Source organism: Globicephala melas, chromosome 1 (assembly GCF_963455315.2).
Source record: "Globicephala melas chromosome 1, mGloMel1.2, whole genome shotgun sequence".
Lineage (NCBI taxonomy): Eukaryota > Metazoa > Chordata > Mammalia > Artiodactyla > Delphinidae > Globicephala > Globicephala melas.
In genome coordinates, this window is record NC_083314.1 from 159,953,455 (window position 1) to 160,066,117 (window position 112,663).

A 112,663-nucleotide genomic window follows, 5' to 3' on the forward strand; every position below is an offset into this window, starting at 1 on the left:
CTCAAACCCGTGTCCCCTGCATTGGCAGGTGGATTCTTAACCACTGCGCCACCAGGGAAGTCCCATACTTCCTGATTTTAAAATTCCAAAGCTATAGTGGTGACCTAAATGGGAAGGAAATCCAAAAAAGAGGGGATATATGTATATGTATAGCTGATTCATTTTGCTGAACAGTAGAAACTAACACAACGTTGTACAGCAACTATACTCCAATAAAAATTAATTAAAAATAAATAAATAAAATTACAAAGCTACAGTAATTAAAATACTGTGGTACTGGCATAAAGACAGACATATAGACCATTGCAGTAGAATAGGGAGCTCAGAAAAAAGCTCTCCTATAAATGGTCAAATGATTTTGACAACAGTGGGCCAAGACCATTGAACAGGAAAAGGATAGTCTTTTCAAGAGATGGTGTTGGGAAAACTTGATATCCACATGCAAAAGAAAGAAGTTTAAACCCCTACCTTACACTGTATTAAAAATTAACTCGAAGTGGATCACAGACCTAAACATAAGAGCTAAAACTATAAAACCCTTAGAAGAAAACATAAGGGAAAAACTTCATGACATTGCACTTGGCAACCATTTTTTGGACATGACACCAAAAGCACAGACAACAAAAGAAAAAAAATTAGATAAGTTGGGCTTCATCAAAGTTCAAAACTTTTTTTTTTTTTTGCAGTATGCGGGCTTCTCACTGTTGCGGCGCACAGGCTCCGGACGTGCAGGCTCAGCGGCCATGGCTCACAGGCCCAGCTGTTCCGCAGCACGTGGGATCTTCCCAGACCGGGGCACGAACCCGTGTCCCCTGCATCGGCAGGCGGACTCTCAACCACCGCGCCACCAGGGAAGTCCCCAAAGTTTGAAACTTTTATGCATCAAAGGATACTATCAACAGAGTGAAAAGGCAACCCACACAATGGGATAAAATATTTGCATATCATTTGATATCCAGAGTACATAAAGAACTCTTGGGCTTCCCTGATGGCACAGTGGTTAAGAATCCGCCTGCCAATGCAGGGGACACGGGTTTGAGCCCTGGCCCGGGAAGATCCCATATGCCGTGGAGAAACTAAGCCCGAGCGCCACAACTACTGAGCCTGCACTCTAGAGCCCGTGAGCCACAACTATTGAAGCCCACGTGCCTAGAGCCCATGCTCTCTTGCCCATGCAGCAAGAGAAGTCACCGCAGTGAGAAGTCCGCGCACCGCAATGAAGAGTATCCCCCACTTGCCGCAACTAGAGAAAGCCTGTGCGCAAAAACAAAGACCCAACGCAGCCAAAAATAAATAAATAAAAAATTTTTTAAAAACCTCCTACAGTTCAACAACACCACAAAACAATTTTAAATAATTAGTAAAGGTGGGAGTTCCCTGGTGGCCTAGTGATTAGGATTCCAGGCTTTCACTGCTGAGGCCCAGGTTCAATCCCTGGTCAGGCAACTGAGATCCAGCAAGCCGTGTGGTGTGGCAAAAAAAAAAAAAAAAAAAAGGTAAAGGATTTGAATTTCTCCAGAGAAGATATACAAATGGCCAATAAGCATAAGGAAAGGTGCTCAACCATATATACACTACTATGTATAAAATAGATAACTAATGAGAACCTACTGTATAGCACAGGGAACTCTACTCAGTGCTCTGTGGTGACCTAAATGGGAAGGAAATCTAAAAACGAGGGGATATATGTATATGTATAACTGATTCACTTTACTGTACTGCAGAAACTAACACAACCTTGTAAAGCAACTATACTCCAATAAAAATTAATTTAAAAAAAGAAAAGGATTGGAAAATGCAAATCAAAACCACAATAAGATACCACTGCATACACATTAGGATGACTATTACAAAAAAAAAAAACCAGAAAATAACACGTGCTGATGAGGATGTAGAGAAATTGGAACCCATGTACATTGCTGGTAGGAATGTAAATGGTGCAGCCACTGTGGAAAAGGGTATTGCAGTTCCTCAAAAAATTAAACATAGAATTATTAAATGATCCAACATATCTACTTCTGGATATATACCCCAAAGAAATGAAAGCAGGGATTTGAACAGATATTTGTATACCCATGTCCATTGCTGCATTATTCATAGTAACCAAAAGGTAGAAGCAACCCAAGTGTCTATCAACAGATGAATGGGTAAACAAAAGGTGGTATATCCATATAATAGAATATTATTCAGCCTTTAAAAGGACAGAAGGGCTTTCCTGGTGGCACAGTGGTTAAGAATCCGCCTGTCAATGCAGGGGACATGGGTTTGAGCCCTGGTCCGGGAAGATCCCACATGCCATGGAGCAACTAAGCCTGTGCACCACAACTACTGAGCCGGTGCTCTAGAGCCCGCAAGCCACAATTACTGAGCCTGCACATCACAACTTCTGAAGCCTGCGCGCCTAGAGCCCATGTTCTGCAACAAGAGAAGCCCCTGCTCACCACAACTAGAGAAAGCCTGCACGTAGCAACAAAGACCCAACACAGCCAAAAATAAATAAATAAAATAAATGAATTTATTTTTTAAAAAATGGACAGAAATTTTGACATACAGTACATGGATGAACCTTGAAGAATTATGATATATGAAAAAAGCCATTCACAAAAGGACAAATACTGTACAATTCCACTTGTATGGAATATCTAGCGTAGCCCAAATCATAGAAACAGAAAGTAGAAAGGGGATTGACAGGGGTTGGGGGAAGAGGAGAATGCAGATTTAGTGTTTAATGGGTACAAAGTTTCAGCTGGGGAAGATGAGAATGTTCTGGAGATGGATGATGGTAATGGTTGCACAGTGATATAAGTGTACTAAATGCTATAAAACTGTACACTTTAAAAAAATGGTTAAAATGGGGATTTCCCTGGTGGTCCAGTGGGTAAGACTCCACGCTCCCAATGCAGGGGGCCTGGGTTCGATCCCTGGTCAGGGAACCAGATCCCACATGCATGCCACAATGAAGATCCTGTGTGTCACGACTAAGACCCGGAGCAGCCAAAATAAATAAATAAATATTTTAAAAACGAAGAAGAAGAATTTGGGACTGGGATATGGTTATTAAAAAAGTGGTTAAAATGGTAAATTTATGTTATATACACTTGACCACAATAAAAAAAATGAAGTAAACAAATTTCCTATTTTATAGATTAAAAAAATAAAGTCTATCAAGATTAAGTGACTTTACACAGCTAGGAATTGGAAATGGTATTCAAATACAAGGCTTTTTAACACCAAAGCTTATGTTCTTACTATTACTACATCAGTGTTTGTTTAAGGTAAAAGTTTGATACAGTGAAATGCATAGATCTAAAGTGTACAATTTAATGAATTTTGATAAATTAATATACCCTTTCTAACCAGCGCCCCAATCAAGATAAAGCACATTTCCATGAACCCAGAGAATGCCCTTATGCCCCCTTCCACTCAACCTCCATTCTCTATGTCTGCATCTTTATTCCTGTCCTGCAGCTAGGTTCATCAGTACCATTTTTTTTTAGATTCCATATATATGTGTTAGTATATGGTATTTGTGTTTCTCTTTCTGAATTATTTCACTCTGTATGACAGACTCTAGGTCCATAGGTCTATCCACCTCAATACAAATAACTCAATTTTGTTTCTTTTTATGGCTGAGTAATATTCCATTGTATATATGTGCCACATCTTCTTTATCCATTCATCTGTTGATGGACACTTAGGTTGCTTCCATGTCCTGGCTATTGGAAATAGTGCTGCAATGAATATTGTGGTACATGTCTCTTTTTGAATTATGGTTTTCTCAGGGTATATGCCCAGTAGTGGGATTGCTGGGTCATATGGTAGGTCTATATTTAGTTTTATAAGGAACCTCAATACTATTCTCCATAGCAGCTGTATCAATTGACTTTCCCACCAACAGAGCAGGAGGGTTCCCTTTTCACTACCCCCTCTCCAGCATTTTTTTTTAATCTTAAAGCGAGACAATCCTTTTATTTCTCCAGGATTTATTGTTTCTAGATTTTTTTGATGATGGCCATTCTGACTGGTGTTTGGTGATAACTCATTGCAGTTTTTTTTTGTTGTTTTTTTGTGTGTGTTACGCGGGCCTTTCACTGTTGTGGCCTCTCCCATTGCGGAGCACAGGCTCCGGAAGCGCAGGCTCAGCGGCCATGGCCCATGGGCCCAGCCGCTCCGCGGCATGTGGGATCTTCCCAGACCGGGGCACAAACCCGTGTCCCCTGCATCGGCAGGCGGACTCCCAACCACAACGGCACCAGGGAAGCCCCTCATTGTAGTTTTGATTTGCATTTCTCTAATAATTAGTGATGTTGAGCATCTTTTCATGTGCCTCTTGGCCATCTGTATGTCTTCTTTGGTGAAATTTCTATTTAGGTCTTCCACCCATTTTTTAATTGGGTTGTTTGTTATTCTTTCTCTTACTGATGGACATTTGGATTGTTTCCTGTTGTTGGCTCTTATGAATAAATCTACTCTAAACATTTTTTCACAACTCGATGTATGGATATATTTTCATTTCTTTTCTCATGTGACTTGCTTTCATTACAGGGGCAATAGCAAACTTGATACAAACAACTGAAAATTTGCTTTTGTAATTTTAATTCTTCTCTAACCTTGTTACTACCATGGGAACAAACACAGGCTAGCCTGCTGAAAGATGAGAGACCATGTGGAGTGAAGCCAAGTCATCCCACCTGAGGCCTCTCTAGACTAGCCAACCCCCAGGCAATTTGACAGGTGTTATGGATTCATGAACAACTCCAACTGAGATTGGCCCAGTCCAGCCCTGATCAGAAGAGCTGCCCGGGTGACACCTAGAGTCATGACAAATAATAGATGGTAGTTCCTTTAAGCTGCTGAGTTTTGGGATGGTTTGTTATATAGAATTATTGTGGCGATAGATAATTTATACACATCTGTACCAGTTTTCTACCACTGCATAACAAATTATCAGAAACTTAGTGGATTAAAATAATACATTCATTATCTCAGTTTCTGTGGGTCAGAAATCTGGGCATGGGTAAGCTAGGTCCTCTGGTCTGTTCTTATCAAGCTGAAATCAATATGTCAGCCAGGACTTTGATGTCATCTGAGGCTAAGGGTCCTCTTCCAAGCTTGCTGCTTGTTGGCTGAATTCAATTTCTTCTAGTCGTAGGATTGAGGCCCTCAGCTCTTAGAGGCCAACCACCATGTCCTGCTACACAGACCTCTCTATAACATAGCAACTTGCCTCTTTAAAGCCAACAGATGAGCATCTCTGGTGCTTCAAATCTTTCTGACTTCTCTTTCTGAGCTCTAGGCCCCTTTTCAAAGAGCCCAGCTGATTAGGTCAGGCCCACCCAGGATAATCTCCCTTTTGATTACCTTAAAGTCAACTGATTAGAAACCTTATTACATCTCCAAAATCCCTTCACTTTTGCTATATAAAATAACCTAATGACAAAATTATATCCCATCATATTTACAGGTCCCACCCATCCTTAAGGGTAGGATTTTATAGAATGTGTACACAAAGGGATGGAAATTTGGGGAGCCAATTTGGAACCCAAGATATGCAAACATTTTTAAAGATAAAGAAATATATCAGTTAAGCAATGAAAATAGGTTTATGTAATATTATATACTGTAGGACTTCCCTGGTGGCACAGTGGTTAAGAATCCACCTGCCAATGCAGGGGACACATGTTCAAGCCCTGGTCTGGGAAGATCCCACATGCCGCAAAGCAACTAAGCCTGTGGGCCACAACCACTAAGCCTGAGTGCCACAACTACTGAAGCCCCCTTGCCTAGAGCCAGTGCTCCACAAGAGAAGCCACTGCAATGAGAAGCCCGTGCACTGCAGTGAAGGGTAGCTCCTGCTCGCCGCAACTAGAGAGAAAGCCCACGTGCAGCAACGAAGACCCAACTCCGCCAATAAATAAATAAATGTTATAATGGTGTATATTATAATATATAATATATAATAATGTATATTAATTATATCACATATAAATTATATTATTTGTATAATCTATTATGCAATAGATTATACAATATACATACAATTATATAATGGTATATATATTATAATTATAATATGATTTATAACATATATAATTATTTTCACTTAAAAATAATAGTTATATGTTATACCATATTATATATATAATGGTACACAATTGTAATATAATATATAATTGTAAATATATACCATTATATGGTATATTACATGATATACATTACATACTATAATATATAACATATAATTACAATATAATATATACCATTGCCTAATATAATATGAAGTGTACCATGTAATATACCATATTAATCTTCAAATAAACAGCTATTTGCAAGTTAGTATCTTTTGTACATAAAATATAATTCAATTAATTTTTAAACTTACCAAAGGAAGAAGAGAAGACTTGACTGTGAGAGGTGGTTGGTGGAGGAGTGGTACAAGGAAGTTACTCTTTAGAAGATGTACTCTTTTCTTGCCCATTTTCACCAATTTTTCAGTCTTTTAGGAGTTCATGGTTTTTTATTTTTTGTTTTATTTGGCTGTGTTGGGTCTTTCTTGCTGCACGCGGGCTTTCTCTAGTTGCAGCCAGCGGGGGCTACTCTTCGTCATGGTGCGTGGGCTTCTCATTGCGGCGGCTTCTCTTGTTGTGCAGCACGGGCTCTAGGCACGCGGGCTTCAGTAGTTGCAGCACATGGGCTCAGTAGTTGTGGCTTGTGGGCTCTAGAGCACAGGCTCAGTAGTTGTGGTGCATGGCATGTGGGATCTTCCCAGACCAGGGCTCAAACCCGTGTCCCCTGCACTGGCAGGCGGATTCTTAACCAGTGTGCCACCAGGGAAGTCCCTAGGATCTCATGGTTTTCTTGCACTTAAACTGCATTTAAAAATAAATTTATAACAAGAAAAACTACCTCTAGAACAAAATAAAGGCTAAATCCAAAAGCGCTTTGAAAAATGGAAATGACATAAACACATCTGACTGATCATAGGAGATGCTTCATTTCTCACTTGGCGTACATATGCAAAACAAAACAAAACATTTGTGTTCATCTAACTCTAGAGCACAATTCAAATGTGTTCATATGATATTCTCTAAATCTGTTGTGCCAAATAAAGTGGTGAGTGTATCTTTACCTAAAGCCATAGTATTGAAATATTATATGATAAAAAGAGAGGATACTGCTTTTTAAGTGAAAAAAATTGTAGCACCGGGGAAAATGAGTCATTGACTGAAAAATGGAATAATTTTTTAAGAGCCATTGTGGCAAAAACTCGTTATCTGAACGATCTTTATGTGAAGTAAATCTATATTCGTCCCTCCTTAACTCCAGATGTAAAGTTCTTACTGTCAATTTACTGAACTGATAGTTCCCATATCTAATCAGTACGACAGTTGAGCTGCCATATACTAATTTAAATCTCATTACTAGATACTGAGGATGAAAGTGAGGTTTAGAAAGCTGAAGTAACTTGTTCAAGGTCATACAGGTTGGAATTAGTAGAGTTGGGTTTTGAATCCAAGTCTGTTCAAGTCCACAGCCTGGTCTCTTAGCCTCTTCTGCCAGTCTAAAGCTTGGCGTTTGGTATATGGGAAGAAAAACTTTTCTGGAATATAAGAACAGCTTACGTTCAAGGCCACCTCTCCCAGTTAATAGATGTTCAGCCTTAGGCAAGTTTCTTAACATTGAAGAGGCTATTTTGTCCCTATCAAACAGGGAGAGTAATTCCTACCTTGTACAGTTATTTTATTTGTTGGTTTGAATTCAAGAGACGATGTTTGTGAAAAACATATTTAGTAAATTATAGGTGCATCCTCCATAAACGATAGAAGCATCTGAGCCTGAAACTCATGATTTCTCATCCCCTCTCTACCACCCCCATAAACCTGCTCCTTATTTTTTGTTTCTTTCAAGGTTATGGCAACCATCAGTCACTCTGCCTGGAAAACTAAATCATCTTTAATGCCTCTTTGTCTTTGCTTTCAGCCTCATCACCACCCATACCTTCAAAATCAAACCAGTTATCAGAACCAATCAATTCCACTTTTACAATGTCTGTCCTGTCTCCACCTCTCCATTTCATTGCATCAATCATAGATGAGACCCTCGCCAACTGTCACTGAAACTATCTTCTCTTTCTTAATTATTTAAGTAAAATTTTGAATAATAATACATATATATCTGATGGGAAATGTTTTAAGATATAAAAGGTTATATAGTGAAAAGTAAATCTCCCTTCCACTATTGTCTCCCAGCCATCTATCTCCACGTCAGAGGCAGCCACTCTTACAAGTTTCTTGTATATCTTTTCAGAAGCTACAAATCTGCCACACACACACATATTTTTCACACGTGATAGCACACTATGCCCATTGCTCTCAACCTTTTTTTTTTTACTAACAATATATTTTGGAGATAGTTCTATATTTGTACCCATAAAACTGATTCATTCTTTTCAATGGCTTCATACTTTGCCATTGTATGGATAGCTTAACTTATTTAACCATTCTCTACAGACGTTTAGAGTCTTTCCATACATAAGTATGCAATGTGTCTGTGTGTAATTTTGAATAAATGTGCATATATTTGTAGTATAAATTCTTTTTTTAAAGAAAAGAGTTGCTGCAAGCATGGGCTACTCTCTAGTTGCTGCGAGCAGGGGCTACTCTTAGTTGTGGTGCGCGGGCTTCTCATTGCGGTGGCTTCTCTTGTGGCAGAGCATGGGCTCTAGGTGCTAGGGCTTCAGTAGTTGTGGCACGCAGGCTCAGTAGTTGTAGCTCACAGGCTTATTTGCTCTGCGGCATGTGGGATCTTCCCGGACCAGGGCTCAAACCCGTGTCCCCTGCATTGGCAGGTGGATTTTTTTTTTTTTTTTTTTTTTTTTTTTTTGCGGTACGCGGGCCTCTCACTGTTGTGGCCTCTCCCGTTGCGGAGCACACGCTCCGGACGCGCAGGCTCAGCGGCCATGGCTCACAGGCCCAGCCGCTCTGCGGCATGTGGGATCTTCCCGGACCGGGGCAGGAACCTGTATCCCCTGTATCGGCAGGAGGACTCTCAACCACTACGCCACCAGGGAGGTCCTGGCAGGCGGATTCTTAACCACTGTGCCACCAGGGAAGCCCCATAAATTCTTATAAATTTCTGGGTCAACATACAGGGATACTTTAAATATTGATAGATATTAATGTTTTGTGAAGATCTGTCCATCCACCGGCTGTGTATAAAAGTGACTGTTTCTCTGTACCTTCACCTACTCAGTCTATCACCAGACTTCTTGAGCACTGCCAATCAGTTAGATGAAAAAATGGCATCTTCCTGTAGTTTTGAGTATTCTTAAAGTTTCTACTGGGTTGAAACCTTTTCCCTGTACTTTTTGTTACTTTGCATTCGGATTGTAGGATGTTCATCACAACTATTTTAATAGCTTCCTCACTGACCTCCCTATCTTCAATTTTTAACCTTTTCAGACTTTCCAGATAGCATCTTGAGAATTACACTCTTAAAAACAGTCCTAATCATGTTGCACTCAGCCCCTAAATCACCAGTTCTGAAGTTCTTTGTTTCAGGACCCCTTTACACTCTTAAAAATTACTGAGCTTTTGTTATGTATATACTGAGCTTTTGTTTATGTTTATGTATATTACTGAGCTTTTGTTTATGTATATGTATACTGAGCTTTTGTTTATGTATATTACTGCGTTTTTGTTTATGTTTTGTTATGTATATATTTGAAATTAAAGCTGAGAAAATTTTAAAATATATTTTAGTTTCCTTAAAATGATAGCAATAAACCAACTGTGTGTTAATATAAGTGACATATTTTATGAAAAATAACTATATTTTCCAAAATAAAAAAACTAGAGAGAAAAGTGAAATGCTTTACATTTTTGCAAACCTCGTTCATGTCTGGCTTAATAGAAACAGTTGGATACTCATATCTTCTGCATTCAATCTATTGCAATATGCTATTTCGGTTGAAGTCTATGAAGAAAGTCTGGCCTCACACAGATATATTATTGGAAAAGGGAAAGTATTTTAAAAGCCTTTGGGGATGTGGATATTCTTCTTTGGTATTACATACACATAGTAGTTTATGAAAGGTTAGTTTCAGTGTGGAATCTGAAGCCATATCAATGAATTCTGTATTCTGTTACACTAAATTCATTGGTCTATCTTATACCTTGAATAGATGCTCCACCCAAGAATAATTTTATAACACCATGCATTGGTCATATGGAAAATATTGATTCATTATGTTATGCTAATCTTCCAAATGCTGACAGATTTCGTTATGAAATATCAAAAATCTCATTCATTAATGTCACCATAAATCTTATCATAAAAGTCTTCAAGTATTGCAAACCTGTCAAGGTCATGATAGTAGATACAACTTTTCCAAAATTATAATTTCACATGAAAACTTGAAACAAATACTGTCAGCTGTTTTCCTTGAGGTAATAGTCTCATTTCGTTCCATTTTGAGGACATGTTTGCCAATTATGCAAGTCTGTATAACCATCATTTATCAATCATTCTTTCAAGTAGAAATGGTGTTACGTGAAAAAAGCCAGATCTGCTCCCAACTCAAACAATCTCACAAGAGCTTTTCCTTGAAATAAACCTCATACTTTGATACGCAGCTCAATTGCTTTATGCCTTCATCACATTTTGCCACAAAGAATATTAAAAAGATATGTCCTCAAGAGTCAAAATTTAATAAAATTAAAATTAATCATTTTTACTGCTTCATCAAGAACACTTGTTTTACTGGGATTATGTGACAGTAAAGAATATAGATTCAGGGACTTCCCTCGTGGTCCAGTGGCTAAGACTTCGTGCTCCCAATGCAGGGGGCCCAGGTTGGATTCCTGGTGAGGGAACTAGATCCCACATGCCGCAACTAAAAGATCCCGCACGACGCAACTAAAAGATCCCACATGCTGCAATGAAGATCCCGCACGCAGCAACTAAGACCTGGCCAGCCAAATAAATAAATAAATAAACAATTTTAAAAAACACAACAAGAATACAGATTCAAAAAAAAAAAAGAATACAGATTCAGTTTGGGGCCACTGTGTTATGCTGACCCACTTTTTTTGTTGATGTTGTTTTTTTGATGAATACATAAAAGAGTTGGTTCTTTTGTGTGTGTGTGTGAGATAAGTGTTTTTTGTTTGTTTGTTTTGCATCTTTATTGGAGTATAATTGCTTTACAATGGTGTGTTAGTTTCTGCTTTATAACAAAGTGAATCAGTTATACATATACATATGTTCCCATATCTCTTCCCTCTTGCGTCTCCCTCCCTCCCACCCTCCCTATCCCACCCCTCTAGGTGGTCACAAAGCACCGAGCTGATCTCCCTGTGCTATGCGGCTGCTTCCCACTAGCTATCTACCTTACGTTTGGTAGTGTATATATGTCCATGCCACTCTCTCACTTTGTCACAGCTTACCCTTCCCCCTCCCCATATCCTCAAGTCCATTCTCTAGTAGGTGTGTGTCTTTATTCCTGTCCTACCCCTAGGTTCTTCATGACATTTTTTTTTCTTAAATTCCATATATATGTGTTAGCATATGGTATTTGTCTTTCTCTTTCTGACTTACTTCACTCTGTATGACAGACTCTAGGACAATCCACCTCATTACAAATAGCTCCATTTCATTTCTTTTTATGGCTGAGTAATATTCCATTGTATATATGTGCCACATCTTCTTTATCCATTCATCCGATGATGGGCTCTTAGGTTGTTTCCATCTCCGGGCTATTGTAAATAGAGCTGCAATGAACATTTTGGTATATGACTTTTTTGAATTATGGTTTTCTCAGGATATATGCCCAGTAGTGGGATTGCTGGGTCATATGGTAGTTCTACATGTAGTTTTTTAAGGAACCTCCATACCGTTCTCCATAGTGGCTGTACCAATTCACATTCCCACCAGCAGTGCAAGAGTGTTCCCTTTTCTCCACACCCTCTCCAGCATTTATTGTTTGTAGATTTTTTGATGATGGCCATTCTGACTGGTGTGAGATGATATCTCATTGTAGTTTTGATTTGCATTTCTCTAATGATTAATTATGTTGAGCATTCTTTCATGTGTTTGTTGGCACTCTGTATATCTTCTTTGGAGAAATGTCTATTTAGGTCTTCTGCCCATTTTTGGATTGGGTTGTTTGGTTTTTTTGCTATTGAGCTGCATGAGCTGCTTGTAAATTTTGGAGATTAATCCTTTGTCAGTTGCTTCATTTGCAAATATTTACTCCCATTCTAAGAGTTGTCTTTTTTTTTTTTTGGCGGTATGCGGGCCTCTCACTGTTGTGGCCTCTCCGGTTGTGGAGCACAGGCTCCGGACGCGCAGGCTCAGCAGCCATGGCTCACGGGCCCAGCCGCTCCGCGGCACGTGGGATCCTCCCGGACCGGGGCACGAACCCGCGTCCCCCGCATGGGCAGGCAGACTCTCCACCACTGCGCCATCAGGGAAGCCCTAGTGTGCTTTTTACCACCATTTTTTTTTTTTGGCTGCGCCATGTGGCATGCAGGATCTTACTTCCCAACTAGGGATCGAACCCGTGTCCCCTGCAGTGGAAGCACAGGGTCTTAACCACTACGACCATTTTTAAAGGCAAAATATTTTTTATTATTAAAATAGTTTTAACCTCATGGACACTCTGAAAAGGTCTCAGGGACTGTCATGGACCACATCTTGAGAACTGTTGCTATAAATCATCTGTGGGCTCCCGATTACCTTCAGAATGAAGTCCACACTCCACAACATGGCGTGCAGGACAATTCGTGATCTGGCCTCATTTCCTTTCTCTGCATCTACTTCTCTGTGCTTCAACCACACAGACAGTAGCTATTCCCCAAACACAAAATGCACTTTCACACTTCTCTGGCTTTGCTCAAGCAACATTCTAGGGACTACCTTCTTTTTTTTTTTTAATTTAATTAATTAATTAATTTTGTGGGGAGGCTGCGTTGGATCTTCGTTGCTGCGCGTGGGTTTTCTCTAGTCACAACGAGTGGGGGCTACTCTTTGCTGCAGTGCGTGGGCTTCTCACTGTAGTGGCTTCTCTTGTTGCGGAGTGCGAGCTCTAGCTTCAGTAGTTGTGGCACGCGGGCTCAGTAGTTGTGGCACACGGGCTTGGTTGCTCCGCGGCATGTGGGATCTTCCCGGACCAGGGCTTGAACCCGTGTCCCCTGCATTGGCAGGCGAATTCTTAACCACTGAGCCACCAGGGAAGCCCCCTACCTTGTTATTTTATTTAAAATCCTACTCATCCTTTAGAGTCCAGCCCGAATACCTGTCCCCACCAAGTCAGGAAAAATTGTCCTTCCTGTGTGCTCTCTGGATATTTTGCTTGTATCTTTACCTTCTCATTTATTCCCTTTGTTTTATATTATAGTCTTTTGTATATCTGTCTTGCCAGTAGATTGTAGAACTTCCAGAGTAAGAGCCTGTTTCCCTCACAGCATATTCAGCAAAGCGCCTTCTTGGGTGAACTTGGGCAAATTAGCTGCCATCCTAACTTCGGTTTCCTCATTTGTAAAGAGGGAATAATGACACCCATCTTGCAAGTTCCTGGGAAAATTCAATAAGGTCATGTCTATGGATACCTAGCCTAGTGCCAGGTACATTGTAGGCCCTCAATAAATGAGAAGGCCTTTGCTTCCCTCAGTATGTGTTGAATGAACAGATGAATCAACAGATTTGATAGGAAGCATTGTAAAATTCACAACAAGGGGATTTAGAGAAATGTTTGTGATCTTGATATTGGTTATTAATAAATAATACTAGGATTATGAAGGCCTAACATTTGCTGTTAGAACACTTGGAGCAAATTCTTTGTTTCAAGGAAAATCTAGTCTTCTCTCCATGGTCCTCTGACTTTCCTCATGCAGATTTGGTCTCATGATTCTTTTTAGGCTTCCCTGGAGAACCCTGGGCACTCAAAATTTGGTGGAATGATGTTTTCAGCTGTTGCTGCAAGTCTTACAAAATCCATGAGATATTCAAAATTAAATGAGATATTTTAAATATTCAAAATGAATAATTGTCTCATTCTAGGAATATGTGAGAATGCAAGATTCTAAGATTCCTTCAAGTTCCAAAGTATTTAAAACTCAAAAATTTAAGTGGAAGACAACATATCCTTGGATCCCCTCAAATTCAGTGGTTTTAAGAATTAGGAAGAAATGACGTACACATATTCAAGAACCAAAGAAATGCAAAATTCAGTCAATTAATTAATATGAGTAGAAGGTGAGAAGAAGGAAAAATTAGGAAATGTGTATATTTAACATGGGCTTGTTATACTCCACTTGAAGTTAATGAGTATTGATTTAACAATTTTAAGGAGGGTTCAGTATTTCTGTGGTCATTCATAACTTCAGTAAATGTCTCCCTTTCTGGTCTGCATTATTCCCCGCAGCATGCGGGATCCTATTACCCTGACCAGGGACTGAAACCACGTCCCCTGAAGTAGAAGCACGGAGTCTTAACCATTGGATCGCCAGGGAAGTCCCCTGCATCTTCTAAGACTGGGAAGTTTTAGAATTTAATACAGAAAAGGGTAAGAGAATCAAACTATGTGTGTGTTAAGAAAGAATATATGCACAATTGATATTTTATATACCTTTATGTTAAGAGAAATTGCCTCTAGATTGAAAGAGCCTACCAAATGAACGAAAAGAGGCTCACTTTAAGGCACACATTCTTGAAATCTCAGGTTACAGGGACTTCCCTGACGGTCCAGTGGTTAAGACTCCATGCTCCCAATGCAGGGGGCAAGGGTTCGATCCCTGGTTGGGGAACTAAGATCCCATATAACACATGGAGCAGCCTTAAAAAAAAGAAAAAAAAAATAGATGTATGAGCATACGATTAAGAGACATGAAAGTAGATACCAGAAAAAAATATAGGTAACACGGTTGAGAGTCTGGGGAGTGGAATTAGTGGGTGGGGACTGGTATGCAAAAGATGACTAGGTTTCATAAGCCAGGTCATACTGATATTTTAATTACATGTACATTAAAACCTTTATATTAATTTTTTAAAATTATAAATGATGCTGCAATATATATATATCTTTATATTCATTTCTGATTATGCCCTTACCATCAATTCTAAGAAATAAAATTTCAAAGTTGGGGGCATGCATATGTTTAAGGTTTTTTGTCTTCTGGGTTTTGTTTTGTTTTTTTTTGGCTGCATTGGGTCTTCCTTGCTGTGCACGGCCTTTCTCTAGTTGCGGCGAGCAGGGGCTATTCTTCGTTGCAGTGTGCGGGCTTCTCACTGCGGTGGCTTCTTTTGTTGCGGAGCACGGGCTCTAGCCACTCGGGCTTCAGTAGTTGTGGCGCTTGGACTTAGTTGCTCCACGGCATGTGGGATCTTCCTGAACCAGGGATCAAACCCACGTCCCCTGCATTAGCAGGCGGATTGTTTTTCTTTGTAATCAATTTTTAAAAATTAGTTAATTGGGGCTTCCCTGGTGGTGCAGTGGTTGAGAGTCCGCCCGCCGATGCAGGGGACACGGGTTCGTGCCCCGGTCCGGGAAGATCCCACATGCCGCAGAGCAGCTGGGCCTGTGAGCCATGGCCACTGGGCCTGCGCGTCTGGAGCCTGTGCTCCGCAGCGGGAGGGGCCGCAACAGTGAGAGGCCCGCATACCGCAAAAAAAAAAATTGTTAATTAATGTCTTTATTTTTGGCTGTGTTGGGTCTTCATTGCTGCACGCAGGCTTTCTCTAGTTGCGGCGAGCGAGGGTTACTCTTCCCTGCAGTGTGTGGACTTCTCATTGCGTTGGCTTCTCTTGTTGCAGAGCAGGGGCTCTAGGCATGCGGGCTTCAGTAGTGGCGCATGGGGGTTTGTTGCTCTGCAGCATGTGGGATCTTCCCAGACCAGGGATAGAACCCGTGTCCTCTGCGTTGACAGGTGGATTCTTAACTACTGGCAGGCAGATTCTTAACCACTGCACCACCCAGGAAGTTCCTGTTCAAGGTTTTTGATACTAGCTGTCAAATAACTCTCTAGCAGGGCTAGGCTGATTTGCCTTCCCATAAACAGAGGGCTAGCCTGGCCCATCACCTCCACACCAGGTTGTCAGCAGCTCCAAATCCAATTTAACAGGTTATTCTTATTTGCCTCCGGGGTCATTCCTGTGCCTTCTATTAGAAGCCAAGATTTTGAGCTGGGAAGTTTATTTGGTGAAAGAGAAGCCTGGACCAGCAATTCTGCTCTGGCTCTGCTACTGCCTGACTACATGGTTTTGAACACATTTCTTCCTTTCTCTGACCTCAGTTTTAGCATCTGTAAAATGAGGTGCTTGGACCAGTACTCCTCAAGAATTTTCCACTAAGGCCCTTACTTTGAACATCATGTTTTTACCTACTGAACAAATTGCATTTACTAAGAAATTATTTATTCTCTTTCCTGGTGTGTATTACTCAGAGAAGGGGTGACAATCAATGAGAATTTCTGAATAGCAGGGTAGAGATACCTCTTGCAGCCTAAGTTAATTAGTAAATTCAAGCCAAAAGAATTTTATTACCCAGCTTGCACAGCCTAGCTGAAGCAAATATATAAACTATGTTGGGGGCTTCCCTGGTGGCACACTGGTTGAGAATCTGCCTGCCAATGCAGGGGACATGGGTTCGAGCCCTGGTCTGGGAAGATCCCACATGCTGCGGAGCAACTAGACCCGTGAGCTGCAACTACTGAGCCTGCGCGTCTGGAGCCTGTGCTCCGCAACAAGAGAAGCCGTGATAGTGAGAGGCCCACGCACTGCGATGAAGAGTGGCCCCTGCTAGCCGCAACTGGAGAAAGCCCTCGCACAGAAATGAAGACCCAACACAGCCAAAAATAAATAAATAAATAAATAATTTAAAAAAAAATTAAAAAAATAAAAATAAACTATGTTGGAATCCTCACAGATCCCCCCATTGCCATTTTCAGATTCCTCAGGGTGAATGGGGTGGGCTAACTCTCTGAGATCCAATCATTCATTTTTCCCTCCCTATACCCCCACCATCATCAGACGTTACTCTGTGAAGATTGCTCCCTCAGCTAAATCAGTTTAACAACTGGCCTTGTGCATATTTGCTGGAGCTAGCCTACAAGCAAAGGCCACTGGAGCAAACATTAGCACTTTGCCCTATAAGGAAAGAAGGAAGGAAATAAGATTTATTGTAAAGTTAATGAAGCGTAAGTTTCAGGACCCCTCACTTGCAGGGGACCCCATGAGAGGTGGGAGTCGCTGGGAGTTGTAGTCTGGGAGTTGAGGAGAGGAAGTAGTTTGCAGTCAAGAAGCATTTCTGGAAAATTGCCTAAAGATCTCAGAAAAGAGTATCTGAAACTGAGTCTTCAATAATATGATCTCTTTTCTTATTCTAAAGAAATATTCACGTTCATACTTAATATTGTACTCATAATTTTGTATTCTTTTTCTTGGAGAGGGCCTTCAAAACTGTAGAAGCTCAGGTCCTACAAAACCTGGATCCACTGCATATATAAAAACACATCCCTCCCAAGCCAGATAATAGCTAGTGATCTGGCTTCTTCACGGGAAGCAGAAGAGAAATGGTTCTCTTGTTTCCTTATCTTTGACCAGCAAATCCAGGCAGGGAGGGTCCAATACCATAACATGGAGCACACGGGTGAACAGAGACTCTATATAGTCCCAGATTATTCCAGCTACCTCACTGGGGACACTGAGAGTCTGTGTGAGTGACTGACCATTCAAATAACTTCTCAATTTCTTCCTGACCTTTGCTTTCAAATCTCCCTCCCCCCTGTTGTTTTTCCTTCCCTTCTAATACATTTCAAAAGCAATGTGTTGGCTTTCCTATGCATGGCACATTTGAAGGCATGCAATAGATGATTGTTAAATGTATAATTTAGAAGAACAAATCCTAGCCTTTCTGGTTCTCAGTCTCTGACAAGAGTGCAAAGAAACTATAAAATTACAAAAATATGAGCAGGCGTAGGAAAGAGGAGTGTTTATTCACTGAACCAGTGATTTGCAAACTGAGTTTGCTTTTGAGAGTCTTATTTGCAATGCAGATTCCAGGGCTGTGTCCCTGGAGGTTGGAATCAGTAGTTTGGGAAGGGATTCAGGAGGCCACATTTTGATTAATGCCCCTGGTGATTCTGATGTAGGCCACTTCTTTTTTTTTAATGTTTAAGACAGTGCCTGCAGTTATATTTATTCATTTATTTATTTATTTGACTGTGTCGGGTCTTAGCTGTGGCGTGTGCATGGGCTCCATAGTTTGCAGCACGGGGGCTTAGTTGCCCCGCTGGCATGTGGGATCTTAGTTCCCCCACCAGGGAAAGAACCTGTGTCCCCTGCATTGGAAGGTGGATTCTTAACCACTGGACCACCAGGGAAGTCCCTGGGCCACTTCTTGAGAAACACCACGAAAGGGACTGTGTCTGGCTGGGTATAGAATTTAGTTATCTCTTGCAACCACTCCCTATGTTGCCAGTTCTGCTCCAAGATCTATCTGGAGGTAGTTCCAGGGAAGATTTTGTCCCTTGGGATTGTGGTAATCCTTAATTTCTTTTCTTCAGGCAAATATTCACAGCTTCTATAGTGATAACAATGCAGATTTGGAAACTCAGACAGATCTGGCTTCCAGTTGTGACATCTCTCTGAGCCTCAATTTATCCATAAAATAGGGATACTATTGCTACTCATAATTAATGTGCGGATTAAATACACTGACTTATGTGAAATTGTACGCAATGCCTAGTAGGGACTAGTTTTTCAGTAAAAGTTTGTTTTTACCTCATTTTTTTTACCTGAATACCATCAAGGATCAAGTTTCTCCTGAGAACTGAGATACCTGAAATTCTCCCATTTAGATATTTACCTCTTAGGCTTCAGCCTTTAGTCCCTGTTGAAATGTAAATGACCCTGAAATTAGTAACTAGATGCCCCACTGTTATTTATGACTTAGTCAAAAGCGGTTCATGAATTGTTTTGAGAAAGCAGAGGCAGGAGAACCGCTTGGGAGTGCCATAAAGGGAAAAGAAGGAGGGGAGAGGATGAGGGACAGGGGACGAGTGTAGGAAAAAACTGAAGGTACCTGAAAACAAACTTTTCCAACATTATAGTCTTACATGGGAGCCTGCAAAGGACAATAGTTTTCAGCTAATACTCCTGGTTGTCATGTGAAGAAATGTTCAAGGAGTGCTAGACACTAGGGAATTTTACCTCATCTGTGGATGAAAAGGATGTTCTTAGTGTAAAGGTGCAAAAATTTTAACAGCTTTGCTAAGGGAAAGTTTTTCTTTGAGAAAATATCTTGATAATCCTCTTAAAGTAGAAGGTGAAACCCTAGGGGAATGACTGTGGCTGGGTAAACCACTTCAAGCAAATTGGGGACTTTGGGTTTGCCCCTGAGAGGGAGAGGAAAGAAGAATGGGATGGGACAGAGAAATGTGGAAAGGGCATGAGGTTGGAGACTCTGTAGAGTGAAAATGGCTGGTATGAATTCCTTAGCAGTGGGGGAGCCAAATAACATTAGAAAAAGGAATGCCTGGTGTTCACACTGCAATTTTTGGTGGTAAAGTAATGAAGGCAATGATGAATAGCTACTAAAATGTTGGATTTTCCCATATCCATCTTTTTTTTTAATATAAATTTATTTATTTATTTTTGGTTGTGTTGGGTCTTCGTTGCTGCGCGCGGGCTCTCTCTAGCTGCAGTGAGTGGCAGCTGCTCTTCGTTGCGGTGCGCGGGCTTCTCGCTGTGGTGGCTTCTCTTGTTGAGGAGCACGGGCTCTAGGCACACAGGCTTCAGTAGTTGTGGCACGTGGGCTCAGTAGTTGTGGCTCGCGGGCTCTAGAGCGCAGGCTCAGTAGTTGTGGTGCACGGGCTTAGTTGCTCCGTGGCATGTGGCATCTCCCCGGACCAGGGCTCGAACCCGTGTCCCCTGCACTGGCAGGCGGATTCTTAACCACTGTGCCACCAGGGAAGCCCGGCAACTAATTTTTTGTTTTATAAATTTACTTATTTATTTTTGGCTGCGTTGGGTCTTCGTTGCTGCGCGTGGGCTTTCTCTAGTTGCAGCAAGCAGGGGCTACTCTTCATTGTGCTGTGTGGGCTTATCATTGCGGTGGTTTCTCTTGTTGCAGAGCCTGAGCTCTAGGTGCCCGGGCTTCAGTAGTTGCAGCACGTGGGCTCAGTAGCTGTGGCTCGTGGGCTCTAGAGCGCAGGCTCAAGAGTTGTGGTCTGTGGACTTAGTTGCTCCGTGGCACGTGGGATCCTCCCGGAGCAGGGCTTGAACCCGTGTCCCCTGTATTGGCAGGTGGATTCTTAACCACTGCACCACCAGGGAAGTCCTCCCATATCACCCTTAGGATGCTTGCACTCCAACTTTGGCAGAGACTGCTGATGGTCTCCCCAAAATCCAGCCTCCCCTTCTTTAATCTTTATAGAAGCTTTAGCTGAGCATAGAGCTGCTATGAGACTACAGTTCCCAGCTTCCATTGCAGCTAGGTATGGCCATGTGACTAGGTTCATGGCCAATGGAATATGAGCAGAATGAATGAAATGTGCAACTTCCAGGTGTGTCTTTAAAAACAAAGAGTATATTGTCCCTTTTCTACTGAATGTGGATGCAATGGCAGGCTCTACAGCACCCACCTTAGCCATGCAACAACCGAAACTCCCACTGTAGCCACAGCAGCTACTTGTTAAACAGAGCTATTAGATACAAGAAACCTGGGTCTTTTATCAACCTTGTGAAGCAAATTGCCTTATCAGCTCTGGCCTGTGCTGTCTATACCTTTTTGATAGAAAGAAATTAATTTCTATCATGTTTTAATATTTTCTTTTTGTTATAGCAACCAAACTTACCTCCTTAACTAATATACAAAAATGCATTATGTTTGTTCTTAGGCAGAACTTTTAAAAGCGCATTTATTTTTTCATTATAAAAATAACATACCGGGCTTCCTTGGTGGCGCAGTGGTTGAGAGTCCGCCTGCCGATGCAGGGAACAGGGGTTCGTGACCCGGTCGGGGAGGATCCCATATCCCGCAGAGCGGCTAGGCCCGTGAGCCATGGCGGCTGAGCCTGCGCGTCCGGAGCCTGTGCTCCGCAACGGGAGAGGCCACAACAGTGAGATGCCCACGTACCGCAAAAAAAAAAAAAAAAAAATTACATACCAACAAGTGAAATAATTACACTTGTTATGATGAGAATGGTACTCTATTTCCGTGGTCTTCTTCCCCTAAACCTATAACTCCAGTCCAATTGGGAGAAAAACATCATACAAATCTTACAAAACAACTGACTATCCCCCGAACTATCAAGGTCATCAAAAACAAGGAAAGGCTGAGAAACTGTCACAACCAAGAGGAGCCTGAGGAGACATAATGACTAAATCTGTTGTCAGCCCTCCACATCCATGGGTTCCACATCCACAGATTCAACCAACTGTGGATCAAATATATTTTTGAAAAATTCCAGAAAGTTCCAGAAAGCAAAACTTGAATTTGCTGTGCACTGGCAACTGTTTACATAACATTTACATTGTATTAGGTATTATGAGTAATCTAGAGATGATTTAAAGTATACAGGAGGATGCGTGTAGGTTACACACAAATAGTATGCTATTTTATATAAAGGACTTCAGCATTTTCGGATTTTGGTATCTGCGGGAGTCCTGGAAACAAGGGACAACTGTATGTGGTATCCTGGATAGGATCCTGGAACAGGAAAACGACATTAGGTAAAAACTAATGTCCTTTTAGTACGGAGTTAAAGTATAAATGATCCTTTAAGTAAAGCATGAATAACACTTCACTTAAAGAATGTATGGACTTTAATTCATAATAATGATCAATATTGGTTCGTTAATTGTGACAAAATATGTTAATAATGGGGCAAATTGAGTGTGGCGTATAAGAGAACTCTCTCTTCTATGTTTGCAACTTCTCTGTAATCTAAGTCTACTCTAAAATAAAAAGTTTATTGAAAAAGTAATTAAAAAATAACATGCATCAAAATGCAGTTTTACGACGGGAGAGGCCACAGCAGTGAGAGGCCCGCGTACCGCAAAAAAAAAAAAAAAAATGCAGTTAAAAAAAAAAATAACATGCAGCGTTTCAGAAAATTTGGAGTAAAAATTGAAAATTTAAAAATCTTCCCAAATCCCTTGGTGGCCCAGTGGTTAGGACTCTGTGCTGTCACTGCGGAGGGCCTGGGTTCAATCCTTGGTCGGGGAACTAAAATCCCACAAGCACGCACGCATGGCGCGGCCAAAAAAAAAGCAAAAACATCATTCCAAACAAAACAAGGTCCTACTGTATAGCACAGGGAACTCTATTCAGTATCCTCTGAGGAACCAAAATGGAAAAGAATATAAAAAATAATGTATATATATGTATAACTGAATCACTTTGCTGTACTGCAGGAATTAACACAAAATTGTAAATCAACTATACTTTAATTAAACAAAAACTTACCCCCCAAATTTTGCTGTATCTGTCTGTGTGTTTTGAATGAAAACTACCATACCATGTACACAATTTTCTGTCTTGATTATTTTACTTAATATGTATCATTGAGCATTTTTTTGAATGGTTTAGCCAACTGTGGTACATTTATTTATTTTTTAAGTTATTTATTTATTCATTTATGGCTGCGTTGGGTCTTCGTTGCTGGGTGTGGGCTTTCTCTAGCTGCAGTGGGTGGGGGCTACTCTTCGTTGTGCTCGGGCTTCTCACTGTGGTGGCTTCTCTTATTGCGGAGCACGGACTCTAGGCACCCGGGCTTCAGTAGTTGTGGCTCGGGGCTCTAGAGCACAGGCTCAGTAGTTGTGATGCATAGGCTTGGTTGCTCCGCGGCATGTGGGATCTTCCTGGACCAGGGCTTGAATCCGTGTCGCCTGCATTGGCAGGAGGATTTTTAACCACTGAGCCCCAGGGAAGGCCCCATTAAGCATTTTTTTTTAAGTATTTATTTGGGCTGCACCAGGTCTTAGTTGCGGTACATGGGATCTTTTAGTTGCGGCATGTGGGATCTAATTCCCTGACCAGGGATCGAACCCAGGTCCCCTGCAGTGAGAGCGCAGTCTTAGCCACTGAACCACCAGGGAAGTCCCATCATTAAGCATTTTTATGCACATTCATTTTCTAGCCCTTCAAGAGGACTAGAAGCAATGACCCTACAATAACATTGAATACCCTTGGAACAAGGAACACTTAGATAAATGACTGATTACAGGGCTGGGACAGAATGAGCCTGCAAATATTTTGTTGTGCCAGAAAGTAAGTAGTGCTCAAAGAATGATGGGACATGTCAAAAGTACACATGAGCCAGCTTGAAGAGGCTACCACTGGTCAAATCTAGAACAATTTGAAAGTCAACACTCATTGATTAGTCAGTCATTAGTGACAGTAATGACAAATAACCCAGTGAATAAAGTAAGAAAGCAGTTTTAACAGTTTACTCTGTTTCCCCATACCCTTGACAATACTGGATATTAGCACTATTTTACGTTTTGCCAATCAAAGGATAAAAAGTAGTAGCTCACTATTATTATAGGTTTTGAAATCACTGCTTACTAATGAGGAATATTTACTGACCATATGTGTTTATTTCTTCAGGGAATTTTTGATTCATATTCTTTGCCAATATTTCAACTGGATTATCTGTGTTTTTCTTTTTGAGTTTTAGAAACTCTTATATGTTATGAATATTAAGCCTTTGTCTGCTACATATGTTGCAAAATTTTTCTCCCAGTCTTTTGCCTAATTTTAAAATTTTGCCGTAGTATTTTTCAAGGGTAACTGTAACATAATGGTTGAGAGCATGGACCCTGGATCTAGGTTGCATGAGTTCTAGTCCGGGGCTCCACAATATTAGCTGGTCTTGGGCAAAGTATTTAATCTTGTTGTGCCTCAGTTTCCTTATAGTAAAAGGGAAATGATAATAGTGCCTGTATCATAAGATTATTAGAATGCTTAAATGAGTTAAGAGATGTAAAGTGCTTAGAACAGAAACTGTCATATAAAGTGACAAATAACTGCTGGTTATTATACTTCAGGTGGAAAGATTTTTGTGTGTGTGTGTGTGTAGTCAGTCATGGCTTCTCGATTTTCCCTCTTGTGTAGGAAGGTTTTATGTACCCCAAGAATTTAAAAATAAATGTCTTCCAATATTTCCTTGTAGTATTTTAATAGCTTGTTTTCTATGTCAAAATCTATAACAGTATGCCAGGCATTGTGTTGGTTGCTAGGGATACAAGGATAAGCAAGACTGAAGGTCTGTTCCTTGCCGTCCTGGATCTTACAATGTAGTGGAGTAATGGACAAAAACCAAGAAACCAATTAATAAAATGATAAATTAGATAAGCATCATGAAACAAAAACATTATTAATTTTTCTACATACTTATAATCTCTTACCTCCTCCCCAGAAAGGTTTCTTCTCCTTGTAATGTAGTTTATACTTAGCATGAATAAAGCAAATAGATAAACAACAAGGACCTACTGTATAACACAGGAAACTCTATTCAGTATCCGGTGATAAACCATAATAGAAAAGACTATGAAAAAAAATATATATATAAAACCGATTCACTTTGCTTTACAGCAGAAATTAACACAACATTGTATACTTCGATAAAATTAAAAAAAAAAAGCAAGTAGAAAGAAAAGGGGGGAGAAGGAAATAAGTCTAAACCAGCAGCTTTTGGTAGAGTTCATCCCTTTTCCTCCATCTTTTCCGTCCTATATGTCATCTCCACTGTTCTACGTTGTAGTGGAGTTTCCTTGTAACCTTTAAAAATATTTTTTTCATCAAGATGTAATTGACATATAATATTATATTAATTTCATGTGTACATAATGATTTGATTTTTGTATATATTGTAAAATGATCACCACAATAAGTCTAGTTAATATGCATCACCACACTTAGTTAGAATTTTTTTCTGGTGACAACTTTTACTTTGTAAACTTTCTTCTTTTTTTCTTTTGGCCACACAGTGCGGCTAGCCACCACGGTGAAAGTGCTGAGTCCTAATCACTGGACTGCCAGGGAACTAACTCCCCCTACCTTGTAACCTTTCAACAGTGCCTTTGCCACTGTCCCCTGAACAAGTTCTTAGGAGCTTGAAGGCTTTGGTGCAGAGCCAAGAAGAAATTACAAATATTGAAGGATAAGGGCTAAAGAAAGGCGTGGACTGGCTCAAAAAGGACATCAGTGACCTTTCAAAGCACAAGAAGCTGAATTTCAAGGCATTGAAATCCATCATTTGTTTCTATGATTATGGATTCTGCTCACCCTTCTAACTCACAGGTCAGTCCTTGGTCTCTGGTTTGAGGGCTGCTCTCCCTCCATTCAACTTTGCAAACAATCTCATTTCCATGAATTGAAATCTCTTCATACCTAGAAATTGAGCCACTACAGTTTCATCAAAGTAGAAATTCTGACCAGATGGGTTCATTCCTCTTCTTTCAAGGATGGGAGGTACTTTATTCTTTTAAGAACAAGCATTCAGGTGGCCAAGTAGGAGAATGGTATAAGGTTTGAATGAATGGGAATGGTGGTTTGTCACAATGTATCAGGGTGGCTGAGCTATTAAAGATCTAGGCTGGGCTTCCCTGGTGGCACAGTGGTTAAGAATCCGCCTGCCAATGCAGGGGACATGGGTTCAAGCCCTGGTCCGGGAAAATCCCACATGCTGCGGGGCAACTAAGCCCGTGCACCACAACTACTGAGCTTGCGCTCTGGAGCCCGCAAGCCACAACTACTGAGCCTGCGTGCCACAACTACTGAAGCCTGTGTGCCTAGAGCCCGTGCTCCGCAACAAGAGAAGCCACTGCAATGAGAAGCCTGCACACTGCAATGAAGAGCAGCCCCGCTCCCCACAATTAGAGAAAGCCCGCGTGCAACAACGAAGGCCCAACGCAGCCAAAAATAAATAAATTAATTAATTAAAAAAAAAAGATCTAGGCTATAAGTTCCAGTTGTCATCTATATAATGGAATTCAAATCTACATTCTAGTAAAATCATAGAATACATCTTTACAGCAGGTCTCATGTGCTGTTCTGTGTGTTTTAAATACTCACTTAATTCTCCTAATTCTAAAAGTAAGTACTATTATTATCATCCCCATATTACAAGTAAGGAAACATCCCTTAAGGCCCAGAGAGGTTAAGAGACTTGACAAAGCCATATAACTAGAAAACTGGCAGACCCAGTATTCAAACAGACAGTCTGGTTCTAGAATTCTATATACTGCTTAAAAGCTATGCTTACCTCCCCGGAGTGAGTTTTTTCTGTCCTGAAACATTTTTGGTTTTGTCGTTGTTTTTCTTTTATTAAAAAGGAACTGTTTTCCTTTAAGTGACATATAAAAAAGACATCTAGGGTCCACCATTCCTTGAGAATTTTGAGAGGATGAGAAACAAGGGATAGATCAATTTTCTTATGGAGTTGGATAAAGCATCCCAAGAAAAGGTGCTAATGTTTCAGAATTAAGAGTTTTGAGCTTTTTCAAAATCATGGTTTCAGACTTGTGAGGCTGAGGTAATTTTCTGAAAAATTTTTTAACCCGGGAAAGGCAGTGGGGTTGAAGAGGCCATTCTCCCCTGAGTGGGCCACAGTGGGAAAGAGAAAGGAGGCAGTGGACAGTGGCGGATGAGTGCCAAAATGATAACTCACAGGGGTTGGGGGTGGGTGATAGATTTAATCCAGTTTTGTGAATATGCTGTTCAGAATTTTAGCCCATTGCCTCCTGGTGTCATCTCTTGCGTGACTGCCTCGTTTCCTCCCAAATAATTGGAGCCAACTGTAGAAAAGAGAAGAAGCAGGCTGTTTGTGCGGTGGATCACCTGGCTGCTTCGGAAGCATCAGATTCTCACCCCCCGGGAGGGCTCTGAAGAGGCAGCCGGCACGGCACGTGGTTCATGGTCTAAATTCAGCAGCAGTGAAAAGGCAGTGGGGGAGGGGTGGCAGGTGGGTAATGCAGGACTTGGGGAGGAGCTACTGAGCAACCCCGGGATCTGGCTTCCATCGGCATTCCTAGGAAAATCTCTCCATTTGCCCCTTTGGTTTACCTCTTTTCCCCTCAGCTTTTACCCGCTGTCCAATCGGATTTGCGTTTATCTAAAGTCAACCCCCGCTGTCAGACTCAGCCCCTGTTGTCAGCCATCCACCAGGCCAGATGAATCCTGAGTCGTATTTCCAGCCTTGGTCTGGTTGGGGTGATTCACAAAGAAGCCCCAGGGGAGGAGGAGGATGCACTTAGCAGGGTCTATTACTGTCTGTGGAGAGGGCTGAGAAGAAAAGCTGCAGCGTGAAGCGCGGGGTGGAGCTTCTGCCCCAGGCTTTCCCTCTTGTGAGTAGCGTTCCTTGAATTAACCCCAAGGAGAACGTCTTTTCATCCATTATGGTAGAATATCAGAGAAGACTTAATTAAGCTCAGTAAATAACACCTTCAGCTAACACAGCCATTGTTTAGCCAAAGACATCATGTACTTAACCTTTATCTCATATCTTCTTACTCCACGAGAATTTTGCAAATGAAGGAGACTCAGAGTCCAGGAGATTTGCATTTTCATTTCTTTCATTTATTGGTGTAAGTTCCTACAGGGGGAAGGAAACTCATTTACTGAGCACCTAAAAGTGGCTAGATCTGGGGGCTATATTCTTTCTTACACTATTCTATTTAATCTATTTAACCCTTACAACAATGTTAGGAGGGAGTTATATAGGTCTCCCATGTTTTTGGGTGAGCAAACGGAAACACTGAGTGAAGTAACTTGCTAGGGACACACAGCTTTAATGCCGAGGTTGGGATTCAAATCCAGATCTATAAAAATTCCACAATGCATACTTTTCTCAACATACTTTGCTTTATTTAACAGTCATGAAACATTCATTAAGCATCTAAGATATGATTTCTCAGGTTGAATTCACAGATGAAAGATGCAGTCCCTGACTTCAAAGAACTCACAGCCTTGTGGAGGAAATCTGCAAGTCAGCAGACAATAGAAGTGCAATGTAGAGTGATTAAGTACAATGACAGACTAAGAACAAAGAGTTTAGGAACAAAAAAGGAGCAAGTGACAGGTCCTGCCTGAGGAAGTCCAGGGAAGATGACCTTTAATTAACCAATGTCCATTGCATTCCAGGTCACGTGGAGCATGGGGGTGCACAGGAATAACAGCCAAAATTTTGTGGTGGGCACTGCACTAAATATGCATCATCTATTTCATTTAATCCTTACAGCCTTGATCCTGAGTTGAACTTTGAAAGATGGCAAAAGGAAATGGAGGCACACAGTCTCTTCCAGCCCTCCTCTGCCCATGGTACTACCTCTAGGCTGTTAGGAGAAGATAATGAGAGCCTTGAATAGTGAGACTTAACCTGGAGCAAAGGCCTCATTCTGGGCCTGAGGGCAGGCAGATGAGACAAAGGCTCTTTTGCTACTCATGCTGCAGTCCTAGCGACTAGCAAGGGAGGGCCAGTGTCCAAAGTGGCTTTCACTATAGTGTCAAAAGTCCAGGAAGCCTATCCCCTTTGTGGTCTGAAGGATATTAAAATTCACTCCAGCTTGCCCCAGATACACCCCTGCCGTGCCTAGCCTGCCTGCCAAAAACCAACCAGCCTTGATGATCTTGCCTGCTTTGCCCTACCCTTCTAGATTGTTCCCTTGTGTTCTCTCGGGAAATGTCACCTCAAGCTGTGCTTCCATTGTGTCCTTTACTCAATGAAGTACTCAAAGCAGAGACGTTATTTTCAAAACTGTCCCCGTCCAACCAGAGTCACCACATAAGAGCCCTAGTTGGGTTCCCAGAACTTGGATGTCACATTGATAATAATAACTAAATTCAATTGAGAACTTACCAGAAGCCAGACTCTATGTTAGGAGTATGACCCACTTCACTTAATCCTTAAGCCAACACCAGGTGGCATTATTACCCTTATCATTTTACAAATGAAGAAATTGAAGCTCAGAGAGGTTCAGAAACTTGCCCAAGGACAAATGACCTGAGATGGAGATGGAATGGGAACCTGGAACCTGTTTCATTCCATAGCTGACCTATGCTGTTTTCAGTGTCTGAGATGAAACTAGGAAATGTCAACACATAATGCATGAGGCATCTACAGCCAACCTTCAACATGGTCTGTAAATCTATAGTCGAGGAGACTTAGGAACACTCAAGCCCATGAAAGATATTTAATTGATTAATACCAACATAGTATAATTCAGACAGGTAAGGTGATACTTCAGTATACCGGGGTCCCTTTTAAGGAGATACTTTAAAATTTGGGGGCTTCCCTGGGGGTGCAGTGGTTAAGAATCCGCCTGCCAATGCAGGGGACACAGGTTCAGGCCCTGGTCTGGGAAGATCCCACATGCTGGGGAGCAACTAAGCCTGTGCGCTGCAACTACTGAGCCTGCACTCTAGAGCCCGTGAGCCACAACTACTGAGCCTGCGTGCTGCAACTACTGAAGCCTGAATGCCTAGAGCCTGTGTTCCAAAATAAACAAGAGAAGGCAGCACAATGAGAAGCCCGCGCACCACAATGAGGAGTAGCCCCCGCTTGCTGCAACTAGGGAAAACCTGCATGCAGCACATAGCCAAAAATAAAATAAAAATTAAATTAATCATATAAGAAAAATATTATTTGTCCACCAACACTTTTTTGTTTTTGGCTGAGAGGCATGCGGGATCTTAGTTCCCTGACTATGGATCAAGCCCATGTCCCCTGCAGTGGAAGCACAGAGTCCTAACCAATGGACTGCCAGGGAAGTCCCCCCACCAACACATTTACAACATTTTAAATGTTATTAATGGTAAATACACACGGTTAAATGTATTTTAACCGTGTGTATTTAAGGTGTGTTGAAATTTAAATGGAAATATAATTGTATGTCAAAAAGGACAACTGTGGGCTTCCCTGGTGGCGCAGTGGTTGAGAGTCCGCCTGCCGATGCAGGGGGGGACATGGGTTTGTGCTCCGGTCCAGGAAGATTCCACATGCCGCGGAGCAGCTAGGCCCGTGAGCCATGGCCTCTGAGCCTGCGCGTCCAGAGACTGTGCTCCGCAACGGGAGAGGCCACAACAGTGAGAGGCCCACGTACCGCAAAAAAAAAAAAAAAAAAAAAAAAAAAAGGACACCTGTAACTTGATGCTTGGGATTCTTATGGTTTACTTGTTTATGAATTTTTGCATCTTATATTTCTAAAAAAATCAACTATTTATATTGTGTTTCTAATTAGTCATCTTAAGAGAAAATATTACGTTTCTAAGAGATAAAGAGTGACATTTTTGGGCTATTATTTGTAAGCACCTTTCAAATAACATTTATGAATATAGGTAGTCTTTTTTTTTTTTTTTTTTTTGCTGTACGCGGGCCTCTCACTGTTGTGGCCTTTCCCGTTGCGAAGCACAGGCTCTGGACGCGCAGGCTCAGCGGCCATGGCTCACGGGCCCAGCCGCTCCGCGGCATGTGGTGTCTTCCCGGACCAGGGCACGAACCTGTGTCCCCTGCATCGGCAGGTGGACTCTCAACCACTGCGCCACCAGGGAAGCCCAATGCAGGTAGTCTTTATTCCCCCATAAATGAATAACAAGCCCAATTGGATATAGTTGTCCCTATGGGCAGGATACCATAGTGTTTAAGGGTATAGAGATAGACTGCCTAGGTATAAATCTTGGTTCCACCACTTAATAAATGTGTGACTCTAAATAAGTAATCTCTCAGTACTTCAATTTCCTCATCTTTAAAAAAGCAGTGAAATAAGAAAAAAAAATTACAGGCATACCTGGGAGATATTGTGGGCTTGGTTCCAGACCACTGCAATAAACCCAATACTGCAGTAAAGCGAGTCACATGACTTTTTGGTTTCCCAGTGCATATAAAAGTTATATTCACACGAGTCTGTAGTCTATTAAGTGTGCAATAGCATTATGTCTAAAAAAATGTACATATCTTAATTTAAAAATTCTAAAAACGCTAACCATCATCTGACAAGGCAGGGTTGCCACAAACCTTCAATTTGTAAAAAGCATAATAAAGAGAAGCACAATAAAACGAGGTATGTCTTATAAGGTTGTGAAAATGAAATGAGTTAATGCATGTAAAGCCCATATGCATATAAAGTCCATTTTAGAAAATCCAGAAATTATAGAAAAATAGAGACAAAACCAGAAATCACCCAATCTCAGTAACTTGATGGGCAGTGGCTAATCCTAGTGGTGCTTCTGTACAAATTAGAAAAGTTGGCCCTTCCTCAAGATACTAGACTGCCATTAGCCAGGCAGTTATCTAAATGGGGGCACTGTTTAATAATTACACTGGGACGTCAGGCATAAACCAAGTGTCCTGAGCAAAACAGGACATTTGGTTACCGTGTCTGTGGATGAAAATGTAGGATGTTTTCAATTTGAGGCTATTACTGGTTGTGTTGAGATGAACAAATTTGTACATAAAGTTTTTTCTGTATTTAGAATTTAGGCTAGATTCCAGCACCTAGCAGGCACACAAAGGGTATTTGTTGAATAAAAATGAATGAATGAAAGGGGGGAAAGGACTGGAGGGATAGGCAGAATGAGATGGAAGGAAAGAAAGGAGAGAATGAATTTGCTAAATAGTATGCTACCTTATTTTCCAAAAGGGTTATATCAGTAGTGGCTGTTTCAATTTGTGTTAACATATTTTTTTTAATTTTTAAATTTTATTTATTTATTTATTTAATTTTGGCCGTACTGCGCAGCTTATGGGATCTTAGTTCCCTGACTAGGATTGAACCCAGGCCCCTGGCAGTGAAAGCACAGAGTCCTAACCACTGGACCACCAGGGAAGTCCCCAATTTGTGTTAACTTAGATGAAAAATGGCATCTCATTATTATTTGCATTTCTGTAATTATCAGTGAAGATGAATATTTTCCATATGCTTATTCATTTATTTTGGCTGTTTTTTATTGTGATTTTATGAAATTATATAAATTCTTTATAAAGATATTAACAACTTATAATTTTTCTTTGCAATTATTTTTTCAGTTTAACTTTTAATTTTTGTCTTTTTTTTCATATGGTGATTTCCAACCTTCATGCAGGGAAATTTATTGATATTTTGTTTTGTAATTTATTTTTATCATATTAAATCTTAGAAATTTCTCTTCCTGACAAAGATCTGATATTCACTTCTATTTTTTTCTCATTATTTCTTTCAGGATTTGATTTTAAAATATATTTACCTCTTTAATGCATCTACCTGGAATTAGTTTGGTAACTTTCTTTTTGTAAGCTAGTTATTTTAATATCATTTGTTGACTATTCGTTTCTCATTGATTTCTGATGTCCCCTTATGGTAAAAATTCATATATATGGGATCTGTCTCTGTGCTATCTTCCTCCACTTGGTAATTCTTTAAATTCTAACTTTTTTTTGATGTTTAAAATCAATCCAGGAAAAGAATATGAAAAAGAATATATGTATATATATAACTGAATCACTTTGCTGTACACCATAAAGTAACACAACATTGTAAATCGACTATACTTCAATTAAAAAAGAAATCAATCCAAGTGGTCAATTTAGCTTCAGTCAGAGTGATAACTGCCTTCAAAACTATAGTACCTGTGTGGAGAAAGCCTGGAAGGACACTTAGTTGACTGTGGGGGTGAGAGGTGATCAAGATCAGGTAGAACATCATAATCACTTGAAGCCAAGACTCCCCACCCTCCCCCCATAAACAGATAGAGAAATAAATAAATAAATGTTCTACAAAACACAGCATGTTTTCCCTTAACAAAGGAAAGCCATAACAGAGTGAGACACTTCAGTTAATCCAATATTTGTTATTGAGAGAGGTGATCTAGATTCTGATTAGATCTGCTGGAAGATTTACCCAGGTATTGAGACCAAGCCTTCCAATAGGTTATTTGCTTGGAGGCTCAATAACAATAGAGTGACGGAGTGTGCGCAGCTAGCTGCTTTCCAAGGAGATGGAGGAAGGGGCATGGCTACTGAGACACCTAGTGGTGAGGATCTTTACTGCATCGTTAGAGTTTGCCAGCTGGGCCCATCTAGGAACCCCTTATTACCAGGGAGGGTGGGTTTGGGGAGCTTAGGTGCCCTCTTTTCTGCTCCAAAATAACTTGAGACCTCTATTGTTTACGTGAAGCTACAGAGATAAGTGCTGATAGATCCGGAAACTGAATAGCCTCTGCAAAGTTGGATCTGTGAAGCTAAATTAACACAAATTAAGCTGACCAATATGGTAACTCAGGTCCTGGGATAGAGTTGAAGACATAAATGTAGCCAATTCAATTAATATTCATTAGGTAGCAGCAATGTGTTTCATCAAGCATATTATCTCCATCCCCTACCTTCTACGCCTCATAAAAAGTCAAACCAGAGGATAATTATACTTTCTATTTATTGAAATGATAATTTGAATTGTAAGTTCAACAATATTCAGAATATTACAGGCTGAAGATTGTTCTACATGCGATTCAGCATAATTTTCCACACATTTGAACTAGGGAGTTATGTTTAATATCTGAAATTAGTCATTTATGACTAGGGGCATTCTTCAGTGGTTCAGAAAAGGGAGATTAATGGATTTGTTAATTCACTCATTTATTCATTCATTCAAAAATATATTGAGTATCCACCACCAGGTTGCAGGGATTTGGTGGTTAAGAGAATCTCAGTCATTGCCCTCATGAGCTTACAGACTAGAGGGTACAATTTAGAAACTCTGTACAATACAGTGGGATGAGTGTTATGAGAGTACAAGTACAGGGTGCCAATCAAATGAAGCAACTTTGTCTTTCTTTGGGGTCACAGATAGCCTTCAGAGAAGGGTAGGTATAAGTCAAGTCCTAAAATATGGATAGGAGCTAACCAAAAAGTGGTAAGAAGGTAGCTAAGGAAAGATTATTTCAGGTGAGAGCAAGTTAAAAGAACTAAAAGGCAGCCAGTGTGACTGCGACAAAGAATGCAAGAGGGAGAGATGACTGGAGAGAAATGTGATGGCCAGGAAATGGAGGTTCACCTTGGGAACTTAAGAGTTTGTATTTTTCTCCTTTGGTCAATACAAAGACAACAAGGAGTTTTAAAGAGAGGAGTAAGAAGCATCAGATTTGCTTTTTTAAAAGATAATTTTGATTGCTGCCTGGAAAATAGAAAGAAAGAGGGCAATTGTGACACTATTTTTTTTTTTTTTTTTTTTTTTTGTGGTACGCGGGCCTCTCACTGCTGTGGCCCCACCTGTTGCGGAGCACAGGCTCCGGACGCGCAGGCTCAGCGGCCATGGCTCACGGGCCCAGCCACTCCGCGGCATGTGGGATCTTCCCGGACCAGGGCACGAACCCGTGTCCCCTGCATCGGCAGGCGGACTCTCAACCACTGCGCCACCAGGGAAGCCCTGTGACACCATTTTTAGGAAGCTTTTGCAAAGGTCTAGGTGTGAAATCATGTTACCATGATAGCTTGGATTACAGTGGTGGTGGTTTTTCAATCTGTAAAATGGGTAAAACAATACTATCAATCTCAGCATTGTAATGAGGATTCAATATAAAGTACTTGCTGCAGTATCTAGCATATAGTAAATGATCAATTAATTTTGGTTATTGTGGGACTTCCCTGGTGGTCCAATGGGTAAGACTCCACGCTTCCAACGCAAGGGGTCCAGGTTCAATCCCTGGTCGGCGAACTAGATCCCGCATGCATGCTGCAACTAAGAGTTCGCATGCCACCACTAAGAAGCCCACATGCCACAACTAAGACCCGGTGCAGCCAAAATAAATAAATAAATATTTTAAAAATGTTTGGCTATTGTTATAATGTTGGCTATTATTTGAGGCAGATATTTCTTATCATACTAAAGAATTTTCCTTCTGGTACACACACTAAACTTTTAATAATAGGGTGTGAGTGAGTGAATGAGGATTGGATTTTACACTAGAAACATATTCATTACTTGAATCCTTTATAGTTAATGTACTATTCATGTAATTTTTTAAAATTAATAACTAAGCATGTAATTGAACCTAAGAGTCAATATCCAGAATGAAAGAGGAAAAGGTATAGCAGAATGGCTAAGAGCCTGAAATTTAGTCAGAGAGATCTAGATTCAAATCCCAGCTCTATCATTAGCTGTGTAACTCTGGAAAAGTTACTTAGCTTCTGTAAACCCCAGTTTCCTCATCTGTAAAATGGGAATAATTATAGTATCTAGATCATAGCATTGTTTTGAAGCTTGAGATAATGGAGTGCCTGGTACAAAGTAAATGGTCACTAAGTGGCAGCTATTCCATTATGTGAAATGGAGGAAATAAGCACATTTCCACTTCCAGAGGTGACTGGTATAATCTGAACAATTCTTCACCCAATAAAATAATAAAGATTTTTTATAAGAATTATCCTCCTGTTCCAAATTTTAAAAAAATTCAAAAGTCAGTGAGTGTTGAATTTTATCAAATGCCTTTTTCTCATTCAAATGCTTTTTCTTATTTGATTTATTGATGGGATGTATTAGCTTAATACTTTTCCTCTAATATCTTAATCACTTTCCTAATATTAAGACATTCCAGGACTTCCCTGGTGGTGCAGTGGTTAAGAATCTGCCTGCCAATGCAGGGGACGCGGGTTCAAGCCCTGGTCCAGGAAGATCCCACATGCCACGGAGAAACTAAGCCCGTGCACCACAGCTACTGAGCCTGCGCTCTAGAGCCTGCGTGCCACAACTACTGAGCCCAAGTGCCTAGAGACCGTGCTCTGCAAGAACAGAAGACACCGCAACAAGAAACCCGTGCAACACAACGAAGAGTAGCTCCTGCTCCCTGCAACTAGAGAAAGCCCATACACAGCAATGAAGACCCAACACAGCCAAAAATAAATAAGCAAAATTTTTAAAAAAGAATAAAATACAGTACAAATCAACGTATCCATGAAACAAAAACAGACTCACAGATATAGAGAACAGACTTGTGGTTGCCAAGGCGGGGTGGGTAGGGGAGGGAAGGAATGGGAGTTTGGGATTAGCAGAGGCAAAGTATTATATATAGGATGGATAAACAACAAGGTCCTGCTGTATAGCACAGGGAACTATATTCAATATTCTGTGACAAACCACAAAAGAATGTGAAAAAGAATATATTATATATATATGTATATAACTGACTTTGTTGTACACCAGAAATTAATACAACATTGTAAATCAACTATACTTCAATAAGCTTTATATAAAAAAAAATAAAAGTCATTACAAACCTTGCCTCTTCGAGAAGAATACACTATCCAGACTTTTTTTTTTCTTGCGGTACACGGGCCTCTCACTGTTGTGGCTTCTCCCGTTGCGGAGCACAGGCTCCGGACACGCAGGCCCAGCAGCCATGGCTCACGGGCCCAGCCGCTCCGTAGCACGTGGGATCTTCCCGGACCGGGGCACAAACCCGTGTCCCCTGCATCGGCAGGCGGACTCTCAACCACTGCGCCACCAGGAAAGCCCTATCCAGACTTTCATTACTGAACTCAATTTGTCTTCTGGGCTATAACATTCAAGAGCCTCTGATTTTTTTCATAACAATAGCTAGTATTTATTGAGCACTTAGCAAGTATACTAAACACTTCACATAATCCTCACAACTTCCCTAAAACACTTCACATAATCCTCACAACTTCCCTAAGGAGTGTGGGAGAAAAGTGAAGGACCTTGGGACAAGGCCCTGGAGATGAAACCAGAGCCTGAAAACGGTTACGTTTTCTTTCATTCATTCGGCATATTTATTAAGCATCACTGTCCTCATGTCTGTTAGGTACCAAAGGTACAGCCTTAAAGAACTCTGACAGAGGGACTTCCCTGGTGTCGCAGTGGTTAAGATTCCGAGCTCCCAATGTAAGGGGCCAGGATTCGATCCCTGGTCAGGGAACTAGATCCCACATGCATGCCGCAATTAAGAGTTTGCATGCCACAACTAAGGAGGCCGCCTGCCGCAACTAAGACCCAGTGCAACCAAATACATAAATTAAAAAAAAAAGTTGACAGAATCCCAGCCTAACAGAGAAGACAGACAATAAACAAGTGAAGAAATAAACAAGATAAATACTACAAATTGTGAAGACAGATCTCATATACATTACATCACATATAGGATGGTGTAACAGAGGCAGGGAGGGCTTTTCTGTGTGACATTCAAGCTGAAATAGAAGAATGAAGAAGCCATAACACTGCAGAAAGTTGGGGGAAGAGCACTTTGGGCTGAGCAAACAGCAAGACCAAATAGCTTGAGGCAAAAAGCATGCAGACAAAGTAACTTGATAAATCCTAAGAAAAGATTAGGGCTCCCTGTGGACGGGGTCTGAGAACTAGAGAGATAAGACTGGGAAAGCAGGGACTACCCTGGTGGCGCAGTGGTTAAGAATCCATCTGCCAATGCAGGGGACACGGGTTCGATCCGTGGTCCAGGAAGATTCCACATGCCACAGAGTAACTAAGCCTGTGTGCCACAACTACTGAGCCCACGCACCGCAACTATTGAAGCCCACACGCTCTAGGGCCCGTGTGTCACAACTACTGAGCCCGCGTGCTGCAACTACGGAAGCCCATGCACCTAGAGCCTGTGGTCTGCAATAAGAGAAGCCACTGCAATGAGAATCCCGTGCACTGCAATGAAGACCCAACACAGCCAAAAAAAAAAAGATATATGTTGGAGGTAGAACTGATTTTTTGATTTTGTGCAGAGGATAAATCGTTGTTGTTAACTATATAATGCTATTTATCATGCTGGGGAACACTGGAAGGAACAGGATAGGTTGATAAAATCATGAGCATGAGCTGATATGCCAGCTAGACCTCCAAATGTAGGTGTCTAATAAGTAGTTGGATAAGTTGGGAGCTCAGAGGAGAGCTCTATCCTACCATGGTAATAAAATGTAAAAATTACTAACATTTAGGGCTTTCCCTGGTGGTCCAGTGGCTAAGACTTCGTGCTCCCAATGCAGGGGTTCGATCCCTGGTCGGGGAACTAGACCCCTTTTTAAAAAAAGATTATTAACATTTAGATGGTGTTTGAAGTCTTGAAGAGACTAGATAAGAGAACCTAGTTGTTAAAGCGGGCCCAGAACTGAGCTCTGAAATATCTCATCATTTAGGGGTCCTAAGATGGAGAAGTCAGCAAAGGAGACAGGACACTTAGGCAAGAAAAAAATCACAAGGGTGTGGTGTCACAGAGGCCAGTAAGGAAAGTGTTTCGTGAAAGACAGAGTACCACCTATGTCGAATGCTGCTAACAGGTAAAAAGAGATAGCATCGAGAACTGTTTATTGGATTTGGCAACTTGTGGCTTATTGGTATCCTTCTCAGGTTTAAGAGAAGGGTGGACAGATTGAGTTGGATTGAAGAGGAAACAGAGGTGAGGATATGGAGACCTCTAGTGTGGGCAATTTGTTTTAGTATTGTTGCAAAGAGGAGTGAAGAAATGAGATGACTGGGTAAAAGGGAGGGTTTGTTTATTTTTAAGACGGAAGTGATTCAGTAGAAGTAACTGATGGTACAGCAAGGAAAAATCCTTGAGAAGGTATGGGGGTGGTGGTGTGGGATCCACAGCACTGGGGGTGGGGTTTGCCCTTTGGTAGGGGCAGAGACACATCTTTCATGGTACCAGGAAGTCAGAAATGGGTGCAGATGCAAGTAGGCTTGTAGCTCCTAGTTGGATGAGAATGATCCTGATTTTTGTTTTCTCAAAGAACTATGAGAAGTCATTATTTATGGTAGAGTGAGAGAAGAGGGTGTAGGAGTTTCAACAGAGAAAGCATGAAATACACTATCTCTGGAAGTGGGAAAGTGAACTTACTAGAGAAATTCAGTACGATTGCCAGGGAAAGTCTAATGCCCTTTTCTGGTCCGTGGTCAAAATTTAAAGTGAAAGCCTCAGCCCTTGTTAAAGAAGGTGAATTCTTTGGTCCAACCAGAATTGGGGTTTTACCAGGTGAGTATATGGGGAAAGAGAAAAACAAGAGTTGTGGCAATCGTAACATCTAAACTGGGTTAACACAAGTTATGAATATAAAAATGTGAGAGAGAGTGAAAAAGTCATACATTTAATGGTTTGGCGTTTTGTTTGTTGTTTTTTGCTTTTGGCCACGCAGCCTGTGGGATCTTAATTCCTCCACCAGGGATCTAACCCATGCCCCCTAAAGTGGGAGCATGGAGTCTTAACCACTGGACCGCTAGGTGAGTCCCGGTTTGGAGGTTTTGACGAAGCCAAAGAATCAAAGTTACTATGTTAGTTGGGATGCTTGAAATAGAGATTTTTTAGGGATGTTATTCCTGGCAATAACAAACAGGAATAACTATATATGATGTGGGTGGGGTGGCTGACATAGGATGGAGGGAAAGATTGTTGGAGGTGAGTAGGTAAAGGATTAACAGAGTATTGGGTGGTCATCCACACAGATGTTAAATGATGTACAGAAGTAGAAAGAAAGACAGTGAGCCATGAGCTAGTATTAACTGAGGGAGGAATGATCCACCGAAAGGTCCATAGATGACACTAACTAGGAGAGGTATTAAGGGAAATGTCTCATGCACTTCAAAGTAGTTGGAGATTTTGAAGTAAGAAGGATGCTGTCCATTTGTTGATTCCATATATATATATATTTATTTAAAATAAATTTATTAATTTTATTTATTTTTGGCTGCGTTGGGTCTTCGGTGCTGTGCGCAGGCTTTCTCTAGTTGTGGTGAGTGGGGTCTACTCTCTGTTGTGGTGTGCGGGCTTCTCACTGCGGTGGCTTCTCTTGTTGTGGAGCACAGGCGCTAGGCGGGCAGGCTTCAGTAGTCGCACGCGGGCTCAGTAGTTGTGGCACAGAGGCTTAGCTGCCCCGCGGCATGTGGGATCTTCCCGGACCAGGGCTCGAACCTGTGTCCCCTGCATTGGCAGGCGGATTCTTAACCACTACGCCACCAGGGAAGCCCCATATATATATATTTTTGAATTTTATTTATTTTTTTATTCAGCAGGTTCTTATTAGTTATCCATTTTATACATATTAGTGTATATATGTCAATCCCAATCTCCCAATTCTAGATATTTTAATATTGTAGTTTTAAAGTATCTTAATCTGTTCATAAAGTGTTTTGAGGTAGCAGAATTAAGAAAAATGTTAAATTCTTTCTGTGATTCGTGTTTGTAAATTACTAGTCTATATACACACACACAAAATCAAGGCCTTTCTCTTTTAACAAAGAGGGCACTGAAGCTTATTGAGCCATTTATACTGCTAGACCAAACCAGTACTCCAATGAGGTTCCAAAATAAAATCAGTAAGATGGTGTGTGTGAAATCGGTTAAGATTTTATTTCTCTAATTTTATTGGCCCAGCACGAGGTGGAAGAGATAGCAGGCACTTCATTTATGCTTTTGAGCCAGAGACTGCTGTTCTTTCTGGGGAAGGATACCAGCAGGCTGCTCCTAAGAGCAATCAAGAAAGGAAGGAGCCTTCTAACATCTCTCCCTAGGAGCTGCTGATAGGGCCCTGGCTATTTGCTTTCACGGGAAAATTGCTCTGGAGAACCCATTCAAATATCTCCCAGCAAATCACTGTGGCCTACAGCCAACTCCTTTTCCGCTCATTGGCCGACTGGAAACTTCAACCACTCCACGCCTCCCGCCTCTCATCGGGAGCCAATAGGAAAGATTAGTTTCTCGTAACTTAGCGTCATCAAGTACAGTACTTGCAACTGGCTTTTGGAGCTACAGATCGAGAAGTAGGCGGGGCCGTGCCAGCCGGCCTATATAAGAAGAGGACAAAGGCGGCGCGCCGCCTGTGTCATCCGCCATCTTGTGCGAAGCAAGGTGGCCTCCACGTTCCCCGAACGTCTTCTTCGCTTCTGCCTCGACCGCCCCTTGATCACAGACATGTCTCGGGACCGGTTCCGAAGTCGGGGCGGTGGCGGTGGCGGTTTCCACCGACGCGGAGGGGGAGGCGGCCGCGGCGGCCTCCACGATTTCCGCTCCCCGCCACCCGGCATGGGCCTCAATCAGAACCGCGGACCTTTGGGGCCCGGCCCGGGCCAGGGCGGCCCCAAGCCTCCGATCCCGCCACCGCCTCCGCACCAGCAACAGCAGCAGCCACCGCCGCAGCAGCCGCCACCACAGCAGCCGCCGCCGCTTCAGCCGCCGCCGCACCAGCCGCCGCATCCGCAGCCGCCGCATCAGCCGCCGCCGCCGCCACAGGACTCATCTAAGCCTGCCGTCCCTCAGGGACCCGGCCCTGCTCCCGGAGTAGGCAGCGCTCCCCCGGCCTCCGGCTCGGCGCCGCCCGCCACACCCCCGACTTCGGGGGCCCCCACGGGGCCAGGCCCCACCCCGACCCCGCCGCCCGCTGTCACCTCGGCGCCCCCCGGGGTGCCCCCGCCCGCGCCGCCGAGCAGCGGGGTCCCCACCACCCCCCCTCAGGCTGGCGGCCCGCCACCTCCACCCGCGGGGGTCCCGGGCCCCGGGCCTAAGCAGGGCCCAGGAGCCGGCGGCCCCAAAGGCGGCAAAATGCCAGGCGGGCCGAAGCCCGTAGGCGGCCCGGGCCTAAGCACTCCTGGCGGCCACCCCAAGCCGCCGCACCGAGGCGGCGGGGAGCCCCGCGGGGGCCGGCAACACCACCCGCCCTACCACCAGCAGCACCACCAAGGGCCGCCACCCGGCGGGCCCGGGGGCCGCAGTGAGGAGAAGATCTCTGACTCCGAGGTGAGTGTCTCCCTGCGCTACGGGTCGGTTTCCCTAAGATGGCGGCGGCCCCCCCCTTCCGCCCTCCATTTTGTTGGAGACCGGAAAGGGCGCCTGCGCCCGGGGGTGGGGGGGCGGGGCCGGCTGCTGCAGTGAGGGGCGGACGGCTCGGGTCTGCCAGCTGTCCCCCCCCACCCCGGGTTAGGCCTCCCGGCTGGCGGAGAACTGACGGAAGGAGGCGCTGAGAAGCTATGGTGGGCCTTGTTAAAGCTAGTGGATCCTGGGAGCCAGAATAGGGTGGAGGATTGGAGAGATCGAGGTAGTCCTGGTCTTACACGCGCAGGCCCAGGGCTTGTCGACAACGGAATTTTGGTCGTTTTCTTTGTTTAATCTCCCACCACCATTTTAACTTTTGCCCACTATGATTTTGATTTTGACATTTAGCATAAACCGCTGACGAGGTTCCTGATATAGAGTCTACTCTATAGAGAGGTTTGTGGCTGTTCTCGAGACTGTTCTGGATGGTTTAGGGTCTTTGATGTTCGGACTAATTACATTGGAAATCCCGTAAATGTAGTAGCATCTTTGACTTTAAATGGAACAGGAGAGCAACTTGACTGTAAGATACCCAGTTTGGGAAAAACGAAAATTATTATTGGGTCTTCCTATTTGCAGAGGTAACTGGTATCTGAAAATTCCTTTCCTTTTTCACTAGGGGTTTAAAGCCAACTTGTCTCTCTTGAGGAGGCCTGGAGAGAAAACTTACACGCAGCGTTGTCGGTTGTTTGTTGGTAATCTACCTGCTGATATCACGGAGGATGAATTCAAAAGATTATTTGCTAAATATGGAGAACCAGGAGAAGTTTTTATCAACAAAGGCAAAGGATTTGGATTTATTAAGCTTGTGAGTTTTTTTGTTTTTGTTTGTGTTTTTTTTTGGTGGAATTAAAAGGGTCTTTTTTTCCTACAACAAACATAGTGTTTTTTAAACCAGCAAGAATAAATTAGTTTTTAAATTTTTCATCACTCACACAAAAGTTGCAGCTGTTGTACAGTGCATAATTGTTGGTATCTAAGAAAGGAAGGGAGTGGGTGGGTAAGGTATTTACCTGCCTCCCCTGAATGGTGTCAGGGTGGGCTGTCTGGAGATAGTTGAGCTGAGAGCTGTCAGAAGAATAGGATCGGAAGTTAGGCTTATGGCAATTTTAGGGTGGGCAGTAGCCAGTTTTGAGGTCATTAACGTGACTGTATGTCTTGATGCTTTCAGGAATCTAGAGCATTAGCTGAAATTGCTAAAGCTGAACTTGATGATACACCCATGAGAGGTAGACAGCTTCGGGTTCGATTTGCCACACATGCTGCTGCCCTTTCTGTTCGAAATCTTTCACCTTATGTTTCCAATGAACTGTTGGAAGAAGCCTTTAGTCAGTTTGGTCCTATTGAAAGGGCTGTTGTAATTGTGGATGATCGTGGAAGATCTACAGGGAAAGGCATTGTTGAATTTGCTTCTAAACCAGCAGCAAGAAAAGCATTTGAAAGATGCAGTGAAGGTGTTTTCTTACTAACAACGTAAGTTTTTATGTTTATTCCAATAACTTTTATTTATTAACTTGTATGAAGAAAATGCAATGAAACTGGAACAAAATTAAGATGGAACCATTTTTGTTGTTAGAACTCCTCGTCCAGTCATTGTGGAACCCCTTGAACAGTTAGATGATGAAGATGGTCTTCCTGAAAAACTTGCACAGAAGAATCCAATGTATCAAAAGTAAGATCTGTTGAACTTTTGGGCAGTTCTTAATTTAAGTGTAAACGAGAACTTGCTAGAGTAATTTTTCAATTTTGCTTAAAATATGCAAAGTTCTTTGCAATGGATGGGCATAATGAAAACCTCAGGCTCAGAAAGCTAGAGGTTTTGAAGCAGTTACTCAAATACCTAGTGTTGTTTCTGAGGTAGGTATATTCCACATGCATTCTTGTTTTGTTCTTAACGGTTGTTAGGATGTGTTGTAAGGATCCTCTTTTTTTTTTTTAATTAATTTATTTTTGTCTGCGTTGGGTCTTCGTTGCTGCACGCAGGTTTTCTCCAGTTGCGGCGAGTGGGGGCTGCTCTTTGTTGCGGTGCGTGGGCTTCTCATTGTGGTGGCTTCTCCTGTTGTGGAGCAGAGGCTCTAGGTGCACAGGCTTCAGTAGTTGTGGCACACGGGCTCAGTAGTTGTGGCTCACGGGTGCTAGAGCGCAGGCTCAGTAGTTGAGGTGCACGGGCTTAGTTGCTCCGCGGCATGTGGGATCTTCCCGGACCAGGGCTTGAACCTATTTCCCCTGCGTTAGCAGGCGGGTTCTTAACCAGTGTGCCACCAGGGAAGCCCGGTATCCTCATTTTTAAGGGTTGAAAAAATATTTCTTGAATCAGAATTTGGCTAGGGAAATAGAAAGTGAGGAAGGTAGGATTTATCTTCAGTGCCCATGTTACTGTTGACTATGTCTTTCTGGAACATGTATTGTTTTTGCTGTAAAAATACCTTATTAAGAATCAAGGTGATCTGTACCTTTCAGTATTTCTTAGCAGTAACAGGCCAGTGAAGTGACCATTGTTTTTAGGGGAAATCAGATATATTTCTTGTGTGCATCTATAAATTGGTTCATATTTAAATATTGTCAGGGAGAGAGAAACCCCTCCTCGTTTTGCCCAGCATGGCACATTTGAGTATGAGTATTCTCAGAGGTGGAAGTCCCTGGATGAAATGGAAAAACAGCAGCGGGAACAAGTTGAAAAAAACATGAAAGATGCAAAGGACAAATTGGAAAGTGAAATGGAAGATGCCTATCATGAGCATCAGGCAAATCTTTTGCGTCAAGGTAAAGGACTCTCTGAAATATTACCGTTAGGGTCGTTTGCCTTTTGAACTTACTAGAATTTCACTAATGTGAATGTATGACAAAATTTTCCAATGTTCAGATCTGATGAGACGCCAGGAAGAATTAAGACGCATGGAAGAACTTCACAATCAAGAAATGCAGAAACGTAAAGAGATGCAGTTGAGGTAAAATCTTGTTAAATTAAGTCTTTGCTTCTGCATTAAGTGTACCTAAATTTTGCAGGTGAGTCAGATGAAATACAGAGGTGTTAAATACTGTGGCAGCTTTGGTTTAATGCTTAAATTGAAATAGAGTGTAAGATTTTTGTTATAAGGCTCACTTACTTTGCTGAAATACTTTTAGGGCTCTTCTTAGTCACTGTCCCAGCCTTTGTGTGTATTTGCTCTAACCTAGACTTTGTAATGCTCTTAAGCAAACTACTAGTTTTTTTCAAATTGAATTTTTAAAATGTGGATAAAACTTTAGTTTTTATGTTTGATGAATGTTTCTAGGCAAGAGGAGGAACGACGTAGGAGGGAAGAAGAGATGATGATTCGTCAACGTGAGATGGAAGAACAAATGAGACGCCAAAGAGAGGAAAGTTATAGCCGGATGGGCTACATGGATCCGGTAAGTAAACTTCTTTTGCAGTGTAATTGGAGTTTTCTACAAAGTTTGTAGACATCTAGGATGAAATTTTATTCAGTTAAATATAACCTTTCATATTATAGCTATTCTGCCATTTTTTCTCTTTTTAACCCAGGTGGTGTATTATGATTGATATGCCTTTTCCTTTGAGTTTTATCTTTTCCTTGGGTGGGCCAAAAGATTTCATTGGTTGGGAAGAAGCTTGCTTTATAGGTCTTTTGATAATGGAGTCTCACCTGGTTTCAGATTACTGATTTTTAAAATTACCTTATTGTTGTTTTCCCTTAAGTTGAAAAACAATTTTTTTTTTAAACTTTGGAAATTCTTTTGTATTCAAGAATGCTTGGTATGGATTTAGTACAGGTGTATGAACGGGTTTTTTTTCTTTCAGAGAGAAAGAGACATGAGAATGGGCGGTGGAGGAGCAATGAACATGGGAGGTAAGAATGAAAATTAAATTAGTAATACCACTGAAGAGCAGTATTCTGGTTGAGTTGTAACCAGCATTTTTGTTTCCTAGATCCCTATGGTTCAGGAGGCCAGAAATTTCCACCTCTAGGTGGTGGTGGTGGCATAGGTTATGAAGCTAATCCTGGAGTTCCACCGGCAACAATGAGTGGTTCCATGATGGGAAGCGACATGGTAATGTATCCTGTGGGACATAGTTCAAAAGGAAATTCTCGTTTTCACAACTTATGTGTGTGTGTTTTTTTGTTTTTGTTTTTGTTTTTAAGTAGGCGACTGGACCTCTTTTAGTTCCCCTATCATGTAAATCGTAGTATTGAGGAATACTTTGGCAACATAGAAGAACTCAATGTGGTAACCTAAACAGATAAGGTTGCCAACAAAAAGTCAATGCTTTTAGTAGTATGTTGGAATTATCTTTGGCAATAAGTAGACTTAGGTGCTTTCCATTATATTGCTTGTGTACTTTTGCACTGTAGCTCATGGCAAATCCAAATTCTAAATGTTAGATAATGTAACATTATTCTACATCCACGTGAGAGTAATCAAATGGCAAGCTGTCATTCGTTAAGCTGGTATTTGCCAAAAGTGTGAATCAGACTTGTTTGTAGCTTTAGGCATGTTTTAGCAATGTGTAGGACTTTGACCTATATTTGGTGTGACTTCTACCCATGAAAAAGGAATTGTTTAGTCTTCGGACTCGTCGTTTCCCACCTGTTGGGCCTGTCTGTAGGTGTACCTTCTAAAATAAACTGACATCTCTGTTTTGCTACAGGGTAGCAAAAGTCAATGATAATTTTAAGCATACTAGTTGTGTGCATTTGATCTGAACCTTCTTGATGCTGTCATATTTTAGCTGTACAGATAGTCTGTCAGGATACTTTAGAACAACCAAGTGAGTTGGTCTGAGTGGCTGTATTAGGACTTTACAATCCTTAGAAGAACTGAGTATTGGCTGTAGAGGTGGGTTTGGAGAAAAGTACATTGTCACAACTGAATTGAATCTGATTAGTTCACCTACAGGCTTTTGGCAAAGGAGGGAAGCTGCAGCATATAGCTCACTAGATTCATTTTAAAAATAAGAACATAAGGATTTAGAATGGGGCCTCATCTATTTAAACTCTACTTAAGGCTTTTGAGAATTAGAATCATAAGTAGCTGGTTGGGTTAAACGTAGTGCTGTTAGCTTTCTTCAAATTGAATTTTAAAAATAATGTGGGTAACATTTTGGTTTATATCCTTCTTAATAGGCAGGTGTAGGTATGTATCAGATTTGTAACTGTAATTTGACATGATGTTCCCACAGTTAAGATTCTGTAGTCCATGTGACATGTAGCTCCTGGGTTCTAAGATACTGTAATAACATAATTGTAAAACCCCCAAATTTCCTCTTTACCTTTTTGAGATAAAACATACAATACAACGCGCTGAAAACCTAAGAATTTTAGGATTTTGAAATAGTTTGAAGGATTAGGATTTAGTATTTTTGTAGTAACCCTGTAGTATTTTGTAGGAAGCATGTTGAAATCATTTATGGGAACAGTTAAACCCTGATGCCGTTTTAGTTTCTGGGGGGTTTTTGTTCTGGTTTTCGGGTTTTGTTTTGTTTTTTTCCTAGCAATACTCAGAATAACTGGTCTGTTTTAAATAGAATTTGAAAGATAGTTCAGGCTGCTGTGCTTTTGCATATCTGTAGGGTTTTTCTGTTTGGGAACATAGGTTTCTAGGACTAGAAGTACCTAAAACTAGGTGGAATAATGAAGTCCTGCTTTATTGCAGTCACTTAAGCTTGGTGTTAATGCTGTTTGGGAGACACCCAAAACACGGAATCATAACTGTCAGTGGACTTTTTACAGACCTAAGGGGAAAGTTGGGCTGTTATGAGGGTGGGCTGTATATACAGTCAATTTGCAATTGTAGAGAACAGTACTGTGAACATAATTGTCTCTGGTTATACAGTGATGGCTCTGAAGGTGGTATACCTGTGAGAATATGGCAACACACTTTTAAATCAAGTTACTGTGCCGGTTAAGTGACTAAATCTATTAGTCTTTTATTCTTTTTCTTTTTGTAGTCTGGTAGCATTTTATTAAAACTTTGAACCTTTTAAGGTTTCTGCAACTTAGCAGATGTGTCTTAAGATCTTGAAAAGCACAAGGTTTCTTATGCAGCACATACCACTAACTGGTGAGTAGGTCTTTGTCACTTCATTGAGTGAATTGAATCTGTCTGGTTGGGCTTGTTAGGCTTACTTGGAAATTAAATTTCCTGTTCAGACCTTGAAAGTGAGAAGTGTGTAAGCTTTTCAGTGGGTTAATCTGATGTGAAATTTCTTAAAACTCATTTTGGAATGGGTTTTCACATCTGCACTAATTCTTAAATTTTTTAGCACTACAGGGAAGATCTATTCTTTGAAACAGGTGTATGAGAATGGCTCAAGTGGGAACATACCACAAGGCATGTATTATCGTAAACTAATTTTCAAATTACCCTTTTTTCCTTTCTATGTTCCCGGTACCTGTGGATCGACTCATTGGTGATTGTATCGACGAACGTTGACTACGGAACCTTCTAAAATATTTACTTAACACACATGGACATCAACTACATATAATGAACTGTTACTTAACTGTTCCAATAGCGTACTGAGCGCTTTGGGCAGGGAGGTGCGGGACCTGTGGGTGGACAGGGTCCTAGAGGAATGGGGCCTGGAACTCCGGCAGGATATGGTAGAGGGAGAGAAGAGTATGAAGGCCCAAACAAGAAACCCCGATTTTAGATGTGATATCTAGGCTTTCATTCCAGTTTGTTTTTGTCTTTTCTTGTTTAGATAGCAATCTTTTAAATTCTTGCATTTTAGTAAGAAAGCTACCTTTTTATGGATGTTAGCAGTTTATTGACCTAATATTTGTAAATGGTCTGTTTGGGCAGGTAAAATTATGTAATGCAGTGTTTGAAACAGGGGAATTTTTTTTTCCTTTTTTTCCTTTTTTTTTTTTTTTTTAACTGTATAATGTCCCTCAATTTATGGCAGTGTACCTTGTGCCACTGATTTCCAAAGTGTACCAATTTTTTTTTTTTACTGTGCTTCAAATAAATAGAAAAAATAGTTAAGATTTTGATCTTCAACTTTGCCATTCATGCTTCTATGCACATTAGGCTAGGTGTTCCACTTGGAAAGCATAAGAGTGTCTAGGCCTTTGAGTGGCATATGCCATTTCTGGGAAATGTATTTGTAGGCTAAGTATTGCTTTCTACATTTAAGTACCCCCTTGTTTTAAAAAGAAGAAATGCATATTGAATAGTTTCATGATTTGATTTGTTTGGCATTATAGGAAGCAAGCCGGTGCTAGTATTTTCAAATGGCTATGTAAGCAAAGCTGAACTGTAAATCTTCATTCAGGAATGTGTATTAAGATTATGGAATGGGTGTAAGACTATTGGTAGGGGGAGAAAGTGGGTATGACTTAAATGGATCTTTTACGGCCCTATGATCTATCCTTTCCTTGAAAGTTTCTGAAGAACAAGTGGAAAGATCATTTTGTTGCATTCCTCCATTCTTGTTTTTTAAAGAACGAGTCCCAAGCCCTACGAACGGCTTGTATTGAACATTCACATCTGAATTAAAGATTGTTAAACATGAAGTCTTTTCATGTATTACTTCAAGTGATTTATAAAGATGGGGTTTAGTCTGAATAATTAAACTCGAAAGTAAGGTATAGTCATCATAAAGTAGGTTTGGCTATGTATACATTTGTACTCTAACTTTTACATCTCCTTGTGGTACTTCTGTTGGGCAAAAATCTGTAGGACTATAAAAAAAACTTATTTTCTTTTCTAAGAGCTGGTAGTGACTTAATAACAAATAGGGTTGCAGAGAACTATACTTACTGTGAAATATTTTTAACGTGTTTTTCCATAGTTTCCTTTTGATGTAGCACTAAATCTGGAGAGTTGCTCATGCTACACAGTACAAATATCCTTTCCTCCCACCATAAAGCTTTGGAGCTTTTCGATGGTGTTGTCAGTTTATTGTCAACTTCATTGAATCTCCTTTCATTAGAGACATTTTGACTTATTAATAAAATAGATCGTTACTGTTGTCTGTTAGTACAATGGGAACCTGCTTTCCCATGTTTATATTGTTAGCAGAGGAATAACTTCCTAAAAGTAGTAGGTAAGGTAACTGAATGGTTTGGCTTTGTTCTTAGTTATGTTTCCATTCAAATTTGTACATTATAGAACTCTTACTATGGAATGTGTCTTCCTCCTTTTCACCTCTGTTGGTGTTAATTGGCAAAAGTAAAATTCTAAACCAAATCTTTGTTTAAATACTGAAGGCTTAGTATTGTGCCTGAGTACAAAGGGAAACCTGTTGTTGAAACAATTGAGCACTCGTGCATAGGAAACCTGTTAATACTAAAAGTAAAACACTAGTGGAGTATAAAGGCATGCCACCGAATTCTGGTTGTGTGACTGACAGGTACCTGGTGTACTAATTAAGGGAGAGAATCTCATTAGAAAATGTTCATTATTTCTGTTCACCAAGACACTTGGAAATGAGTAGTTCTACCAGAATTATATCAATGAGGAAGTTTTGTCCCAAGTCAAGTTATTAATTGGTGATAATGTATGAGATTTTCTGTACCGGAAACAAGGGTCTTGATTTGAAAGGAGTCCATTACAATTTGATTGAATTGTATGGTAGGGACTCCACTAATGATAAGAAAATAAGGGGTGTTCATGGGACACCCACAGAGGGTGAACTTGAATGTGTGGGCGGGGGCTGGTGGGGAAATGGAAAAATCTGCCTATAAAATTAATGTTTCAGTTTATTTTTCAGATTACATGCCTTTCTTTATAAGGGATGCTGGCACAGACCCCTAAAATAAGCTTTTGGTAGTACTGTACCTTTGAAGAGTGGTGAAGGATGCTAATGGATAATCTCCTGAAAGTTGTGGTTTTGATAGCCTTATTGTGTAGAATTGCTAAACGTTGTTTAGCAAGTAATGTTGCTTAGTTTCAACTAAGTTTTGACTTTAATCACTGAAACAGCAGCGTACCAAGGGTCGTAAGCTACTCAAATAGACTTTCAACAAGTCTTGGAATGTATATGATAGTTTTTAGCCTAATGGGAATTTGAATCATCTTTAAAAGTAGATTCCTAAAAGCTGATTTATGAAACTTGGGGGTGGGAAAGGGAAAGTAGTACTTTTGAAGTATTTTAGCCATTTTTCTCATTTAAAGAAACCACCTGCCCCCGTTTCCTCCTCCACTTTCTCTCATAATTTTGTTTTAAGAGGAACACTGATTGTTTTTAAACTTATTACTCCTCTTACAATTCCTAATCTTTAAAAACTGCATTCTCTAAGAGATCCCAGTGTATTTAATAGGTGTTTTAGAAACTTAACCCATTGGCTCAACGTTTAGTGAAACCATAATCCTCTTTGCTTAGGTAAACTTCTAAGAAATACTATAAGCCCCACCACTCTTTATTAGATGTATTATACCACTAATATAAACATAATAATTTGGGAAATTGTAATGTTACGCCTGTGCAATTTTTATAAGTGGCATATTATGGCAGATAAAAATTTAGAGACTTGGCTTTTCTTGGGCAAGCCACTAAGTTGTGGCGGAATATTTTCTGGTGTTCTTGGACTGCAATTATGCACTATTAAAGTAGTCGCCTGCTACATAACTGCATTTAGCCAGCATTTCTGCAGTGCGTAACTGTGAGGAACGTAGTACCGCAAATGGCAATGGACATTAGGACCCGGATGTAGTATTCCTGCTTGCTCCGAGATTCTCATTGCCGACTGCATACAGGTAGGTAACAAGCAATATAATCTAACTTGGTGACTTGCTATGTACTTTTATTCCGTGGGCATTCTGACATCATACTTCTGACAATGAAATTACAGTGCAGCACCTAACACCTGTATGATAAAGCTAGCTTATATCAAAACTGCGTGGGTTTGGGTTTAGAGCTGTAATTTGTCAGGCAGAATTCAGTGCTGTTGCAGTTCTCAGATAAAAAGTGCAAACTTGATTATTTGGTATATCTGATTCAGTTGTGTGGTTTTTAGTTGCATTGTAACTGAAGATAACATGAAACACATCAGTGGTGTGGGGGAGGGGACCATACCATACTTCGGAAGTAAGAGTGCTTTTTAAGCATCTTGACACAGACTGTATAGCATGTGATAATTAGTTTCTGTTGTAGCAAACTGACCTGCTCATAGGTCAGCAATATCAGTTTGAGTGTAATCTTGGTAATTACTCTGCAGGTTGAGTGAATTAAGACTAAAAGTACAGTTTTTTTTGTAATGTGATTTAAAAATTTTTTTAAATGGGCTCCATCGGAACACCTCTGTTACTAACTTGGGGCATAGATGGGAATCTAACATGAATAGTTCAAGTTCTGTGATTTGTCTAAATATGTTTATACTCTAAACCTGGGGGAAAGTGGTGTGGCATGTTGACTTGCCTATTGAATACATGTTGGGAATCATTTCCCAATCATAAGACTTCGTCGTATTCTGTAGGATAACTGCAAATGTTCAGAGTAGCTTTTTGAATTTGGTTCCCTTAGCTTTAGGGATGTGATGTTACAATCCAAACTGTTCGACTACCAAAACAGTAAGTCTTCAAAAGCACCTTCCTTTGTTGCTTAGGATTTAAGCTTTGCATCGACTGTTGTTCCAGACCTCAATTCAACTGAACTTTGGTCTATGAACTGGTTTTTAGCTAGCATGCATGAGAAACAGCTTTCGTGTATAATGTTTTCTGCTCTGTAACTGGAAAGTTTGGTTTATTTTGCATAAATGTTGGTAAAACTCTTCATGACTATGAGAATTTTCTTTCATTGTATCAAGACAAATGGCTTGTTCTTTGGCAAGCGATTCACAAGGTGGGGACAAATTTGTACTTTAATACGTAGTCCATTCAACCAAATGACTTGACTCTCCTGCTAGATGAAAGAGCAAATGGTGACTAGTTTAGCTCTCTATATTAGTAATACAGTGCACATCAAACATAATGCTCAGTATTAGTGACAAGAGTGTCACTAAATTGGCATGCATCCCTGATGGGGTTTTCCTGTGGCATAATCCATTAAGTCGGTGGCCAGCACTTGCTACCGTGGTTCAGTGATTGTTTAGAAATAAAAGCGCAGGTTTGTCTCTTAACAGTCAATAACAATTTTGAGAGAATGTACTTGTTACAATATATGGACATCATTGGGGTGGGGGGGTAATTTTGCTTCATTCTGCTTATCTCGATGCATAGGCTTTTGCACTTTCGATGAGAAACCTGTGACTTTAGTCAATTCTTACTAGTTTTGATTTGTATGTAGCTGTAATTTGTGAATCTTAGTGCAGAGGGTCTTAAAAAAAATCACTCAGTCAAAAAGCTGGGGATAAATGGGTTTCAGTAATAACTCTATATACCGAGGTGCTCGCATTGTATTTCATAGTCTTTTCTTGTTACAAACCAAAATTATTTTTAATGAGAATGGTCGGAAGTTCAGAGGTGTGATGCCAGAATGCATTTTCGTACTGTTAGGCCCTTGGAACAGGTACCGGTGCTTTATGAAAGATGAAAGAAATGCAATGGGTGCTCTTCACATAAGGTTGCAAAACCTGCAAAGAATGCATAATAGTTTCACTTTTCCCCAATAAAGAGATGCGTGTGACTAGTTTTGGACTTTTAACCTTAATGGGGGTTGCATGTTTCCTATTGTTAATCATTGTCAGCTGCAGTGACATGATACACAGTCCTGCATTTACTGCCTTTCCCTTAATGATTTTGGACAGGTTTTAGAGAGCCAGGATGTTTGTTCTGGGCCTTTATTTGGTTTTGGCTTTAGCTGATAATGTTTCAGTGCTCTGTCAGCTAGTGCAGTTCTCAAATGGCTGCCTATTAGGGAAAGAATTCAGAGGATTTGGCTGCTCCCAATCATCTGTCATTGCTGCTAGATAATGATTGGCAATTTTTAAGTCTCAACTGTGGAAAGCTCACAGTTGGTAAACCATCAAACATAAAAATGTTGCTTTTGAACACCAGTGCTGAAAAGATTTATTTGGAGGGTGAAAAAGGGGCTGGATGCAGCATAGGATAATCTGGAGAATGGAGGAAGAATGCAAAACGATATAGTATCCCTTATGGATGGTACATGTGCAACAGGGAACTATTTCATATACCCTTGGCAGTTGCTGATAATCAGGGAGGAAGAAAAACCTGGAATTTGAATTAAGGCTGATCTTTCTGGTTTTTGTGCACTGTGGCCCTGCCAGGCATATATAGTGAAGGTGAATGTCTTCTCCCTCAGAAAAACTCAGGTTCCTTGCTGTCCCGATAAGGCATAGCTTCCCTGCCCTAACTTAAAACTCAGTGAGGACTTAAGAGGGAAAGAATGAGGCAAATATATAGGATTGCAGGATAACAACTGCATTGTTGTGTACTGTGGAAGGGGGAGGGCTCTCTTGGTGGACTCCTGCTGAAGGTGGTCAGTCCACCTGAGAATGGAAGACATGCTTGGTGGGGAGCAGGGTACGTGCTTTTATATGAAAAGAGCCGATGTTAAAACTCATTTGGTAAGGTAAACGTTGTCACATACCTTCACATAAGGGATAGTATATTTTGGATTGCAGTCAAACTTCATTGTGGTCAGACTGGTGAAAATGCAGTTAGGCTTTTGTATTTTAAAGAGGATACAATTCTCATTCGAACTCAGGTGTCTACTGCTACCTTACGTCAGAATGATTTTAGATTTTTTCCCCCCATGAAGTCTCTTCCTATTTTTTATGCTGTAACTTGCCCCCAATCTTTGTCTCTGGAATTTACTCTTTAAATTTTGAAATTAACTAGCATTTTCAAATCTTTATGCCCTTGTCTTTTATATTAACTTTTTCTTATTATTCTTTAGGTAAGAATGATTGATGTTGGCTGATATTGGAGTGTTCATTCCGTTGAAGTAAGTTTCCTTGGAAGGTTTAACCTGTAGAGGATTTTGGGTTTGACTTCTATTTAATGGTTAAATAATTTGATTTAGCTATGTGGGGTGAAAACTGTTTGACTCTTTTTTAAGATGTTCGCCTCTCCTAAGATAATACCTTTATTTTTTTTTTTTAATGTGTGTGCATGCGTGTGGGTGTATGTGAGTTGGAAAGAGAAAAGATTGGGATTATTACAAATCCCAATTATTACAAATTATTACAAAGATGTCAAACAATAGAAGAAAAAGATGAAAGATTTAGATCAGAAAAGAAGGCTTGAATTAGTGGAGACATATATTTTCAGTACTCTTAAAATGAACTTTGGACCAATTCAAAATCCCATCCCTTTTTACATAATAAATTGTGAGGAACAGTTGTCTAGTCATTGGTAGGAGGGAAAACCTGTTTTCAACAGGTTCATTCAACCTGTTGATGTCAGAATAAAATGTACATGTTAGTAAAAATGTAATATATACTGAATATGTTATTTTAACACAGTTAATATTTTAATGATAGGTGGATAAGATATTTGTTCTCAAGACATCACACAGCATGAGCTGATCAAGAAGGAAAGCTACAACTTGTTAGACTGATGAAATATCTAGGTGAGTTGAGTGATTCTTACTCTGTAAACTGCCTTCAGGAGGACTCTCGGGTGGTATAAAAATAACTACTTGTGTGGATATCTCATTTTAATTTATTCTACGTTAAAACTTTCTTACAGGAAATATGTTTTTATAGCACACGCTTAAATATTTAAACATTTTTACAGCCTTCTGAGGTGTGGTAGACCTTGTCTGTTTGGCTAAAGCCTCACAAAAACAGGACTTAAGTTTTAAATAAAAATATATATCTGTATTCATCTCTGGGTCCTTAAGACCATGTAGAAGAAGGTTCAGAAGATTTGAAGTTCCCTGTTTTTCATCAGATAGTTAAATGGTGGGATTACCTATAGTTGAGAATAGATGGAAGAAAAAATAAATACAGATGATCTAGAAGGGTTGGCAACAACTCTGCTGTTCTAGCTGGAAAGCAGTCGTAGACAGATGGACTTGACTGTGTTCCAATAAAACTTTTTTACAAAAAGGTGACTTGTAGATGGTACCTTACTGTCCCTTCATCTTACAGAAATTGCATTCGTTCAAGGTATCACTTAGGTATAAAGGGCTGTCATAATCAGTTTGAAATTAACAAAAATGGAAGAATTGAGGCTATATCTTATACCTAGAAAGAGGGTGCCAATTAATGGAGTGTCTTGAATGTTAGAGATCTGCCTTGTAAGAAAGTTCTTGTAGAAAATGGAAGTAAAATTTAATAAACTCATTGGGTGAGTCTGATATTAAAATCATTTCTGCTTCTTTAATCCTTAGTTATCTAGAGATCATTAAATACTATTACTACCACATTCCTTGATTAATGTTACTTTGCTGTTAGGAAGTTTACTTGGTTGATGCTGATAAATATTTGAGACCTTGATATGTGATTCTTAGGTCTTTTGGAGTAACTGTTTCCTTTAATTGACAGGATCCGGTGAACTCTGTCCCGAAAACCAGTGAGGAAGAGAGCAAAGAGGAATAAAACAACCTGTTGTTTAATAAAGACATTTTAAAATCAGATTGTCCTTCCATTTGTTTTGGTTTTGTTTTTAACTAGAGGACTCTTCCGTTTTCCAGAATTTTCTGTATATGTCAGCAACTTGTTTCTAGGTGACATTAAAAAAGTCATTCCATGTTGTAAGTATAAAACAAACTACATAATTTAGGACTCTACTTCTTGAGGCCTTTTTGGCAGAGCTGCTTTCAGCTCTTAATTACTAATCAACCTGATGGCCCTACACTATCAAACTCACCTGATTTAGCCATCATTATTTTAAAATTGCCTTCAGTCTTAGTAAGTTTTATTCCTGAGATTACCATGTGATTAGCAGTTAAAAAGCATTTTGTATATCACAAAAGGATTATCAGATTATGGTTATGGGTAGTCAAGACATTACTTCACTAACGAGTAGAGACTGAATTGCGTCTTGCCAAATAACCATATTTTGGTTACCCTGAGTAGCAATTTCTTTAAAGTGGAGTTGAATTTTATACGCAGTGTAAAATTCTGGAATTTGCTATAAAATCTGCTTGCCCCCTCCATTCTTGAAGCTCTCATTAAAACTTGACAAATTGTTAAAGGGATCTTTCACACCAAATTAATATGAGGTACGTATTAAAAGTAATTCGGGGTTTGCTTTTTGGTGTTTTTTTTTGGTTTTGTTTTTTTTGGGGAGCCGTGCCACATGGCCTGCAGGATCTTAGTTTCCCTGACCAGGGATCATACCTGTGCCCCCTGCAGTGGAAGCACAGAGTCCTAATCACTGGATCACTGGGGAATTCCCTTGTAACTGCAAAGGGAGAGAGTTGAAAGCAACAGCAGTCACTGGTCCCATGGAATTTGCTTTGAAAAGCTGTGTATAGTCAGTACCAGGGATGAGGCCCAAGATCCTGCTCTAAGTGTTCATAATCATTCTGATTATCTGTGATTGGCATATCTTCAGAGAGGCAAATGAGAGATCCCAAATCAAGAATCATCTGAGTCCATGTCTTGGTTCAACTGTTACTCCTTTTTTTTTTTTTTTTTTTTTTGCGGTACGCGGGCCTCTCACTGTTGTGGCCTCTCCCATTGCGGAGCACAGGCTCCGGACGCGCAGGCTCAGCGGCCATGGCTCACGGGCCCAGCCGCTCCGCGGCATGTGGGATCTTCCCGGACCGGGCAAGAACCCGCGTCCCCTGCATCGGCAAGCGGACTCCCAACCACTGCGCCACCAGGGAAGCCCTGTTACTCCTTTCTGATTGCCAGCTTGCTTAGCATCTTTATGGGTCTCAAGGCAAAAATCTACAGTATAATATATTGGTTAGGAGTTACGGGGTCTTGCTACTGGAGTTCAAGTATTCTGAAATTTGCCCAGTTGCATTATCTGGCAAGTTGCCTGAACTGCAGTTTGGTCATCAATAGGATGAACATACTTTTTCTTCATTGGGGTAAAAGGTGGGTGTACATAAATGAACTTGCACGAAGACAAAAAAGGAGCATGTGGCATTTTCAAATAAATTTAGTAGTCATCAGGGTTCACAGGCAACAGGTCCAGGATTTTTATATTTTATAGAGAATAGGAAATTGTTAATTTTGGTAAGCTTTTAGACTGTGGAGTCCACAAGGGGAAATTAGTAATAGATCCTTAGGACTGAGGATTGGGATTCGTGGGAGAGACCATTTAACTTGGACAAGTTGTATATTGGTTTGGCCAAAAAGTTTTGAGTTTTTCCATAACCTCTTAACATGATGTTATAATAGGATTAAGAATCCCTGCCTAGGGGCTTACCTGGTGGTCCAGTGGCTAAGACTCTGCACCCCAAATGCAGGGGGCCCAGCTTCCATCCCTGTTCGGGGAACTAGATCCCACGTGCCACAACCAAGAGCTTGCATGCAGCAACTAAAGATCCTGCATGTCACAAGACCCAGTGCAGCCAAAAAAAAATAAAAAATTCCCTGCCTAGCAGGGTTCTATGTTGATTAGTTGGTATTTTAAGTGTGTTGGGGAGTCGAGTGGGGAGCTTAAGCTCAAAACAAGTCCTCAAAGATTTTTTTTTTTTTTTTTCGCGGTATGCGGGCCTCTCTGTTGTGGCCTCTCCCGTTGCGGAGCACAGGCTCCGGACGCGCAGGCTCAGCGGCCATAGCTCGTCGGCCTAGCCGCTCCGCGGCACGTGGGATCTTCCCGGACCGGGGCACGAACCCGTGTCCCCTGCATCGGCAGGCGGACTCTCAACCACTGCACCACCAGGGAAGCCCCAGTCCTCAAGATTTTTAACAAATGGTTTATCAGGCATGTAATGTTTTGCATCTAAAGTGGGTTGGGTTCTAAACGTGCTTGAGGTAAGAGGGAATGAGGGGAAAAAGACAAAGATCCAAATAGAAAAACATTCCGTGTTCACTGACGTAGCATTCCCCAAAATAATTTACTCATTTACCATGTTCCAGCTGACTTCTTGAAATTGATAACGCTGATTCTAAGTTTCATATGGACACTTACTTCACACCTATACAAAAGTTAACTAAAAAAGAGTGAAATGCCTAAATGTAAGAATGAAATTATAAAACTTAGATTATTAAATGACACCAAAAACATGAACAACAAAAAAGGCAAATTGGATTTACCAAAATTAATCACTGCTTCAAAGGACATCATCAAGAAAGTGAAAACTCATGGAATGGAAGAAAATATTTGTAAATCATAACTGGTTAGGGACTTGTATCCAGAATATGTGAAAAATAAACCCAATTGAGAAATAGGCAAAGGATTTAAATAGAAATTTCTGCAAGGAAGGTATACAGCAATGCCAATTAAGTACATGAAACGTTGCTTGGCATCATTAGTCAATAAGAAAGTGCAGGGAATTCCCTGGTGGTCCAGTGGTTAGGACTCTGAGCTTCCACTGCAGGGGTCCTGGGTTTGATTCCTGGTCGTGGAACTAAGATCCCAAAAGCTGCTCGGTCTGGCCAAAAACAAACAAAAAAAGCAAATCAAAACCCCGAAATACCACTTCAAACTTTCAGCTATAAGATGAATGTCTGAGGATCTAATGTATAACATGGTGACTCTAGTTACCAACACTGCTTTATAGAATTGCTTCGGTCACTTGATAATCAAAATTGCCTTCACTAGTTCAGCTGTCTTCATCATATACTAGATTTCTTTATATATCTGGCCCAGTGAACTATCCATTCCTACATAGATGTCATATTTTAAATTTCATTGCTTTATATGAGTTTCAGTAGTTCTTTTTTTTCCTAAAGAAAAGATTTTCTTTGGTTTTCTATGGACTCATTTTATTTAGTGGAATAAGTATATACATCTTAGGGTTCTTCAGAGAAACAGAAGCAATAGATTATACGCACACATATATATATTTTGGGGGGCATACTTTTTTGGGGGGGGCATACTTTTGATTAAAAAGCAAAATATACCTTCCACATATTTGGAGGAAAACCAACTAACATTATAACTAGCATTAAGGAAGAACTGAGCAGATACTAATAAAGGTAATAAAACAAGATGGGTGTAAAAGCAAAGGTCTCTGGGGCGTGAAAGTGGGTAGTCCATGGAACTGGTATAGACTTCTACCAAGAGACATACTGGTGGACACTCAGGTGGAGTCAAACAAGGGAAAAAGAAGAGAGGGCTTTTGGTTTTGTATGCATATATAAATTTAAACATGCGTGTTGGAGAACTTTCAGGGTATTGGAGCTGTGCTGCTTCTCCTGAGGGCTCAAGTAATGTCATTGTAATTAATGAAGCACGTAATTGTATACCCACCTTGTTTTGACTGTTTGCTATTTTGTAAGTATCACTGCACGAAGAAAACCTTGAACTAAAGAAAAGGGGCAAGGAGGCTCACAGGGAGGCTCTCTACCACTGTCCCATGTGAGCTGGCCTGGGATTGTAGTAATCTAGAAACATTTTTCAGCGTGCTTATTGCCCTTGCCATCTCCCTAGAAGATTTGGCCTGCCTAAAGAGGGAGCAGAATGAAGAGTTAACACCATTTCCTAGATATAAGAATGGATTGAGATAAGAAGGTTACTTTCAATACTTTGCTACTTTTTAATGTTCCTAGTAGATGGTAAGCACTCGGGAAACTGGTAGATACTTAATACTGATAAGTTTAATTTGGCATTGCATACATTCTAACTCCTCTGCCTGCCTTCTGCTTAATTGAACTCATCTGGCAAAAATCAAAGTCATGATAAAATCCAATTCTCTGTCTAATCCATATACATTGACTGTCTTTAAAGTCTGCTTACTGATCTCTAGGGATCCCTTTTTGCTGCCCAGCAACCACACGACTTTTGTCTTTATTAAATTCTATTTCATGCCATATCCTCTTTCTTCAAAGCTCCAATGCCTCTTCTTTCATCCTCATTTTCAGAAGATGACCTTTTCTGTTTCACTGAGAAAATAGAAACTCAGAACCTTCACAAGCTTCTACAGTCATATCTCCCCACCTACCTACATCTGTACCTACATTTTCCTTTTTTTTAAAAAAAAAATGTACTTATTCATTTTGGCTGTGCCGGGTCCCAGTTGCATCATGTGGGATCTTCGTTGTGGCATGCAGGATCTTTAGTTGTGGCATCTGGGCTCATAGTTGCAGCATGCGGACTCTTAGTTGCAGCATGCATGTGGGATCCAATTCCCTGACCAGGGATCGAACCCCAGCCCCCTGCATGAGGAGTGCAGAGTCTTACCCACTGGACCACCAGGGAAGTCCCTGTACCTACATATTCTTTTTCTTCTGTTATAATGGATGAACTGTCGATATTTCTAGCTGAGGCCAACTTCTTCACCAAAGAGGATGGCAAATAACCACATGGAAATATCCCCAACATCATTACCTTAAGAGAAATGCAAATTAATGGGGGTATATATATCTATATCTATCTATCATCATCTATCGTCTATCATCTAATCTCCAGTGGGATATAACTACACACCTATCAGAATGGCTAAAATAAAAAGTAGTGACAACATCAAATGTTGCAAGGGATGTAGAGAATCTGGATCGCTCATACATTGCTGGTGGAATGTAAAATGGTACAGCCACTTTGGAAAATAGTTTGGCATTTTTTTTGGTTGTTTTTTTTTTATACCAGCAATTTTTTTTTGTTTTTTTTGTTTGTACCAGCAATGGTACTCCTGGGCATTTGGACTAGAAAAATGAAAATTTATGTTTACACAAAAATCATGTATACAAATGTTCATAGCAGCTTTATTTGTAATAGTCTAAAACTGGAAACAATCCAAATGTCCTTCAAAGCGTGAACTGTAAAAAAAAAAAAATAGTGAACTGTTAAACAAGTACATCAATAACATTATTCAGGGACAAACAGGAGTGGACTATTTAGACACGTTAACAACTTGGGTAGATTTTAAGGGTATTATGCTGAGTGAAAAAAGCAGTCCCAAAAGGCTATATGCTCTATGATTCCATTCATTCTTGAAAAGACAAAATTATAGAGATGGAGTATAGATTAGTAGTTGCCAATGGTTAGGGATAGAAGGGAGAGAGGAAGGTTGGTGTACTTATAAAAGTATCACAAGGGAGCACTGTGTTGGTGGAATTGTTTCGTATCTTGACTATAGTGGTGATTACATAAATCCATACATGATAAAACTGCATAAAAGTAAACACAAGTACACGAGTACATGTAAAACTGGTGAATCTGAATAAGATCAGTGGATGGTATCAATGTTTAAATTCCTGTTGTGATACTGTATTATAGTTATGCAAGATGTTACCATAGGGGGAAGCTGGGTGAACGATATATGAGATCCTTCTGTATTATTTCTTGCTACTTTATCTAAAAATATCTTAATTTAAAAGTGTTACATAAGATGGTTGATAGTATCTATGTCTTGTTTCTGATACTTTTGTGGTAGTGCTCCCAGTATTTCACCTTTAAGCATGATGTTATACATACTATTGTCTAGGTCTATACATACACATTAATAAATATATTACCAACATTTTATTGTTAACAGAAAAAACCTTTAATTCTAATTTTACCAAGGTTTTAAAAATCAGGCACAAAAGTTAAAGCTTTATCAATGCTTTTATTGTATATATTGATATCATTTTCTTAATTTGATATATTTTGTTGCATTTCATAAATAAATTTCCTAATATTGAAACACCTTTACATTCTTGAGATGAACTGGAATGGGTAATAGTGCATCACTTAAAAAAATTTTTATAATAGAAAACTTCACATGTAAAAGCTCAGTAACAGGGACTTCCCTGGTGGCGCAGTGGTTAAGAATCCGCCTGCCAATGAAGGGGACACGGGTTCGAGCCTTGGTCCGGGAAGATGCCACGTGCCGCGTAGTAGCTAAGCCTGTGCGCCACAACTACTAAACCTGTGCTCTAGAGCCTGTGAGCCACAACCACTGAGGCCCGTGCACCAAAACCCCATGCTCCGCAACAAAAGAAGCCACTACAGGGAGAAGCCCGCTCACCGCAATGAAGAGTAGCCCCCGCTCACCACAATTAGAGAAAGTCCGTGCGCAGCAATGAAGACCCAATGCAGCCAAAAAAGAAAGCTGAGTAACAATACAATGAATCCCTATGTACCTACCACCTAGATTCAACAACTATGAAATCACGGACAATCTTGTTTCATCTTGACCCTCAAGTACTCCCCCCCCTCCCGTTATTATTCTGAAGCCCTAGATTTCATGTAATTTCATCCACTAATTCCTGAAGTATTTTTGTCTAAAAGTGACTTTTTATTTATTGGCTGCGTTGGGTCTTCGTTGCTGCACCCGGGCTTTCTCTAGTTGTGGCAAGGGGTCTACTCTTCGTTGTGGTGTGTTGGCTTCTCATTGCAGTGGTTTCTCTTTGGTGCAGAGCATGGGCTCTAGGCACGCGGGCTTCAGTAGCTGTGGCACGCAGACTCAGTAGTTGTGGCTTGTGGGCTCTAGAACGCAGGCTCATTAGTTGTGGCGCACGGGCTTAGTTGCTCCGCGGCATGTGGGATCTTCCCGGACCAGGACTCGAACCTGTGTCCCCTGCATCGGCAGGCAGATTCTTAACCACTGCACCACCAGGGAAGTCCCTAAAAGTGACTTAAAAAAAAACACATAACCACAACGTCATTACAAATATCCATTGTTCACAGTTGCTTAAAGATCTAAACATGGTTTACACACTGCAATTCATTGACATGACTCCTACTTCTTTAATCTATAGGATTCTCTGCCATCTTATGTTTTCCTTGTAAGTTTTTGTTAAAGTTTTTTGTTTATCCTGTGCAGTCTCCTAGCATTTGGATTTTGCTGGTTAATCCCATTGATGTTGTTTAATATGTTCCTCTGACCCACTGTATTTCCAGTAAACATGCAGCTAGATCTAGGGTCTTGATAAGATTCAAGATCAAATTATTTGGCAAGATTACTTCATAGGTAGTGCTATATCAGTCAAAGTCCAGCCAGGAGACTGGAACCACATGTTGTTTGAACTATAGAACTAGAAAGGCTAGAGCACTAAGGTATTACAGCAGCAGCAACTGTAGGAAGCTGCTAGGACTGGGAGAAAAAAGAGAAGTTGGAATTATTAATACTTAGAAGCCTGGAAGAAGAGTCCTTAAATTCAGACCTCTGAGAAGGATGCATATCTCAGCTGGTGAATATGTCTATTAGAAGTACACAATGTCTGGCTGTATTAGTGATGTTAGCAGCCAATGATGATCACTGCCTAGATGCATTAATTAAACAAGGTACTATTTTAATTTTATTCGTCATTTAATACTTGCAAAACTTTACCATGCTCTACATCAGTGCCTCTCAGTCAATCTGGTTATCTGAACCCTATTCTAATACATTCCTCAGGTAGGGGTCATGGAAACAATGTTCCATGAATTTGCATATTGATGATAGCCTGTGACTCTTACGCTTTAAAGTCCATTTGGTTGGATATAAAATCCTAAGTTCACATTACTTCATTGTCTTTTGGCATAGAGTGTCATTATGGAAAAGTGTGAAAATAATCGGATTTACCTTCCCTATACCTGCTTTTTTTTTTTTTTTTTTGGCATGGACTCTCAAAGGACTTTTTCTTCAAAAAACCCTTTAAAAATTTTTTCATTCTTTTTTTAGGCCATTACTCAGCACTGACCATCCTGGGTCAGTGTTCCTAGGTGCACAGTGTGTCTTTTCAATACATAAAGTCTTTCTAATTTCAAGCAAGTTCTCTTGAATTCAGTGCATCAGCCAGGGTTCAGTCAGGAAGCAGAAGCCATACTAGTTATCTGAACAGAGAGAATGTAAAAACACGTTAAGTATAAAGTCAACTAAGTTACTGAAAGGATAAAGAGAACATCAAGATGTCATGGAGGTAGCAGCTAATATCCTGAGATGAGAGAACAAAGAAAGGAGATAGGAATTTAAATTTAGAGGGGCCTCATGGAGCTGGAAGTTACAGCTCTGAGGAGGGATGATGCTGGTGCTGGTCTCTGAGCTTGGGCCTAAGACCTAGATCCCTGAAGAGGGGCTGCAGGTGTCTCTGACAGAAGGAAGCATGACGATAAGGCTTCTGCAAGTGTAATAGAAACTGCAACCACATTCAGCTGCTGCTAGGGAAGGAAGTGCTGGATGAAAACAGCATTGCTGGCATAATGCTCACAAGAACCACAAGCAGACATAAAGCTCACAGAAAGTAGACAGGATGGAACAAATCCTTTCCTTCAGACTTGCAGTCTCCCTCTAGTGACTCCTATTGGCAGAGGCTAACATAAATCCTGCTAAAGCAGAAATGATCACCACAAAGCCGAGTATAGAGGGGTGGGTGCATAGAAAATAGCATAATAACTGGCACATAGTTTTTAGTATTTGCTCTTTCCCATTGCTTTGGATTTCTTTGCAGACTCTATTTATATGGATATCAGGTTTTCAATATGTGATATCACTCTTCTCTTGATTTAAAACATTTTCCTTCTTTCCATTTCCACCCTCTATTTCTCTTAGGGATTATCCATTGTTTATTCACTTTTGAGTTCCTTCTAGATTAGTTTTCACTTTTACAGTGACTTTTATTTCTTTTAATTTCTAATGCTTTCCTGAATTCTTGTCATTTATCTTTTTAAACCTTTCTTTTATCCACTCATCTGAGTTTTTCTAATTCTTGTTTATAGTTCTTTTATAGCTTTTATCATTTAATTTCTTTTAGCTTGGTTTGAAACAGGTTTTTGTTTTGTAAGGATTTACTGTTCTTTATTCTTATAATTTTGTATATTTCACAATTCTTTTCTGTTGCTAAGTTTTAAGTGAAACATTTACCTGTACTTTTGAGACAGAATTAACTTTTCCGTCTTCAAGGTTCATGAAATACTGTTATTTTCACAAAGTGACTAAAATAAATGACCTAGTTCTGAGACCTGCTTCCTTTGCCTCTCTCCCTCACTTCACACCATACACTGTCTTTCCTTTGACCCTATTGTCCCTGTCCTGCAGAATTTGGTGTATACAGCCAGCAGTTTCTCCTTGAAAGGGTTCTGTTTTGGAATGAAGCTTACATTTGTTAGTTTCAAGAGCCCATAAGGACCTAGATTACTCCAACAAATTTGGAATTTAGCACAGTCCCCTTAACTCACCTGCAAATTGGCATCTCCAGGTCACTTTTTGGCTGCAGTTTTCAAATTGGCCAGCCATGCTTTCCAGTGGAAACCTGTTGATTTGGGAGATCTATTCTCAAGGCCATCAGACGTCCCACTGATTTTCATCCATGACCTTCCATACAGATAAATGGCACTACTCAGGTTTTACAGTTGCTTTTGAGTTTGTCACTATCTAATTTTATTTTGGGATTGTGGGGATACCTTGTCACCAAGACTTGCTATAGATGCCATGCATGGGTTTTTGCTTTTATGAAGGGATTTGGGAGATTAAAAAAATACACTGCTATTTCTGTCATCTTCTATTCTTCAATGTACTTCTGGTAGTTAATTTTTTATTTAGGAATATCTGTGATAACAGTTTATATAAAAGGTAGTAGAGCACAGTGATTAGAAGCATGAGCTATGGAGTCACACTGCCTGGGTACAAATCCTAGATTCACTGTTTACTAATTATGTGATCTTTAACCTCTGTGTCTTAGTTTCTCCCATAAAATAATAGGTTGTGAGAAGTGAAATAACATAAAGCACTGAGAAAAGTACTAGGTTACATAGTAGGTATTCAACAAAGAAAGCTGGTGTTTTTTTTTTTTTGGCCACACTTGCAGGATCTTAGTTCCCCGACCAGGGATTGAACCCAGGCCCCCAGCAGTGGAAGCACTGAATGCTAACCACTGGACCACCAGGGAATTCCCAGGAAAGCTGTTTTAATTACTGTAGTTATCCTTTTTTTCTTTTTCAGGTCTAGCTCTTATTTTACTGGCTTTATAGTAGACTATTAAAAAAGTAAAAAAAAAAAAAAGGGAAAAAACCCACCCTACCTCTTGAAATTAACTCTTGCTTCCACAGTAAGATAGAAATCACAAATGCGAATAGCTAGAAAATAATGAAAATGAGAAGAACACATGGTAGGCAAATGTCACTTCAGAGGAAAGTTCATAGTGTTAAGCACTTTCATTACCAAACAGAAAAGAATGAAAATGTAAGCAATAAGCATTGAATACTAAAGATTAACTGCCTTCTATTAAAGTAGAAATCAATGAATTTTTTAAAAAGAGTAAAATGACCATATTAAATGTTGGCAAGGATGTGGAACAACAGACACAGATACTGTGGGTGGGAGTAGAAAAATGGTATAACTGAGAAGTCTAATTAAAGTGGAAGATGCACATAGCCTTGGCCCATCAAGTCCACCTCTAAGTAAGTACCTTAGAACAGACCTTCCCAACTTGTGGGCCAGTAGGGTAAAGCCTCAGGTGGCCACAGCTCGCAAAGCCTCATCTTTTATGCTATGAAGCATACAAATATTCTTTTCTGTATTATCATCTATCTATCTACATGAAGAGTTGGTAAGCAACCTCTTCTAATATCTTTCTTGGATTTCCACATTAGAAAGCCAAGTTTCATTGGAGTCAAGGCCTTATTTTATTCTCTGCTGGATATCCAGCAGCTAGAATAGCATCTAGTATATTGTACTTGCTCAATAAATATTTGTTCAATGTGCATACTATATAAAAAAAAGGATCACTGGAATATTATAAAAATGCAAAATCAGACATGTAAAATATCCATTTAAATAAAGGATGTCCACCCTAGAGGAGTGGTATAGAGAGGGTGGGAGGGAGACACAAGAGGGAGGAGATACAGGGATATCTGTATATGTATAGCTGATTTACTTTGTTATACAAAAGAAACACACCACTGTAAAGCAATTATACTCCAATAAAGATGTTAAAAAAAAAAATTTCAGCGCGCACACAAAATAAATAAATAAATAAAGGATGAACTTGTATACTCATATAATGGAATGGTATTCAGCAATTAGAATAAACAAACTAGAAATCCACATATAAATCTCAAACAACACTGAGTGAAAGAAAGCAAATTGCAGAAAGATAAGCACAATGCAACTTAAAGTTTTATATAAAGTTTACAATCATGTGCAACAAGGCTATGTATTAAGTATAAAATTATATAAGCATGGAATGATGCACACCAAATAATCATTGCCTCTGTGGAAAAACAGAAATATTATCAGGAAAAGATTTACAAGGGAGCTTTAACCCAATCTATAATATTTTATTTCTGAAATAAAAATCTGGAGCATGGCAAAATGTTAGGATTTAATAGAACTAAATGTTAATTATTACGTTCTTTTATTTTTATGTTAAAAATAAACCATAATTAAAAAGTAGAGTAGGATTGATAAATAAACCTAAGAATGTGTATGGAAAACAACTAAATAAAATAAATCACTAGTTTTGGCCTAATCAAGAAAGAAAATGTGTATAGAAGATCAATGAAGAAAGCAAGTATAGGTATATAGAAGAAATTAAGAGAATACTTTCTACAACTCTAAGCAAATTCATTTGAAAGAAGGACTCAATGAAATAGATGCTCTTTCTAGAAAAATTACAAGTTATAAAAGAAAACCAGCCTCAGATATATCTACCACTAAATTCTTTCAAATCTCTGAGGAACACATTTCCCTTGTTATCTAAACTTTTCTAAAGTGTTAAGACAGAAAGAGTTCTTTCTTTCAGAATTATTTGAAAATTAGTCATATTTTCATAAAGTAGATTAGGAATTCCTATTGTGTCACCCAGCTAAGTCAACCAAAACCACAGCAATATTTAGAGTTTTAATGTTTAATATATGAGGTTTCACAGAAAAGGAAATACAAATGGCTCAAGCAGATACGCAACCTTATTTTTAAGTGAAAATAAAAAATTCTATTGAGATTTAATCTCCACAGAGATTAACATATCATTATTCAACAGACTGGCAAAGATCAAAATGTTTGTTAATACTTTATAAAGATTCGAGGAAATAGAAACTCTCACACGTTGGTGGGAGTATAAAATCATACAATCCTTATAGAAAGCAATTTGCCAATATCTACGAAAAATAAAAATGTACAAATCTTCTGACCTAATAACTTCAGTTTAAAATTTTTTCTCACAGCAACTCACTAATGTGCAACATGACCTATGTACACGGTTATTAAATGCAGCATTATTTGCAAGAGTAAGAGACTGGAAAGAAAATGTTTGTCAGTAGGGACTGCTCCAATATATTATGGTACATCCATACAATTAAATCTTACGCAGTTATTAAAAAAAGAATCAAGAAACTCTATGTACTGATATGGGACAATCTCAAAAAATCATGTTAAGTGAAAACGGCAAGCTGAAGAACAATGTGCACTGCACAGTACATTTATGATTAAGTATCTCCAGAAGGATATTTAAAAAACAGTTAATACTTCTGGGAGGGGAAACTGGGTACTAAAAAAGGGAAGGAAACTTTTCACTGTATATCATTCTGTGTCATGAATTTTGAACCAAATGAATGTTACATGTTCTGATGAAAAAACTTCTTTTCTTAAAAGACAAAAATTTGAAATAAAAACTGATAGCCAACAGAAATACAAAATTCTTTCAGGTAAATTCAAGTTAGCAAGTTTTATATTTCTTTCACCTGTAGGATAAACTTTTCCACAGTTCCATTGAGTCTTTCAGGTTCCATCAGTTTATTTACCAATTCCTGCTCAACAGCCATTAGGGCTAAGCCACTAAGCTTTTCTTGTCCCCTGGTATGACATAAATATGTTTTAAGACGAGACAGTGTAGAAAATGAATTTTCAACACTTGCTGAAGTAACTGGCCAAGACAAAGCAATATATAATAGCACTGATATGCAAGGAATATTATTGTGAAGACCATGCTGAATAAACAAATGGCCAAGATTGCTGAAGCTGATGCAATCATAATCTAGGACAAAGTTGAGCTTTGCATATTGCCGATAAAATCTAAGTTCTGGGATGATGTCTGCATCAAGTTTATAAAATTCTTGGACATCTTTAGCTGTTGCTTCATTTAACGGTTCATTCCATTTAAGTAACAGTTCTGAAATCTGCTTCATTTTACAATAATCAAACTCTGAAAAACACAATTTTAAATTTTGTAATATAGTATCCAAGCCTTGGTAATAAATATTAATTTTATATTGTTCTTCTGTTGAGGTAGGAAAAAACATACTGTCTGAATTGCTAGTATCTATTGTTTTCTGAATTTTTCTTCTTTTCTGAAATGAAGGCCTTTCAACTTCAAAACCTTTACAGGTTATTTTTTGACATACTTCCTCTGCTCCATCCCAGATAGTTTTGAAATAAGTATCATTTCTTTCAGATGATAAACATTCCAAAATTGCTTCTATTTTTGAAGACAAAGAAAAAATGTCTATGGTTTCACTTTGAAGCTCTTTGGAAAGAATTCCTGTAACACTTAGTACTCGATAAAGAAATTTCAAACAAAAGATAAATTCAAATTTGGAAACCAATGCCAACAAATCACTCAATTCATCAGCTAAACTTGTGTTTGAAGAATGGCTTGAGAGAACTTCCAGTGTTTCAATAACCTCTGGAAGACCCTCAATCACAGATAGTAACGTACGATCATGGACTGTCCAACATGATTGTGATGTATGTTTTTTGCATGTTTTGTTTTGACTTAGCTTATAAATGTTTTGAAAATTTACAGACATTTCCCCATGAATAGTGTTGAACAAAGAACTGAGAGTATTTAGAGCACTTCGGAGCTCTTTTACTTCTTTGCAAAACCTAATCACCGCCAAATCCAAAAAATGTGCATAACAATGCAGGTATAAAGCTCTTGGCTCTTCCTTCTTGAATTCTGCTGCAATTTTATTAAATTTTCCCCTCCAGTTACTGGTGCTATCATAGGCCTGGCCTCGTATTTTATCCAAATCAACTCCAATTTGCTGCAGGTAAGTTTTAATACTCCTGTGTAAGTTGGTCCCAGTCATCTCTTCAACATCTATGAAACCCAAAAATCTTTCTTTAATTAATATAGCCTTTGATGTTTTCTGTGGGTATCTTACACAAATAGAGAATTGCCCTTTAGTGGCACTATCAGTTGTTTCATCACATATTATTGAAAAAGCTGAGGAGACATTGATCTCATTTACAATATCTTGTAACATTTCAGTCTTTATTATTTCAATAATATCATTTTGAATTTGTGTACTATTGTAGAAGTCAACTTGTGAATTCGTAAGTCGAAATATTTCTTCTCCTTTATCTTTTGCTCGGATTTCTAACAATTCTAAAAAATTGCCTTTATTCACAGATGAAACAGACTGGTCATTTCCTCTTAAGAGTAAACACTGCTTTCCAAGAAATAAAATATTTTCAATTATAAGCTTTAGGTACTTTTTATTTCCCTCAATCTGTTTTGAATGATTAGATAAACTGTCATTAACGGCTTCATCACAAAACTGGTATTCCCTCCAAAATTGCAATGACTTTGAATGCATTTCACTTTTTTCATGCTTTCTGAATTTTTCCAGAGTTTTTTTCCAATTGGAAATTCCTTGGGCTGCAAATGACTCTCCTCCATAGCTAAATTTTTTTTGGCAGAACAACTGACACGAATAACAGAATATCACATCCTTTTTAATACTGTTTTCTAATTGCTGGAAATTTGAACACCAAGATTTTTTAATACTTCGTGATTTACCTTTAACTTTTTGTACTTTGGATGTAAATTTTGGGTGACGTAGTCCATCTCTTATTTTCATGGATTTCATACTGTTTGTAGCATCTTGGTTTGACACATGATCTTTTTGTACTTCTACACTGGAGCCAGTTGTATGCTGACTGAGTACTGATGAAGATGGTGCAAGGCTTGGCTGTTCCACATTACTATTAGCAACACCATTACTTGATTCACTGGGTGAAGTCTTAGAAATCTTGGGAGAAAATGACAAAATAACATTTCTTTGAACAGTTTTCAAATAATCAATTAAAATATCGAACATATCCATTCTAATAACAAAAAAAATCAATGGGTGAGTAACAGTATGAGCTCCACTAGGGGGAAACATTAACAATTATTTATAACTTAGTATTCTTATTAATAATTTCAAGTCAAACTTGAGATTTGGGAAACTGAACGTGAATAACAAAAGGTGTTTATTGCTCTACATTTTTGAGCTCTATGATCAAATCAGGAATGAATATGCTCAAATACACACATGCACAATATGTTTATAAAAGAAAGCTTAAAAAAGATAGTATCAAAAACAATTAAGAATAAAACTTACATCCTCAACATTTGCTGTTACTGAAGAAACTGTACCTGTTAAAATAAAGCATAAATTCTAGATCTTATACCATAATCTATAAAATAGCATCATTAACTATATAATTGCTTATTTCATATTAGGCAACCAAAAGAAAACTTAAAGACAGATTCTATATTCTAATCAAGTATGGCAAAACAGTGTATATGTCAAAGAATGTCACATCAATTTTTACCTTGTAATACATCAGAGTTCATGACGGGCAGGGCTTCATGAGTATCTGCCAATGACACTATATTGCTTATAACTGGAGTTGTATCTTTCTTCGGAGAAAGGAGATCTGTTGAAGCATCATGCACCATGGAAACATTTACTGATAAAAATTAAATGGTATCTTATAAACCAGGCAGAATCAATCAGTCAGAAAGCACTGTTTAATTACAAGTGTTTCAACGAATAACGCAAATATCTATCAATAATTGCTTTAAGTATTAGTGGGTACTGGAGTAATTTTTATTAGGGCTTAGGAATATCCAGGTTCTTTAGGATAAGATTAATATCAACATTAAACAGATAATTTACATTTCCCATCATTTTATATCTTTTACCTTTGCACGCAGTTTATCAGTCCTTTTATACTATTTGCTTGAACTGTCAAGCAAATCTTTACTGTGAAATTACCCATGAAGAACATTGCTAGAGAATCTCCTAATGGGTATCATTTCTAACCATTCCAGGATTCATAAACTCAATATGAATGGAGCTGAGTTGGTGTCTAAGCTAGTATTAAAGAGCTTTCTATAATAAGCCAGTCTGCATGATGCACAAGCCCCAGGGGAATCATTCATTCCACCGTCTATGAAATTAGCACCACTGGTCCTATATGAGGCTCTTTGATAGAATACACAGTTGGCTCTGGATTCTCTGTCCCTTTCTATTAGTGAACATCAAAGTATTTCCGACTAGCTCTACTCCATGTGAAAAATGTAACTAATAGCCTTGTTTTTACAAAGCAGGGCTAACTAGAAGATTCTATATTCTAATATGACAATCTTTACAAATAAATATTAAATCTCTGGTGATGAAGTAGCCTTCCTTTTATGCAAAAATACTGGAAACTGTTCTTTGAAACAAGTTTTAGATTGTTTTGACTTTTAAGTCAGTTTAATTTAGAAATGAATCAAGGTTATAAATTAAAGGAAAGCAGTAATATTCTTCAACAGTTACTAAATCTCTGGTAACTGCTAAAAAAAATAGTACCTGTAGAAGATTCCATCTTAGCTTTACTGTAAGCAGAGAAACAATGAACAGAGCAGAAAAGCTCTGTCTTCCCCGAGTCATTGGTAGTCTCAATCATTTCGTCTGAGGGTTTCAGTGATTTGCAAAGAACAGATGTAAGTGTTTTGGCTGGTTTCTGTTAGAGAGTAAAATAATATTCATATTCCTGGTATATGACATATGCTCACAACCATTGCTTAGTTGAAATATTATAATAATAATGAAGTCATATTTTTGTATTTTCTTAAAAACAGAAAAAAGGCACTTATAGATTGTAATGACTAAAATGAAGGAAACTGATCAATCTATTAGGTAACTATTTGTATTGTTTGTCAGGTATATTAATAGCTATAACAATACATATGCAAGCAATGAAGAAAGTGGTCATAAAAGATGTTCATCATCCCAGGCAACTAAAGCCAACTGGACAAATCAACAAAAGTCTTATAATTACAGGTCTGTCTTTAATGCCAACTTGCGCATCAACTAAGGAAAGCCTTTTACTAGTGCTAAGGAGGAGCCAAAAAAGGGTGCCTAACACACATTACAAGATGCTGTGGGAAACACTGTTTTGCTAGCCTAACTTCATGGTGAAAATTCAAGCACGTTGTAAAAAAGCAGCACACAAGCAGTAAGAGGTACAGAACATAGTGCATTCTGTAAGCAGTAAGGTTGCAAAGGAAAAGGATAGAAAATGGGGAGGTTCACCACCTACTCTTCCGGGTGAAACAGGAGCCATCATTCCTGGACTTAATACTAAGTTAACACTAACGACAATGATGAAATGGAACAGCTTTTAGGGGTACACAAAGTGCAAAGACAAATGAAAATATCTTACACAGATTTTCTTTTTCTGGGAAAGAATGGGATATTGGCAAAGGAACAATGAAACAAAAAGTAGAGTGTAATTTTGAAAATTACTATTTTTGTCCCTTATTAGTAGGAATTTTCATATTTTACGAAATATAACAACTCACCAATGTTTACATTAACCAACAGTAGTGGTATAATTTATAACTAATTTATTACTCATGTGGGAAAGCTAATACTTAGCTAATGTACTCTAGTAAGAAGATATGGCCAGGGACTTCCCTGGTGGCACAGTGGTTGAGAAGATTCACAAAACATTAATATCTATCAATATTTAAAGTATCCCTGTATGTTGACCCAGAAATTTATACTTTTAAGAATTTTGGGGGCTTCCCTGGTGGTGCAGTGGTTAAGAATCCGCCTGCCAATGCAGGGGACACAGTTCAAGTCCTGGTCTGGGAAGATCCCACATGCTGCAGAGCAACTAAGCCCACGCGCCACAACTACTGAGCCTGCGTGCCACACCTACTGAAGCCCACGTGCCTAGAGCCCATGCTCCGCAACAAGAGAAGCCACCGCAATGAGAAGCCCGCACACCACAACGTGCAGTGAGTAGCCCCCGCTCACTGTAACTAGAGAAAGCCCACATGTGGCAGTGAAGACCCAACGCAGCAATAAATAAATAAATAAGTTAATTAATTTTTAAAAAGATGTGGCCAAAATAATTACAATTATACCAATCAACTTTTTAAAATAAAAAGCCACCCCATTTTTGCATTTTTGGACTCATAAGTTTGAGTGCTTTACTAATTTTTTTTTTTTTTTTTGGCCACGCTGTGCAGCTTGCAGGATCCTAGTTCCCTGACCAGGGACTGAACCCAGGCCCTTGTCAGTAAAAGCGCAGAGTCCCAGCCACTGGACCGCCGGGGAATCTAATTCTTGATTACAGTTCACTAACAATATGGATTTTCTACATTATCACAATCACACAATATCTTAAATGCAGCAGGGCATAGTGTTAGGTGGTGCTTCTTAACTCATCTAGCCAAATAAGCCGTGCCCCATCACATATGCGGAATAACTGAGTACTCAAATACAGGCTCTTAAAAACAGGAGAAGGTCTATTTATTGAGTGTGAGGGGTAAAGAAAGAAAAGAAGGAATGGCATTAACTGCTTTCAGACAAAGGGTTCTATGCTCTCTGTTCTCCCATTTCTGGTCCCAAGGCAGGGTACTCTCATGGTGTGGGCATTCTGTCATAGAAAAGCTGTGGCTCACAAATGACCTATTTGAACTGTGGCTTGTTAAGACTCCCATCTTCAGTTGCTTGTTTTTAAGGAAGAATTTATAGGGATACAATTGGGTCTCAAAGCGTCACCAGAACAAGCAAGACATGGGACAGTCCACCTCAGGAAAGGGGCTCAGACCACTATTGTGTTCAGCTCACTTAGTCCTGCAAAGCAGGGCCAGCTTCTCTGCTCTCAGAGCCACCCATCCAAGGCTCTCCTATCAGAAATAGGGGATTATTTCTCATTCGTTTATTGCCTACTAGGACTCCTGATTCAGAAAAAAGCATGTGACATTCTTGATTTATCTTAACCTTGCTTAGGTGTAAGAAATACATGGAATTAAAAAATAAAAAACATTTCTGTGGTTGAGTCCTACTGACCAATAGACTATTGTTATGCTTGCTATCTAACTTATAAATAAGCTTCCCTCTGATTGCCTTTTCTTCAAGACAAGATCATCACCCTGAGATTCTTTAGGAAAATCTCCATGCAGCATTTATCATGAATTGTTATGTGAAAAACAACTGTCAGAAGTCTTTTATATCATCTCCTTCATCATCTTACCAACGAAAAATATTCCCAATGGTACTAATATCTATACCGCCAGTTTCCTAAAGTGGAAACATTCACAAGCCAACTAATGGAAGGAACTCAACCTTCCATTTTTCATTTGAGTCTTATGCAATCAAATTCAAATGGAGTGGTTGGTCCTCACTTTATGCAATAGATCTTTATTCATACCTGCTTATATGCTGTAATACGCTTTGAACTATTAAAGTAATGAGACTGTGCTTCCATGTGAAGTATATGGAACAGACTAGAGCTAGTGGAACAGTAAGCTCCACAGTTCTCACAACAGTTCATGATGAGGTTGTTAGCAGAGTGAAACTTTGAAAAACAGGCATTACTGCAAAGACTACGTTTCATGTTCTGGTATTTTACTTCATACTGAATCTAGGATTTAAAAAAAAGACTTAGTAAAAACTCTGATATTTAAGCAGAATAATCAGAGTCCCTCAAGGTTAAGAAATATTGCAACTTACAACAGTAGTCTTCTGACACATGCTGCACTTGGCTGGAATGCTATTAGTACATATGGTATCAAATGGTTTTCTTTTTTCTTCATATGATGAAAGACAAGATTGGCTGCAAAAAGTTTTGCTAGTGGTAGTATCTTCCAGCTGCATACTGATCACATCCTTTAGATTTACAATGTCTCTAAAAATAAATAACAAGGGTACCATTAAACTCTTTTACCACAATTATTTCTTTCTTTTCATAAGCTAAATCACTCCCTTAAATAACCCTCTCCCCTGTTGTTTCATTTACCTGAAGAACTGTGAAATAGTAGGAACATCAGCCTTGAAATAAGAAAACCTGAATTTGGTATCTAGTTCTATCACTTACATTAAGTAACAGTGATTAAGTCATTTATATTCCCTAAATGTTAATTTCTTCATCTATAACGTTAAGGATTATAAACACATCTGATAGTACAGTTTGAGGATTACCTTGCCTGTATTAGTTGGTGCTAGTGATTATAGAGTGATGACGAGAAATCACATATTCATACCTGACAAACTTTGGAATCTACAAGACAGAGGATTTAGAAGTTTGATCTACAAATTCCTGGGGATTCTCCAGATACTTTCAGGAGGTCCACAGGATCAAAACTATTTTCATAATATTAACATGTTATTTGCCTTTTTCACTGTGTTGACATTTGAACAGATGGTGCAAAAGCAACGGTGGGCCCCTGCAATTCCACTCCTAGGTATATACGCCAAAGAACTGAAAAAAAGTACTCAAAAAAGTACATATACACAAGGGTTCCTAACAGTTACAACAGATAGCAACAGCCTAAATGTTCATCAACAAATGAACGGATAAACAAATTGTGGTATATTATTCGGCTATAAAAAAAAAGAATGAAGTACTGATACACATGCCACAACATGAATGAATCTTGAAAACACTATGCTAAGGGAAAGAAGCCAGACATAAAAGGTCACAAGTTGTGATTCCGTCTATATAAAATATTCATAATAGATAAATCCATAGATAGAATGCAGATTGGTGGTTGCCAGGGGTTGAGGGGAGTGAAGATAGGGGAATGGGGAGAAACTCCTTAACAGATAAGGCATTTTACTTTGGGATGATAGAAATGTTTTGGAACTAGATAGAGGTGGTAGTTGTACAATACTGTAAATGTACTAAAAGGTACTGAAATGGTTTTTGTTATAAGAATTTCACCTCAATAAATAGGGAGGAAAAAAAAAGCGATGGTGGGTAAAACTGCCAGAGCCTTATTTAGCATAAATCAAGGCAGTGACGCCAAAAGGTACCCGTATTCGCACTATTCACAACCATGAATTTGTTGTAAGTTATTTACTTTATTAAAACTCAATCCTTCAGTACATCTTTTTAAGATTCTGTGAGATGAAATGGGACGTAGGCATAAATTATTTCTCCTGCACACCAAAGTATGATGGTTGTTTCAAGAAAAATCTCATGTAGGAATGTTAAGAGTTAAAACCTGAGTTAGGGGACCTCCCTGGTGGCATAGTGGTTAAGAATCTGACTGCCAAAGTAGGGGACATGGGTTCGAGCCCTGGTCCGGGAAGATCCCACATGCCACGGAGCAACTAAGTCTGTGTGCCACAACTACTGAGCCTGTGCTCTAGAACCCACATGCCACAGCTACTGAAGCCCAAGTGCCTAGAGCCCGTGCTCTGCAACAAGAGAAGCCACCGCAAAGAGAAGCCCCCGAGTAGCCCCTGCTCGCCACAACTAGAGAAAGCCCACGCACAGCAACAAAGACCCAACGCAGCCATAAACAAACAAACAAATAAATAACTGAGTTAGCTACTTTTTTCATGGAATACCTATTTATTTCAAAGAATGACTATCAGGGAAACTATTAACCAGAAGTAGGTATCTGGCAGATATTTTCTCAAAAATGAATAAAGTAAGACTGTTACCTCAAGGAAAACAACTGGCAGTAGTTATTGCCAATGATAAAATATGAGCTTTCACTGAAAATTAGAATTTTGGAAAACCTCCAGCTTGATAGCTTCCTAATACGTAGACTTTCTTAGTGAGATTAGTGATATTTTCTAAAATGTGATTTTTAAAATATTGCATAATGAAACACGACATTTAGATCTGCATACCTCAGGGAATCAATATTTTCCAAATGATGATAGCATGAAGCAAAAATCAGTTGTGGGTAGAAGAACAATTCAAAGTACAAATAGACCAATACATTTTTTTTTTTTTTTTTTTTTTTTGCGTTACGCGGGCCTCTCACTGTTGTGGCCTCTCCCGTTGCGGAGCACAGCCTCCGGACGCGCAGGCTCAGCGGCCATGGCTCACAGGCCTAGCTGCTCCATGGCAGTGGGATCTTCCCAGACCGGGGCACAAACCTGTGTCCCCTGCATCGGCAGGCGGACTCTCAAACATTGCGCCACCAGGGAAGCCCTAGACCAATAAATTTTAACGTGACAGTACAAAAAATTCATTGATATGGCTTCAGATTCTACATTGTAACTAACCTTTAAGAAACTGTAGTATCCTTTAAGAAAATTGTAGTATCAAAGAACTTCCACAATTATATGAAATGCTATTAAAACACTCCTCCCTTTTCCAAATACTTATTTGTAAGGTCAGCTTTTCTTCATACTTCAACCAAAACAACATTTTATAACCAAGTGAATGCAGAAGCAGATATGAGAACCCGGCCAGACAGTAAAGCAGTTTGCAAAACTAATAAAACAGTGCTCACTAAATTTTTCTTAAAATTTCTCCTAAATTTTAAAAAACGCTATTATTCAAAAAAAAAAAATTAGGTCAACATGCAGAGTTTATTACTTTTAAATGAGTTAATAGTTAAAAATTCCTCAGTTTTAATTTCTAACACAATATATGTATAGGTAGATGTAAGCTACATAAACTAAAGTTCTGGGCTTCCCTGGTGGCACAGTGGTTGAGAGTCTGCCTGCCGATGCAGGGGACACGGGTTCGTGCCCCGGTCCAGGAAGATCCCACATGCCGAGGAGCGGCTGCGCCTGTGAGCCATGGTCGCTGAGCCTGCGCGTCCAGAGCCATTGCTCCGCAATGGGAGAGGCCACAACAGTGAGAGGCCCGCGTACCGCAAAAAAAAAAAAAAAAAAAAAAAAAAAAAAAAAAAACTAAAGTTCTTTGGGTCTTCAAAAATTTTTAAGATTGTAAAGGGGTCCAGAAACCAGAAAATGTGAGAACTGCTACTACAGGAAATACCAAGATATCTGGCTACCTAGATCCCTCAGAATATCAATCTTTCAGGATAATAGTTTTCCAGATGAAATACTCCTGAAATCAACACTATTTTAAACCTCAATATTTACAAATTTTTAGTGTACAAATCTTCCTTGACTTACAATGGGGTTATGTCCAGATAAACCCATCTTAAATTGAAAATATCATAAGTCAAAGACGCATTTAATACACCTAACCTACAGAACACCATAGCTTAGCCTAGTCTACCTTAAAGGTGCTCAGAACACTTACCTTAGCTTACACTTGCGTAAAATCATCTAACACAAAGCCTGTTTTATAATAAAGTGATGAACATATCATGTGGTTTACTGAATATGGTACTGAACATGAAAAACAGAATGGTTGTACAGAATGATTTTAAGTGTATGGGTTGTTTACCCTTGTGATCACGTGGCTGACTGGGAGGTGGGGCTCACTGCCGCTGCCCGGCATCATGAGAATATCATACTGCATACTATCATACTAGCCCAGCAAAAGAACAAAATTCAAAATTCGAAGTAGGTTTCTACTGAATGTGTATCGCTTTAGCACTGCTGTAAAGTTGAAAAATCATTATGTAGAACAATTGTAAGTTAGGGACTATCTGTACTATAATCTTTCTGCCTCCTTAAACAGCACCAAAATTACAGGTTAATTTTCATTATCACAACACCAGTCATTTTACTGGCTTAAGATGTAGCTCTACATGCAGTATCTGAGTTGTGACAAATTTTTTTCTAGGATTCACTGTGTGCCAAGCAGTGTTTAGGCCTTGGGGACATAAAAATGCGTATAATCTGGTCCCTAATGTCAAGAGGTTCATAGTCTAACTGTAGCATTATCAATTCTTTAATAACATTAATTTTACAATCAATGTTTTGGGAGTTATGAACACTATGGAAACACAGACCATGGAACAATTATCTGGGTGGCTGGGGGGAATAAGAGGAAGGAATGGTATGGGAATAGACAAAGGGTACAGATATTTGAGGCAGACCTTTAAGATAGTAAGAAATTAGCCAGATGGGAAGGAAGGCAGAAGAAATAGCACTGGCAGAAGCACTGAAGTCTGAAAATGCTTATTGGCTTATACTGCTATTAGCATATTAGATTGCTAGCTTCTAATCTACTAAGGCCTTATTTAAAGAAAAAAAAATCAAAAATGAATTTTGTTAAAAGTGCCTAAAATTAGCTTAACCAAAGGCTGAGCATAGGTCTGAACAACTTTCTTACAAGTAAGTGTTACATCATTAGTGCATAGGCCTATTTTAAACTCCACTAATTTCTTTCAGGACCTCTGGTTAGCTTCAATTGGGATACAGAAGTACAGAAATACACTTAAATACATAGCTCTCAAAAGAACAGTCTTATCTTTCTAACATGACTTTAAATGTCATTTTCAAAGTTATCTTTCATTTGGTTCATGAACCATAGTAAAAACTACATTGACTCTAACACAACATTGTAAATCAACTATACTTCAATTAAAAAAAAAACCTATAGCGACTCAGAACAGATTTAAAATCACTATTAAAAAAAAAACCTCATCAAAAACCTCAACTGATAATTAGCTAAAATCTTGAGAACTACATAACTAATACAAGAGGCTAATGAATGTACAGTAAAAAGTTCTGAAAACAGTAAAGGTTACTCTGAACAATGGACAGCCTCTCGCAGCCTACGCATCACTGTACCACATTTCCACCAACCTATAAAATAGTATTTTCTATCAAAACATTTTTATTCCAAAGGAAGTAAAACTTATTTCATGTTTTGTTCATATTGGATTTCTTTGCCTTAGAGAACAACTTACACACTAAATCTTTCCTGCTTCAGCCTTTTCAATCTGTCATCTGTCTGGGAGCTCCGCTGAAGATGTATAATGGGTAAACTCCAAACACAGCAACATGATACTTTAACTTCTCAGAGCCTCAGTTTCCTCAAAACCAAAAGAAAATATTTGGACTGGATGATCTCTAAGGTCCCTTCCAGTTTTATGACTCTGCAGAGAAAGAAAGCATGCTGAAGAGAGTGCCATACAGCTCACAGCAAAAAAGAAAAAGGACAAAGTATAGTGTTAAAGGGTTTACAAAGCACAAAAGAAAGGTAAGTAGAGTTCTGGGGAGGAAGACTTGAAGCAAAGGTTAACTCCTGAAGCAGCAGCCAAATGAGGAGCTGAAGCAACCAGTATAAAGGGTATGTGAGTTTGTTAAGAGAATAATAGTGACAGCCAACATTTACTGGGTTCTTATTACATGCAAATATTATTTTGATCACTTAAATATATTATTTAATGATCAAAATTCTTACATACATTTAACAAAATAGATGGGAATACTAAAAAAGAAGTTCTCAATGCTTTTCGAACTTTAGCACGTATATGAATCATTTGGGGATAAATGTAGTTCTGATTCAATAGGCCTGGGTGACACCTGAGATTCTGCATTTTTAACAAGCTCCCAAATGATGATGCTGTATAGTGGCTCAGGGATCACATAGAGTAGCAAAATGTAAATTGAGGAAGCAAGATTCAAATTGTGGCAATCTGATTCCAAAACAAGATATTATCTGAAAGGAATTTATATTTACTGGCAAAACTGGTAGCCTATGCGTTTTCTTGTTCTGAAACAAAGACATTTAAACTTAACACTAGCATTTAATGAGTGCTAACAAACCAGAATTATAATACTATGGGACTCTCAAAGCACTGATCCTTTAGACATCTTAGTGTAGTGTTCAAAGTTCTGGACATTATGAAATCACTACTACTTCCCTTCTTCTCATCTAAATTGCTTTACATATGTAAAAACGTTAGCAAAAAAGACCCCAATAATAGTTCACAGAAAACGTAAAAAGATTACATACATACATCTATGTTTACCTAAGGCTATTCAATTTTCAAAACAATTAAACTACTTCACTTGCCATTACAAGATAAACATTAAATAACTTTACACCTTGGAAGGTCAAAAAAATAACTGTTATATGATTAAATTTTTAGTAGGTTGCTCACTATACAGTTAAATGATAAAATATAATGGGCACGCAATAACCCCACTTACAGAGAATTTCAAATGAAAAGAATAGGAAAATAAGTTTCAGAAGTCATTGTTTAAAGGTGAAGAGAAACACAGCTCCTATCATTTTAATTTCTGGAAATCTCTTGATAAAAAAAACTATTTCTGAAGAATCTATTAGAGGAACTAAAAGCAGAAGTAGGTTCTTTTACCTAAACCTAGGTGATTACTTCTTCAGAAAAAAAAAAAAAAAAACATGCAGAAAATTACAACCAAGATTCTGATCAAGATCTATGTAGGGAAGTAAAAGGGGCCATAATTTAAAATTATATACTTTGAGCAGTTTGAACAAGTTCTCTTCGGAAGAGCTGGTGAATTGAGAGATGAAATGTATTCAGTGATGCACGGTGTGGAGCAGAAAAGCTGAGTAGACCCTTTCCTCTGATAAGCAGTTTGCCCCTTTTGAAGAATTTTTTTACAGCCAGAACAGGAAACCTGAATAGCTGTGGTTGAAACTGAGGGAAGCATCTTATTCATGCCAGATGATGCCAGAGAAAGCTGAATGCCTGTAGTCATCGGAGAAGCTATAAACACAAAACAGGAAGGAAAAAAATTAGTATTTACATAATATTAAGCATGCATTCTTCCATTATCTCATAGAGGTTACTTCTCTTGGACTTGAAACCCAAAGCAATCAATGCACTATTCAAAGGCATTCTAAAAAAGCAGAATAAACTGGCTATCACATTGGTCAGAATAAATATGATTAACTTAAGTAATTCTATTACCATTGTCTGAAAACGTAGTGTTTATTTTCAGGTCATTCTCCTGAGTTTTGGGCTGTTGGGCTTGACAATACTCCTAAAAAAGAGTTGAAAAATAATGAAAACGACCAGTCAATCAATAGAAAATGATATATTATGCTCAAGTCTGTTCAGTGAATTGCATAATTGAATTGAACCATGGTACATAAGTAAGCACTACCCTTTTGGTGACCTTTGGCTGATAACACCCATCAATTACTACAATATTTCCTACTGTACCTAGATATGACTTTATAAAGTTTTGTTAACAGAGTCCCTCACTAGCTACTACAAAAAGAGAGTAGACATACTCAATGATCCTATTTTCCCTTCTTGTTCTGATCACCAATAGCTAATTGTCTTCATAAAGTCCTTAAACACAAAAATTGTTAGGTTAGGCTGAATGAGTCTAACGAAGGAGGATTTTTTTCAGAGCAGCAGGCAATTTACCTAAACTTGATCTATGTCTTTGAATGTCCACGGGCTGAAGGAGCAATGGGTACTTCCTAGATGGACAATATTCCCATTGTCACCAACTCAGTGGGAGTCATACCCTTACTTGGTATTGATTTACTTTAGCTATTTGTAAACAGAATACTAGAAATTAATTAAAAATGAAATTACTTTTCATTTCACTGTAAATTTCAGCTGGTTCATATATAAACATTCTAAGGAAATTTGGCCCTACTTACAAAACACTCACAGCTTGATTCAGTTTTTCCTTTATAGGTTCTTTAGCATCTGACATGTTTAAAGAAGTTTAAGGATAAATATGAAACTAATTTGGATAAACAAATAATAAAGAAAAATTCTAAGAATTTAAAATGTACTAAATAATTCTACTTAATAGAGACAGCAGCATAAAAACATATAAGTAATTATTTGTATTGTTTCAAGTTAAGAAAAATGAAAACAAAAATGTGTTAACCTCAGTTAGGCCCATAATACCCTAAGCAATCCTTTTATCAACCCCCAAACCCACTTCCAAACAGTCCAACCTTCTCTCATATTCTTGCATATGCTCACTACAGCACTTACTGCACACCCTGTTGTTACTTGGTCAACTGCTTTGGGGAAGGAATTAAGATTTTCAACTGATAAACCAGCCCCTGCATAACTAAAATTTATAATTAAATACTACTCTAGAAAATAGAAAATAAGGTAAAATATTTACCTGAGCATTGTCAGGTTCTGCCTTAATTTCATCTAGCCTCTTCAGTTGTGGCGCCACTGCCTTGTCACATTCACCATCTGTTGTTGATTCTTTCATCTTACTGTCTGATGCAAAGAAATCCTCCAGTTCCAAACTAATGGTTTTTTTCTTGGAAAACAGTATCCAGATTCCTAAAATAAAATATGAACTGATAAAGAGTCTGATTTTAATTTTATTTATTTTGGCTGTGTTGGGTCTTTGCTGCTGCACGCAGGCTTTCTCTCTAGTTGCGGTGAGCGCGGGCTACTCTTTGTTGTGGTGTGCGGGCTTCTTGTTGTGGTGGCTTCTCGTTGCGCATCACGGGCTCTAGGCGTGCGGGCTTCAGTAGTTGTGGTGTGCGGGCTCAGTAGTTGTGGCTTGAGGGCTCTAGAGAGCAGGCTCTGTAGTTGTGGCACACGGGCTTAGTTGGCTCTGCAGCATGTGGTGTCTTTCTGGACCAGGGATTGAACGTGTGTCCCCTGCATTGGCAGGTGGATTCTTAACCACTGCACCACCAGGGAAGTCTCAAGAATCTGATTTTTAAACATTAGTCCCTTCAAATATAGTAATTTTCTGGAAGCACAAAACGTTCTTTCACAACACTAGCTTCCTTCCCTCATCCATTACTCCCCAATATAGCTTTGCTTTCTGCCTTCTCCAGTAGATAAACCTTTATGCTTTTTTCTTGCATAGAGACTAGTCTCTATTTCTATTCCCTCAGGTCGCCTCTTCCCCTCCTTATTGGTTTCTCTCATAGAATCATTTAAATACATTCAAAAATTTCTAAAGCTACTGCCCTCCCTCTGACTGTTCCTTCACTTGTCTTTGAAATTCTCTTCTTCCTTGACTTTTTTTTTTTTAAAGGCGAAGGATTTCTTTTATTTATTTTCTTTATTTGTTTGGCTGCGTCGGGTCTTAGTTGCAGCATGCAGGGGTCTTTGTTGAGGCTGCAGGATCTTTCATTGCGGTGCGGGCTCTTTGTTGTGGCGCACAGGCTCCAGAGCACATGGGCTCTGTAGTTTGTGGCACGCGGGCTCTCTCCTTGAGGTGCACAAGCTCAGTACTTGTGGTGCATGAGCTTAGTTGCCCCGCAGCACATGGAACCTTAGCTCCCCAACTAGGGATCCAACCCATGTCTCGTGCATTGGAAGGCGGATTCTTTACCAATGGACCACCAGGGAAGTCCCTCTCCTTCCTTGACTCTTAAGACTCCAAGACCTATCTCTCCTCCTACCTCTTTGCCAGTCTTTTTCTCAAACATTTATTTCACCTGCTTCTGAATATCTGTGTTCCTCCAAAGCACAATTCCTCAGGACTCTTCTTGCTTGCTCTATGGGCACAACCTGGGATTCAACTATCATCTATAGGCTATTTTTCCCCTACATACCTGAGCTCTAGCCCATATATCCAATTGCCTATTAAATATCTCCACTTGTATGTTCTACAGGTCCCTCAAGTCCAGGAGATTTAAAATCATATTCTTATATTATCCACATAAACCTGCTTTACACATGTTCCCTTTCTTGGGAAATGACACTATGGTATATACTCAATTTCCCAAGCCAGAAATCTAGGGACAGTCCTAAATGCCTCTTCTCCCACATCTAATCACCAAATTATATCAAATATACCTTCTAATTATGTCTTGAAGCTATTTCCCCATTATACTTAATCCCCCCCCCCCCCCCCCCCCCCCCGCCATCAACGGATTCCTTTTTGGTAAATAGTGTTAAGAAGAAACAACAAGCCCAAGCTGGCCTTAACTGTGCTAAGCCCCGCCAAGACTTATTGATAATTCCTAACAGAACTGTAGTTTCAGCCTCTCCAAGGAGTGGAATTTTAAGCCAATCAGTTTAATTTCCTGGTCAGCACTAGTGAGGTAATCTGCCCAAGACCCCCTGCTTTCCCCTAAGGGAAGGTGACCCTGTCTAAACTAGTCCACTCTTTTAGCTTTCTTGTCCTACCCTCTTTCTGCCTATAAAAACGTTCCATCTTGTACAGTTCCTTGAGTGCCCTGCTATTTACTAGATGGGATACTGCCAGATTCATGAATAAGGTCAGTTAGATCTTCAAATTTACTGGGTTGACCTTTTTTTTTCTTTTTAAACAACAGCTAAGGACTTCCCTGGTGGCTCAGTGGTTAAGAATCCACCTGCCAATGCAGGGGACATGGGTTCGAGCCCTGGTCTGGGAAGATACCACATGCTGCAGAGCAACTAAGCCTGTGCGCCACAACTACTGAGCTCATGTGCCACAACTACCGAAACGTGTGTGCCTAGAGCCCGTGCTCCGCAACAAAGAGAAGCCACCGCAATGAGAAGCCCACGCACTGCTACGAAGAGTAGACCCCGCCTCAACTAGAGAAAGCCCGCGCGCAATGAAGACCCAATACAGCCAAACAAACAAAAAACTGCAAAAAAGACCCCCAAACAATAGCTAAAATCCAAAATCAATATAAAAGATTGCTGTGCATTCAAGCTTAAAAAAGAATTCCATTTTATAACTTTTGAGGAACTACAGGAGCCTTGGATTGTGTAAGCAGATAGCTCAGGGGGTCCCTGGAGAAAGAGAACCAGGAATGGCTTTCCTGACATAAGAGAACCCATTTTGGCCTAGGCCATTTTGTGATCTAAGCCTGGCCTCAATGCTTGGCCTTGAACAGGTCTCAGTAATTAATGATCTTGAGGGAATACAGAAACAAGGGAGGAGCAGTCAAGAAACAACAGTGCAGCCTTGGGGCAAGGGTCCTGGTTCCTCAAGGGAATAACAATATATCTTTCAGTTCTGTAAGAGCTAAGGCTCCCACCCAGGTGGAGGATGGAAAGATGATGCTGAGCCTCCAGACTTCAATCAACTAAAGCTTGGACTCTGTCAACCTTTCCCCCAATTCTACGCTGAATTCTCCTCTGCTCAAGTCCCTTCATGAACAGGCATGTACCCTTAGCTTAAAACTTCCCCAATTTTGCTGTTGGGGAGATACTGCTTTGGTAAAGATCCCCAGTGTTCTCCTTATTTGCTGCAAGTAATAATAAATAAATCCTTCCTTCTCCAGATCTTTGGCTTGGTTGCGTCTACTGGCTTGACGCCCACCAAGGGGCAAACCCAGTTTTCAGGTAACAACTGTTCAGCTCCAAGGCCTCTTCTCTCAAGGACAGACTGGTTCCTTGTGTTCTTCTTTTTCCTTAACTGAGGTCTATTTTCCATTTTTCTTGTAGCTGCCACCTCCAATTCTAAATCCTTTGCAACTCTTTCCCTTCCTGCAATCCTAACTTGGCTGCAGAGGACAAGTCTCCTGGATTCCTCTTACATCACCTCCAAGAGAAAAGGATACTCTTTTAAAAAAAGGTCTTTACAACTAATGATTATGGAGGGTAGGAGATAAGTAAAACAGATATGATTAAGTTAAAGTTCTTACTGGAGTAACTCCAGGTCTCTGGTTTTATTCTGAGTTAGTACGTTGAAAACCCCGAAGTTCCGTAATTGTCTTTTATTTTTGAGGTTGGGACTCCGCCACTCAACTCACTGATCTTTAACTCAGCTCTTACTGAAAGCTCCTGTAGACTTAAAAAATGCACAACGTAAGAGTTGCGAGTTAAGTTTTATTTGGGGCAAAATGAGGACAGGGAGACAGCATTTCAGATAGCTCTGAGAAACTGCTCCAAAGAGGTAGGGGGGAAGGTCAGTATATATGTGACTTTGGTGAAGGGGGAGTATACTTCTGCTAGTCGGAGGAGCAGTCATCACCATGAAGGATTTTAGTGCTTTTCTAGATATGAGGAGATAACAAGAATTGGGCTCATAAAATCGGCTCCTGAAAATATCTAACTATCTGAAGACCTGTTCTGCCAGTTTTTCCCAGAGCACAGAGTGCCTCATTTCTGCTCTCCACCCTGAACTCCTTTCAGGGGGTGTTGAAAGTCAGCAGCTGCAGCAGCTCATGATTTAATCCTTGTAGAGGTAGTTGGCAAGTGCCAACGGCAAGTGCTAATTTGTAGTTGATACTCCTATCCCAAGGCAGAAAATTAAATAAGGCCTGACTGTGAAGTGCAATAAAAGCTCATATAGTCTCTGCTCAACCCATCTGAGTGTTACATACAACCAGCAAAGCAAAACTCACTGGAAATTAACTACTAGATTATATATTCCCTTCATCTGAAAGTAAATATGCTATGTTAAGTCTAAAGATCAATTAAAAATAAAACATCTAGGAATCCCTTCATACATGTCAGTCATCACATAGGCAAAGAATAGAAAGTACCCTGAAAGTGTAATTAATCTAAAATATATTTCTGGGACCTCCCTGGTGGTCCAGTGGCTAAGACTCTGCACTCCCAATGCAAGGGGCCGGGCTGGATCCCTGGTCAGGGAACTAGATCCCACATCCCACAACTAAGAGTTCACATGCTGCAACTAAGAGTTCGCATGCTGCAACTAAACATCCCACGTGCCACAACTAAAAGATCCTGCAGGCCACACAACGAAGATCCTGCACCCGGCAATGAAGATCCTGCGTGCTGCAACTAACACTTGGCACAACCAAATAAATAAATAAATAAATAAAGTATAAAAAAAGGCAGAGCAGTTAAATATTAAAAAATATATATATACTTCTGAGGTAGAGGAAAATGGTATATAACATTTCTTTAGCTACTAAAAAACCAAAAAGAGCAAAAGACATATACGAATAACAAATTCATTACTTCCTTTTTCAGTACAATGAACAAAGGAGTAAAATAAATCCTAGAGACCTCTTTTTAACATAGTCGCACCCATCTTCCCCAACTGGGGCTAAACTATGTATGTTGGAGACTATTAGCCGTCATAGGATAAATATCTTTCTGCTAGTTAGTACTACTTGGTAATAAGTAATTTAAAACATTTTAATTTAAACCAAAGAGGGATATATCATGGAGCAGAAAACCAAAGTCACATGTTTTTAAAGGAAAACATGAGTATCAGAAAGAGAAAGTTAAAAAAAAAAATCTCATTCAAAATCATGTTAGAAACTCCCATAAAACCTTAAGGAATAAATTTATACTAGGAAGTAAAAGACCAATACACTGAAAACGATATAACATTGATAAAAGAAACTGAACATGATTCAAAGAAATGGAAAGATATCCCATACTCTTAGATTGGAAGAATTAATATTGTTAAAATGGCCATACTACCTAAAGCAATCTACAGATTTAATGTAATCCCTATCAAAACACCCATGACACTTTTCACAGAAGTAGAACAAATAATCCTAAAATTTATAGGGAACCATAAAAGACAAAGAACAAAGCCAGAGGCATAATGCTTCCAGATTTCAGACTATACTACAAATCTATAGTTATCAAAACAGCATGGTATTGGCACAAAAACAGACATACAGATCAATGGAACATAATAAAGAGCCCAGAAATAAACCCACACACCTATGGTCAATTAACTTATGACGAAGGAGGCAAGAAAATACAATGGAGAAAAGACAGTCTTTTCAGCAACTGGTGTTGGGAAAGCTGGACAGTTACATGTAAATCAATGAAATTAGAACACCCCCTCAAACCACATACAAAAATAAACTCCAAATGGTTTAAAGACCTAAATATAAGACGCCATAAAACTCCTAGAAAGGAACAAAGGCAAAACATTTTCTGACATAAATCGTAACAGTATTTTCTTAGATCAGTCTCCCAAGGCAAAACAAATAAAAGCAAAAATAAACGGGACCTCATCAAAAGCTTTGGCACAGCAGAGGAAACAATCAACAAAACAAAAAGACAACCTACAGAATGGGAGAAAATATTTGCAAATGATGTGACCGACAAGGCCTTAACTTCCAACATATAAAAACAGGTCATACAACTCAATATCAAAAACCCCAAACAACCCAATCAAAGAATGGGCAGAAGACCTAAATAGACATTTCTCCAAAGAAGACATACAGATAGCCAACAGGCATATGAAAAGATGCTCAACATTATTAGAGAAATGCAAATCAAAACTACAATAAGGTATAACCTCACACCAGTCAGAATGGCTATCATCAAAAAGTCTACAAATAATAAATGCAGGAGAGGGTGTGGAGAAAAGGGAACTCTCCTACACTTTAGTGGGAATGTAAATTGATGCAGGCACTATGGAGAACAGTATGGAAGTTCCTTAAAAAACTAAAAATAGGGCTTCCCTGGTGGCGCAGTGGTTAAGAATCCACTTGCCAATGCAGGGGACACAGGTTTGAGGCATGGTCCAGGAAGATCCCACATGCCACGGAGCAACTAAGCCCATGCACCACAACTACTGAGTCTGTACTCTAGAGCCCACGAACCACAACTACTGAACCTGTGAGCCACAACTACTGAAGCTCGTGCGCCTAGAGCCCGTGCTCCTCAACAAGAGAAGCCACCATAACGAGAAGCCTGCGCACTCAACGAAAAGTAGCCCCTGCTTGCTGCCACTAGAGAAAGCTGGCGCACAGCAACAAAAACCCAACACAGTGAAAAATAAATAAATAAATAAATTTAAAAAACCGCTAAAAATAGAGCTACCATGTGATCCAGCAATTCCACTTCCAGGCATATATCAGGAAAAGATGAAAACTCTGATTCAAAAACATACATGCACCCCAATGTTCATAGCAGCACTATTTACAATAGCCAAGATATAGAAACAACCCAAGTGCCCATTAACAGATGGCTGGGTTAAGAAGATTGGTATATATATACAACGGAATATTATTAAGCCATAAAAAAGAATGAAACATTGCATTTGCAGCAACAAGGATGGACCTAGAGAATATCATACTAAGTGAAGTAAGTCACTCAAGGACAAATATTGTATGATATCACTTATATGTGGAATCTAAAAAATAATACAAATAAGTCTATATACAAAATAGAAACAAACAGACACAGAAAACAAACTTAGTTACCAAAAGGAAAGGGAAGGGGGAGGGATAAATTAGGAGTATGGGATTAAGTAATACAAACCTCTATACATAAAATAGCTAAGCAACAAGGATTTACTGTATAGCACAGTAAATATATATATATATTCAATATTTGTAATAACCTATAATGGAAAATAATCTGAAGAAATATATATATAACTGAATCACTCTGCTGTACACCTGAAACTAACACAATATTTTAAATCAACTATACTTCAATAAAACAAACAAAAACCCTTGAGACTGCAAAGAAATGGCAAGCTATTAGCAGTTACTTCTAGACACACAGACAGACCTCCAGACGGAATGTATACACTTTCCTCCTGGAAAATTAGTACAATATTGCATACATAAACCTGTCGATGAAAGATTAATTAATTGTCAATCTAAGAAAGAGAGAATTTCCCTCCCCACTACACTTGTGCTCTTACTGTTCTACTTGCAAAGTCATTTCTGCCTATTCAAATTCTACTCAGCTTCTAAACCAACTCAGCTCTAGATTTTATCAAATTGGCAAGAATTAAAAATAAGATATGCCTAGATAAGATAAATCTAGGTATTACAGAATAGCTTTTAGTATGCTAAATTCTTCCACTGGAAACAATTATAAAATTAACAGGCTTGGGCTTCCCTGGTGGCGCAGTGGTTGGGGGTCTGCCTGCCGATGCAGGGGACGCGGGTTCGTACCCCGGTCCAGGAGGATCCCACATACCGCGGAGCGGCTGGGCCTGTGAGCCATGGCCGCTGGGCCTGGCGTCCGGAGCCTGTGCTCCGCAACGGGAGAGGCCGCAACAGTGAGAGGCCCGCGTACCGCAAAAAAAAAAAAAAAAAAATTAACAGGCTTTACCTCTGAGGGCACCTTCCAGGATAAAGGAAAATGCCCAAGCAGAGAATAGCAGCATAGTGAGCTACGGAGATAGGAGTTCTGGGTGCCTAAGTAGCTGGAACTCAAGAGGCACAATCTGGGAGGAAAGAACCTCAGAGAAATAAGCCCCCAAATTTGCACACAAATATTCCCCATCTCCACTCATTAGCTAACCCTTAAACTGCACATCTACAGAGCAAGACTCCAAAAAACCTAGCAGAAAACAGCAGTTGGGAGGCTAAAAGAGATTACAGTAGCTTTGCAAAGCTAAGAACAGTTGAAATTTAAGCCCAGATAAGGAAGAGGGGACTTGGTAAAGATGTGGACTTTCAGTTGAGACTCCAGGAGGCCAAGCCCTAAGAGTAAGGGCCACAACCCAGGAGAAAAGACTACTTCCTAGAAGAAAGGGCAAACCTAAATAGATCAGCCCTAATTAATGCCTAACAGAATCCCTCAACAGGATCAATGTAATCTGCTAGTACTATTTGCACACCTAAATGAACTGCAGTCCTCTCTGGAGGAGTCTTTCAAAATTTTCACCCACAATGTCCAGAATAAAAATGTATGAGCAAACTCCCCCCAACCCCCCAACAAACAAAACTGAAGGGACTTCCCTGGTGGTGCAGTGGTTAAGACTCCGTGCTCCTAATGCAGGGGGCCCGGGTTCAATCCCTGGTCAGGGAACTAGATCACACATGCATGTCACAACTAAGAGTTCGCATACTGCAACCAAGAGTTTGCATGCCGCAACTAGGGAGCCCGCCTGCCACAACTAAGACCCAGCACAACCAAATAAATAATTTAATCAAACAAAACAAAACTAAAAACCAAGGGGAAAAAAGACAACAGAAACAGACCCACAGTGTGGCTCATACTGATATTAGTAGGCAAGAACTTTGATGTGTTTAAGAAAATACAGAAAAAGATGGAAAAGTTCAGCAGAATCCTGGAATTCAATTTTTAAAAAAATCGTGGGAATTTGAGAATTGGAAAGTAAAATAGGGAAATTAAGAATTCAACAGATGAATTTAATATCAAATTAGTGAACTAGAAAACAGGTTAGTACAAAGTAGTCAGACTGATACATAAAAGGATACAAATAATGTAAGCAACATGTGGGAAATAGCAAAATGGTCTGACACACATGTAAACTGAGCCTGAGAATAAGAGAAAACAGGCAATGAAACAGGAGCAACATTTAAAGAAATACTGGCTGGACAATTTCCCCAAAATGAACAAAAATTTCAAACCACACGAATTCAAGAAGTTCTATGAATAAAAATAAGATAAACATAAGGAAAAGACAACTCTGCACATCATAGTCACACTGGTGAAAACCAAAGATAAAAAGAAAATCTTAAAGGCAGCTAGAAAAAAAGGACGTTAACATACAGGGTAACAAAAATAAGAATGAAGGCTGTCTTGTCAGAAACAATGAAGGCCAGAGGCCAATGGAATAACTTTAAAATGCTGGGGGGAAAAAATCTATCTAAAATTCTATAGTCAGTAAAAACATCCTTCAAAAATAAAAGTGAGGGCTTCCCTGCTGGTACAGTGGTTGAGAGTCCGCCTGCCGATGCAGGGGACACGGGTTCGTGCCCTGGTCCGGGAAGATCCCACATGCCGCTGAGTGGCTTAGGCCCATGAGCCATGGCCGCTGAGCCTGCGCGTCCAGAGCCTGTGCTCCGCAACGGGAAAGGCCACAACAGTGAGAAGCCCATGTACCGAAGGGAAAAAAAAATTAAAATCATCATTACTTATAGATGACATATTGTGTACATAGAAAATCCAAAAGGATTTCCAAATAACTACTGAAATTATTAAGTAAATTTAGCAAGGTCAATATTAAAAAAATCAATTATATTTCTTTGTAGAATTAGAAATTTAAAAATTTAAAATAACTTTTCTATAGTGTCATAAAACATCAAATATTGGAATAAATCTAATGAAATACATCAAGATCTCTAGACTGAAAACAAAACAATGCTGAGAGAAATAAAGTAAGATCTAAATAAATGGAGAGAGACAGTGATTGACTCAATATTAAGTCAGTTTTCCCCAAACTGAGCTACAGATCAAAATCCCAGTTTTTGTTGAACCTGCAAGATGACCATAATGTACATAAAATGTATACACAACCTCGAATAGGCACTACAATCTCAAAAAAGAAAAAAATTTGAGGACTTACTAAAAAGCTACAGTAGTTAAGATGGTATGGTATGGACACAAGCAAAAATAAAATGAGTAATGTAAGAGTCCAGAAGCAGGTATACTCTTATTTCTTTGCATTACAGCTACTTCTTTACGCATTACACTTTCCAAAGATTTGTTTTATTCGTTGAGTTCTGCAAGCTCTTTTACTGGAATGATAGGAAGACTGGAGGCAGAAGGCTAAACGCTTCTCAAACCAAACTAAAATGTCCATTTTTAGTTCTGTAGGCAATGGGGAGCCACTACTGATGAAGTGCATAGGTGCTGGGGTTATAGAGATAATTACCACGTGCAGACTCTCATAACACTCTGCCTAGCACAATGTAAGCATACATGAGGTACAAAGCAGAAATGAGGTAAGACAAGATGGTCAAAGAAGTCTTAGAAGGTTATATTTGAGCTAGGTTTTCAAGTAGGTGTCTATGAAGCAATCACGGGGGATATTTCAGATATAGGGACAGTATGTGGAAAAACACAAATATATGGGAACTATAAGAAGTGGAGTTACTGATGAAGATAAAATGCAAGAGTGCTAGTGGAAGGAAATGAAGTTGGAAAAGCAGATGTGGTTCATATCCGGAAAGTCCTTAAATACCAAAAACCTTGAACTTAAGTCTTGAACATCAGTAGCTTTTGAGGTTCATCAAACACTTCATATTTCTTTAAGTAAAAATTTACTTTAAAAAAACTAATAAAATTATGAGATACACTTAACTGTGTTACATACCAAATGTGAAGTATTTTGGTGACCTCCAAAGCATTAATTTGTGCTAGATTAACAGAGACCTTCAGAAAATAGCTTTTCCTGCCACCAGGGTGAACATAATTCAATGCCTTGTAGCTGTGTCATTGATGAGGAAGTTTACAGCTTTGCACTTACGCTTTTTGGGTTCTAAACTGTATACGTCCACTCACAGAAAATCCTAGAAGTGAATTTACTGTTTTAGCAAGGGCATCTACTCCTTTAATACTCTTGCCTCAACCTAAGAGTTAAATGTGCAAAGTGTTAGGACTAAATGTAGTTCTTGTTATAAATTTCGGGGGCTTCTTGTCTTATATATTTGTGATGAGGAATACAAGCTATCGTCAGATGTTATCAGTGATTCAACACTTAAAGAGAAAATTCTCCACTTACCTACTTTCCAGTCAGTTTAATTTAAAAGTATGATGAGATTGCAACCTGAGAAAGTTAAAAAAGTCACCGTTTGTAAACATTAGTCCATGCAACCAAGATACTTTCGATTCAATCTTGTACACAAAAGCAAAATGACATAACATAAAATGACAAAGACTGTACCTTCATCGAATCAAAATTTCAAATCCCATTTCATGACGAGCCAAACATTTATAATAATTAAAAAATACCTTTTATTTAAGATCCCATGTACAACTCTATTTGCAAAAGGAGTTCCATGATTTTTTTTTCAGTTTGAAAAAAAATCACTGCTTAACGAGGGAGAGCCACAGGTGGGATCAAAGTAATGTTTTAGAAACGGAGGCCATGGAGAAAGACCGAAGGCTGAAGGCAGTTACGGCGCAGGAGCAGAGTAGGCGCTGAGAAACGCAGGAAGCTGGCGGGGGGGTCGGGGGGTGGCAAAACGCCCCGACTCTCTGCAGACTAGGTTAAAGGAGACGACAAACACTATCCAGGGGCCTGACCCCGAATTCCCGGCCCCCACATGGCGGCATCCGCACGCAGGGCTGAGTCCCTAGAACCCCGGCCCTCCCAGACATTTCATCCTTCCTCCGACTGGCCAAACTCTCCGCCCGTCTCTGGTAAAGCACAGAAATAAAGACCGACACTACAAGCGCTCAAGGAGGCTTACTAATTTCTCTCACCGACGGTCGCCGCGCTACGTTTCTCAAAAGAACTTCAACGGGAAACGGTCGCGCAGGCCCCACCCCTTCCCCGTCGTTCTCTGCGGCCGAGCATGCGCAGTGCATCCGCCGCCCACCCCCGCCCACCCAGGCTCTGGGCCACTTTTCCGTCAATAGGAAAAGGCAACCTTGGGGGTGGGTGAGGGGGCAGTTCAGATCCCTCACTAGGGACTAGGAGTTTAGCCCTGAAGCCCTATGTGTTATAGGTGGCAGCCAGATTTGGACATTTCTTTTTTTATTTTTTAAAATAAATTAATTTATTTGCTGTGTTTTTGGCTGTGTTGGGTCTTCGTTGCTGCGCACAGGATTACTCTAGTTGCAGCGAGCAGGCTTCTCATTGTGGTGGCTTCTCTTTGTTGGGGCGCACGGGCTTCAGTAGTTGTGGCTTGGGGGGCTCTAGAGTACAGGCTCAGTAGTTGTGCGCACGGGCTAAGTTGCTCCGAGGCATGTGGGATCTTCCGGACCAGGGCTCGATCCCCTGTCTCCTGCGTTGGCAGGCGGATTCTTAACCACTGCACCACCAGGGACGCCCCAGATGTCCAACTCTTGAACTTTCAAATTATGTGAGACATTAGGTTTTCTTTTTTTTTTTTTTGCTGTACGCGGGCCTCTCGCTGTTGTGGCCTCTCCCGTTGCGGAGCACAGGCTCTGGACGCGCAGGCTCAGTGGCCATGGCTCACGGGACCAGCCTCTCCGCGGCATGTGGGGTTTTCCCGGACCGGGGCACGAACCCATGTCCCCTGCATCGGCAGGCGGACTCTCAACCACTGCGCCACCAGGGAAGCCCTAGGTTTTCTTAACCTATGTTGACTTGGTTTTCTGTCACTTGCAGTACAAAATCCTGTCTTTTTTTAAATAAATTTGTTTAATTATTGTTGGTTGCGTTGGGTCTTCATTGCTGCGCATGGGCGTTCTCTAGTTGCGGCGAGCAGAGGCTACTCGTGGGCTTCTCGTGATGGCTTCTCTTGTTGCGGAGCACGGGCTCTAGGTGCATGGGCTTCAGTAGTTATGGAGCGTGGGCTTCAGTAGTTGTGGCTTGCGGGCTCTAGACCGCAGGCTTAATAGTTGTGGTGCATGGGCTTAGTTGTTCCGTGGCATGTGGAATCCTCCCAGACCAGGGATGGGACCCCTATCCCCTGCATTGGCAGGCAGATTCTTAACCACTGTGCCACCAGGGAAGTCCACAAAATCCTGTCTTTTAATAAATGTACTCATGAGCAATTCCTAACAATAAATGTGTTTTACTTTCTAGGTTCATAAAGTTTGTCTCACTCAGCAAGATAAAGCAGTTGAGCCTATAAGATGTATAGGCTCCTGTTTCTAATGAATGACTCTTACGAGTAAAAAATATCCATGAGACAAGCCTTACCTTTTGTGTAGAAACTTTAAGAGAACTGGAGCAGTGAGTGCATACCTCTGCTTCTGATAACAGGACTGAGGAAAAAGAAAAAAAACACTATAAAAAAATTGAATCCTCGTTCTGGGTGAGGACTTCCATCGGGTGTGCAAACTGCTTGTTCATGGGGCAGTTATCTAATTTTTTTTTTTTTTTTTTTTTTTTTGCAGTACGTGGGCCTCTCACTGCTGTGGCCTCTCCTGTTGCAGAGCACAGGCTCCAGACGTGCAGGCTCAGCGGCCATGGCTCACGGGCCCAGCCGCTCCGCGGCATGTGGGATCTTCCCGGACCAGGGCACGAACCCGTGTCCCCTGCATCGGCAGGCGGACTCTCAACCACTGCGCCACCAGGGAAGCCCCAGTTATCTAATTTTTGAGATATTAATTTGTGTTATTTGTTGTACACTTTTCCTCCCTTGCATCATTATCTCAGGGATTTTAGTAGGACCAAAAGCAGAAGCTGTTGGAAGTCAAGAGCTGGTCTCGTGTTTTGTAAAAATTCAGTCTGACTGAAAAGAGTATGAAATTATCCAGGGAGGGAGGGAGAGAGAGAGAGAGTTGTTAGGGGAGACAGGAGGCAGAGACATGCCTTAGAGGAAACCGAGGAAGAAAAGATTTCAGAATTACAGGAAGAGGATGAAGGTCTATAGTTCTGTGATTTTAGGGGACCTGCAACATGTTCTTCAACCGCATTATGGGGAGAGTGCTGGACCCTGAGAATAAGGAGTTACATCCTTGCCGAAGATACTCATGATCAAGCCACTGGTCCTGATGAGAACCTGCAGACTGGGGCAATGGTCATCTCTGATGTAACCAGTCTGGACTACTGAGCTAATAGCTGCAGAGATTCCATGATGCTTTGGTGGAGAGTAAGACCCACCATGGGACCTATACATACCTCTGGTGGCATTCTTCTCGGGAACACCAATAATGACTGAGATTAAATTTTCTGCCAGTGTAAGCATGAGGTCTCAGATTTAGATTTAAGCTGATTATGAGAAAACAAGTAAGTTATTTCCTCCATACTTGCGTATGCCCTAAAATTCATACCTGTTACTTTTGGATGAAGCATGGGAACCCAACTTGTTTCCTTGCCTTACCTCTTTGAAATAAGTATCTAAAGAGAGAAGCCCAGTAGGAGTCAAGCCATAGTCCAAGAAAAGCCCTCAGGATCTCATCCATAATCAATGACATTCATATCCTTAGGAAAACACCCAGATATTAAGAGTATCCTGCCTTTGGCCCAAGAGTAGGAGTTCAGAAAGAATGGGAATTAATACCACAACTTTATTCTTTGTATTCTATGCCCCCCCCCCCACAACAGGCTTCATTTATTTTTTTAAAGTCTAGTGCTAAAATTCCTTCATTTGATTATCCCATTTGGGTAGTATATCCATTTAGCATGCTTGTTTGCAAGTATTATATAACTCAACTTTAACAGGTTTAAACAATAAAGGGAATGCATTGAGTCATAAAATTGAACAGTATAGAAAGAAGATAAACTCCATACTTGTCTGGACTAGGTTGTATTTTTCTGTAATTCTCTCAGCTCTACCCTCTTTTTTTTTTAGTTGAAATATAGTTGACTTAGGTACGTTAGTTTCAGGTGTATTACATAATGAAGCTCTGCCTTTTAAAAAAATTTTAAACATCTTTATTGAAGTATAATTGCCTTACATTGTTGTGTTAGTTTCTGCTGTATAACAAAGTAAATCAACTATACATATACATGTATCCCTATATCCCCTTCCTCTTGTGTCTCCCTCCCACCCTCCCTATCCCACCCCTTGCGGAGCACAGGCTCCGGACGCGCAAGCTCAGCGTCCATGGCTCACGGGCCCAGCCGCTCCACGGCATGTGGGATCTTCCCGGACTGGGGCACGAACCCGTGTCCCCTGCATCGGCAGGCGGACTCTCAACCACTGTGCCACCAGGGAAGCCCCAGCTCTGCCTTCTTTGATTGACTTTATTTTCAAGCTGGCCTCCTTCATGGTAGCAAGCTCATTACCATGGAGTATACTTTCTCATTCACAACCAGCTGGCCTATCTGGGATCTTGTGCTGATTTTGAACCAATTAGTGTGGTAAGGAGTCTTAGGATACTGTTACTGAATTATATCAGGAACAACCCTTGGAATTGAGTGGTAGTATCAGTCCTCTTTGAAGCACATGGCTACCACACAGTGAGGACAGTTGGAATGGAGGATTGCATAAGTAGCATCATTTCAAATACATTTTAAAAAATAACTCATGGAAAGAAGATAAGGGAAAATATGCTAAATGTAAAGAATTGCTGTCTTTGAGACAATGAGACTGAGGGTAGATTTCTTTTTCCCTTACAACTTAAAATATTTCTTTCTTTATTTATTTATCTCCCCCACCACCCCAACCATAACCTTGTATCACTTTTATAATGGGGAAAAATCCTCATAAATTTGCTGGGAGAAAGAAATCAAGAGTCAAAGAACGATGCAAAACTGTAGTGTGAGATTTCACCAGCTTGTGAGTACGTAGCTAACTGGCAATATGTGGAACAATGTGCCACAGGGAGAGTAAGAATGTGTCAATTCTGTTTGTCTCCTTGAAGAGCCCTTCTCCCTCCTCAAAGTTCTTTATGCTAAAAAAAATTTTTTTTTAAAGCACCTTAATTATGTGTCTCAGGACAATTCTTTGAAATACATTTTAGATTTTATTTGCTGGTTATCACACAAACAAACTCAGATGAAACTCTTTGTGTGAGTCTTGCTCTGCATCTCTGCCTCACGTGCACTTTCTCTGTTTCTGAAACTGGGTGTCTTTGCCTCTTACATCTTATTTCCTAGCACTTAACACAATAGTGGACAAGGAGTCACTCGATAAATGTTTGTTTAATGAATGGATCAGTGAATGTATCATTTCTGCCTCAGGATGTCTTTGTTTCTATTTCTCATTGTTACTGTCTCTGGACTATGAATACAAATGACCAAATACTAAATAAATTCACCTTGAAATTGGCTTATTTTTTTCAGCTGATATTAAATCTTACAGGGGCCTGGCATTTGGCACTGTTCCCCAGTGTTTCCATCATGACCTCCATGGAACTCTTGGAGTCACTTAATCTGGGCCAACCTAGTTGGTAATATCTGAAATAATAGTATTCTTTTCCTGCTAGCTCATCTTCCCATTTTAAAGATCAGCATATAACAATACTATCTTTGGAGTCAGACAGCCCATGTGTAAATTCTGGCTCTCATTTACTAGTTGAATGACCTTGGGCGTTAACCTGTGTGAGCCTCAGTTTCCTCATGCGTAAAATGGAAATGACAATAATACTTTATGGGGTTGCTGAGAAGATCAAACGGGAAAATGTATATAAAGCATAATATCTGCCCAAAAGTAAGTGCTGAATATCATTAATTATTATTATTAATTAACAGGTATCTGTTGAGTGTTGTTTATGTGACAGGCACTATACTAGATGGTAGGGATTAAAAAAAGCACCAAGATAGACACAAATTCCTGCCTTCATAGAGCTGGTCTAGTGGGGGATTTTGACATGTAACTAGGTATTACCAGCATGACCCTATGAGAGTGGAAGTATGGGATGCTGGGAGGCCCATAAAAGTTCCCATCTAGCTCAGGCTTGGAGGTCAAGGAAGGCCTCCAGGAGAAAATAACATAAAAGTTGATATAAGAAGTCTGAGTAGGACTTAGCCAGGCAAAGAGAAGGGGGAAGAGTATTCTAGAAACAGCCTGTTCAAAGGCTGAGGCAAGAAAGAGCTTGAAGCATTTGAGGAATTGAAATAAATTCAGTATTATTGAAGCCTATTATACAAAGTGGAAGGAGCAGCTAGAATTGAGGCTGGAAGTAGATGGGGGTCACATCATGTTAGGCCTTATAAACTAGGTTAGGGAGTGGGAAGGGTAGTGGGAAGACAAAAGAATTTTAATCAAGGAAGTTACTTGATCGGATTTACACTTTAGAAAAATTGCTTTGGCTGGTTGGGGGTAAGGGTAGGAAGGGCAGAATAGCTGTAGGTACAGAGACCACTTCTGAAGACCAGTTCAGAGACTGCTGTAGTAATCCAAATCAGAGATGATGGTGGTCTGACCCAGGAGTAGAAGTGGGGATGGAGAAAAAAGGACCTATTAAAGAGATGTTTAAGAGAAAATCACTATGGATTAGTATGAGATGAAGGAGTTAAGCATGATGATCAGAAAACCTGGTAGGGAATTCCCTGGCAGTCCAGTGGTTAGGAGTTCGCACTTCCACTGCCAATTGGGGGGGGGCGGTGGTGGTGGAAAGAAAACCTGGTGGATGGTGGTATCATTCCATGAAATAGGGAACACAGGAGAAGGAGAAGTAGTTGAGGGGGTGGGGCACTGGGGCAAATAATGGGTGCAATATTAGATTTGTTGAGTTTCAGGTCCTATGGAATACCCAAAGGAAAATATTTAATAGGCAGCTGGAACAGTTCAGAAGAAACATCTGGGAAAGAGTTATAGCATTGGGTCACCACAGTGTTGATGATTATAGCCACAGAAGTGGGTGATGAGAGTACACCTATTGTGGGTACAATGAGGTGAAAAGAAGACCAAAGAGAGAGACCTTGAGGAGCACTGATAATTTAAAAATTAGTACAGATATGGGAACATAGGAAAGAGATTAAAAAGAAATGACCAAGGCGTACGAGAATATTGTATCACAAAGCAGTGAATATGGTATCATAGCAGTGGATTGAAGAGTGGGTGTGATACGAAGAAATGAAAACAGTGAGTATAATCAGCTCTTCCAAGAGGTGTGTTGTTATGACAAAGAAGATAAAGTGGTAGCTGGTGAGACACTCCCTCCTTTGTAATTGGAGGAAAGAAAGAATGGTTGGTATAATTGCAGAAAACCTTGTGAGTTTGGTGCCAGGAACTGAAGAAGTTCTTATTTAATGGCTTCTATGGTATTTTCTCTATGGACTAAGAGGTCAGGTCATCTGCCATGAGTGAGATGAAAGGGTCACAGATTTGAAGAGAAGGGAGAAACTCTGAATAGTCATTGTGAAGAATGAAAGAGAGAACTGACAAAAAAGGCATGGGAAGATTTCTGGACAATACCATTAGCACAGTTGAGGTTGAGGAACTTGAATGTATATTCATGCCAGCCTGGTAGGCTGTATGATTTTTTGCCAACAATAGTAAGCAGCCCAGGTGTAGGCATGGAGAAGTTGATTCAGGGTTGTTTTTTCCAGGTAGGTACAACAGAAGGGCCACAGGAGAAAGGTGAGCGTATTGGCAAGTGACTAGTACAAAAATCTAAAAGGAAGAGAAGACAGTGGAAGGTTAATAGGATGAAAATAGACTGATTAAGGAACCAGATGTCTTCATAAGATAGAAGTGTAGCTTTAGAGAGAGAAATTGAGTGAGAAAATAGAAAAGGTAGAAGGCTGTAGTCAGAGAGTGGGATATCTTAATATATTATTTCACAGGTGGAGCAAATTTAGGTGGTTGAAGGATTCAGATTGTGGCCATTGGATGTGAGGTTTCCATGATTTTGGTCTGGCCAATTGCATAGTATTTTATTATGTCTGGTATGTAAAGGGTACACAGGTTGAGTTAACTTCTTTTTTTTTTTTTTTTTTGAGTTAACTTCTCTTTCCTTGTGCTCCCAGAGTATCTCTTCTGTAATACTCACCACACTGTAGACTAATTATCTGTTTGGTTGTCTGTCCTTCTCAGAAAGTGTATGTGGCACAGTTTCCCTGATTCTTTCAACCAACCCTTTATTCCAGTCCCCCATTTATTACATTCTCTTCTTCCTAAGGAGTAGTAAAAGCATATTATCTACTTCGTGACTTATGATTCAGTATTTGCAGGCTCAGCGGCCATGGCTCACGGGCCTAGCCGCTCCGCGGCATGTGGGATCTTCCCGGACCAGGGCTCGAACCCGTGTCCCCTGCATTGCAGGCGGACTCTCACCCACTGCGCCACCAGGGAAGCCCATGATTCAGTATATTTGATGGATTCTTTTACATCCAGGGGACTTTTGTGCCTGGGGGAGAATACTCAGAGCTACTTGTTTGTTGCTTAACACCCAATTTACTAAAGTCATATTTCTAATAAACAATATGTTGAAATCATTTTCTTCTTGAGCATTAAACATGGAATACACGTTTGATTACTTTAACTTCCTTAAACAATTTAAACTGCAGTTACAAATTTAATATGGCTGATACTTTATTTATTTATTTTTGGCTGCTTTGGGTCTTCCTTGCTGCGCGCTGTCTTTATCTAGTTGCAGCGAGTGGGGGCTACTCTTTGTTGTGGTGCGCGAGCTTCTCATTGCAGTGGCTTCTCTTGTTGCAGAGCATGGGCTCTAGGCATGCGGGCTTCAGTAGTTGTGGCACACAGGCTCAGTAGTTGTGGCTTGCGGGCTCTAGAGCACAGGCTCTGTAGTTGTGGTGCACAGGCTTAGTTGCTCCATGGCATGTGGGATCTTCCCGGACCAGGGCTCAAACCCGTGTCCCCTGCATTGGCAGGCGGATTCTTAACCACTGCACCACCAGGGAAGTCCCTGGCTGATACTTTTGAATATCTCATATGCCTTAAAAATCAGCAAAGCATGTACAAATGCAAAGATTACACAATTGACTACACTTATATTTGACCTATTCAATGCCGTAGGTTAAATATTACTGCATTATTTTTGCACTGTTTTTATACCTCTTAAGTTTATACCTATATTATACCTATACTTCGTTATCTTCTTAAGGTTTCAGTAATATTATTTTAAATATTTCTGGGATTTCAGAAATATTACCAAATTCAATAGAAAAAAATGCAATTTTAGACCAGTTGAGGTTCTGGGATCTGCGATATCAACTAATTCTTTCTTAGTTGGGATTTAAGACCTAGTTTTGCTGTTCAAGGTAATTTAGACTAACTTAAAAGCCTTTTTTTAAGTAGTAAAATTTAAAAAAATATCATAAGACATAACTCTCTGTCGTCCTTATGGTTTTTAATTTTCGAAGCTTAGTGTCTATACTGGAAACTTCGTAAGCCCTAAGTTTTGCATGATCAATAGTCCCTAATCAATCATCCTGCCATTACATAACATCATTCTGCTTGAAAACTTAGGTATTTCTAACCAGTATTTTATTATAAGTAGTAGGGCCATTTAGTTGTTTTATCACCTGAGAGATGAAAGTTTGATTCACTTTTCTCATCTTTAGAATATCTGTTGAACTCTATTTTTACTTGCTTACTGTTAATCTGGTGCTGAGTAACTGCTGGGCTGTCTTTTATCTGGTCATGATAATTTTATGAAATCACTAGTGCTGATGGCTCCTTCCTATACTTGGTACTTTTAATTTTTTTTTATTTTTTAAAACATATTTATTTATTTGGTTGCACTGGGTTTTAGTTGTGGCAGGTGGGCTCCTTAGTTGTGGCTTGCCAGCTCCTTAGTTGCAGCAGACGGGCTCCTTAGTTGCAGCAGGCGGGCTCCTTAGTTACAGCTCAAGGGCTCCTTAGTTGTGACGTGCAAACTCTTTTTTTTAAATCTTTATTGGAGTATAATTGCTTTACAATGGTGTGTTAGTTTCTGCTTTATAACAAAGTGAATTAGTTATACATATGTTCCCATATCTTTTCCCTCTTGTGTCACCCTTCCTCCCACCCTCCCTAACCCACCCCTCTAGGTGGTCACAAAGCACCAAGCTACCTCCCTGTGCTATGCGGCTGCTTCCCACTAGCTATCTATTTTACGTTTGGTAGTGTATATATGTCCATGCCACTCTCTCACTTTGTCACAGCTTACCCTTCCCCCTCCCCATATCCTCAAGTCCATTCTCTAGTAGGTCTGTGTCTTTATTCCTGTCTTACCCCTAGGTTCTTCATGACATTTTTTTCCCTTAGATTCCATATATATGTGTTAGCATACGGTATTTGTCTTTCTCTTTCTGACTTACTTCACTCTGTATGACGGACTCTAGGTCCATCCACCTCACTACAAATAACTCAATCTCGTTTCTTTTTATGGCTGAGTAATATTCCATTGTATATATGTGCCACATCTTCTTTATCCATTCATCTGTTGATGGACACTTAGGTTGCTTCCATGTCCTGGCTATTGTAAATAGAGCTGCAATGAACATTGTGGTACATGACTCTTTTTGAATTATGGTTTTCTCAGGGTGTATGCCCAGTAGTGGGATTGCTGGGTCATATGGTAGTTCTATTTGTAGTTTTTTAAGGAACCTCCATACTGTTCTCCATAGTGGCTGAACCAATTCACATTCCCACCAGCAGTGCAGCATGCATGTCCCCCTGACCAGGGATTGAACCTGGGCCCCCTGCATTGGGAGCGTGGAGTTTTATCCACTGTGCCACCAGGGAAGTCCCCTACTTGGTACTTTTTAAAGGTGCTTTGGCTTATTCATAAATTTTTGGTTCATTTTTACTTGCTTGTATATATATATATATATATATATACACACACACACACACACACACATACATACATACATAGAGCATAAACATAAGTAAATTATATGTAGGTATATTTAAATCAACATACCCTTTACAGAAGAAAAAATACATGTGCATTCACACCTCTACTTGCAGATACACATATAACTCATTATTAAATGTATCATATTGTATTCATCCTTTTATTGTATTAAAGCTATTTTTCTCTTTTCAGTCTTAGTATGGATGTATAACCTTTATAGATTTGAATTATTCCAATTAACCCAAATTATGATGTTTTACAATCAAATTATTACAAGTTGGTCAGAAGAAAACATAGGCATAAATCATAGCAATATTTTTTGGATGCCTCCTAAGGCAAAAGAAACAAGAGCAAAAATAAACAAATGAGACCAAATTAAACTTAAAAACTTTTGCACAGCAAAGAAATCCATCAACAGTGAGAAGACAACATACTGAATGGGAGAAAATATTTGCAAATGATATGACCAATAGGGGTTAATATTGAAAATATACAAACAGCTCATATAATTCAGTAACAAAAAAACCCAAAAAACTAAACCAACAACCTGATTAAAAAATAGGCAGAAGACCTGAATAGACATTTTTCTGAAAAATATATATCAGATGGCTGAAAGGCACATGAAGAGATACTCAACATTGCTAACAGTCAGAGAAATGCACACCAAAACCACAATGAGATATTACCTCACACCTCTCAGAATGACTATCATCAAAAAGTCTACAAATAACAGATATTGGTGAGGATGTGAAGAAAAGGGAACCTTAGCACACTCTTGGTGGGAATGTAAATTGGTGCACCCACTATGGAAAACAGTGTGGAGGTTCCTCAACTAAAAACGGAACTACTATATGATCCAGCAATTCCAATCCTTTGGTTATATATATGAAGAAAACGAAAACACTAATTCAAAAACATACATGCATCTCAAAGTCTATAGCAGCATTATTTACAATTACCTAAGTGTCCATCAACAGATGAATGGATAAATAAAATGTGGTATATATATATATATATATATATATATATATATATATACAATGGATTATTACTCAGCCATAAAAAAGAATGAAATTCTTGGGAATTCCCTGGTGGTCTGTGGTTAGGACTCAGTGCTTTCACTGCTGGGGCCCAGTTTCGATCATTGGTGGGGGACTAAGATCCCATAAGCTGTGTGGCATGGCAAAACAAAAACAAAAACAAAAATACCTAACCAGTAGGGAAATTGAATCAGTAATAAGAAGAAAATCCTCAACAAAAAAAGCCTAGGACCATATGTCATCACTGATGATGAAAAAAAGAATGAAATTCTACCATTTGCAATGACATAGATAGACCTAGAGGATATGATACTTAGTGAAATAAGTCAAAGAAAGACAAATACTTTGTGTTATCACTCACATGTGGAATCTGAAAAATAAAACAAACAAATGAATACAAGAAAACAAAAACAGACTCACAGTTATAGACAACAAACTAGTGGCTACCAGTGGGGAGAGGGAATGGGAGAGAGACAAGATAGGGGTAGGGAATTAAGAGACACAAACTGAAAAGTAAATAATTTAAAATAAAATAAAATAAAATAATTGCAAGTTGGTCAGTGAGCACATCTTTAAGCTTTGGCCTTTTAGCTCTGCCCCTGACATCCTTGAAACACTCTTGACACAACAGAATGTTCCAAAGCCATACTGATTTTTCTCCTGCCCCATAGAATCATCTATTCTGCAATGAGTTCCAGATTCTTTTGGTGGGAAAAAACCACCAGAGACCAAATTTAGGTTTCAAGGGTGTACACAAGAGTAAATGTTAGGCAAAAATATTAGAGCTGCTATTGGGCCTCTTTTAGTATCGAAAAACCTGGAAAAATATATGTATTTTAAGCTTATGGCAAATCTGTAGTCATCAAAACAACATGGTACTGACATAAGTATTGACATATAGGTCAATGGAAAAAAATTGTGAGACCAGAAATAAACCTTCACGTCAATTCATTTCCACAAGCATTCCAACATAATTCAGTGGGGGAAAGAACAGTCTTTGTAACAAATGGGTATGGGACAACTGGTATCCACATACAAAAGAGTGAAGTTGGACCCCCTACCTCACACTATATACAAAATTAACTCAAAATAGATCAAGACCTAAATGTAAGAGCTAAAACTATAAAATCCTTGAAGAAGACATAGACATAAATATCTGTGACATTGGATTAGGCAATGGTTTCTTAGATATGACACTGAAAAGCACAAGCAACAGAAGAAAATAAATTGGACATCAGTAAAATTAAAGATTCCATCAAGAGAGTAAAAATGCAACCCACAGAATGGGATAAAATCTTTGCAAATCACATATCTGATAGGGGCATTGCAATAAGAATATATAAAGAACTTTTATATCTCAATAACAAAAAGACAAGCCAGTTAATGGACAAATGATCTGAATAGACATTTCTCCAAAGAAGATCAACAATTGGCCAATAAGCACATGAAAATATGCTCAACATCATTAGTCATCAGGGAAATGCAAATTAAAACCACAATGAGATACAACTCCACACCCACTAAGACAGTTATCAGCAAAAAGAGAGATAATAATAAACGTTTAGGGGATGAGAAGAAAATGAAACTCTCATACACGGCTAGAGGGAATGCAAAAAAGGTACACCACTTTGGAAAACAATCTCAAGTGGTTAAACACAGACCTACCATATAATTTAGCAATGCCATTCTTAGGTATATACCCAAGAGAAATAAAAACCTATGTCCACATAAGAACTTGCACCTGATTGTACATAGCAGCATTATTCATTATAATCAAAAGTCCATTAAATGATAAATGGATAAATAAAATATGGTAATCCATCCATATTAATTGGCAATAAGAATAAAATACTGATACATGCTGACATGTGGATGAACCTTGAAAACATGCTAAGTGAAAGAAGTCAGTCACAAAAGACCACATGTTGTATGATTCTATTTATAAAAAATGTTTAGAATAGGCAGATCTATAGAGAAATAAAGTAGACTGGTAGTTGCCTAGGAGTTGGGAGGAAATGAGGAGTGATGGCTAATAGATACAGGGTTTCTTTTTGGGGTGATGAAAATGTTCTGATGTTGATTGTGGTAATGATCACACAATTTTGTGAATACACAAAATCCATTGAATTGTACATTTTATTTTTATTTATTTATTTGGCTGTGCCGTGTGGCACGTGGGATCTTACTTCCCCGACCAGGGATAGAACTTATGCCCCCTGTAGTGGAAGCGCAAAGTCTTAACCACTGGACTGCTAGGGAAGTCCCGAATTGTACACTTTAAATGGGTATATTGTATGGTATGTGAATTATATCTTTTTTTTGTGAATTATATCTTAATAAAGCTATTAAAATTTTTTAAAAAAGAAACCCATTCTGTGAGAGCCACTTACAAGATACGCCCAATCTATTTATTTATTTATTTATTTATTTTTGGCTGTGTTGGGTCTTCGTTTCTGTGCGAGGGCTTTCTCTAGTTGCGGCGAGCGGGGGCCACTCTTCATCGTGGTGCACGGGCCTCTCACTTTCGCGGCCTCTCTTCTTGCGGAGCACAGGCTCCAGACGTGCAGGCTCAGTAGTTGTGGCTCATGGGCCCAGTTGCCCCGTGGCATGTGGGATCTTCCCAGACCAGGGCTCGAACCCGTGTCCCCTGCATTGGCAGGTGGATTCTTAATCACTGCACCACCAGGGAAGCCCATGCCAACTCTTAGTTGCGGCATGTGGGATCTAGTTCCCTGACCCGGGATCGAACCCAGGCCCCCTACATTGGGAGCACAGAGTCTTAGCCACTGGACCACCAGGGAAGTCCCCCGCCATTTCTTATTTTGATGATATTGTGCTAGCTGGAGAGACTGTCCTGGACCCTTTATATTTTGTCTAATTTCTGCTTGAAAACAAAATAGTTCCTTCTTTAGCTTATTTCTCTTTTACAATAGCTTATCACAGATGGTTAAAATAAATCAATAGGCACTTTTAGTATTCTTTCTGGAAATCCCCTAATCTAGGTCCACAAGTTCATTAAGTACATTTTCTATCTTCTAAGTTAGTACAGGTGGCAGCACTGCCAAACATTTTGTCACTACATAACACTGGTTAATCTTTTTCTAGCCTCCAGTAACAATTTCTTGACTGCTCTTCCAGACTCCACTAAGAGTTTCCTTGCTGTCTTTCCAGACCCTGACTGCTGCCTGGTCCCAAAGCCAATGTTGTATGTTTTAGGTTTTAGGATTGGCAGTACTCCACTTCTAGATATTAATTCTGGAACAGATACCTATTGCTAAATAACAAAGCAGCCCAGAAGTTATTTACTTAAAACAAAAACCATTTACTTACTTGTGATTCTACAATTTGGGCTTAGTTAGGCAATTCTTCTGCCTGAGCTTGCTCATGAAGCTGCAGTCAGCTAGCAACCTGGAGGATCTAAGATGGTTCCACTCACAGGTATGGGGCCTTGGTGCTGGCCATGGGGCCACTCTTTGCATGACTTTTCATCATTCAGTAGTTTAACCCATCTAACTTTGATATGTTGTAGGAATGTTCCAAGAAAGTAAAAGCAGAAGATGTGGGACTTCCCTGGTGGCACAATGGTTAAGAATCTGCCTGCCAATGCAGGGGACACAGGTTTGAGCCCTGGTCCGGGAAGATCCCACATGCCATGGAGCAACTAAACCTGTGTGCCACAACTACTGAGCCTGCATTCTAGAGCCCACAAGCGACGACTACTGAGGCTGCGTGCCACAACTACTGAAGCCCGCGGGCCTAGAGCCTGTGCTCCACAACAAGAGAAGCCACCTCAATGAGAAGCCTGCACACTGCAACAAAGAGTAGCTCCCACTTGCTACAACTAGAGAAAGCTCATGTGCAGCAACAAAGACCCAGTGCAGCCAAAAGAAAAACCAGAAGTTGCAAGGACTATAAGGCCTATGCTTGAGAATTCACATGACATCGGTTCTGTAATACTCTATAAGTCAAGATAATTCACAAGGCCCAACCCAGAAACAAGGGGTAGGGAAATAGACTCCCTTTCTTGATGGGAGGAGTTGCAAACAATACAACATATTTAACCCCCCACAGGTGACTGCAAAAATTCTAAAGCAAATATAGTATTTAATGGTTTTATGTTGAAAGCAACATAGCAGGAAGAAGATACAGATGCCCAATGTCACTATTTCCATTTAACACATTGCTAGAGGTTTTAGCCAGCACAATAAGGCAAGAAAATTAAATAAATAAAAGTCATCTGTTTGGAAAGGAAGAGATGATTTGTCATTATTCTCTACATAGTTGGAAAACTAAAAAAATTTTAAAAAATATATAGATAAACTGTTAGAATTAATAAATGAATTTAGCAATTGTGCTGGCTTCAAGACCAACATACAAAAGTCAATTGTAATTCTACAATTGAAATGAACTATTAGAAAATGAAATTTTACCATTTAAAATGACATAAAATATCAAAGATCCAGAAAAACATCTTAAAAGGATGTTAGCTCTCTATACTTAAAAACTACAAAACAATATTAAATTACAGGCATTTAAATAAATGAGAGATATACCATTTTCATGGATTGGAGGAGTCAACCCTATATAATGCTATCTTAGTTTCCTGGGCCTGCTGTCATAAAGTGTTACTAATAAAAATTTATTGTCTCATAGTTCGGGAGGCTTGAAGGCTAAAATCAAGGTTTCAGTAGGGCCATTCTCTCTTTGAAATCTGTATGGGAGCATCTTTCCTTACCTCTTCTAGTTTCTTGTGTTTAACACCAACCCTTGACATTCCTTGGCTTGCAGTTGCAGCACTTCAATCTCTGCCCCAATTGTCAACTGGTGTTCTCCCTTCATGTGTCCATCTCTACATCTCTTCTTATAAGGACACCAGTCATACTTGATTAAGGCCAACCCTACTCCAATATGACCTTGTCTTAAATAATTACATCTGCAACAACTGTATTCCCAAATGAGGTCACATTCTGAGGGTTAGTACTTCAACATATTTTTTTGGGGGAAACAATTCAACACAGTGAATAACAAATGGCAATTCTCCAAAACAGGTCTACAGCCTTAGTGTAATAGTAAACAAAATCCTTGCTGATTCTAAAATTTATAAGGAAAATTTTGTGACATTTGGCAAGATGATTCTAAAATGTATATAAATATGCAAAGGACCAAGAAAAGCCAAGACAGTCTTGAAGAACATAATG

At 39.7% G+C, this 112,663-nt stretch overlaps 2 protein-coding genes across 14 annotated transcripts; one reads left to right on the top strand and one right to left on the bottom strand.

Annotated features, from left to right (window-relative positions):
* Positions 1-40,778: 40,778 nt before the first annotated feature.
* SFPQ (splicing factor proline and glutamine rich) lies at positions 40,779-56,283 on the top strand. Of its 2 annotated transcripts, none has more exons than XM_030869718.2 (12): positions 40,779-41,719; positions 42,414-42,602; positions 42,966-43,267; positions 43,371-43,466; positions 44,361-44,557; positions 44,658-44,742; positions 45,070-45,187; positions 45,597-45,645; positions 45,726-45,847; positions 48,312-54,647; positions 55,186-55,274; positions 56,194-56,283. In XM_030869718.2, exons 1-10 carry the CDS (start codon positions 40,898-40,900, stop codon positions 48,447-48,449), a joined length of 2,118 nt encoding a protein of 705 aa, XP_030725578.1. In that variant the 5' UTR covers positions 40,779-40,897; the 3' UTR covers positions 48,450-54,647; positions 55,186-55,274; positions 56,194-56,283. The 2 variants fall into 2 exon arrangements, with proteins under 2 accessions (XP_030725578.1, XP_030725593.1); XM_030869733.2 differs by having other exon boundaries at positions 54,600-54,647.
* A 5,170-nt stretch (positions 56,284-61,453) lies between these two features.
* Positions 61,454-96,576, bottom strand: ZMYM1 (zinc finger MYM-type containing 1). Of its 12 annotated transcripts, none has more exons than XM_070045554.1 (12): positions 96,514-96,576; positions 95,810-95,854; positions 84,647-84,816; positions 83,458-83,530; positions 83,004-83,253; positions 76,400-76,574; positions 76,098-76,310; positions 73,241-73,394; positions 72,216-72,353; positions 72,002-72,036; positions 71,416-71,647; positions 61,454-61,530 (listed from the first exon to the last, which is right to left on the bottom strand). In XM_070045554.1, the coding sequence occupies exons 3-12, from the start codon at positions 84,740-84,742 to the stop codon at positions 61,466-61,468; spliced, it is 1,431 nt and encodes a 476-aa protein (XP_069901655.1). In that variant the 5' UTR covers positions 84,743-84,816; positions 95,810-95,854; positions 96,514-96,576; the 3' UTR covers positions 61,454-61,465. The 12 variants fall into 12 exon arrangements, with proteins under 12 accessions (XP_069901655.1, XP_069901656.1, XP_069901654.1 ...); XM_070045555.1 differs by lacking the exon at positions 61,454-61,530 and adding an exon at positions 61,544-65,990; XM_070045553.1 differs by lacking the exon at positions 61,454-61,530 and adding an exon at positions 68,146-69,816.
* Between the last annotated feature and the right edge of the window lie 16,087 nt (positions 96,577-112,663).

What these genes read in the sequence shown, in the direction of transcription:
- SFPQ (XM_030869718.2), top strand. Translation starts at nt 40,898, where the DNA reads ATGTCTCGGGACCGGTTCCGAAGTCGGGGCGGTGGCGGTGGCGGTTTC. An exon ending in AGAAGATCTCTGACTCCGAG is followed by an intron (nt 41,720 to 42,413) that starts GTGAGTGTCTCC and finishes CTTTTTCACTAG; the next exon opens with GGGTTTAAAGCCAACTTGTC. An exon ending in AAGAATCCAATGTATCAAAA is followed by an intron (nt 43,467 to 44,360) that starts GTAAGATCTGTT and finishes AAATATTGTCAG; the next exon opens with GGAGAGAGAAACCCCTCCTC.
- ZMYM1 (XM_030869778.2), bottom strand. Translation starts at nt 84,742, where the DNA reads ATGAAAGAATCAACAACAGATGGTGAATGTGACAAGGCAGTGGCGCCA. An exon ending in CACTACGTTTTCAGACAATG is followed by an intron (nt 83,254 to 83,457) that starts GTAATAGAATTA and finishes TTGTGTTTATAG; the next exon opens with CTTCTCCGATGACTACAGGC. An exon ending in ACTTGTTCAAACTGCTCAAA is followed by an intron (nt 76,575 to 83,003) that starts GTATATAATTTT and finishes ATTTATTTTTAG; the next exon opens with AGACATTGTAAATCTAAAGG.